General features: G+C 31.7%; 11 protein-coding genes and 1 long non-coding RNA gene across 15 annotated transcripts; 4 read left to right on the plus strand and 8 right to left on the minus strand.

Annotated features, from left to right (window-relative positions):
* Nucleotides 1–5,219: 5,219 nt before the first annotated feature.
* Nucleotides 5,220–6,223, minus strand: LOC108469717 (allene oxide cyclase, chloroplastic-like). The gene is made up of 3 exons (XM_017770720.2): nt 6,071–6,223; nt 5,817–5,938; nt 5,220–5,744 (listed from the first exon to the last, which is right to left on the minus strand). The coding sequence occupies exons 1-3, from the start codon at nt 6,081–6,083 to the stop codon at nt 5,343–5,345; spliced, it is 537 nt and encodes a 178-aa protein (XP_017626209.1). The 5' UTR covers nt 6,084–6,223; the 3' UTR covers nt 5,220–5,342.
* A 5,923-nt stretch (nt 6,224–12,146) lies between these two features.
* LOC108469716 (allene oxide cyclase, chloroplastic-like) lies at nt 12,147–13,213 on the minus strand. Its single transcript, XM_017770718.2, has 3 exons — nt 12,928–13,213; nt 12,718–12,839; nt 12,147–12,648 (listed from the first exon to the last, which is right to left on the minus strand). Exons 1-3 carry the CDS (start codon nt 13,142–13,144, stop codon nt 12,247–12,249), a joined length of 741 nt encoding a protein of 246 aa, XP_017626207.1. The 5' UTR covers nt 13,145–13,213; the 3' UTR covers nt 12,147–12,246.
* A 3,570-nt stretch (nt 13,214–16,783) lies between these two features.
* LOC108469715 (allene oxide cyclase, chloroplastic-like) lies at nt 16,784–17,883 on the plus strand. Its single transcript, XM_017770717.2, has 3 exons — nt 16,784–17,071; nt 17,160–17,281; nt 17,351–17,883. Exons 1-3 carry the CDS (start codon nt 16,855–16,857, stop codon nt 17,750–17,752), a joined length of 741 nt encoding a protein of 246 aa, XP_017626206.1. The 5' UTR covers nt 16,784–16,854; the 3' UTR covers nt 17,753–17,883.
* Nucleotides 17,884–18,879: 996 nt separating this feature from the next.
* Nucleotides 18,880–25,931, minus strand: LOC108468468 (histone acetyltransferase HAC12-like). The gene is made up of 13 exons (XM_017769350.2): nt 25,803–25,931; nt 23,868–25,430; nt 22,886–23,185; nt 22,526–22,804; nt 21,945–22,073; nt 21,516–21,722; nt 21,262–21,404; nt 20,800–21,097; nt 20,376–20,515; nt 19,829–19,907; nt 19,339–19,725; nt 19,035–19,240; nt 18,880–18,931 (listed from the first exon to the last, which is right to left on the minus strand). Exons 2-13 carry the CDS (start codon nt 25,374–25,376, stop codon nt 18,880–18,882), a joined length of 3,729 nt encoding a protein of 1,242 aa, XP_017624839.2. The 5' UTR covers nt 25,377–25,430; nt 25,803–25,931.
* A 4,548-nt stretch (nt 25,932–30,479) lies between these two features.
* On the plus strand, nt 30,480–31,365 carry LOC108469714 (plasmodesmata-located protein 7-like). The gene has a single exon (XM_017770716.2). The coding sequence runs from the start codon at nt 30,487–30,489 to the stop codon at nt 31,300–31,302; it is 816 nt and encodes a 271-aa protein (XP_017626205.1). The 5' UTR covers nt 30,480–30,486; the 3' UTR covers nt 31,303–31,365.
* Nucleotides 31,366–35,188: 3,823 nt separating this feature from the next.
* LOC108467914 (ADP-ribosylation factor-like protein 8c) lies at nt 35,189–38,373 on the minus strand. Its single transcript, XM_017768732.2, has 6 exons — nt 38,117–38,373; nt 36,572–36,653; nt 36,457–36,489; nt 36,248–36,369; nt 35,950–36,111; nt 35,189–35,854 (listed from the first exon to the last, which is right to left on the minus strand). The coding sequence occupies exons 1-6, from the start codon at nt 38,152–38,154 to the stop codon at nt 35,737–35,739; spliced, it is 555 nt and encodes a 184-aa protein (XP_017624221.1). The 5' UTR covers nt 38,155–38,373; the 3' UTR covers nt 35,189–35,736.
* Nucleotides 38,374–65,942: 27,569 nt separating this feature from the next.
* On the minus strand, nt 65,943–69,006 carry LOC108469954 (S-adenosylmethionine decarboxylase proenzyme). The gene is made up of 5 exons (XM_053032122.1): nt 68,761–69,006; nt 68,631–68,670; nt 67,653–67,811; nt 67,542–67,559; nt 65,943–67,407 (listed from the first exon to the last, which is right to left on the minus strand). The coding sequence occupies exons 3-5, from the start codon at nt 67,791–67,793 to the stop codon at nt 66,298–66,300; spliced, it is 1,269 nt and encodes a 422-aa protein (XP_052888082.1). The 5' UTR covers nt 67,794–67,811; nt 68,631–68,670; nt 68,761–69,006; the 3' UTR covers nt 65,943–66,297.
* Nucleotides 69,007–72,822: 3,816 nt separating this feature from the next.
* Nucleotides 72,823–75,315, minus strand: LOC108467919 (uncharacterized). Of its 3 annotated transcripts, none has more exons than XR_001868932.2 (3): nt 75,159–75,315; nt 73,709–74,690; nt 72,823–73,199 (listed from the first exon to the last, which is right to left on the minus strand). XR_001868932.2 is itself a non-coding variant. In XM_017768738.2 (2 exons), the coding sequence occupies exon 2, from the start codon at nt 74,665–74,667 to the stop codon at nt 73,768–73,770; it is 900 nt and encodes a 299-aa protein (XP_017624227.1). In that variant the 5' UTR covers nt 74,668–74,690; nt 75,159–75,314; the 3' UTR covers nt 72,823–73,767. The 3 variants fall into 3 exon arrangements, 1 of the variants encoding a protein (XP_017624227.1); XR_001868931.2 differs by having other exon boundaries at nt 73,322–74,690; nt 75,159–75,314; XM_017768738.2 differs by having other exon boundaries at nt 72,823–74,690; nt 75,159–75,314.
* A 1,352-nt stretch (nt 75,316–76,667) lies between these two features.
* On the minus strand, nt 76,668–83,068 carry LOC108470247 (uncharacterized). 2 transcript variants are annotated; one of them, XM_017771533.2, is made up of 10 exons: nt 82,769–83,068; nt 82,342–82,403; nt 82,005–82,185; nt 81,656–81,851; nt 79,986–80,156; nt 79,789–79,905; nt 78,018–78,215; nt 77,845–77,904; nt 77,661–77,759; nt 76,668–76,886 (listed from the first exon to the last, which is right to left on the minus strand). In XM_017771533.2, the coding sequence occupies exons 3-10, from the start codon at nt 82,133–82,135 to the stop codon at nt 76,815–76,817; spliced, it is 1,044 nt and encodes a 347-aa protein (XP_017627022.1). In that variant the 5' UTR covers nt 82,136–82,185; nt 82,342–82,403; nt 82,769–83,068; the 3' UTR covers nt 76,668–76,814. The 2 variants fall into 2 exon arrangements, with proteins under 2 accessions (XP_017627022.1, XP_017627021.1); XM_017771532.2 differs by lacking the exon at nt 82,342–82,403 and having other exon boundaries at nt 82,769–83,066.
* Nucleotides 83,069–90,492: 7,424 nt separating this feature from the next.
* On the minus strand, nt 90,493–94,725 carry LOC108468469 (proline dehydrogenase 2, mitochondrial-like). The gene is made up of 4 exons (XM_017769351.2): nt 94,170–94,725; nt 91,585–92,230; nt 91,262–91,502; nt 90,493–90,773 (listed from the first exon to the last, which is right to left on the minus strand). Exons 1-4 carry the CDS (start codon nt 94,665–94,667, stop codon nt 90,728–90,730), a joined length of 1,431 nt encoding a protein of 476 aa, XP_017624840.1. The 5' UTR covers nt 94,668–94,725; the 3' UTR covers nt 90,493–90,727.
* A 4,922-nt stretch (nt 94,726–99,647) lies between these two features.
* Nucleotides 99,648–102,234, plus strand: LOC128296281 (uncharacterized). The gene is made up of 3 exons (XR_008286837.1): nt 99,648–99,721; nt 100,190–100,275; nt 101,940–102,234. It is a non-coding gene; the product is annotated as an uncharacterized LOC128296281 (long non-coding RNA).
* Nucleotides 102,235–118,319: 16,085 nt separating this feature from the next.
* On the plus strand, nt 118,320–120,053 carry LOC108469108 (germin-like protein subfamily 2 member 4). Its single transcript, XM_017769994.2, has 2 exons — nt 118,320–118,547; nt 119,268–120,053. Exons 1-2 carry the CDS (start codon nt 118,427–118,429, stop codon nt 119,813–119,815), a joined length of 669 nt encoding a protein of 222 aa, XP_017625483.1. The 5' UTR covers nt 118,320–118,426; the 3' UTR covers nt 119,816–120,053.
* The last annotated feature ends 11,644 nt before the right edge of the window (nt 120,054–131,697 follow it).

Below are 131,697 nucleotides of genomic sequence, written 5' to 3' on the forward strand. Positions count from 1 at the left end.
TAATTATTTTTGCATGATTTGAGTAGGTAACAACTAATAACAACTATTAGAGATCTTGAATCACTTGAATAAAATAACCTAATTCCAACGGTTTATCTGAAATATTTAAATACACATTTAAATTTGTTTCAATGCCTACGTGTTAAAAGAAAAATTAAATCTTGCTAACAAGTTCACAACAGATGCCTATATCTTCTCAAATGGGACAAATTAGGAGAATGATGGTGTAACATTTTGAATGAAGATTTTCAAGACAAAACTGATATGGGGAGTCGATTAATAATGTAACAAGCTACAAGCACACATTTACCCCAAAATTTAGTAAGTACACCAAATTGAAATTCAAAGGCTCGGGTAATTTTTAACAAATGTCTATGTTTGCGTTCAATAATGCCTTTTTGTTCAGGAATGTATACACAAGAACTTTGATGAATAATTTCGAAAGAAGAAAATAAAGAATTACATTTAGAGTTGAAAAATTCATATCCATTATCATTGCGAATTATTTTGATAGAAGTTGAGAATTGAGTTTGACCAAGGTAAGAAATTGTTTCAAGTGCTTGAGCCTTGAAAGATACACCCAAGTCATTCTGGTATGATAATCAATTATGGCTAAAAAAAATACCGATAATCATTATGTGTAGACACTCTATGTACAGTCCCCATAGGTCAATGTGAACAAGGGTAAAATGTGATTCAACACGAGGCAAACTAATAGGAAAATGTAAACGTGACTGTTTTGCTAAAGGACATATTAGAAACTGAGTAACATGGTTGTTGTCCACCAACTTACAACGTAATTGGGACATTTTATTCAATTTGGACAATGGAGCTTGACCCATCCGTGCATGCCAAAGAGATGAAGTAGAAGGTTGTGGTGAGGCAAAACAATCTTATTGTGGTGACAGAATATAGAGACCTCCTCGTTCCCTACCAATCCTCTTCATCTTGTCACTGTAAAGGTCTTGTAATAAACAAAAGTTGGGTGTAAAAAGAAACAAAAAAATGGAGATCGATCACGGGTTAACTGTAAAATGGATAGCAAATTGTAATCGAAGTCTAGGACATAAAGAATGTTGGTAAAAGAATTATAATGAGCAGAAGTAAAGTTACCAATATGTGTTATAAAGGTAGACTTTACATTTGGCAATTGAACAAATGAGGAGTTAGAAGCATAAGTAACAGGAGATTTCAAGCAATGAAGATTAAAAATCATGTGGTTAGTGGCTATTGTATCTAGGATCCACTCAAGTGAAAAGGGTGCAAAGTCGGAAGCTGTGCCTGCCATATGTGCAACTACTTCAACAGGAGGTTCCTCGCTTAACAACCCCAAAATCTGCTAGTACTACTTCGGAGTAAAGACTAGAGCCTGACAGCGTGGCTGAACTATATAACTAGAGGAAGGTTTAGAAGCTGATACATTATTTGTCGAGACATTGTTTTGTTTTTTCCGTTTTGTAAACTTGAAGTTATGTGGATACCAAATCCACTTGTGACAAAATTCCCGTTTATGCCCCTTAATCTTGTAGTGATCACAGACACTAGTAAATTTCTTCCTAGGGCCCATATGTTGCACATTAGAGGAATAAAGGGCAGTAGGTAGTCGCGCCCTGGCGCGTGTGCACCAGGGCTATAAATCAACACACAACTTTAGAATTTAAAAGCGGCTTTATTGCAAGAGTGATAAATTAGTTGTAATATTTATATGCGTTACAATGGCACATATAGAGTATTTCGAGGATCGAATCTAAGGAATTGTTAAATTATTAAATATGTTTATCAAGTTAACTATAAGTTAATCGATTACTAATCTAATCGAATCGAAATTTATTAGTGCAAATTCAAATATAAAATTGTTTATAAACTAAATTCAAATTATCAATTAAACTAACTAATCTAATTGTCTTCCCTATTGTTTTGAACAACGTAAATGATAAAACGAGGGTCAATTGGTTCGTTAATCACTAACTAAGCTAATAAACCTAAGTCAATTATATTGTTTGTCACTCTTAGCTAAGGATCTCCTATCGGTCTCCTAGACTAAAAGATACCACCTAGGTTTTCCTTTTGATCTCACCTAGACATCTAGATCTCCTCTCGATCTCATATATAGCACAATTATATCGAACTATCAAATGATAAACTCTTCTTTCGATCTTGTTTATCTAGATTTTCCACTAGAGACATCAATTCTAGTGTAATAAACATTTCGATATAATCAAACAATCAATTAATTAAGAATAAATATTAACTTAAACTAATAAATAACCAATCAACCAACCATCAACCAATGTAGCACATAATCAAACTTAAATTTCAAACAAGTATTTTATTAAACATGGGATATATATAATAAAAGTAAAGAGTTTAAGAAAATGATCTTTCAATTGATGGAAACCCAATGAAGCCCAAGAGTTTGATCCTCCCTTTTGCATAATCTTCAACAAGAAGGAAGAAATAAAACAATAAATATAAAATCTATTCTAAAAAGAAAAGAGAAAACCTAATCTAAAAATGAAAAGAAAAGAAAAAGAAACCTAACCTAAAACTATGAAACTAAAGAAAGATGTTCAGCTATAAAAAAAAAAATCTTCAAAAGCTTATAAAGTATTATTTATAGTTTACTAACATTTAACCTAACATTGATCATTATGCCCTTAAATAGAAAAAAAAAACAAACTTAAGCTTGTTTTGGCATAAAATTGCCCCGACAGTTTTTCACCCGTCAGGCAGCGGTGTCGCAACACCTAAATCCATGGCGAACTTGTGTATCTTGGGGGTCTCGGTGTCGCGACACCCACTCCTTGATGTCGCGACATCATTGGAGTTGACCTCAATTTTCTTCACTTTAGCACCTTTAGGGTATCATGACTTCCATGATCTCAGTGTCGCGATACCCACTCTGAATGATGATTTCCTCAAACTCGGGCCATTATCAATTTCCCATATCAACTCAATCACATTGCTAGGTCCCTCATAGCACCATTTGGCCAATTTGGGTCTCAAAAGCGCATAAAACTAATAAAAACCGGCCATTTATTAATAACAAAAGCTAAAAATCGACAAAAGTAAAGAAAAGACTAGTATAATGGAAAGCCTAATTTAATGTATTAAATTATGAAAGATCAATATGTTTATTAATCATAACTGACTTCTAACACATATTGTTGTTGAGCTTTGTCCTGAACAACCATCAAGTATGATTGAATGATCGATGATAGGATCTACATTAACAATATTTGACTCCTAACAGTTGAATATGTTTTATTTAATCCTGTCAGAAATTGAAACAATCATTGTTGTAACAAGTATTGGGCATTTTTACGAGATAAGTCACAATCACAAGTAGAAAATGAGACTAAGGCATCATACTCATCCCAAAGAAGTCACAACTTTGTAAAATAAGTGGAAAAAGAATAAACAACTTGAACATGAGATCAATCTCTCCATGAAGGAAAAAAAAACCCAAGAACCATCAAATTTGTCATACCTCTTTTTAAGATTTGGTCAAACTAGTGTTATACTAGAAATAAATACTATACTAGCAGAAAGTTCCTTATAAACAATGTTAAGAATCCAAGATAATACTATGGCTTTGCATCTTTCCCATTGATATTGTAACCTAGAAGGGAAAGAACCTTTCTTACAAAAACCATCTACAAACCCTAAATTATTCTTTGCTAACAATGCTATGCGTATAGAATGACTCCAAATACTATATTTCTCAAATCCCAAAAGCTGATGGGATACTAAAGGAGAACTCGGTGTATCAAATGGATGATTGAAATCAATGGAAGTACATAATCTTGATCATTAACCATTTCAAGAAATAACAAAGAAACAAGAAAACTATAACCAATAATTCACAAGAATCACAAAAACTAAAGAAAACAGAATTAGAGAAAACTTAATTATCTGAAGAAGAGATCCAAAATTTTTCTTGGCTCAAATATTATGTTGGATTAACTGATAGGAGACCAATCGTTGGTGGTGAAAGAACAAAGAAGAACGAAAATGTATGATTTTTTGTTTTGTTTTCATTGACTCAATAAGATTACACAAACTAACTCTCAACAATTTATTTGTTCTTAACATTTACAGTTTCAGGTCAGCAATGACGTTTCCATCATCATCGAAGTGAATAACTCAAAAGGGGTGACTTGTTCACTCTGATGGTTGTCTCTCTATGTTTTGATGTTTTAAATCTATCCATGTTTCTAATATGAGTATTGTTTTGTTCTTTCTTATTCGATAATGGAAGCCTAATTCGGGTATAGTTTACTCTTTTTCAACCAAGCACTCATATCACTTTATTAATTTGTCTTTTCTATGTGCTTTGCTATTGTATGTGAAAACCTAGGAGTCTCTTCATTTGTAATCAATTTAACTTCCTCCTTCCATATCTTTTACATGTAAAATGTAAAAAAAAACTTTAATTATTAAAATTTGACAACTCATATAGAAGTGGTGCCACTCACTTAACTTTATTGTTCCCACCAAGCCAATATTTTTCAATATGATATCTAACGCTCGTACGGGGCCAATAGCCTTTGCGTGTTTGGCCACAAATGAAAAACCTACAACATCATAATAGTGTTGAACAAAATATTCTAAGATATATAATTTTTCTAAAATATTTTATTATTAATAAGATTTGAATAATATATTTTCTTAGTTTTATATTAAAATTATATCATCTATTATCTATTAATTATCAAATTATTTCATCCAACATTAATTCAATTAAAACTTTCAATTCAATTATATCCAATCAAAATAGATAATCAAGAAACTCTTCAGGTTATTCAATAATCCTTCTCAAAGACATCTTCCTTAGCACTTGTCTGATGTATTCAACAGGATTTGCTGGACATTAGTCAATAAAAGTCTAAATATATTTCTCGTGAAAGAAACCCAAAAGTTGATTATATTGCTAAACTGACTTTAGACATCAATGAGGATCTTGATAAACCTTTGTAATAATTTTATTTGTTCTCACAAAAAAACAAAAAACAAAATGCTTATCACGTTTATAATAATTTATCCTAGACACCCTTCTTTCTTTGACAAGTCTCCTTGATTTTTTTTAGAGAAGTTATTCATTGATGGAAAGGGATGGATGTAATTCATGTTGGTAATAGTGAGGACCACTAACATAAATATCCACGAAAATAATAAGAAATAAAAATTTAATGATATCCTCTTAATTACACAAAAAGTTTAAAAAGGAACACATTTATTTCTAATTTTACTCTCTACTACAAAATATTAAAATGAAAATAGAAATACTAACACCATTGGATTTGCAAATTATTTAAAATTACATAAGATTCATAATTTATTTAATTAGTGAAACTTGCAATGGCGGCATGTGGCTCGCAAGCCTTAGCAGCCGGAACGGCTTCAACAGCTGGGTGTGGGTCAACCGGTTTGCAAAGCAGCTCTTCTGGGAGTTCACCAATTCCCTTCAAATAGAAAGTGTAGAAAAGCTTAAAGGGGAAGACGATTTGGTGGAGCTTGACCTGACCAGAGACACCTTCAAAAATGCCAGATCCACCAGTAATAGCGAGATACGAGTCCTGGTAAGTCAAGTAAGGTCCCTGCACCGCTATGTGACCGTAGTCTCCGAAGTAAAAGCTGAAGATGGCTTCGTAGCGGTCACCTTTCAGTTCGGGTTTATGCTCTATCAATATACACATCCCTGCAGTTATTCCTATCCGTTTCTCCAAATCTCCCCTATATATCTGTAATTACATATATATCAATAACTATTTGGTTAATTCGATAAATTAATTCAGAAAAAAAAAAAAACTTACTTTGTTGCTAAAAGGGACAATATCACCAAGTGAGTTAACAGGTTTCTGACTTAAACGAAGGTAAGCTGGACTACCACGATCTCTTTCATTCATCTCATATACATGCAGTTCTTGAACTTTATCTGAAACAATCACAAAACCCCAGAAATATTAAACAAGATCAACCCAAAGAGACAAATCATCAAATCGAAAATATGAATGTAAAAAATGGATGGGTTTCTTTCGGAACTGGGAAAAATGGAAATTGTATTTACCCGAGGCGGCCATTCCTTCTTCTTCTAGCTGTTTTTGCTTTAGTGAATTGTGTTTGGAGAGATGGAAAGTAGGATATTGGTGAGAAAATAAGGAATAGTGGAAGTAGATTTATATAGAAAAGTGGTAACGTTGGTGGACGGTGAATTTACACGTGGAGGAATTGATGGATTTATATATATTTATAAAGAAAAAATAAATAAAAGTCTTTCCCTCAAAAGCAGTCTTCACATGTGAACTATTATTGCTTTTTTTTTTTTTTTTTAAGTGAACTATTATTACATGTGAAAAAGAAGGGGTGGCGCGTTAGATTTTGTATATTTTACGAAACACGTGATTATATTGTAAATAAACAATTTTTATTTTGTTTTTAAAATAAATATAATTTTTATTTAAAATATTTACGAGATCTATAAAATAATATTTTAAATAATAATAAATATATAATAACAATATTTTGGCGAACCCTTTTATAATTTTTTAGTTTTATATTTATATTTTATAGTTGTTATAATTTTATTTTATTTAATAAAAATAGTTAAATTATTTTATTTTATTATTTTTATCATTTTAAAATTTTAAATATTTAAAATAATGATCAAATTGATAAATTTTAGTAAATTTAACATAAAAACATTAAGGTAAATTACTTAAATAATCACTCAAATTTTTAACAAATTCTTATTTTGGTCACTGAATTTATTTTATTAATTTCGTTGCTTTTATTAAGTCACTCCAATATTAAAATGTATTTGATCATCAAACAGAATATATTTTACTTTCAACGTTTAGACATTATCAACTCGGTAATTATTCTAAATATTAAAAAATATAATTATAAAATATTAATAAATTAAAATTATGAAAATTATAAAATAAAACAACTCAATTATTTTTATAAAATTAAAATATAAAATAAAAAGTAGGGTAAAAAACGGTGTCCTCACACTCTTTTTAATTAAAATATTATTTTAAGTAACGTCATCTAAAATGTTGACTATACCATCTTGTTAAAAGTTAATGCTGATGTTAATTGACCCACGTGGATGTCACATGTCTGTAATATTATTGGTGTGATATTATTTTGTTTTATATGCTTAATAATTAATTAAAAGTATAATGATTTATTTTTTTATTTAAAAATATTTTAATTCTTTATTTAATATTTAAATTTATGTTGTTTGTCAATTTATTTCAAAATGGATAAAAATTTAACTTTGCTAACTTTGTTAATGTGGCATACAAATAGATTTCCACATAAATGTCATATCAACAATTATTTATTCTTTTAAAATTAAAATTATAAAAAATTTAATTTTTTAAAATTAATTAATTGCTAATATAGTATACACGTGGACTAATTGTCATGTTAATGTCACGTCAACAAAGTTAATATCGTTAACTTTACCATTCATTTTAGGGTGATTTGACAAACAATATAAATTTAAAGGTTAAATGAGATGAAAAATTAAATGGATAGCTAAAATGATTTTTTTAATTTAAAGATTAAATAAGTCATTATACCTAAAAATAAAAATATAAAACCATGTAAATATTATTAAAATTTTTAAATTTATTAAAGAATATAAAAATTCTTCATTGCTTTGTCAAAACATGTTGATGGATATTTTAAATATATTTAATTATAATTAAATTATGTGTTTTCATTGTTAATTGAAATGGATTGACTGATTGATCGAATTAATTAGATTGAGAATCGATAGGGTGACTAGCCGAATCGGTTAAAACTGATTGAACCGGCAATTAAACTAGTTGAATCGACTAAAAATCTATTGATACGGGGTTACTGAATTAAGAGTGGTGAGGGACTTGGGAGAAAAAAGGGGTGGGTAGAAAAAATTAAGAAATAAATTAAGAGTTTTTTATGTAATTTAATTTATTAGTTTTAAAATAATTTAAATTAAATCTTTTTATTACACATGTCAAAATCTAATTATCTTTTAATACACGTGGTGTGAAAGGATTGGTTAGATATGTAAAAATAAACGGTGTTAGTTAAGTACATAAAAAAAGTACCAAGTTGGTTTACAGTTTCTAAGTTTAGGTACCAATTAGGTTGAAAAAATTTAAGTACTAAGTAAGTTAAAATTTCAAGTTGAAGTACCTTCATATATATTAACCATTTTTTATGTTCTTATTTTTATTGTTTTATATCATTTCATTTAACCGTCGAAATAACTATTACATATATTGTAACAACTCTAAAAAATTCACAATCAATTCCATAAATTGAATCAGTGAGATTATGAATAGAAGAACTTACATATTTAATTTGAAAATATATTAGTGAATGGTCGAGTTAATAAATTGAGAAAATTGTTAATTATAGTATAGGAATTAAATTATAAAAATATAATTGATATTGAATTTTAATTTTAATTTAGAAAATGAATGAGGACTTATGCTGTAATTATTTAAGGGGCTTCATGGTTATTTAACCATTAAGAATTCATGGTGAATGGATGGATTGCCACTAATAATAGTTGGTTTTAACCATTCAATAAGCATTAATTAAAGTTTAATTAAATTTAATAAATATATTAATCAAAGTATAAATAGATAATATTAGTGGGAGAGAGAAACATATCATTTTCTCCATTTTGCCATCCTAATTTAGGAAGAATAGAAAGAAAGTCATTGTGGTCCATAATCAACTAAGGTAAGAATTTTTTTCCTTTGAAATTTTCATAGATTTATCATCAATTAAACTTGATTAAGCTAGTCCACACTTTAGATTCTTCAATTATCAAGTATATGTCAAGTTACTATTATAAGGGTTTGGAGAGATTAAGCTTGAAAATGATAATTCTAACACTCTATATCCGACTCAATCGTTGAGTCTGAGTCATAGGAGGCCACATTCATTGTTGGAGCAATTACGATCATTTACAATCAATTTATACTATTATATGATTAAATTCAACCTAAACATTCATTCAATGCGATATACAATCATTTCTGAATCTTACACGAGCTTAAGAAAGCCCTTAAGCTAACCTAAGATAGAAATATGACCAAATTGTAAAGAATTCAAAATACAAGATTGACGTCGTGATGTGAGGGGGTTTCTTGTCACGATGCAACATACTGTCAAGCCTCATCGCAACGACCAAAGTTCGACGTCGCACTGTGCCATGGCATTCAGATCTCGTCGCGACGTCACATACTATTTCTACAATTTCAAATGGATTTCAACCTGTAATTTTTCTAATCAAACTCTAAACACATTCCACTCATATTTTAGCTAACAAATGCAATCCTTTAACATCAATTCATATACTTTAATGTCTTCTTCAACAATATGCAAATGTTTGGTTGGTTACTTATAAGCTAACCATCATTGCAATACCTTCAAATCATATACATTCATATCAATTTCACCAAGATCATTAATATTGCAGTATATCACACCATTTCAAACCCAATTTAAATCTCCTTACAAGCCATATCCAATTAACCAAGCTCATACATTAACATTTAAAGCCATAAATGAATATAAACATAATTTTTATCAAATACGACTTAACCTAGGTACATGTCAAACTTAGAACAAAATAGAATATATACGAACTTCGTTGAGTTGGGGATGGATTGTTGGATGCTAGATCAACTGTTCAAACTATTGGAATCTACTTTACCTGCACAGGAGAAAAACAAATCGTACGCTAAACAAATATGCTCAGTGGCAAATCTATGATTCAAGACAATATAATAAAATTATGCAAAATGCACATATTCAATTCCTAACTCAATCTCATACCATTTATGTCAAACATTTTCAATCTCATATAGTCATGCTTATACCAATCTTGCATGCCAATTCATTTACCTATTCATGTCAAAACTATCATTTCTACTAAAGTTGTACATATTCGTTTTTGCAACTCAATTTAACACAGGAGTATCTAAACATACCATTCAATTCACAAGTATAAATTCATCATTTATACATATATTTATACTCAACCTTGTGTTACCATTTTAATCATTTTCGAAGTATAAACCTATACAATTAATAAAATAACTAATTTTCTAATTTCATCGTATAGTTCAATTCACATCCCATCATTCTCAATTCAACATCAGTTCATCATATATTATAACTTAATTCAACTTAATTTCATACTAATTTCCTATATTAGTTAAGCCATACAACTTTCTATCCTGTTCAATTTAGTCACTGCCTCGATATTCAATCTCAACCAAAACAATTTAATTCAAAAATCCAATAGCAACTTACATCAATATTATATGACACAAATTAACATGGACATGCAGAAAATAAATGGTTTCTGAATAATAGAAATACAAATCGAAAGCTAGCGTAACTAGTATTCGCCTTTCGCCTTTCTTTTCCCTTTCGACGGTCCTACGTCATCTTTAGCTACAAATAATAATTTAATAATAATACAACATTTTCTTTGGTTTTTCTTCTTTAGGTTTCAACTATGAAGGTTGATGGAAGATGAAGATAATGTCTTTCCACTAATTCAACATATATATAGCTAGATTAAGACCTAATTAACTTAACTTAATTATCATTAACATAATTTAATTAACTTAATATAATATAAATAAACCTTGATGGAATCCTCTATCATCCACGATCCTCTAGTTAAAATGGTTTAATTACCATTTTGGACTTTGGCTAATTGCAATTTAAGTCCCTATGTTTTTGGCCAATTAAAAACCTAAAGTAATATATCTTTTACAATTTAGTCCCTAGGCCTTAATTCCTCACAATTTTGACTAAATCGCTTAATCAAATTTCAATTCATCAATATACTAACTCCGTAAATATCCCTATTTAATGTTCACAGACTTAGTTGACAAAAACGAGGTCCTGAAATCGCAATTTTCAACATCATTGACTTTCGGATCGTTACAATAACTTTATGAATTGTGAGTTTAGATTATGTTAGGATTAAGTTGGAAAGTAGATAAAAGTGTTGGATTTTATTAAATCTGACTAAGTTATATAGTTGATTCATGACATCAGTGAATAAATTGAATAAATTGAAAGTTGTTAAGAAATTATGATATAGATTAAAAGTACAAGGTCCCTAATGAAGGAATGTGAAATCGGATTTTGATTCGATACTAAATATCGAGAAATATGGGCATTTGGATATTAAGACCTAATGAATAAAATAGAAATGGACAAACAAGGTAAGTTTTGGGGTCATTTTTGGGTCGTGGCAAACTTGAACAGTAGCAAGGACTTCTATCGGTAAACTTCTACTGATACAAGTATGTCAGAACAGGGTCCCTCCCCTGTTTTGACTTGTTTTGACCCCAGAGTCTTGAACTTGGTCCCGATTATCGTCGACTACCTAGAACTCAATTACAAAATGATTCTAAAGTATTTTAAATGATTTTCAAATGTTCATAAACCATATGAATGTAAAGTTTATTGTGATTGTGATTGTGATTTTGATTGATAATTGTGTTAATCATTTAAGAGAAGCTAGTTTGAGTTGCTTCAGCAACGAATGTGATGTATCATTTTTAGACCCGATGATCGGGTTGAGTATAGGGTACTACAAAGTCTGTGAAGATATTTGTATAATCCTTCTTTATCAACATGAAGGAAATGCCCCGTTGGAATGTCAAAACTTCATATTCTTCTAATTTAAAATAAAATAACATTTTTAAAAATTATATATTTTTAAATTAATTAATATCATTTCACATAGTTTTCGCAGCTGCCACTATAGCTGATAATTCAGCGACATTTCTTACAAACCGCTACTAAAATGGGTACATTTCGTGGCAATTCTTAGAACACGCTTTGTATAATTCTTCGACTATATGGCACCAGTGAATTTTGCATCGAAATATATAGACATGTGTTCTACACTGGTGAATAGCAACGTTTTTATTATAGCCATCGTGAAATTGTGTACATACAGTGGCCTTTTTATAGGTCTAACTCAATATAAAAGAATAAAGATGGGTGATTTATGTCGGTAATAATGACAGCCACTAAGGTATGTATATGTATGTAAAATGCAGTCCAATGGCTAAAAGCCAAAAATCATCCATTGCACAAAAAAGTTTTAAAAACGACAACACATTTTTTTTAATTCATTCTAATCTTAAACTCTGCTACAACAAAATTTATACTAAGATCCCATTGATTGACATTGCAAATGATTTAATTAGTGAAATTTGCAATGGTGGCATGTGGCTCACAAGCCTTAGCAGCCGGAACGGCTTCAACAGCTGGGTGTGGGTCAACCGGCTTGCAAAGCAGCTCTTCTGGGAGTTCACCAATTCCCTTCAAATAGAAAGTGTAGAAAATCTTAAAGGGGAAGACGATTTGGTGGAGCTTGACCTGACCGGAGACACCTTCAAAAATGCCAGACCCACCTTTAATAGCGAGATAGGAGTCCTGGTAAGTCAAGTAAGGTCCCTGCACCGCTATGTGACCGTAGTCTCCGAAGTAAAAACTGAAAATGGCCTCGTAGCGATCACCTTTCAGTTCGGGTTTATGCTCTATTAATATGCATATTCCTGATGTTATTCCTATCCGTTTCTCCAAATCTCCCCTATATATCTGTATTTATATATGTTCAAGATTAATTTCATAAAATGAATTCAGTGAAAATAGAAAAGGAAAGCTTACTTTGTTGCTAAAAGGGACAAGATCACCCAGTGAGTTCACAGATTTCTGACTCAAACGAAGGTAAGCTGGACTCCCACGATCTCTCTCATTCAACTCATACACATGTAGTTCTTGAACTTTTTCTGAAACAAGCACAAAAACCCAGAACTATTAATCAACAACATCAACCCAAAGTCACCAATCAATTGACGGGTTTGAATCAAGATTTACCCGGAGCTGAGTTATCAGATGGAATAGCCTGGCTTTTGCAAGTGAAACCTCGTTTGGGAGCTGAGAAAGTGTTGGAGTTTGATGTGAAAAGCTTGTGGGTTTGAGGTAAACAAGGGTTTTTGATGGGCTTGAAAGATGAAGCTGCAGGCAACAAGGAATGGCTGGGTGAAGTTGATCTGATTATCCCAGAAGAAATGGTGGATCTTAAAGCAGACATCCTGAGAGTGTGTTTGGAGAGAAAGAAAGTGGAGGAATTTGATGAGAAAATGAGCAAGTCTAGGAAGTAGATTTATACAGGAAAGTGGAATTGTTGGTGGACGGTGATTTTTGACACGTGGGCTTTTACCTTTTGGGTGTACCCAATGACGGTGCAACCATGAATAGTCAAAAGCAGTCTTCGATGTACAGCCGTTATCCCATGTGACGGAAGAACATTGTGCGTTAGATTTTGTATTATTGTACAATACACGTGAGTTTTATTATTTTCAATAAACATTTATTTAATTTGGACGGAATAAGGTTTTCTTTTTATATATTATGCATTTCTGTTTATTTTTATTTTTGGATTCGTAATTATTCTTTTTAATAATATGGTTTCAAAAATTTGAACCTATATATTTTTTTTAAGAATGTAATGTACTTTATCATTGTATATTATAGATAATCAATTTAGGTAGGATATTGTATGATATTAACACAATAAAAAATTATTTAAAATTTAAATATAAATTGTTTAAATTTAATTTTAATCTAAAATATATGTGCCTATTTTTATTTTTACACATATATATATATATATATATAAAATAATATACTACAATACTTGAAAATTAATCAAATTTGGGCATTGTCAAAATATGGTTATTGACTAATTAATTCTCCAAATGCATTTTTAGAAGTGCGAATTAAGGTGTCCAAATTATTTATTTATGTTCGAAAGTCTGTTAAAAAAATAGTGGATTTGAATAGAAATACGAGGTTCTAAAAATGAATTTGGGTAGGATTTAATGCCTGTTTTCTATATGGGCTGAGCCTTGGGCAAAATATTTTAGCTCGTGTCTAGTCTGACTTGAATATATTATATTATAAAAATATTAAATTAATTATATATGTTAAATAATAATTATATATTTATATTTATATTAAATCACTAACCTAATAACAATTAAATTCATTATCCAAAACTTAAAAAAAGAACTTATTCAACTAAATAACTCAAGAGTAAACTACCAAAATAGTCACTTTTGCTTCCCTCATGTTACACTTTAGTCATTTATGTTTGAAATGTTACGTTTTAGTCACTTACGTTAATATGTTGTAACATTTTAGTCACTGAGCCATTAATTATCGTTAACGGTAAGTTGACGTGGCACGTTCAATCATCATTTCAAACAAAAATTTTAGGTTAAATTATACAATTGGTCCCCATATTTTTTTGAGCAATTTATTTTTTTCTTTCATGTTCTTTTAACTTTTTTCCCTTTATTTTCTATTCTTTTCTGCTTCTACCTCTATTTTTCTCCCTTCTTCATCTCTTTTAAAGTAAAAGAAAAAAATTAAATTGCTCAAAATGAAAAAGATATAGGGACCAATTGTATAATTTAACCTAAAATTTTCATTTAAAATGATGATTTAACATGTCATGTTAGCTTTCCATTACGCTGTTAACAATAATTAACACTCAATGACTAAAATGTTACAACACGATAACATAAGTGACTAAAATGTAACTAGAGGGAAACAAAAGTGACTATTTTGTTAGTTTACCCATAACTCAACCCAAAATATAAAAATTAAAAATTTATATTTAATAAAATAAAATATTTATTATATTTATTTGTATTTTTAATATAATATAACATTTATTATATTTATGCTACTGTTTTTTAATATAAATAGTTTTTAACATGTTAAAATTTTTTTATTTTAGTATTTTGGTACATTTAATGCATTATATTTTTAAAAAATTATTTTTAAATTAAAAATTTTAAAAATTAAACATGGATGGATCAAAGTTAGATTCGAGTTTACCTTTCTTAAATTGAACCAATCTTAAAACAAAAAAATAAACTCATTTTTAGACTAAATCAAACCTAAACTTAAAAATTAGTCTTAATACATTATCCAAACCCGACCTATAATCATATCAAGTTGAGGTTTGTCCAATATGGATTTAAATTCTAAATTTTCCACCAATAACTCGAGGTTTGGATAAATGTGTCTTTTCCTTTCCATTTCCTCCTATAAATACTTCATTCATTTTGTTTTATTTTTTAAAATATTATCATTTTATATATATTTAAAGAATTAAATACATTAATTATTTTATATTATATAAATAAAATTATTTGTGTATGTAACATATTAAAATAAAATGATGCTATATCAATAATTGTATTAATAATTTATGAGAATAGGATCAAATCAAAATTATATGTATGAAATTGAACAAAAGTAAAATTCATGTATAAATTTACACATTAAACCAAAATTTATGTATGGTTTTGAGATTTATCCCTTATTAAATTTACTTTAAATTGTCATAGAATTAATTATTAAATCTTTTGGAATTTATTAATAGGAAATTGATTTAAAGGATGCCAATCTATATATGATTAATAAAATCGACAAGTTCTTTTTGATGCGGGTAAAAAGATCTTTGTAGTCTCTCTCAATTTCAAGCTTGAACAAATTGGTTCCTCTTAAAAAAATTTGAACAATTTAGTCCTTATTAATTTCGGAAATGAGTGATTAAAGACAAATAGTTTCAAAAAAAATAGCAAAATATGTATATCAAGAACTAAACTTGTTATTATATCAATCAAACTTATGTATAATTGACGAAAGACATTAACGCCATTATTAATTGTCTTTAATTGCTCACTTTCGAAATTGATAGGGATTAATTTGCTCCAATTTTTTTGAGATAGACTAATTTACTCAATTTCAAAATTGAGAAGGATTAAAGAAATCTTTACCAAGATTATTTTAATAATTTCCTTAATCAATTTTTTGTTGAATTGACTCGTTACACTAACTTAATCACTCATTCAAATAATAGTATAGATGTTGATTAAGTCTTTACTCAATTGGCATCGATAATATTGTCAGTGCAAGAAAACGTGAATTCAAGTGCGTTAAAATACATTATCTTCGTACTTCTAAGCATTGTATAAAAAACAATAGTATCGATAATAATTTAATTCTAGTTTTGTTTACTCATTCAGCAACATTAATTTCTTTCCATCATTTAGCCATTCATTGCCCAAAATATACGTCGACAGCTTTTCAAAGAGAAAAAGAAAAAAAAAAACTCCCCGTCCAAATAAACATATTTTTTAAAGGGTAAATTATAAAAGAGTACACTTAATTATAATTTTTTAATTATTTAATTATAAAAAATTATAAAATAGTTACTCAAGTATTTAATTTTGACTTTTTTTATTACCAGCTAGCTAACATAAAAAATGAAACGCCCAAAAATCTACGATAGTTAGGTAATAAAAAAAGACAAAATTAAATAATTGAGTGGTCATTTTGTAACTTTTCATATTTGGGTAATCAAAAAAGAAAAAAATTACTAATAGTCGAATTTTGTAACTTTTTATAGCTGAATGGTAAAAAAAAATTATAAAAAAAGACGTATTTATACCATATACGAAATCTAACGTACCATTCGGCCACAAAGGGAAAAGAAAAATCTAACGCACCATTTTCTTCTGTCACCTGTAATAACGGCTGTACATCGAAGACTCCTTTTGACTATTATGATTGCACCGTCATTGGGTACACCCAAAAGGTAAAAGCCCACGTGTCAAAAATACCGTCCACCAACAATTCCACTTTCCTGTATAAATCTAGTCCCTAGACTTGCTCATTTTTTCATCAAATTCCTCCACTTTCTTTCTCTCCAAACACACTGTCAGTATGTCTGCTTTAAGATCCACCATTTCTTCTGGGATAATCAGATCAACTTCTCCCACCCATTCCTTGCTGCCTGCAGCTTCATCTTTCAAGCCCATCAGAAACCCTTGTTTACCTCAAACCCACAAGCTTTTCACATCAAACTCCAACACTTTCTCAGCTCCCAAGCGAGGTTTCACTTGCAAAAGCCAGGCTATTCCATCTGATAACTCAGCTCCGGGTAAATCTTGATTCAAACCCGTCAATTGATTGGTGACTTTGGGTTGATGTTGTTGATTAATAGTTCTGGGTTTTTGTGCTTGTTTCAGAAAAAGTTCAAGAACTACATGTGTATGAGTTGAATGAGAGAGATCGTGGGAGTCCAGCTTACCTTCGTTTGAGTCAGAAATCTGTGAACTCACTGGGTGATCTTGTCCCTTTTAGCAACAAAGTAAGCTTTCTTTTTCTATTTTCACTGAATTCATTTTATGAAATTAATCTTGAACATATACAAAAACAGATATATAGGGGAGATTTGGAGAAACGGATAGGAATAACATCAGGGATATGCATATTAATAGAGCATAAACCCGAACTGAAAGGTGATCGCTACGAGGCCATCTTCAGCTTTTACTTCGGAGACTACGGTCACATAGCGGTGCAGGGACCTTACTTGACTTACCAGGACACGTATCTGGCTATTACTGGTGGGTCTGGCATTTTTGAAGGTGTCTCTGGTCAGGTTAAGCTCCACCAAATCGTCTTCCCCTTTAAGATTTTCTACACTTTCTATTTGAAGGGAATTGGTGAACTCCCAGCAGAGCTGCTTTGCAAGCCGGTTGACCCACACCCAGCTGTTGAAGCCGTTCCGGCTGCTAAGGCTTGTGAGCCACATGCCACCATTGCAAATTTCACTAATTAAATCATTTGCAATGTCAATGGGATCTTAGTATAAATTTTGTTGTAGCAGAGTTTAAGATTAGAATGAATTAAGGGAATAAATGTGTAGTCCTTTCTAAACTTTTTTGTGCAATGGATGATTTTTGGCTTTTAGCCTTTGGTCTGCATTTTACATACATATATACCTACCCTTAGTGGCTGTCATTATTACTGACATAAATCACCCATCCCTACACATTTTTTTTTTTTGAAATAAAAACGATTCTATACTAAATTACACAAAAAATTTAGGAGAAAATTTTAAAAAATTTTTTAGGGTGTCAAATAGTTGTAAATCTTCCTTATTTGACCTTTTTAAAATAATATACTGTATAATCATAATAGAATTTGAAATCTTTGAAACACTTTTATATATGATTTTTACATCTTTATTTTTAATTATATATATTTTGACAAAAAAAGTTTCCAACTATAATATATTGAATATTTTATTAATTAAATAGTAATTCACATGTGGCTTGCTTATTCATTCCCATCACCAGTTAGTATAATGTAACGAATGGCTACCTTAAAATTTTCAGATATCAACTTAAAAGAAAAATGATCCAAGTTTAGTGTATATTAAGCCATTAATTTATGTTTAATGGTACTAAAATCTTTGTTGTAAGTTTAATAGCACTACAACCAAGTATTAAACACAGATGAATTTATTTTATTTTATGTTTAATATTTTGGTTATATTATTATAAAACTCATAATAATGTTGTTTTTCAATAGAAACAAATACCATTTCAGCCTATAACTCCAAAAGGTTCAAACATTAACTCCTCTGAAATACAAATACTGAAAACTGACATGATTTTATCTAAATCGGTTTGAACAAAACAATATTTATGACAAACTACATCTGTAGATAAAAAGTGCACCTCGTCATCCATGTTTTCCGATGCTTTTAAAAAGCATCGATGACGAGGTGCACTTTTACCTTAACCTTAACCAAGTAAACTATTTCACTAAGTTTTTTAAGCATAATATTCAAGAAAAAATAACCCCTAAATCAATTATTTTGAATTGATCCTGTCGAAACATAACCGGAGTGCTCTGAACAATCCCAAGTGCCAAGAGCCAGTCCTAATATAGATATCTTCATCAAAATGCTGCAGGCTTCAGTGCCGAAGATTGTGCAAGCTGCTTTAGATCCCTATTGAATTTAGAGAAAATGAAGGAAATAATTTCAGGGGAACTGGTTTTAAATTTGTTTTAAGTGAGAATTGGCTTCAGAAAGGTCGCAAGTTGGATCATACCTGCACCGTGGTACGTTGCAGTCGGATACTTTGCAACTTCTGGAGTGCTTTCTCAGTATGAACCATATCTTCTTACAGTGTTTACAACCTCCAGCAGCTCTAACAGTGCACACTTTTGAATGGAAGAATAGCTTTTTCATAAGATGGCAATCGGGGTGGGAGCAGTGATCACATCCAGAGGCATGCAACAAAACTTCCAGCAGTTTCTGTTAACATGCATGCATGATTTTGACAAAATAAAATATCAGATTATGGACATTGAAAACCAGAATTTATTAGTATTTATGTGGAACAAACTTCCTACCGATAATCCCTTCTTAAGAGTCTCTCTATTCTCGGCTGAGGAATCGACAGCAGAAGGATGCAGAGACAACTTATGAACATGTAAGGAACAACCATGTCTGTGATAGCATGCAGCACAAACAAAAAAATCCGAACAGGTCTTGCATTGCCAGCACTGGTCTAGTGGTGTGTCTTTGTCACAAATACAGCAGGTAGTTTCAGCAAGCAATGATGTTGGATTGTGAAGGTAATATAGGATCATCATCGAGGAATGCTTGGCCCGACGAAGCGTGTCGAACTGATAGTTGTTCTTCTGACAGAACAACAAAAATCTATACCTATTTTCAAATAAACCACTATCCATGCTGGCATCATTATCATTGGTATCATAAGGAACATCCACCATGATCTGTAAAAAGACACACAGTTGTACTTAATTTAGATATATGCATTAAATATTGCAAATTCTTAGTAATTAAGGTAAAAACAAATGGTTAAAAACCGGAATTTACCCTAGAGAGTGAATGTTTTTCCCCATTGCATGAAGTGTGAGTGGAATACTTGTAGATATATTGCTCTGCATCATGGCACCTGGAAGATGGCATGAATTAAATAGACCAATGCATAAAACATACATCACTAGAAGCAGCGCAAATAGCAAAGCTGGAAAGAGTATGATAACATTTTGAGAATGCTAAATATATTTAAAGAACGAAAATAAACAAACACAGACCACAGCAACAGAATTGCCACAATCATATACTTTGATGCTTCAGTTTTAATATGTATCCCAAGATTCCATTGAAAAAACTTAAGGCATATCATATTATAGGTTTATATTATCACATATCATATTATAGGTTTATATTATCAAATTTACTGCCAGACAGTGAATAACCATCTAAAAGTTAGTGGTTCAGGCTACTAGCCTACTAATAACTTGATGCCTAAATGGAGCTCTGAGGAGGAAATACAGTGCCACCCAGAAGTCAACAAGAAAAAAATGCATAAACACTGACAGAGCATATTCTAATAAATAAGAGGATAAAGAATGATTACCTTCCACAAAGCTGAAAGCTTTTACACATACGGCAAAACCATCGCCATCCATCTAATATGGCTCTATGGCAGCATACGCAGACAAACTGCAGATGGGCAATGATGAAGTCCTCCTTCATAGGTAAAATATTTTGGCCCAGCTAACAAAGCAGGAAGAAAAGAAATGAAATAATTAGTGACGATCATAGTTGCATAAGAAAAGAATTCAATAGAAAGATATACAAAAAGATTTAAAATAGTATGTTTTCATAATAGAAACTATCACAATGATTTAATTACAATTTTCCTTCATGTAATTCCAGTCTGCTTTAAGAAATAGAAAAAAAAAAATAAGGCTCTTTTCATAACATGAAGGAAAGTGGACAAAGAATGTGCCAAAAACCATATGAGAGTAAAAACTAAAGGATGGTTTGTAAATTTTTACCTTCTGCATCAGCAGAATATCCTTAGTGGCATGACCAGAAGGATTTGTGTGTCCCATGGCTTTCAATGTTCTTTTTGACACAATTTTCTTGTTCTTTTTTGAGTCTTGTCCACTTGCTTTCTCGATATGCTTTATCACATCCTCAGCAGCACCAGACCAATAGTCGCCATCAAAATATGGCAAATTAGCTGCTGTCACCTTGGAGTTGTATCGCCCGGTGGAGAAAAATTGATCATATAAGTTAGTCAAACCAACCACTATGCCCATTTTAGCAGCTTTCAGTAGCATGGTCTTATGCCTGCACTCACATAAAAGCTGCTGTCAAGATATATATGCAAACAAGGAAACACATACAAACAGATACAAAGCAACATGCACACACATAAAGACATGCATGTATAAGAGATATGTGACAGGGAGAGAGAGAGAGAGAGAGAGAGAGAGAGAGAGAGAGAGAGAGACCACTGCCTCAGCTTATCAGACTTCGGTATTTTCTGAATCTCTGGGTGGAAATAGAAGATATAATCTTCTCCTTTCTTAGGTGGACAGGCCCATATGTAGCATGTTGCAAAACCCCGTTTCTTGCAGTAATCAAGGTATCCTATCTAAAAATGGAAACAGAACAGAAAAGCAAGAAACAATCTCAGTATCCAACTATAACAACTAATGAAATTTGAAAAGCTACAATAATTAGAGCAGAAAACTATATATTATACCATTATTTCATGATAAACAACAGTTCGAAGAGGTTCTCCACTAGCAGCAGCAGTTTCTGTTTCGGGCCTAAAATACTTAACAGAATCAAGATATGAGATATAAACGCAGCGTTGATTTGGTTGACTGCATTCTGCACCAAACTCTTGGGTGTACATGATAAAAAGGCATACATCTGCCCCATCAATCTTCTGAAACAGAAGAATAACCTGAAAACAGAAAAATGATCATGGTAAAGTGAAAATGACAAGAATCTAGAGAATGATCCAAAAAGAAGCAAATTATAGCTAAAGGAAAACAAACACCGTTCTCATTAAGACAGTTTGGTAGAAATCAATCTTTTAAGAGACCTCAAGGTCAGGGCTGCATGTTAAAATTTGGGAATAGCAAGTTACCTTCAAAACATATAATAATTTCAAAAGATATCTTACCTTTGACTTGTATGGAAATTCAGTAGGGTAATTCCCATCCTTAAGTATATCTAAAAGCTTCTCATTCACTTTTACAAGTTTCTGAGCAGATAACACCTCTCTGACAACAAGACCTTCTACTTCAGGAACCTAGTGAATAATAGAACATCATACTGTCAATGAAACAGCTAAATTAAGTACGAATAACATCGTGCAACATAGAAAAGATGTAGTGGTCAAAAATGAAAACCTCACTGCTGAAAATGAAAACAAAAAGTGCTTAGGAATGAAACACAAGCAAAAGGGCAAGGGAAGAAGAAAAAAAAAATAGAAATGCCTAAAACTATTGGTTTACATGAATAAATTCATATTCGAACGAGTATATGTGTAAATATATTTCACCTTCTAATATTAATGTAAGTTTTAAAATGGGCATCTAACCTTAAACCAACTTAGCAATAGGTGGATCTTTCCAACCTTCCAATATTAATAGAAATCCAACCTTTGATTCATGACCGATAACAAGAGAACGATTTTATGTACATTAGTACCAAACAATGCTGCTACAAAAATGAGTACATTACACATACTTTCAATCTTACCTCATCAATGCTCATTCCTGTAGCCTTTGCTTTCTCTTCTCTGTTTTTCTGAAGACACCTAAACAGTCTTTGCTCTAAGTGGTCACTAAGCATGGTTGGCGGCAGATCTTTTGCACCGAAAACAGTCTTCACCAACGGGGGCTTATGTTCTCCATTTTCAATTTCTTCTAAGCAGCATTTTGGGCAAAGGAAACAATCTTTTTTCTCCTTATTTTTTTTCTCATTAAAGAGAGCACATATCTGGTGTTGCCAAGATTTACATTTATCACACTGAACCCACTGCAAGAACACAACATTACCAAGTGAGTCTTTCATCAGTTTGAAATTCATAGAGTAAATACTGTGGATTAGCCTGCCTACCCATTCTTCTGCTTCCTCGTCATTGATCTTTTTAATCAGCTTTGCCTTGGAAACCAATATCCCAGAACTTGTAATACTCTCAGACCGAGATAACTTGTAGCATGAGGAACAAAGACAATATCTGATACCATCTACTTCAGGAATGCTGTAATACTTTGCACTGTGTCTGATACGAGCACAACATGATGAACAGTATATTGGTGCAGGAGCAAGTGAAAGCTTATCTGCTCCACACAACTGGCATGAATTCTTACTGTCGACATTGACTCTTCTGTTTGCCCCTTCTTTCTTTCCAAGATCCTATTTTAATAAGAGAAGACAATGTCAATGCACCTTCCCAAGCAAATGCAAAGTCCATGCCTTTGTAAAATGGGTATCAGCAGCTATTATAATATGACAACCAACTTCAGGAAGATAAAATACTCCGAAAAATATTAACACAACAAAAACCAGCTACTGCCAAAATGATTTAACAGACTCGTGCAGCTCTTATGCAGATTTGTTAAAGGAAAGGGTTTGATTAAAAAGGTTCATACTTCATTATATAAAATGCATGAAGCAATGGATTATGGAAAATTAAGAGAAACCACTATGACAGCAAGCAGAAAATGGCAGCTACCTACTGCCCTGACCCACCCATTTCAAACTTGTATGGAAGGAATTTTCAAATGTTTCAGGGGTTTCAAAAGAGACAAATTGGCATGATGTTAGATGCATGCTGACAGGCACTTTAGTTGAGGTGTGGCTGCATATGTTATAAAGTTATTTATGCGCCTATCTACTATATTATTTACTCCAATGAGATGTTAGAATGTGTGTAATTATGCATATCCTTCAATAGCAAAAGTTCTATCCTATCCATATTTACTCAAGTTAAAGCATTCTAAGAGCAATTTTAAGTAGATGATTAAAGTAGGATATCCACTAATCAAGACAGCACAAAATGGAAAATAAATCAATAAACAACAATGAAAGCACAAACCTGATCAATACACTCTCTAAGACTTGATATATGCTCCTTTATTTGCTGTGCAGTGAAATTTTCTATTAAGGACACACCTCCTTGTTTTAGACTCTCCAACTTTATTTCCTTTCCATCATTTGATTCTTGGGCAATGAGCTCAGTTTTTGTTGCTAGCTCTGCCTGGGTGGAATTAGCCCTGGCTTCTGTTTCTCCCTCTTCACAACCAGCTGCAAGTTCTTCAGAGAAGCTGGGGAAAGCATTGATTTCCAAATTGTTAAAGTGGTCTCTTGAATTATCTGCATTGTCAGTAACATTTATGAAGCCAATATCCTCTTCTCTATGACTGCCAACAGGATCAGTTTCCACCACTTTATAACCAGCGATAGCCACCTCTGGAGGACCGGGAAAACTTTCTGCCACATCTTTACCCATCTCTTTAGCATTTGAAGAATCTTCTATAAGCTTTGACATCAATTGAACGTTCTCCTCCTTCATATTCATATCTATCTCTTTAGCACTTGTAGAATCTTCTATAAGCTTTGGTATGAGTTTGATGTTCTCCTCCTCCATACTGATCTCTTTAGCACTTGGAGAATCTTCCATAAGCTTTGATATCAATTCGATGCTCCACTCCTCCATATTATGACCCATCTCTTTAGGACTTGTAGAATCTTCTATAGGCTTTGGTAACAATTCAATGTTCATCTCCAAAGTCTTATCCATCTCTTTAGCACTTGTAGGCAATTCAGTGTTCACCTCCATATTCATACCCATCCTGTTGGCAATTGTAGAACCATCTAAAAGCTTTGGTAGCAATTCAACGCCCACCTCCGTAACCTCAGAATTATAAGATACAGGAGATTCTGAAAACTGCTCCGAGGTTGGCAGCTCAGCATAACTTGGTTGAACATTCGATGGAGCCATTGTATAAAACATACCATGACAAGGAAAGCTGGGAGCGGTAGGCTTTTCCAGTTTCAAACGTTTCAGCATAGGTTGCATGGCTTCTGAACTACCATATGTGGGCTGGCCAGAGTCTCCACTACCAGTAACTCTTAGAAGACCTCCTTCTACATGCTCAAAGTCAGGACGAAATGTATCAACGACAGCATTATACCAAACAGTGTTGCAAATGTCACATCCAGCATCATGACAACCATCATAATGGGATGCAAGTGAGAAGAATTTGGTGCATCTACAGACATATTGACAGCAGACAGTCGAATGCATATAGTTGGCAAAATAAGCCGGAGCATCATTCCCCGACAATGCCGCTGAATTCTTGTACTGGATATAAGCAAGTAAAACCTTCCGTTGGATAGCTCGATTCAACCGATTAGTAGCATCTGCCAGCGGTTCTTGTAAATAAGGCGGAGGAAGATAACCATGGTTCGCAGCTTGTTCAGTTACGGGACAAAAGAATTGATTCTGTCCGGCAAAAGGAAATCTAGCATCAGCCACAGCTAGGTCATAATATGTCGAATTCGACATTCTCGGTCTGACGGGAAGCCATTTATTAGGAACCATCTCACCCCCAACTTGCAGTCCAAGTTGGAGGACACCTTATTTCCAATCAGAATTCTACAATGTGAATATTACCAAAGTATCAGATATTCAGATTATCACAAACAAACAAAGAAAACACTTGGTTACTGAACAAAGTTTCAATTACAAGTTAACCTTTTTTACGAAGCAAATTGGTAATTAGATATAATAGAAACCCCAAACTATAAAAGTTTATACAAAACTAAAAAAAAAAAATCATTTAGGGTTTCAAATGGCGGCGGAGTAAATGATAACAGTCCCGCTTTTTGCTAATCGATATCAATAAGAAAAAGTTTACTCCTAAGTAGAACGAAAACAGAAAATCAAATATGGAAGTGAAGCAGAAAATTCAAAATCCCATTACTCAAGTAGAAATCTTCAAGTTAAATTTAGTATTTCGGAGATTACCTTATCTAACTTTGTCTTCTATGGAAACTTGGAAAGCAAGAAAGAGAAGGAGAAAATATGAGGAAGAGAAATATGAAGCTAGTTGAATTAAATTTACGTAGTTTATGATTTTATAGTAAAATTTGAGGTGATATTTTTCATTTAATATTTATTTATATTATTTTTATGAGGTTATTTTGTAATTATAATATTTTGAATAAATCACTTTTATACAATTAAATAATAATGTAAATGTTTTTATAATTTTTTAGAAAGGAATGTTTTGTAATTTTATATGTTTTATTTGTTGCATTGCAAAAGATATATTTATATTTGTTAATATGCCATTAAATAATAATTTTATATTTAATATTTTTGAAAAAATAAGTTTATATTTAATAATTAAAATGGTAATCATTTCTTATTTGGTAAAACAAGTAATGGAGAGGATCTCAATCAGAAAAGAAATCTCGTTTTTGTAACGTTCATCGCCGAATATTTTAAATTATTGGTTCCAATTCAATTGGTCGGTTCGATTTTAATTAAATTAATTATTTAAAAGTCAAAAAATTTAAAAACAGATAAAATTAATTCAATCAATTTTTAGTCTAACTTAACGGTTCGAATGGTTCATTCAAAACTCAATTCAAATATATATTTGTCAGTTCATCCCGTTACAAGTATATATTATATTTATAATATATAAAATTTTATTAAAGAGATAAATATCAAAACTATACATTAACTTTGGCCTAATGTATAATTTTAGTTAAGAAATTTTGATTTGATCCAATTCTCACAAATTATTAACACAATTACAAATATAGCATCACTTTATTTTTATATATTGCATATATAAATAACTAATTCATCCAATATAAAAATAATTTAATGTATTTATTTCTTTAAATATATATGATTGAATCAAATTAAAGTTTCATGGATACGTTTGAACCACGATCAAAATTTCATGTGTATAATTGCACCAAATCAAAGTTTATGTATCAAATTGCACATTGAATCAAAACTCATGTGTAATTTTGAGATTTATCCCAATTTTAAATAATTTTAATTTTAATTTTAATATATTTTTGTCAAACCTCAAAGAATAAGCGAGTGTTTTCCAAAACATAAAGAAGATAAGTGAAATTTTTTTTTATCAAACTTCAAGGATTGAATACTTTTTCTTAATAAAATTTACAATAATCTATATAAAGAGAAGAGATCTACTCATACTAATGTAAAACTATAGTACTTTTACGCATGTGCATAATTTTGTATGAGTACTATTTATACAATTTGACCATTGCATTTTATGTTGTAGATTATACGTGTTTAATTTTGAATAAATTAAAATGTTTAATTATATTTTATATAAAAAATTATGATCATTAGATATACTAGAAGCTCTATTATATGTGTATGCAAGTGGAAACCACATATTTAGAATACAAATGTGTATTTAAAATAACATATAATAAATAATAAAATATATGGTTTGAAATTAATTACTAATAATAACATATAAAATATGTACGGTATTAAAATAAAAAATAGATTAAATTATAAGTAAAATGAAATTTAAAAATACGAGTACATCATATTAAGAATACTAAATGAATACAATTATTTATCAGCGTTGTCATCAATCCTAAGTTGGTGTTAAGTTCATTTGTGACACAATCTCAATCAATAATATTATTAATACTAGATTTTATCACGTCGGGTGAATGAAAATATTTTATATTAAAACTATAGTTATAAAAACATATTAACAAATGATTATTAGTGTAGTGGCAAGGGTTTTCAGATAACACAATGTTCTTAATAAAATTAAAATGTTTAAATAAATCAAAAAGTAAATTACATATGTAACAGTTTGTCCAGCGAAGACTCAATATCAAGTTATTGTTTGGCATTTAAGTCGGTTAAGTTAATGGTAGAATTAAGTAAAGTATTCGTTTTGGCGGAGTAGTACACTCTATGGGATTCACCATCTAGCAAACTCAAAATCTGACAAACTCCGGGGCCAGTTATTAGTGCCGTTTGGAGTGCAACATGAGAGCAACTACTGGGGAAGGTGTTGAACAAGTTTAGGGGTAGTCGGATCAAGATGAGATGGTTGGAAGACAACTTCCAAACTATCGAGGCTTCTGTGAGTGACATTGAAAAGTAACAATTCGCACGCTCATTCATCTTAAGGTTGCTCAAGGGTCTGCTAATGCCAGATAAATCTCGCAATCTGGTACATTTAAGGTGGCTACTATGACTAGCTGACTTGAAAGAACCGCGATGGCTTAGTTGGGGATCAATAGTGTTGACGACATTGTACCAAGAAATGTGTCAAGCGACGATATTGGATAAAGTTAAAATCGACGGTTGCATGCTCCTCCTTCAATCGTGGGCATGGTATCAACTACCATTTTTACACCCCTGAGTGGAACTCCCTTACGAATTCCCACTCGTCATATAGTAAAATTCATTTGATAATATCATTATTGTTTTTATTTTTCATTGTTATAATTTTGAAATAACATATTATTTGAATAGGTTACATGGATTGATAATATCATTTGGTAAAATTCATTTGATAATATCATTTCTCACACTAGAGTTGGCAACATCTTCGGATTACATGGATTGATTCAGGTATAATGACAAGTTGTATCTATTGTCGGCTTCAGAAAGGAGTAGACAACGTGGTCGTAAGAAGCCAAGACGGGGCCCATCAATCCTAGGTCGGGAGAAGATATCGCGGTGGAATCAACATTTGCTCCATCCGTACCGGAGAACTCAATTGTCGTGCAACCTCGCAATATGGTTCATTTATTTTTTCTTCTAACCCAATTTTTTTGTCATAAACATCACAACACGCACACTCATTCTCCGCATCATCCCCTTCAGCTCCAATTTATTTTACACGCACAACTCAAGGTCCAAATTGACGATAATTATACCATCTCGGGTTGAAATATAACTAAGGCTTCAAGTTTACAAAGGTTATACTGTCAACGGATGACATATAATCAGGGTCATAGTTGACGGTGCTAATGCGAGCACCAGAACGAGTTTCTTCTCATCAGAGAAGCATACTTCATAAAACTCAAACATAAGCATATGAGGAAGGAAAACGCAAGGGGCCTTCCAATATAATCAAGTAATTCATATTGTCCATCTTCATCTAAGGCAGTGACCTTGTTAGTATAATCTGTTACACCCCTAATGTTGTCATAGGTTATAATAACAGGGTCACCTCATTCGATGGTGATGGATAAGACGCATTACTTGATTATACTGAAACGTCATTATGTTTTTCTTCCTCGTACTTATGTTTAAGTTTTATAAAGCATCCTTTTCTGATAAGAAGAAATCATTGTCATGCCTGCATAATCACTATCAACTATAGCCCCATTTATGCTCCATCCCTTGATAGCATAACCTTTGTAAATTTGAAGCCCTAGTTACACTTCAACCTTAAACTGTATAATCACCGCCAACTGAGACCTTGAGTTGCAACGCGATCCGACTTCCCAAGTGATGGCTCCATACTCATATGGCAAACGAAATTTGTCGGTCACCCAATTTCATGGCACCACCGTAAATTCAAACATTCCTTAAAACTATAACTTGTCTATCTCAAACACAGAGAAAAAAAAATCTACAAACTTTTAATTTCCAATCGCAAGAAAAAAAAAGAAAAAATTATTTTTTACCAGAGTAAAAACGTGCCCTATAAGACTCATTTTTATTCTCTCTCCTGAAAACACATCTTGTAAGATGTGTTTTTACTGCCACGTCCGTGAAAACACAGCCTATAAGATGCGTTTTTAGGAGAGAGAATTAAAACATCGTAGATCGATAAATTTTTAGAAAATCGACATAGTTTCTCAATTATTTTTTTCAGCATTTTTTTTAAGTTAACCTATCTATATAGGTAAATGTGACATATTTTAATGATATCATAGATATGTTAGATGGATTTGGAATTTTACTTGTATTACGAGTATAATTATATTAATAAATTTAACGAAAAGATTATTAAAATATTACTCATGAAAAAGATTTTACACAAATATAAGTGAATCACTTCTCAATAATATATATTTATAGGGTGAGATCCACCTACACTAATGCAAATTTCAAATTGTTTTACATGTGTTTGTAACTTTTTGTACAATTAATATTTTAACAATATGATAATTTTTCATGTTATATTTACTTTAGTAATATATGTCAAGTAGTCTCAATTGATATAATATATCATACTAATTTTAAACTTCAAGTGCATGATAAAGTTAAAATATATCGTTAGTCCCTATACTATAATAAAATTTAAAATTTAATCTTTGTATTTAAAAATTTAAAATTTAAGTCTTCCTAATTTTTTAATTTAAAATCTCAATCCAATCATTAAAACCATAAATATTTTTTGGGGTTCAAATTTTGTCAACTTGAAATTTTGATTTGCCTATCATCATATGACATGGCATACAAAATTGATAGAGAATAAACATGTTAAATTGAAAAAAACTACCAATGAGGCAAATATCATATGATTGGACTAAGATTTTAAATTGAAAAAGTAGGACTTTTGAAGTACAAGGACCAAATCTTAAATTCTATACAAATACAGGGACTAATAGCACATTTTGCCTGCACGATAACTATATATATATATAGTCTCTTCCTTCTCTTACCGCCAAGCATGGCGATAATGGCAGCTAACGCTCTACTCTCCCTCTCCATATGCTTCATCTCTTTCATGTTTCTCTCCATCCAAACAGTGGTTTCTTCATCAACAGATTCATTCGTCTTTGGAGGTTGTTCTCAACAAAAATACACACCCAACTCACCCTTCGAGTCCAATCTCAACTCACTATTCACTTCCCTAGTTAACTCAGCCACTTACTCCACCTACAACACCTACACCATCATAGGCTCAAGTCCCCAAGACGTTGTTTACGGCCTTTACCAATGCCGCGGCGACCTTTCTATGCCGGATTGCGCCACCTGCGTCGCCCGTGCAATCACCAAAGCTGGCTCCTATTGCCCGTCCGCATGCGGTGGCGCGGTTCAGCTGCAAGGTTGCTACGTCAAGTACGACAACGCTACCTTCCTAGGAGTCCAGGATAAGAACGTGGTGTTCAAGAAGTGTGGGCCGTCGGTGGAGTACGACAAGGAATCGGAGATCGTGGGCCGTCGAGATGCGGTGATGAATGGGTTGATGAACGGCGGTGGGTCATTCAGAGTGGGCGGGTCAGGGGATGTCCAGGGTTTGGCTCAATGCGTGGGGGACCTTAACGCTGACGATTGTCGGGATTGTTTATCGGAAGCAATCGGACGGTTGAAAACAGAATGTAGAGCAGCGGCGTACGGCGATTTGTACTTGGGCAAGTGTTATGCTAGGTTCTCCACTTTTGGGGCCTGGGATAATTTAGCTAAAAGACATAATTCGCCATTTTCATTGGTTTTTTGGCTGCTAATGCCATTGTTGTCTTCCTCATTTTTTTTGCTTCCTTAACAAAGGTGGTGGACTGAAATGGTAAAACACTAAACTTTTTACTTTTGGCTAAAATCATAAGAATGCCCCCTTTAACTTTTTTACTTTATTTAGATAAGTCCTTATTTTAATTTTAATGTTGAATTTGGTATTTGAATTTTTTTTTTCAATTCTGTACATGATTCACTTTGGTACTTGAGTTTTCTTTTATCCCAATTAAGTCTTTGTGTTTGGCTTCAACGTTCAATTTGATACTTATACTTTTTTTTGTCCCAATTAAGTAGTTATATTTTTTTACTAAAGCACGTTTGTCAAACATTTATTAGGTTACATGATACCGTTTGGTCTAGCTGCAAAATAAACATTAAAACCAGACTCATCTATCAAAATGGAAAAAAGAAATAGTCAGGCCAGACTCTAGGGTCGTCTGGATGTGCGGCCACCCAAGGTCCAAGGCTGAAATGGATCTAAAATATTATTTTTTAGTTTTTAAGGGCCCAAAAGATTTTTTAAAATTTTTTAAAAAAAATTACTAACCTTTAAAGGGCCCCAAAAGAATTAAAGTTTTAAGGGCCCAAAATTGTTTTTACTAACTTGTAAGGGACCTAAACAAAATTTTTCTAACTTTTAAGGAAGCTAAATCTCATTTTATTATTTTATCTAGGTCCAAAAATGCCAAGAATGAGCCTGAAAATACTTAAATACCAAATTGGACATTAAAATTAAATTTAAATATTAAATAATATATTAATCCAAAAAAATCTTCTAGTAAAATTGAATTGATTTGGTTTGTGGCTTTGGCCCTACTAAAATTCAAAGATTCAAAGGATTTAAAGAAATAAATGATTGTTCCAATGCAATGCAGTAGGTAAACAATATTCCAAGAAATTCCAGAAGAAGAAAGGCAGAGTTGATTTTACTTTATTTCATGAAAGGTTGCTGTCTTCAAAAAGTGTCCATTATGAAGAAATAAAGGAGAATAAAGGGGCACTCTTCCCTTCCACTTAACAAAGCTGTCTTGTCTTAATGTGAGAAAACAATGGGATATTATTCTTTTTTGTAAAGGTGGTGGTGCATAAATGGTGTTTCTTCTTTCTTTTTTTCTTCTTTCAAATGGTGTTTCTTTTTTGTGATTTTTTTATGTGAATGTCGTTCATCTTTTCCTTATACTCCAAGTTTTCTTCCTTAATCATTCCTACTAGGCTTACTTCACAGGTGATTTCATAACAACTCATATCATTGATTTGAATTTAAAGAATTATATATATATATATATTAGAATTGTGTGACCTAAATCTCATCACTTGTTAAATAAATAAAATACGATAGTAAAATAATGGGATCTCTGGCTCTCGCAGTATGGATCATGCCGCACAAATAGTATCCGTATAGAACTACATTTCTTTTATTTGACATTGATTAGAATAAAGTTTTTTTAACCATTAAATAGATGCAGGCGAAATTCCTTTTGTATCATGTGTTTTTCAACATTGGTAATTTTCTTCTCCTCTACCCGTAACTTTTTCCCAAAAGGATTTTCACGTAAAATCTGTGTTCTTGTTTTTCTTAATTTTTGCAATCATTCTATTGTCATTATCAACGTCTTTTATAGCAATATATATACGAAGTGATTTCATAACAATCCATGGATTCGAATTGTAATAATTATTTATACATATAGGGAGTGATTTCATAAAATTAATGTTGTGTAGGGATTGTCTATTTATGTTGTGTGCATAGTCAATAGGCTAAACACAGGGTTACTTTTTATATTATTTTAACCATTATTTAAGTCTACACTTTAAAGTTTAACTAACCGTTTAATTTAAAATTTTGTCTAATTTATGAAAATGTTTAGATAAAATATTAAATCTAAAAAATGAGTTTAGAGTTAAAATTTGCTTAAAACATGGGTTAGACTTGAACTTTGATATTTAATAATCAAACTTGACCTAGTTGAATTCCTTTTCGTTTCGTTTAGGTAGTGTATTGTTTAGTTTTGATTTAATTTATTTTTATATTTCGATGACATAAAATTTAAAGCTATAATAATATATGGTATTGTGATTTAAAAATTAAAAAACATGAAGAACTAACAAGTGTTTGGGTGCAACACATTGTACTTTTAAAGGGAGAATACAAGTTCAAAACCTTAAAAGACAACATTGTTGAAAGGGATAACCACAAATCTTGAACATGGATCGTAAAACAGACATGAAAAATACAAAAAAAATTAATAAAAGAAAAAAAATATTAAATTAAAAATAGCATAATTTTTTGGTAAAAAATTAAAAAATGTGAATGAGCCTACACTGCAACTGAGTTGACTATTTACAAATATGAATAAGTCTAGACAAAAATTTAATATTTATATTTTGGATTAGGCAAGACTTGGGCAAAGCACGAATTCTAATAATACCATGAATAAATACGATTTGAACTTGATCTAACCTATAAATACCTTTCTAATTAAAGAGGCTAGTTTAACATTATTATTATTGTAGTTGATAAAGTGCTCCTAAAATATATTTAAGTATTTGAAAATGTCTAGTTTTTAAATTTCAAGTTGGCATTAATGCCAAAACAAAAATATAGTAAAAGTTAAAATATTTATTTTACATATGATGTTGGAATGCAAAAATAAGTTAATTTAATGATATTATTACAATACATTAAATATAATTTTAAATGATTAACATAAATTATTTGTAAAATTTAATTTAAATATAAAAATCATATTTTAGATTTTAAAATCACATAAAAAAACGAAACATGATGATAAAACTTTTATCTTAAACGTTGAGATTATATCGATAAGTCCAATTGGGTATAAAGATTTAATAATGGCTCAATAAGAAACAGATGCTAATTAAAAATTATATTTGTTTCATTGAAAATAACTGTAATCAGCAATCAGCAATCAATTATCAGTCAATTGTCAAATGAACCAATAACTAATATATTATATAGGCTTAATGATAACCAATGAAGCTATAAGGAATAAATGAAACTAGACTATTTTTTAAACATATACTCTTATTTATATTATTAAAATATTAATAAAAATATATTTGAATAAATTATTAAGAATATTATTTTAAATTTAAAATTATTATTAAAACTGAAATTTATTACAAAATAAAATTTTGATATTAACTAATTTTATTAAAATAATAAATTATATTCTTGATTTATTATATCATTAAATATAAAAGTTTATGTTTAATAATATTAAGAATTATAATATTTTAGATCAATATTTTAATAATTTTAAATATTAAAATTTAAATTTTATTATTTATCAAATTAATAATATTTGACTTGATTCAAGTTAATTTTATTTATAAATACAAATATAGTCATAACTCATAAGTAGCTATTCTTTCAAAAGGAAAATCAATTTTCAAAACAGAACTTAATTATTGCTCACTCGTAAATCATTTTCCGTTAATTAAATTGTTTTTCACAAATCAAACACAAGAAAATATATTTTCCGCAAAACAAGCACACCCATAGCACTTTATGTAATTATATGCTAACCCCATATAGCTCTTAATAAATGGATGTATTTATATTTTATAGTCAAATTCACTATTAAATAATAAAAATATATATATTTATGGATTTGAGAAATTATCATGAATATTATATTTTTAAATATTTTACCAAATTCAAATTTTAAACACTTAAGTATCTAAGAGATCCTCAGTATTATAGAGACTAAATCAAATTAGTCCTCTATTATTAAATAGATCAATTTAGTCGCTATATTATTTAAATGAATCAAATAAATTTAATTTGTGCTTTTCAAATTTTGAAATTTCAATCTTGATTTAAAAAAATAAACATGTATACTACATGCAATGCAGGTGAGGAAGAAGACTAGTAAGAACTAAAACCGATCAAATTAAAATACGAAAACTAAATCCGTAACTTTCGTAAAATACAGGGACTAATAACAGAATTAAATCAAACTTAATAATGACCTAAATTACTCCCACACCAAAGGTGTTTACCATAGAGACCTTAAGGTGTGGTATATAAATCTGTTTCCAGTGACCCTTTCCCAAATCCACTTTGATATGTGGAATTTAGCTCATGGGGGAAGTCTCCCATAACCATTTCATGACAAGACACACATTTGGACACCAATCACACTGAAGTTGATCATAACTTACATTAAAAACTAATTCACTCTTTGGACTCCATTAAAGGAGATTAATGCCTCCCTTAATATTCTGCAAAGGGGGCACTAATCAATACTTCCTACGCTATCTACATCGAAGCTAGGCCTAAATTCGTTCGAGCAGTTCACGAAAAACTCATTCGGATCACACACAACATAAATCGAAGGGAATTTCAATGAATAATTTTTACCGGAATTTCAACTTGTAGACATGGGTCCTTTCCTTCACCAGCAAGGAGACAATATAGGCGAAAACATTCCACCCCTGCTTATTTGGCGGATCTCGAGTGCTTGATTAGCCAATCGATGACAACATCTATATTTACGGAATCTTTGCATGAAATCATGTAGCAGCACACCTCTCTATCACTGATTGATTCCAGACCTCTATCGAATGAAATAAAAACACATTTTTTAGATAAACAAGTTTTGTCAAGATAAATCATCGAATACAAACTTATTGTAAAGCTTGTAAAACTTACAGCTGATCCACCAAAGCTTGCTTCGAAAGAGCTTCTGACTTGTCAATTTTGTTACCAAGAACAAGCAAAGGAATTCCACTCAAGGAAGGTTTTGTCAAGAGGTCGTGTAACTCAGTTCGGGATATCGGAACACCGTCTCTATCAGCAGCATCAACTACATATCTGCCATTATATTAAATGAGCGATTTAAGTATATCAAAAAGGATGCTAATAATACGTTTGTGCGTGTTCGTTCTAAACTGAAAGAAGTTAATTGATATACCATAAACAAAATAGATTACGAGAATGAAAGCATTACACGATAGCAGAGACCCCACGGCAGTAACGCTCCCACATGGTACGAAACCTCCGTTGCCCTCCAAGGTCCCAAAGCTTTATCGTCACATTTCCCTTTGTAACTTTTTTCATATTAAATCCAACCTAGATTCCACATTTGATGAATTTTCTTTTAAGATATCCTCAAGGAGAATCATTATATCTGATTAGTCTAAATAAAAAGGTACCTACGGTGGGAATCATGTCTTCACTATAGCCCCCTGTCTGGAAAACATACGAAAGTAAAGATCAGATAAAGCCATTAACAATGCTTAGGAAGAAAGAGGAAAAAAAACATGTTACTCACAGCAATGGAATTAACAAGAGATGTTTTTCCTGCATTCTGAAGACCGACGAGAGATAGTTCCATTTCCTGCTTAAAGAATAAGCTGCAATACAGATACTCAGAAAGAAGCATAGACTTACTATTATTTCGGAACAAACTATACAATGAAATGTGGTGGTCTATGATGATTTTACAAAATGACTACCTCAATAAGAGAAGAGTAAACTACATTAGTAGTTACCTAACTATGAAAAGTTACAAAATGGTCACTCAACTATGAAATTTTGTCTTTTTTGGTCACCCAACTATCTTGGATTTTTGGGGTTTCAATTTTTGCGTTAATCAGTTGGTGACCAAAAAAGACAAAATTGAATAGTTAGATAACCATTTAGTAACTTTTCATAGCAAGGTGACCAAAAAAGAAAAAAAACAGTAGTTGGGTGACCTCTACTGTAATTTACCCAAAATAGAAAGAAGCTAGATGGCATGGCCTATATTCCAGGCAAAAGGACAATCGGGTGAAGAAAAATTGAAGAACATACGAGAACTAATGACTACCGAAAACCAAAGAAACAAAGAAAACTGTTCGTTCCTATATTGGTTAACAGTTTAAATTATTAACATCACTATTGTATAATTCATAATTCCGAATGAGCTGCTCCGGAAAATGTGAAACCATGCAATATCCTGGTCACAAATGTCTGCAGCATCTAGTTGTACTGAGTTTCAATAAAACACTTGCAGATTAACAGTTATTTCTTATTGTACACTTAAAACATTAGTAAAAAGTTACTAATGTAAAGCTAAAACATAACAAAAGAATTTGATTTAACTAAGAAGTTTACTGCCTTGACTTGCTTCGACTATAGAATCTCAAAGAACAAATTGTCTCATGCAAATAGTACCTTCAACAGTGTTAGAAAATCGACATTAAACATCAACTATATTCCCAACTACCACACCAGTATTTGCGATCACATTATGGCGAAGAATGGATATTTTATACGAACATAGAATGTTTTCGAACAGTTTGAAGATTAAGCTAGTCAAAACCATTAGAGTAGTTGGTATTTCTAAAGAAAAATTATGGTTTTCATTGATGGGGAGTGTCTATTTTACTAATTTTACAAATCTATAATCAAATGTTTAGTCCAAAGTAAGAGATGTAAAGTTTATTAAAATCCTGCGATTTTCCCAGCAGCCAAACACGGCAAAAGAAAATTATAACCCAGTCTAACATTGTCATACAGAACTAATATCGAGATTTCTCCCGGTTATTCCGGGTGATGTAATCAAGCCTAAATTCAAAAAAAAAAAACATATACTTACTAAACTAAATTGAAAGTTTATAAATTCAAACCATAAATTTTCATTAAAGAAAACAATTCCCCTAATCCCCCAATCTCATATTGTACTTGGATTTATTTTCACAAACTATTAGCAATTAACAGAATTGAAGCCAATATCAGATACTAAATCACAGTTTTCTTTAAGGGAAACAATATGAGAGAAGCAATTAAGTAGCATTTTCTAAGCAACCAAACAAGGGGCAGCACCATAAATTACCTGCGGAGCCAATTGAGAAGTGAGTCCAACAAACCCATTTTCAGAAAATTGCAGAGACAGAGTGAGAGAGATAGAAAGAAGGGGAAATAGAGAAGAAGAAGAAGAAGAAGAGGAAGGAGTAGGGAACAAGAAAGGTAAGGAAGGAAACTTCGCCGACCAGAAACGTCTGTGTCTTTTCTTTAGAACGTGTCGATTTTCCCTAGTTTTGTCTTTGTAAACAACACCTTACGTGGTTATCGCTATATATATATGATGATGATGAACTAAGCTACACAACAAGATTATTTGATGAAGTATAGCCTTGTCGGTATTCAATTAATTAGTATTTAAATTTAGTTGATGTGATTTTTTTTAATCTATAATTTGAATAAAATTAAAATTTTATTATTTGGGATTAAAATACAATTTTACTATATGCTAATTTTAAAAATAAAATAAAATTTAAAGGTTTAAAACTGAAAAATTTTTATTGTAGGTGTTCCTACCTGACGCCGCCCTTACGGTTAGTCATGTTGAGATTTATTGGTCCAAATCAAGCTAGTTTTATTGTCAGATGGATTAAACAAACAACATTATAGTTGTTCAAGAGGTTATACATATTATGCGAACTAGTAAAGGTCGAGAAACATGGATGGCTATCGATGTAGATTTGGATTAAGCATATGATGGAATTCGAAGAGACTTCTTCAATGATTCAATGAAAGAGGCGGTGCTTCTTGGTAAGTTGATCAGTTTGGTCATGAATTGCATCTCATCATTAACTATTCAATTGCCTTGGAATGGTGAGTTTATTGTAGAGTTCAAATCCACGACTTCATTCTTTTTTGTCGAACAAACATAGATCATGTTACTGAACACTCTTTATAAGTTCTCAATGTAGTTCCAATAGGGTCGGAAGCGTGTAAATTATTGTACTAAAAAATCACACAAAGTTCAATTCTCAGGGAAGAGAGGTGGATCACAAGGATCTCTTAAATACCAAGTCTTTCCTTAGTCAGAATATCCCTTCTATAGTAATTTAATAGCACAATTAAATACTACTATTATACCCTTAAATATTGAAAGAAAAATAGGACAAGAAAAAACACAAGAGTTTTAATAAGGTTCGGTAAATTATACCTACGTCCTCTGCACTAACACCGGATGATAACTTTACTATCTCCAAAATATTACAAACAAATAGAATTCCTTAAGAATTCTCAAATGGGAGAAAGAGAAAACTAAGAGAGAAAGATTGGTTGGGATAGTTGAAATGAAAAATAAGAAGGTCTATTTATAGTTGAAGTTCGGGACTAACTTGCAAATGGCCTAAAAATTAGGGACCAAAATGCAATTATCCCATTCAACTTTTCAACATTCGGTGCAACTTGCTTCACATTTTTAACAAGTTGCTTCCTACCTTTGTTGACTTTTCAACAATCTCCACCTTGAAGATTTGATTAGGATAATCACATCTTCACACACTTCCTTCAACTCCCCAAATTTGATAAAGCTATCTTTTGTAGTATTTACAAATGCGCTCTCGGCGCCATACACTGAAGGTGCTCAAATTCTCAGGATGTTAATCAAGTTCAAACAATGATTAAACTTGATTGTTGTTACCACCTTGGTCATCATATCTACGGGATTATTTGCTATCGGAATCTTCTGAAGTAGAATTTTTCCTTTTTCAAAGACTTCCCGCACAAAGTGATATCTTACGTCGATATGCTTGGTTCTTGAATGATAGACTTGATTTTTCGCTAAATGAATAGCCCTCTGACTATCACAATATAGACTAATGTGACTTTGAACAACTCCCAAGTCTTTCAACAATCCATTAAGCCAAATAGCCTCCTTAACAGCTTCTGTAACTGCCATATATTTTGCCTCTGTAATAAACACAGCTATTGTAGACTGTAAGGTAGACTTCCAACTCACTGGGGCTTTAGCAAGAGTAAACAGATACCCCGTAGTTGAACGACGTTTATCTAAATCACCAGCAAAGTCGGAATCAACATATCCAACTACAAACTGGCCAAGTGCTTCATCCTGCTCAAAAATTAAACCAACATCTACGGTTTTTTGAAGATACCGTAGAATCCATTTCACAGCTTGCCAATGTCCTTTTCCAGGATCATGCATATACCTACTCACAACTCTAATAGCTTGTGAAATGTCAGGCCTCGTACACACCATCGCATACATCAAACTCCCAACTGCATTAGCATATGGGACTTTCGCCATATATTCTCTTTCATCTTCAGTCTTCAGAGATAATTGAGCACTGAGTTTCAAATGAGAAGCAAGTGGGGTACTTACATGTTTTGTGTTTTCATTTACACCAAAACATTGTAGTACCTTTTTCAGATATTGCTTCTGATTTAAACAAAGCTTGCCTCTCTGTCTATCTCTACTTATCTCCATGCCGAGAATCTTCTTGGCCTCACCTAGATCTTTCATCTCGAACTCTTGATTCAACTGAGCCTTCAGCTTATCTATCTCTTTTTGGCTCTTCGAAGCGATTAACATATCATCAACATACAAGAGTAGATAAATGAAAGATCCGTCATGCAGCTTCTGCAAATACACACAATTTTCATATTTGCTTCTTGTGTACTTCTTCCTTCTCATAAAGCTATCAAATCGCTTGTACCACTGCCTTGGGGATTGCTTCAATCCATATAGCGATTTGTTCAGCTTACAAACCCAATTTCCACCACCAGCATTTGTGTATCCTTCGGGTTGAGTCATATAGATCTCCTCTTCTAACTCACCATGCAAGAAAGCCGTCTTAACATCAAGTTGAGCTAGCTCTAAATTCAACTGTGCTACCAAGGCCAACAAAATTCTAATGGAGGAATGCTTCACAACAGGGGAAAATACATCATTGTAGTCAATTCCCTCCTTCTGAGCATAGCCTTTTGCTACCAATTTTGCCTTGTAGCGAACATCTTTCTTGCTAGGAGATCCATCTTTCTTTGCGAATACCCACTTGCATCCGATTGTCCTTTTACCTTTCGGTAATTGCGCCAACTCCCAAGTATTTTCTTCCAGAGAGACTGCATATCTTCATCCATGGCACTTTTCCATTTATCACTTTCTAAGCTTTGCATTGCTTCTTGATAAGTGATAGGAATATCATCATCAACAACGAGAAGGGCGTAGGCCACCATATCAAGAATCGAGCGGTCTCACGAATTTCTCTCCGTGGCCTTGCAACTGCAACTGGTTCTGGTGTACTTAATGATTCTTGGGTCAGAACCTCTTCAACCTCTAATTCCTCCATTGTGGCTGGAGAATTAGACTTATTAATTGGGCAAATCCTCATCTGCTCAAACTCCACCTGTTTTGGAGTACACTCCACCTGCTGTGGAGTATCGCTCATCTGAATATCTTTATCTGCTACCTTTTCAATGTGGCGATTCATCAAAGGTAACATCTCTCACATGATCATTTTCTTTGTGTCTAAGCACCAAAGACAAAATCCTTCACCCGTAAGTGATTCCCATAAAGAGAGCTTTCTTTACCTTCGGATCTAACTTTGACTCCTTCACATGGTAATATGCAGTGGATCCAAACACATGTAAGGAATAATAATCTGTAGCCGGTTTTCCGCACCATACCTCCATAGGAGTTTTTATTTCTAATGCAGATGATGGCAACGATTAACAAGATGGCCAACAGATGTCACACCTCACCAAAATTGCTTGCCCAACCCAAAGATTGGACAACATACATCGAACTTTCTCCAGAATGTTCGATTCATACGCCTCGCCACTCCATTCTGCTTTGTGGTGTATCCCTAATCGTGAAGTGTCGAACAATACCATACTCTTGGCACACATCGAAGAACGGATCACTTTTATATTCCCCTCCATTGTCCATCCTAAGCCGCTTGATTTTCTTGCCAGTCTGGTTTTTGATCATAGTTTTCCATTTAAGAAAAACTCCAAGCACTTCATCCTTAGTTCTCATGGTATACACCCAAACTCTTCTGGAAAAATCATCAACAAAAGTAACAAAGTAGTGTTTTCCTCCCAACGAAAGTGTTTTGGAAAGCCCCTATACATTTGAGTGAATATATTCCAAAATACCTTTTGTATTATGGATAGCAGTGTCGAATTTCACTCTCTTTTGCTTTCCCAGAACACAATGCTCGCAAAATTTTAATTTGCAAGCCTTTGCACTTTTCAACAATCATTGCTTTGCCAGAATTTGCAAGGATTTTTCGCTGGCATGTCCCAACTTCATATGCCACAACTGCATTGAGGCCAATTCTTTGTTACCGGAAGCTGCAACGACTGCTCCAATAACTGTACTACCTTGGTAGTAATACAAGTTATTTTTCCTGATGCCCTTCAATATCACAAGTGCGCTAGATGTCACTTTTAAAACCCTATCTCTCATAGTAACAACTGAACCATTGGATTCCAAGGCTCCCAATGGGATGAGATTTTTCTTCAAACTAGGCACGTACCGAACATCAGTCAGAACTCTGGTTGATCCATCTTGATTCTTTAATTGGATTGAACCTATCCCAACAGCTTTTACTGTGCCATCATCATGCCCATATAAACAACTCCTCCATTTAGTTCTACTAAATCGAGAACCACTCCGGTTAGGGACATAAGATAGGTACAACCCGAATCCAATATCCACTCATCTGAATAGAACGACAATGATGATGCAACCAGTGATAGTTCAGAATCACTGATATCATGCTTTGCAACACAAGCATCTACAGCAGCTTTTCCCTTATTCTTCACTTTGGACAATTTTTCTTCGGTGGCTTTTCTCAAGACAAAAGGCACATTCATCTTTCCCCACCGACTTTGACTTTGATCTCCCTTTCGAGTTTTCTTCCGAGTGTATGAACGACCTCGGACTACTAAAGCCCTGATATCTCGATTGAGTTTTTCTGTTTGTCTTTCTTTCTCTGCTCATAATCGTATAAGGTCGCATGACTTCGCCAGAGAATATCATTCTCGCCATGAAGTAGAGTAGTTTCTAGGAACTCAAACTCCTCGTGAAGTGACCCCAACAAAGATCAAAGTCAAATCTTCATCTTTGAATATCTCATCCATATTTAACAAATCGGTGACTAACTGATTAAATTTGGTGATGTGATCATTCATTGTGGTACTGGGACGTAAGTGAAGCGAAATGTCTTTTCTTCAAGTGGAGCTTATTTTGACTGCTTTTCTTCAAAAAATTTCTTCAAGTGCCACCCATTAACTTATTTGCGAAGTCTCCTTTGAAAAAGCATACCTCTCGCTATCGAGAAAGGCATGATCGAATTGTGCCACATGCCAACCGATTGATCGCCTTCCAATCTTTCTCCGTGACATCATCGGGTTTCTCTTCATCAATGGCAATGTCTAGACCTGCTGAAAAGGGCATCTAGAACCTCACTTTGCCACATACCAAAATGGCCCGTGCCATCAACGATCTCCACGGCCAATCTTGCATTTGCAATTGTCGGTCTTGTCCATATGGACGATGTTAAAGCTCCTACACCGACCGTTTTCTCCATAATCTTTCAATATACCTAAGAAAATCTTTTCTGATGTGGAAGATCAGTTTAAACTGTAACCACAGGGCATACTACGATTAACCTTCGGCTCTTGATACCACTTGTAGTTCCAATAGGGTCGGAAGCGTGTAAATTATTATACTAAAAAATCACACAAAGTTCAATTCCCAGGGAAGAGAGGTGGATTACAAAGATCTCTTAAATACCAAGTCTTTCCTTAGTCAGAATATCCCTTCTATAGTAATTTAATAGCACAATTAAATACTACTATTATACCCTCAAATATTGAAAGAAAAATAAGACAAGAAAGAACACAAGAGTTTTAACAAGGTTTGGTAAATTATACCTACGTCCTCGGGCACTAACACCAGATGATAACTTTACTATCTCCAAAATATTACAAACAAATAGAATTCCTTAAGAATTCTCAAATGGGAGAAGAGAGAAAACTAAGAGAGAAAGATTGGTTGGGATAGTTGAAATAAAAAATGAGAAGGTCCATTTATAGTTGAAGTTCAAGGACTAACTTGCAAATGGCCTAAAAAATTAGGGACCAAAATTGTAATTATCCCATTCAACTTTTCAACATTCGGTGCAACTTGCTTCACCTTTTTAACAAGTTGCTTCCTGCCTTTGTTGACTTTTCAACACTCAAGATATAAAGTGAGTGCAGTGCGAGCCTTCGTTTTTTCGAGGGCTGGTAAGGAAGTATTTAGGAGTTTCATTGCTTCATAAGCAGGTCTCTTTTGATACATTCCAATTCATTATTGATAAAATTTTAAGTATATTAAATTGATGGGATTTACACAAACTATTTTTCTAGTGAAATCGTGAAATTTGTGAGAGAGTTTGTTTGGGGTCATTTGTGAGGAACAATAGGTGAAATTAATCAATATTTGTGGATTGAGTTTTAGTTTGATTGGTATGAGCATGGTTGCTGATGCAGGAGGATGTGGGTTCAAGTGCTCTTCAACACATTATCCTCCTATTTATGAGTTGGAGAAAGGCTATGAGTAGTTCTCCACATTGTATCAAAAAGATCAGATTTGATCAAAATTTATAATGAGATTATTCCAAATAATAATAATAATCAATGTTTCTTCGATCTAAGATCCAACCTTATTATTTTAGGTTAATTGTTTCTCCATGTGAAAAATAAAATAGAATAAAATAAATAAAAATAAAGAACACATAAATTTTACGTGGAAACCCTTTCGGAAAAAAAACCACGGGCAGAGGAGAAGAAAATTCACTATGTCGAAATTTTTTTTTTTTTACTCAAATACAAGAGGAATAGACTATGTCTATTTATAGGCTTGCAAAGCCATATTCTAGTAGGATTGAAACACCTTATCCTAATCAATATAAAATAGATGGAGTTTAATAAGGTTTAAAAACCTTATTTTAAAATAAAATAAAAGAAGTCTAGTTCTATATGGATTTTACTTTTATTTTATTTTCCATCGTATTTTATTTAAATAAGAATTTGGGTCACTTAATTCTAACAATCTCCACCTTGACACAAATTCTCAATGAACAAGTTCTTCATCGCGAACTTTCAATAAACAAGTTCTTCACCTCTTCCAAAAAACCCTTAAGGGTTTAACTTCAACAATGAACACCAACCAAGTCTAAGCAATGCTCAAACTTGGTTATAGGAAGTGACTTAGTCATCATATCTCGCAGGATTTTCATGAGTGCTAATTTTGCTCACAACAATATCACCACGAGCAATAATATCACGAACAAAATGATACCGAATATCAATGTGTTTTGTTCTCTCATGAAACATTTGATCTTTTGTAAGAAAGATGGCACTGATCGTCACAAAATATCGTGGCTGATTTGAAGGTCTTCATTGAGTTCACTAAATAGTCCCTTCAACCAAATAGCTTCTTTACAAGCCTCAAGAATCGCCATGTACTCACCTTTGGTAGACAAAGCGATCGTAGTTTGCAAAGTGGCTTTCCAACTAATTGCACAACCTCCGATTGTAAAGACGTAACTGTGAGAGATCTTCTTCTATCAAGGTCTCCAAGAAAATCAGCATCAACATACCCTATAACTCCATCTTTAGTTCTTCCAAACTGTAAGCAAACATTAGTAGTGCCTCGTAAGTATCTTAAAATCCATCGAATCGCTTTCCAGTGTTCTTTACCAGATTCGCCATGTATCGCTAATCTGACCGATCGCATATGATAACCGGACGTGAACAAACCATAGCATACATGAGAGATCCCATCGCACTAGAGTATGGAACATGTGACATGTACTCAATCTCATTATCGATTGAGGAGATAAGGCCGATGAAAGTCCGAAATGGTCGCTAAAGGAGTACTAACAAAGCTTAGCACTCTGCATATTGAACTCAAAGAACTTTCTCAATGTACCCTTCCGACTTAGGTACAATTTACTTGCTTTTCTATCTCGAGAATCTCCATACCAAGTATCTTCTTTGCTGGTCCTAAATCTTTCATCTCAAATTCTTCACTTAGTTGGGCTTTAACCTTTCTTATCTCTCTTTATCTTTTGTCGCTATCAACATGTCATCAACATAAAGAAGTAGATACACAAAAGAACTATCACCGTTTTTCTTAAAGTAGACACAACTGTCAAAACTACTTCTTTTGAAATCATGAGAAGTCATAAAGGAATCAAACCTCTTGTACCACTTGTCTTGGTGACTGTTTCAAACCGTAAAGGGACTTTTTCACAAGCAAACATAGTCCTCTTTTTCGAGACTATAAAACCCTCCGGTTGTTGCATGTAAATATCTTCCTCAAGTTCTCCATGCAAAATGCGCTTTTACATCTAACCGCTCAAGCTCCAAATCATGCATGGCCACAATACCAAGCAAAGCTCGAATCGAACTATGCTTAACAACCGGAGAGAACACATTTGTGAAGTCCACTCTTGGAATTTGATCAGTAACCCTTTGCAACAAGCCTTGCTTTATATCCGGTTCTTCAACTCCCGAGTCCCTTCTTTCCTTTTAAACACCCATTTACAACGAATGCCTTTTTACCTTTAGGAAGTTTTACAAGATCCCATGTTCTGCTTTTTGTGGAGTGATTCCATCTCCTCTTGCATAGCAAACATCCACTTTTCTCGAGTCTTCACACTAATCGCCTCGAATAATTAAATGGCTCTTGATTCGCATCTATATCTTCACCACATTTAAAGCATAAGCAACTAGATCAACCTCGCATACTTCTTTGGAGGTTTAATTTCTCTTCTTGTCCTGCTTTTGGCGATAGAGTATTGCGGTGAAGAAGCAACTCTATTCTCAATTTTGTACTTGGCTTGAGGAGTTGATTCAGATTAACTCGATGCTCCACCGCTTTTGGTTTAGTTGATTCGTATTAACTCGATGCTCCACCGCTTTTGGTTTTCTTTATTGGAAGAGTCTTTAAGAGATAAGTTAGGTAGCATAGCGCTTCATCAAAAACAACATCTCTGCTAATCACAACTTTTCTATTTTCAGACACCATAACTTATAGCCTTTTACACCACTTTATAACCAAGAAAACGCATTTAATGGATCTCGGTTCCAATTTTCCATTATCAACATGAGCATACGCAGACACCCAAAAATCTTTAAATCGTAATAATTAGCGGGATTACGGACCATACCTCTTGTGGAGTCTTTTTCTCAATGGCAACGGATGGAGATCGGTTGATCAAAAAACATGCAGTAGAGGCTGCTTCTGCCCAAAATGACTTCGGTAAGTTGGCATTTGACAACATACATCGAACCTTCTCCATGATCGTTCTGTTCATTTGTTCTGCAACGCCGTTTTGCTGTGGAGTATGACGAACTGTCAAGTGTCTCATGATCCCTTCTGACTTGCACAATCTATTAAACTCATCAGAACAGAACTCTAAGCCATTGTGCATGACGGAGGTATTTTATCTGTTTTCCGCCTATTTTTCAATCATAATTTTCCAAGACTTAAATGTGGAAAACACATCGCTTTTCCGCTTGTGAAGAACGCCCAAACTTTTACGGAAAAATCATCAATAAAGGTTAGCATATAATTAGCTCCACCTCTCAAGGCACTCGACGGCCCCACAGATCGAATGGATATACTCCAACGCTTCCTTCGTGTTATGGATTCCTCTAGTGAATCGAACTCTCTTTGCTTCCCAAAACACAGTGCTCACGAAATTCAGTTTGCAAATTCCTTGCCCATTAAGAAGTCCTCTTTGCTTAATTCGCCATGTCATTCTCACTCATATGCCCTAGGCGATATGCCAAAGTTTAGTAATATCATCATCCGACAAGGAAGAGGAAGCGACAATTGATCACCAAGAATAAAGAGAACCTCAGAAACATATAACTTGGTAATCTTTCTTTGCCCTTTCATCACAACAAGGACCCTTTGGAAATATTTAAAACCCCACTTTCATTTGTGTATCTGCACTTTTGAATCAAGAGTACTCAACGAAATTAAATTTCTTTTCAATTCGAACATGCCGCACGTCACTAAGTGTTCGACAACTCCATCAAACATCTTAACTTTAATTGTTCCAACACCGCGATTTTACATGAAGCATTATTTCCCATCAAAACAACACCTTCAGATCATCGTTTCATAAGTTGTAAACCAATCCCGATTGGGACTCATGTGGAAGGTGCACTGAATCAAGTATCCACTCGCTTACTTTAGAATCATTGATGAAGCAACTAGAAGTTCACCATCGCCGTAGTCTTCTACAACATCGCCACCGAATTTTCCGGTTGTTTTCCTTTTGATTCGCAGCCTCCCTTTTAATCTTATTTTGTAGCTTATAGCACTCAGATTTAATGTGCCCTTTCTTCTTGCGAAGTTGCAAGTTTTACCTCTGCTTGAATATTTCGATCTACCCTTAGATTTACCACGAGGATTCCGTTCTCGTGTTCTACCACGATCATCATCAACATTCCGGTCTTGTCTCCCACGAACAATGAGACCCTCTCCCGAGAGTTGGGTTTAACCACAAGATGCTTCATCTTATCATACGAGGTTAAAGAATCATAAACCTCATCAACCGTGAGAGACTCATGGCTATATAAAATCGTGTCTCTAAAGGTTGAATAAGACGGGCAACGAACAAAGTAGAATCAACCCTAGATCTTCCTTATCATACCGAACCTCCATGGCCTCCAAGTTTGAGAGAATTTCTTTAAACACCGTTAAGTGTTCGTGTATGACGCACCTTCCTCCAAACGATGAGCATAAAGACGCCGCTTCATATGCAACTTGCTTGTTAGAGTTTTCGACATACATATTTGTTCTAGCCTCTTCCATAATGCAATGGCGGTTTTCTCTTTCATCACATCCCGCAAAATTTCGTTGGACAAATGCAGATGTAATTGTGTTAATGCCTTTCGATCCTTACGCTTCTTCTCATCATCGTTAATGTCGAAGGCATCTTATCTATCCCTAGCGGGCATCCTCTAGATCCATCTGCAAGAACGCTTGCATCTTAATTTGCCACAACGCAAATCGGTGTTGCGATCCAACAATGAATTTCATACTTCAAAGACGCCATTACCGTGATCGAGATGAATAACCCTAAGCTCGATACCAATTTGTGAAAAATAAAATAGAATAAAATAAATAAAATAAAGAACACATAAATTTTACGTGGAAACCCTTTCGGAAAAAAAACCACGCAGGAGAGGAGAAGAAAATTCACTATGTCGAAAAAAATTTTTTTACTCAAATACAAGAGGAATAGACTATGTCTATTTATAGGCTTGCAAAGCCATATTCTAGTAGGATTGAAACACCTTATCCTAATCAATATAAAATAGATGGAGTTTAATAAGGTTTAAAACCTTATTCTAAAATAAAATAAAAGAAGTCTAGTTCTATATGGATTTTACTTTTATTTTATTTTCCATCGTATTTTATTTAAATAAGAATTTGGGTCACTTAATTCTAACACTCCAAACTCATGCTTTATTACGTTTAATTATTTGTTTTGTTTACTTTATTTTATATAAATAACAATTAATTATGAATAAGTTGATTAAAGAAAATGTTAAAATATGTCATAAGTCCTTATATAAATTTAGAATTTAGTCTCTTTATTTTTCAGATCTTAAAATTTAAGTCCAATTGTTAATATTATTAAAATTATTCATCGATTCGATTCCTTAGAATGTCATTTTTTAGTTACAATGCTTTAAAGTGAGTGTTTTTTTTAATTTTAAAATGTCACATCAACAAATTGAACAAATAATAATAATATTAATGACTGAACCTGAATTTTGAAATATAAAAAGTGAATAAACTAAATTCATGAATATAAAAATACAATGAATAAATTCTAAATTTGTAAAAGATACATAAACTAATTTTATATTTTAACCTTAAAAACATTTAAATCATTAATATCCAAACCTAGAAAACTAGTTGAATTTTTTTATTAATATTTAAAATGGACTAATTACACTAAAGAAAACATATTGAAGAGTAACTATTTGTTTTTTTAAATAGTCGCATTATAAATTTCGATCATACTCCTCAACTCATAAAGAGGAGGACAATGCACTTCAATGCACTCATACTCACGCCTTCCTACATTGATAATAAAGCCCATACCAGTTGAGCTATGACTCAATTGAACCCTTCTACAACTATTTATTAAAAGGAAAAATAACTAACAAATGCTCAAACAAAAACATTAATCAATTAATTAATTAATAAAAGAAGATATTGTAAATGAAAAAATGGCTTTACTATATAAACAAAATAATAATTAGAAAAAAACCAAATTAATTAATTAAGATTTTTAGGGTAAAAGTATTATAGAGACCTTTATATTAAAATTTGAATTACATTTTACCCTTCTATTTAAAAAATAGGTAAATTAATCCTTGTACATTAGATCATAAAGAAAACATGTCATTTCTTTAAAAATTCTATCAATTTCTACAATTAAAAAATTGGTCCCTATATGTTAGCATAAGGTACACGTAATTGTTCAATTATTCCGGCAGTAATATTGGTTTTTAACAGTAAGAACGGATAGAATTTTTTTAACAGAAATGACAAGTTTGCTTATTTATCATCATACAGAGACTGATTTTTTCATTTTTGAGTAAACAGGTGTCAAATGTAATATGACTCTTAATATAAACGCATTTATAATACTTTAACCATTTTAAAGTTAAAAAATTTAAAATTAAAACACCACTTACATGGTTTCCTTTGTAACGACCCAAATTCCAGTAGTGTCGGAACAGTGATTCGAAATCACTAAATCCAAAAAATGAGTAGAAAGTATTATTAATTTAATGAAAATAAGTTAGATGTGAAGTTAGGAAAATGATTGAAATAGTGAATAGTATTTTATAATAAATACTAAATAATTTGGAGGTGAAAACGAGGTATTGAGACCTCAAAATATTAAATCGAGCCATAAATATTTTTATAAACATGTATGGAGTGTTAGTAAACTAGTATTAATGTTTCGTCAAAAAATTTTAAGATTTCGGCAGTCAATTAGGTAAAAAGGACTAAATCGAATTAAGTACAAAATTGTAAAATATGATTAAATAGCTCTAGTAATAATTAAAGTAGGACTAAATAGGAAATTAAACACCTATTATTGGGCTGGACGGCATGTGTGTGCAGGAAATATTGAAATTAGGTGTGAACAAGGGGTAAATTTGGAAAAGAAGAAAAAATTGAATAGTTAAAATGGAAGGTAATTGGAAATCTAGAGATTTCTTCAATTTTCTTCATCCTCTTCAGCTAAAACAGCCATTGAAGAAACCTTAGAGCTGATTTTTCATATTTTTACTACAAGTAAGTTCAAATCTTAATTATTTCTTGAAATTTTTGTGTTTTTGGGACTTTTACAACTAGGTCCTATCATCTAATTCATTAGTTTTTGGTTTCATGGTTGATTTTGAAAGTTTCTATGAATAAGTGCTGGAATTTTATGATGATTTAGCATGGAATTAAAGCTTTAATTTGTTTATATGTTGATTTTATCAAAAGAATTATAAAGAAAGTTAATATTTGGGGACCTAATTGTAAAAGAGCTTGAAATTAGGGTTTTATGTGGAAATTTTAAATTTCAATGGTTTTGAAGTAACTTATAATGTCTTGATAAAGTGTTATTTGAGAGGAATTAGCTCAATTGATAAATAAATTGATCAGGGATTAAATTGTAAAAATTAAAAAGTTTGGGGTAATAGTGTAATTTTAGAAATTTAGGGGCACAAATTGTGAATTAGAATATAATTGAAATAGATGCTAATGAAGGAATGGTTTTATAATTATAGATCAAGAAAACGAAGTAAATCGTGGAAAAGAGAAATTGCAAGAATAGTCCTTGAATTTCTACAACTTTTGCAAATTAGCCTAGGTAAGTTCATGTGGCTAAATTTTAGTGATCATTGTTATTCTTATGAATTTGATAATAAGTTATACTATATGATTATGATAAAACCATGAACAATGTAAAAATATGAAATTGAAGAAATTAATGATCATATTGAATGAAACATCGGATTAAGTACTTTTGTCCAATGTTAAACATTCAATTGACGGAAAAAAACCATGGTTGGACCATGGCAACAAGTGATAAGTGATATTCGTATAAGACCATAGTTGGGCTATGGCATCGAAAAACAAGTGATAAGCGATATCTGTATAAGACCATAGGCTATGTGTTTTTGGGACTTTTACAACTAGGTCCTATCATCTAATTCATTAGTTTTTGATTTCATGGTTGATTTTGAAAGTTTCTATGAATAAGTGCTGGAAGTTTATGATGATTTAGCATGGAATTAAAGCTTTAATTTGTTTATATGTTGATTTTATCAAAAGAATTATAAAGAAAGTTAATATTTGGGGACCTAATTGTAAAAGAGCTTGAAATTAGGGTTTTATGTGGAAATTTTAAATTTCAATGGTTTTTAAGTAACTTATAATGTCTTGATAAAGTGTTATTTGAGAGGAATTAGCTCAATTGATAAATAAATTGATCAGGGATTAAATTGTAAAAACTAAAAAGTTTGGGGTAATAGTGTAATTTTAGAAATTTAGGGGCACTGTAATGGTCTAAATTCAAGGTTATCGGAACAATGGTTTCGTAACCATAGATCCGATTTAAAGAAAAATTTATTTTAATATTTTTGCTTGAAAATTTATATGATAGGAAAATCGTAGGAAAATATTGATAGGAAAATTTTATCGATTTAGTGATTAGTTAGAAAAAGAAATTATTGAAGAAATTGGGTAAAATAAGGTATCGGGACCTCTATCTAGTAAAACCGAGTCAAAAATAATTTTATAAATATTTATGAAATGTTATTAATGTGGTATTAAAATTTCGTTAGGAAATTTTAATGTTTGGGTAGTCAATTAAATGAAAAGGACTGAATTGTAATAGGTGTAAAAGTTGCTAGAGTGATTAAATAGCTTATTAGTCTAATGAGAAAGGATTTAAAAGGCAATTAGACCCAAAAGTTATTTAAATGACGGCAAGGGTATGCAATCGTGAGAAAAATTGATAAATTAAGGGTAAAATTGGAATATTGCAAAATTAACTAAATAAAACTAGGACTAAATAGGAAATATCTAGATTTCTCTTCATTTCTCTTCAATTCCAGCAGCTAAAACGCCATAGGAGGGTTCTCTAAGTGGTATTTCATAATTTTGCACCAAATCCGGAAGATTCAAATACGAAGTTAGATCGAGGAAAGGAAAAGTTCTGGATTAATAGATTTTCTGTTTACAAACAAGTATCAAGGTAAGTTCATGTAACTTGAATTATATTCTTAAATGCTTGAAATGCATGTTTTTGATATGAATATGATTTGAATGTTCATTGTATGAAAATTTATGAAACATTGATATATTTGATAAAATGGGAAGAAATCCGTTTGAATGAAAGGAAAATTCGATGGATTTACAAAAGGAATTGACGGTAAAAGGATCTAGCCGGACAGGTGATCCTATCCCGATATAGCCCTCCGAAGAATATGTGTAAAATGGATTTAGCCGGACGGTAATCCAATTAGGTCTCAATTTAGCTTTGGTGGTAATTCGGATCCAAGCTCATTAGAGTAATTGTCGTTCAGGGATTTAGCCTTGGATGGTAATTCAGATCCAAGCTCATTAGAGTAATTGTCGTTCTGAGGATTTAGCCTGGACTGGTAATCCCGACAATACTCTATGAGTTTATATTGTGAGGATTTAGCTCGGTGGTAATCCCATTGCAAGGTTAAGGTTCATGAGTGTGCTCTCTGAAATGGAAATGTGCGCACATGAATATGAATTGACAGACCCGGAATTGTACACTAAAAGTGTACCTTTGAAAATCCATCGAAAATTTCGATAAATTCAACGGGATAAATATGGAAAAATAACAAGGAAATGGAAATCATAGTATATATTATTGGTACATGGAAATTATTGTACTAACTTGAATGTTGAGTTTGTGCATATTAGGGTAATAATGCATTGAAAGGATATATGAATGTTTATTATATTGTATTGAAAATATTAGGTAAGTATAATTCTTGTTACATGAGCTTACTAAGCACAAAGTGCTTACCACATTTCCTTTTTCCCTGTTTTGTAGTGTTAAGAGCTCTGAGGTCGGGTTTGGTCTGGAGACACATCACACTATCAACCTCGGGATTTGGTATATAAAGAAACTTTATTTTGGAAATCAATGGCATGTATAAGCTAACAAAGTAAATGTTAACGTGAAATGAATGTAAAGTTAGCCATTAGTATGGTTAACAAACACAGTTATAGATATGTGATGACGTTATTTTATATAAATGCATGAATCTATCATGAAAATATGTTGAATTGATTTGGTTGATGTGGATTGGTCTCGATTTAATATTACAGGAAGGTTAGATATTTATAAAAGGACTATATTGAATATAAAAAAATTTAATTAGAACTCTGTAATACCTCGCACCTATTCGGCAATGAATACGGGTAGGGTATTACATTTATTGGTATCGAGCTACGGTTTAGCGGTTCTAGGACCGATGTAGCAAATACGGATTAGCTATACATGCCATTTAAATTATTATTGATAGTGTGATATCTCCGACCATTTAAAATGTGTTTTTCTTATAGTAATGTCATCCGACCGAGCTCAATCTGAGGAAGTGGGAGTCATGCTCCCGCTTCAAATACAAAGAGAAGAAACTAGCGAGAGAAGGCCGAGATAGAGGGTCGAGGGAGGAGGCAAAACACCTTCTTTCAAATGATGAATGAATGGTTTAATCAATACTTAAGAACTAACCTCAGAGAGTGACAAGTTCAAGCTCCCCCTCCGCTTCTTTCACCGGTCCGAGATCCCACAGGTCTGTGTAATTGAATCACAAAAAGGGAAAGCTCCAGAGATAAAATTCAAAATATGGGGTAGAAGAATTTCAAGCGGCGATTGATGATGATTTGAGCGGCTGAATTCGTTAGAAAATACTACTCGGGTTCGGAAGAATTATCTTGTACACCGAAGAATGTCTCAAATGTGCCGTCTCATCGCTAAAAGATACGACTTACCATTGGTGGAATACTAAAGCTTCAGTTGTTCCGAAAGAAGAAATTACATGGGAATTCTTTCGCATCGAGTTCGAAAAAAATATATCACCAGAGGTTCCTTGACCGTAAAAGAAAAGAATTTCTTGAGCTAAAAGCAGGCAATAGATCAAGATTCGAATATGAAAGAGAATTTGTTCGATTGAGTAACTATGCTCGAGAATGGGTGCAGTGGTGAAATGTGCAAACGATTTGAAAAAGGGTTGAATGAAGACATTAAGTTACTGATCGGAATTCTTGAAATTCGAGAGTTTGCTACATTGGCAGAGAGAGCTTATAAAGCAGAAGAATTGAGCAAAGAAAAGAAACAGTGAGAGGAAGCTCGAATTTTAGTAAAAGACCGATGGGAAAATCCGGTTTTCGCTTCAAAGAAATTGAAGAAATATCGGATCGTTCTACTTCAGCCATCGGGTATTCGGGCAAAGAGCGAGGTTCTCAACGCACTAATCCAATGCCTTCTACTCCATCAGTGACCAGTGTTGGCAGTGTTGGCACTCCTAAACCGAGATGCCAGTACTGTAATAAAGCTCATTTTGGTGAATGCCGATTTAAGAGTGGGGCTTGTTACCGATGTGGTTCTTTTGACCATTTCCTCAGAGATTGTCCAGAAAGGGTTGAAAAAGAAGTTGAACATATATCGAAGTCGAGTAATCTAGTTTTGAGGGGCAGACCACCTCGACCATCCGGTAATGTCAGTGGTAGTCGAGGAGCTACAAAAGATACTATAGGTAGGCCTGAGGTACGAGTACCTACTAGGACATATGCCATTCGTGCCAGAGAAGATGCTTCAGCACCCGATGTTATTGCTGGTACATTTTCTTTACTTGATACTGATATTACTGCATTGATTGATCCTGGTTCTACGCATTCATATATATGTGTTAAACTTGCAATTGTTAAAAATTTATCTGTTGAACCTAATGAATTTGTGGTTAAAGTCTCAAACCCTTGGGCGGTCGTGTTAGTGGATAAAATTTGTAAAATTGTCCACCGATGGTAAGAGGTTATTGTTTCCGGTGATTTGATGTTACCGCCATTTGATGAATTTGACGTGATATTGAGTATGGATTGGTTAACCCAAAGATGATGCGGTAGTAAATTGTAAACAAAAATATATTGTGTTAAAATGTCGAATGGTGAGTTGCTCGGTGAAATCGATCGATGGAGGGTTATCGATATGATTTCGAGAATGGCGACATGAGGTATGTCAAAAGGGTATGATGCTTACTTGGCTTTTGTACTCGACACCAAGGTATCTCGAGTCAAAGATACAGCGATTCGATGGTATGTGAATTTTCCGATGTGTTTCGGAAGAATTACGAGATTGCCACCAGAAAGAGAAGTGGAATTTTCTATAGATTTGATTAGGGAACTACTCCGATCTCCATAGCTCCGCATCGGATGGCTCCTATAGAATTAAAAGAGTTAAAGACACAATTGCAAGAGCTTGTTGATGGGGTTTTGTTCGACCGAGTCATTCACCTTGGGTGCTCCGGTTGCTTTGTGAAAAAGAAAGATGGGTCTTTGAGATTGTGTATCGACTACCGGCAGCGACTTAATAAAGTAACCATAAAGAATAAGTACCGTTACCGGATTGATGATTTATTTGATCGGTGAAAGGTGCTACTATGTTTTCAAAGATTGATCTTGATCGAGTTATTATCGATTCACGGGTAAAGGAGTCGATGTGCCAAAAACAACCTTTAGAACCGTGTACGGGCATTATGAGTTTCTAGTTATGCCGTTTGGGCTAACTAATGCACTCGCAGATTCATGGATTTGATGAACCGGATATTTAGACCGTACTTAGATAGATTTGTAGTAGTATTCATTGATGATATTTTGATTTATTCTCGGGATGAAAAGAACATGCGAACATTTGAGAATTGTGTTGCAAATTCTACGAGAGAAGCAATTGTATGCTAAATTCAAGAAATGTGAATTTTGGCTTAGAAGTGAGTTTTCTTGGACACATTGTATCTGCCAAGGCATCGTGGTAGATCCAAGTAAAATCTCACTATTGTCAATTGAGTCCACCAAGAATGTATCCGAGTTAGAAGTTTCTTGGGTTTAGCTGGTTATTATCGGAGATTTGTACAGGATTCTCTATGATAGCTTCTCCAATGACTCGATTATTGCGAAAGATGTAAAGTTCGAGTGGATGATGAATGTCAACAAAGTTTCAACCGATTGAAAGACCTATTAACGAAAGCACCTATATTAGTGCGGCTGAACAAGGGTAAGGAATTTGTTATTTACAAGTGATGCCTCATTAAATGGTTTAGGTTGTGTTTTGATACAAGAAGGTAAAGTAATAGCCTATGCTTGAAGACAACTTAAACCACATGAAAGAAATTACCCAAGTACATGATCTTGAATTAGTCTTGCTATTGTATTTATATTTGAAGATATGGCGGCATTACTTGTACGGTGAGAAATGTCATATTTATACCGATCATAAAAGCTTGAAATATTTGATGACACAAAAAGATTTGAATTTGAGACAGCGCAGGTGGCTTAAACTAATAAAGGACTATGATTTGATTATTGATTACCATCCGGTAAGGCTAATGTTGTAGGTGATGCTTTGAGCCGAAAATCTCTGTTTGCTTTACGAGCTATGAATACCCGGTTATCATTGACTGATGATGGTTCAATCCTAGCTGAATTGAGAGTTAAACCGACATTTTTACAACAAATATGTGAAGCTCAGAAGAATGATGAGAAGTTACACAGTTAAACAGGCACAGTGTGAGTCGGTAATGATTCGAATTTGATTGGTTCGATGATTGTTTATTATTCGAGGTAGGGTATGTGTACCTCGAATTGAGCTCATCTGAAGATTCTACGCGAGGCCCACAGTAGTACTATGTCTGTACATCCGGGAGTAATAAAATGTATAATGATCTGAAAAAGATGTCTTGGTGGTCGGAATGAAACGTGATATCTCCGAGTTTGTATCAAGGTGTTTAATATGTCAACAAGTTAAAGTGAACATCGGTACCTTTGGGTTACTTGACCAATTACTATCTAGGAATGGAAATGGGAAAGAATCACTATGGATTTTGTATCGGGCTACCTTTGTCTCCGAGGAAAAAGATGCTATTTGGGTGATTGTAGACCGATTGACAAAGTCACTCGCTTTATTCCGAGACGTATGGATTATTCTTTAGATAAACTAGTTGAACTATACATATCGAGATTGTCGGGTTACATGGAGTGCTGTCTCCATTATATCGATAGAGATCCTCGATTTACGCCTCGTTTCGGGACAAATTGCAAGAAGCCTTGGGTACTCGGTTGTATTTCAACCTTTGCATTTCATCCTCGACAGATGGTCAATCTGGCGTGTAATTCAAGTATTGGAAGATATGCTCGATGTTGTATACTAGAGTTTGGAGGTAATTGGGAGAGGTATCTACCTTTGATTGAATTTGCTTACAATAATGATTATCGTCTAGTATTAAAATGGCTCGTATGAAGCTTTGTATTGTAGAAAATGTAGAACACCGTTATATTGGACAGAGCTCAGTGAAAGGAAGATACATGGGGTTGATTTGATTCGGGAAATAGAAGAAAAAGTAAAGGTTATTCGAGATAGTCTAAAAGCAGCTTCCGATCGTCAAAAATCATATGCCGACCTTAAGCGAAAAGAGATTAAATTTCAAGTCGGTGACAAGGTATTTCTGAAAGTGTCTCCTTAGAAGAAAGTTCTTCGATTCGGTCGAAAGGGTAAATTGAGTCCAAGATTTATCAGGCCCTATGAAATCATAGAAAGAATTGGACCGGTCGCTTATCGATTGGCATTACCACCGGAACTTGATAGAATCCATAATGTTTTTCATGTATCTATGTTACGACGATATCGATCAGATCCTTCACATGTTATTTCTCGATGAAGTAGAGATTCAACCGGATATGACTTACAAGTGAAGAACCGGTCAAGATATTGGCACGGAGACAAAAGAGCTTAGAAATAAAAAGATAAATTTGGTGAAAGTATTGTGGCAAAAGCACGGATTGAGGAAGCAACATGGGAACCGGAGGAGGCAATGAGGAAACAATACCCAAACCTCTTTCTTGGTAAGATTTTCAAGACGAAAATCCTTAAAAGGGGGAGAGTTGTAATGGTCTAAATTCAAGGTTATCGGAACAATGGTTTCAGTAACCATAGATCCGATTTAAAGAAAAATTTATTTTAATATTTTTGCTTGAAAATTTATATGATAGGAAAATCGTATGAAAATATTGATAGGAAAATTTTATCGATTTAGTGATTAGTTAGAAAAGAATTTATTGAAGAAATTGGGTAAAATAAGGTATCGGGACCTCTATCTCGTAAAACCGAGTCAAAAATAATTTTATAAATATTTATGAAATGTTATTAATGTGGTATTAAAATTTAGTTAGGAAATTTTAATGTTTGGGTAGTCAATTAAATGAAAAGGACTGAATTGTAATAGGTGTAAAAGTTGCTAGAGTGATTAAATAGCTTATTAGTCTAATGAGAAAGGATTTAAAAGGCAATTAGACCCAAAAGTTATTTGGGCTGACGGCAAGGGTATGCAATCAAGAGAAAAATTGATAAATTAAGGGTAAAATTGGAATATTGCAAAATTAACTAAATAAAACTAGGACTAAATAGGAAATATCTAGATTTCTCTTCATTTCTCTTCAATTCCAGCAGCTAAAAACGCCATAGGAGGGTTCTCTAAGCTGGTATTTCATAATTTTGCACCAAATCCGGAAGATTCAAATCTGAAGTTAGATCGAGGAAAGGAAAAGTTCGGGATTAATAGATTTTTTTGTTTACAAACAAGTATCAAGGTAAGTTCATGTAACTTGAATTATATTCTCAAATGCTTGAAATGCATGTTTTTGATATGAATATGATTTGAATGTTCATTGTATGAAAATTTATGAAACATTGATATATTTGATAAAATGGGAAGAAATCCGTTTGAATGAAAGGAAAATTCGATGGATTTACGAAAAGGAATTGACGGTAAAAAGGATCTAGCCGGACGGGTGATCCTATCTGATATAGCCCTCCGAAGAATATGTGTAAAATGGATTTAGCCGGACGGGTAATCCGAATTAGGTCTGAATTTAGCTTCGGGTGGTAATTCGGATCCAAGCTCATTAAGTAATTGTCGTTGCGGGATTTAGCTGATGGTAATCCCGACAATACTCTATGAGTTTATATTGAGAGGATTTAGCCTGGGACTGGTAATCCGTTGCAAGGTTGAGGTTCATGAGTGTGCTCTTTGAAATGGAAATGTGCGCACATGAATATGAATTGACAGACCCGAAATTGTACACTAAAAGTGTACCTTTAAAAATCCATCGAAAATTTCGATAAATTCAACGGGATAAATATGGAAAAATAACAAGGAAATGGAAATCATAGTATATATTATTGGTACATGGAAATTATTGTACTAACTTGAATGTTGAGTTTGTGCATATTAGGGTAATAATGTATTGAAAGGATATATGAATGTTTATTATATTGTATTGAAAATATTAGGTAAGTATAATTCTTGTTACATGAGCTTACTAAGCACAAAGTGCTTACCCCGTTTCCTTTTTCCCTGTTTTGTAGTGTTAAGAGCTCGGAGGTCGGGTTTGGTCGGAGACACATCACACTGTCAACCTCAGGATTTCGGTATATAAAGAAACTTTATTTTGGAAATCAATGGCATGTATAAGCTAACAAAGTAAATGTTAACGTGAAATGAATGTAAAGTTAGCCATTAGTATGGTTAACAAACCTGGTTATAGATATGTGATGACGTTATTTTATATAAATGCATGAATCTATCATGAAAATATGTTGAATTGATTTGGTTGATGTGGATTGTTCTCGATTTAATATTACAGGGTAGGGGTATTACAGGCACAAATTGTGAATTAGAATATAATTGAAATAGATGCTAATGAAGGAATGATTTTATAATTATAGATCAAGAAAACGAAGTAAATCGTGGAAAAGAGAAATTGCAAGAATAGTCCTTGAATTTCTACAACTTTTGCAAATTAGCCCAGGTAAGTTCATGTGGCTAAATTTTAGTGATTATTGTTATTCTTATGAATTTGATAATAAGTTATACTATATGATTATGATAAAACCATGAACAATGTAAAAATATGAAATTGAAGAAATGATCATATTGAGTGAAACATCGGATTAAGTACTTTTGTCCAATGTTAAACAATGAATTGACGGAAAAAAAACCATGGTTGGACCATGGCAACAAGTGATAAGTGATATTCGTATAAGACCATAGTTGGGCTATGGCATCGAAAAACAAGTGATAAGCGATATCTGTATAAGACCATAGCTAGGCTGTGTTTTTGGGACTTTTACAACTAGGTCCTATCATCTAATTCATTAGTTTTTGATTTCATGGTTGATTTTGAAAGTTTCTATGAATAAGTGCTGGAAGTTTATGATGATTTAGCATGGAATTAAAGCTTTAATTTGTTTATATGTTGATTTTATCAAAAGAATTATAAAGAAAGTTAATATTTGGGGACCTAATTGTAAAAGAGCTTGAAATTAGGGTTTTATGTGGAAATTTTAAATTTCAATGGTTTTGAAGTAACTTATAATGTCTTGATAAAGTGTTATTTGAGAGGAATTAGCTCAATTGATAAATAAATTGATCAGGGATTAAATTGTAAAAACTAAAAAGTTTGGGGTAATAGTGTAATTTTAGAAATTTAGGGGCACAAATTGTGAATTAGAATATAATTGAAATAGATGCTAATGAAGAAATGATTTTATAATTATAGATCAAGAAAACGAAGTAAATCGTGAAAAAGAGAAATTGCAAGAATAGTCCTTAAATTTCTACAACTTTTACAAATTAGCCCAGGTAAGTTCATGTGGCTAAATTTTAGTGATCATTGTTATTCTTATGAATTTGATAATAAGTTATACTATATGATTATGATAAAACCATGAACAATGTAAAAATATGAAATTGAAGAAATGATCATATTGAGTGAAACATCGGATTAAGTACTTTTGTCCAATGTTAAACAATGAATTGACGGAAAAAAACCATGGTTGGACCATGGCAACAAGTGATAAGTGATATTCGTATAAGACCATAGTTGGGCTATGGCATCGAAAAACAAGTGATAAGCGATATCTGTATAAGACCATAGCTGGGCTATGGCTTCGGATTAAAGTGATACAAGTGATCTGTATAAGACCATAACTGGGCTATAGCATCGGAGAAAAGTGATAAGTGCTTCCGTGTAAGACCATATCCGAGATATGGCATCGGTATGATATATGACTCCTGTAAGGCCATGACTGGGCCATGGCTTCGGAAAGTGAAACGTGATCATGTGTAAGTCCATAGTTTACTATGGCAAAGTAAAGACAAAGTACTCAATTCTGTATAGTTTCTTAATTAGAAAAGAGATGGGAAGCGATAAATGGGCCCAAAAGAATGAAGTTTAAGTGTGAGTAATATTGAATAATACTAAATGAAACTGATTTGGTTTATGAATGTCACGAAAAATTAATGAATTATATATATGACATGAATGTTTTACCATAGTTCGTAAGTTTACTTTCTAAGTTCATGAACTTACTAAGCTTTCACAAGCTTACTTGTTTGTGTTTGATATGTCTTGTAGATTAACGTGAAAACGGAGGATCGGATCATCACCAAAAATCACACTATCCAGACGTTCTCTAGTAGTTTTCGGGTTATTATCTTTTGATTTATACGACATGTATAAGTATTTGGTTAGATAAAGTTAAAGATGGTTAAAGTAGGTACAAGGGATGACATATGTGTATGAAACTTAGTTTAATCATTAAGTAGTAGTGTGTTAATATAAAATACATATTATAGGCATAAATTTGTTGATTGGTTGGTTGGAAATTGTATATAATTGTGTTTAAGTGCAGGTAATGGATGAAAGGGTGAGAAAAGTGGCCTAAAACGGCCTATTTTCGTCCACATGGCTAGACACACGGGCATGTGTCTAGGCCGTGTGTGACACACGATAAGCCCATGGGCTTGTGAAATGACCGTGTGTCCCCTACATCCTTAAATGTGAAGTCAGGGTAGTACACGAGCAAAGGCATGGCCGTGTGAAGGACACAGGTTTCATGCATGGTCGTGTGTCAAAAACGTGTGAAAATGGCTTAAAAATGGTGAAAAATTAGTTTACTACACGGCCTAGCCACATGGGCGTGTGCCCAGGTCGTGTGCCCCTTTGATACTTAAGAAATTACAAGTCAGAATTCCACATGGGCTGGCCACACGACCATGGGATCCCCACGGGCTGGCCACACGGCCATGTCCCAAGCCACACGGGCGTGTGCCCCTATCTTCAAGGAAAAATTTCCAAAGTTGCCAGTTTAGTTCTGAACCACTTCCAAAGCATGTATTGTGCCCCGTAGGCCCATAATAGGGACTTTATGGTGAAATTTGAAAAGAATTGATTTGGAATGCAAATTTTATGACTCTATTTTGTATAAATGATAGTGTATAAGTCCGATAATGCCTCGTAACCCCATTCCGGTTACAGATATGGGTTAGAGGTGTTACATCCTTAGCAGATTGAGCAGCACTGGCTACCGCATCCATTAGGCCACTAGTTTTTTCTTGAAAAAATTAATAATAACCATCATAAAAATGAAACTAACTACTTACTTCTTATCACATAATTATAAAAAGTTATAAATTGGTCACTTAATTATTATTTAAATTTATTTATTTTAGTCATTTACCGTAATATAAAAATAGAAACACTGTAAAATTTAAGATAGTTGGGTGATCAAGAAAGACAAACTTTAATAGTTGAATAACCAATTTGTAACTTTTTATAGTTAAGTGACAAAAAAGAAACAAAACATAATTAAGTAACTACTAATATAGTTTAAACCTATAATTATATAGGAAATTAATTAAATAATTGAAGGATATCGATACCCTTATTTAGTTTACAACGTCGATACTTTACAATGGTATCGACAAATTTAACCTTTGTTTAGTTTTTATAAAAGAAACATAATCATAAAACAATATCGATACTGGAATAGGTATCGATGCTTTGTAAAAGAGGTACCAGTACCATATGACAAGTATCGATACTTGTGATTTAATGAAGAATTTTCCAAACATCGAAACTATAAATGGTATCAGTACCATTTCAAGGGTATCAATACCTATTCTGAAACTTTAGAAACTTTGCAATTTGATCCTATTTCATGTTTGAATTTGGTAATTGAACTTTTGTAAGTTCGATTAAGTCTCGAAAAAGATTGTATAACGTACTTATGAAATTTTTTATTATTATTATGAATGCATGTATTATGGTGTAAATCGATTATTAAATGACTAAAGTATCTCATAACTCGGACCCGACGATCGAGTCAGGCAAGGGGTGTTACATCTACTTGAGTGAATACTCATTTCCATATCTCTTATGCTTTCATATCTTCTAATGGTGTGCAATCATCGTTATAAAATTTCGATTACTCATTTCCGCATCCCTTTAGCTATTACAAATTTTCCAATTTGAAAATCTTATTACTTAAGGCCCTAAGAAGCTTGAATTTTTACTTCTATGAAATGGTTTCACGGGATTCAGCCAATTGTCTTGATCGTGAGATGTCATTGAGAAATAGAAATCCATGTCATCAAAAGATTTCCTGCGATTATTTCTAGTATGGAATGGGTCAATCATCCACTTTGGTATCTTATTGACCAAAAATGGTGATATTGTTCCTCCATTGATCAAGAATTTCGGTTTTTGAGAAGTTTTTATGATCATCCAATAAGAAAGGTTTCAATTTTTTCAAATGAACGATTTGAAGACCTATTGATTCTAACAACTGATGCAAAGTTGATCATTCAAAAACTAAATTATTGGGTTTAATAATTCTTGGGTTTTGAATTTTTAATATAAATTTTTAGGTTCTGAACAAGAACTCCATAAGTTTTGAAATTTTAAAAAATAATGTTTAAATTTATGGGAAAAAATAAAATATAAAAAGTGAAAATTTAATTTAAAATAAAACTCCAAAGCCATCAACACGTCTCCAAAGGTGGAGAAGCAGCAAAAGGAGCTTTTTGTCTTCATCTTCTTCTTCGTAGCCAAAGAGAGATGCAAAACCGAAAGATTTTGTTTCCTGTAAATATATTGTTTCTTTGATTTGATTGTATTTCAACAGTTATAAAACCATGATTTTATTGAAATGGGTGCGTCTAGAATTACACTAGAGAGCGTTTTCAACAGGTAAAGTTAATGTCTCATTGTATTAGATATCAAATCGATAATTTTTATTGAAAATGGAAATGATTCCCATTATTGAAAGAGAGTTCAATTTTTCAAAAAGAAAATAACACAATGATTCACAGACAAAGAGCTTCTTTGAATGTAAATTTTAGCTTTAATAAAACTTGGTTTGATTTTGTTTTAATAGAAATCTGACTTTGATTTTTTAATAAAACTTGGTTTGATTTTGTTTTAACAGAAATCTGACTTTGATTTTTTAAGGGACGACTAAATTTGTTGAATTTTTTAACATAATTTTTAATACTTTTAATATAATTTTAATAATTTATAGTTATTTTCAGATTTTTAATTTTTTTAAAATTATTGTTAATTTTAAGAAAAATCAAAATGATATCTTAATTATAATCTAGAGATCAAATTAGTAATTAACCATTTAAATTAATATTCCATTCATCATTTAACAGAAAAATTTTAACGAATAAACTAATTTGCACATTTCAAAATATAAAGACTAACCGAAAAGCCAAAATGCAATCCACCCCCAAGTACAGGGGCTTCCTTGATATTTTCCCAGGAAATGCTACAGTAACAACAATCCCACAATTTATTATAGTCCCATTTGCCACTCAATATAGCTGATAAATACATTTATTCAAAGATAAAACAACACAGACAAATATTATTAAAAACAAAAACAAGACAAGACAAAACAAAACAAAACAAAACATAATTCCAGTTCAACATCCTTATCCTTCTGGTCCCTCACCTTTAAAGCTTTAAAGCCACTGCAATTCTCTTTTTCCTGAAACAGATTGAATCCAAAGCTATAGAGCACTCAAATGATATGGAGCAGGCCTAACCCCAACACTTTGATCATCCTCATTCCAGCTGCATGATTTCAGAATTGACCTAGGGGACACACACATGTCACCCCCACCAAAGCTGTAGTACATGACTGAACCCCCATTCCCGAGCTGTTCAAAGCTCCTTTTTTCGCAACAGTATCCATTCACATAAGATGGCATCCTACACCTGAGGTCATCTCGGGTCATGTTAACATGCAGAGATACAGAGAACTCGGTTGGTTTGAAACAAGCCAAAACCCTCTCGATCAGTTGATTCGAATTCAGAGTTTCAAAATCATAACCAGATGCCTCGAAACTAGCATAACTGAAACCATCTTCTGGGGTGACATGGATTGTTGAGATTGCACCCTTTTCAATCGAATTCATGGAGTAACCGCAAGGGTCGAACTCGAAATCACATATTTGCGAGTATGGAAGAATCTTTCGGATACCTGAATGCTCGGTCATTGAAGCTGCTGAACTTGCATGAGTTTTGTAAAAGATAGAGGCTTTCTTCCTGTCCAAACCGGTCATGCACATTTCTAAAGTATACACAGGATTTGAATGATTACTCGTTCGTGCAGAAGCTGAATAAACATGCCATTTCTTTGTTTTATCAGAACCACCCATAATATAAGCCTTTCTATGAGAACCAAGCTTAAGAAAAAAGCGATCGAGGATTGCTACTTCCTCACAGAAGTTACGGTGTGGAAATGGTTGTGCCCCAGGAAATATGAAGCTCCCACGACTGTACCTAACAGACTGTACAGAAAGTGAAAGGCTGTTGGCCAGTTTCAGAATAGCAGGGATTGAAAAGAGCAATTTCGTAGTGCCACAAGTCTTTATGATGATTTTGTATGGGTAGACAAAGAGGCTTGATTCAGAAAGAACATATGAATCGACATGATTGTTTGAAAGTGAAGAAACAATCGTGCATTCAGCCGGTTTTAGGATTTCATCCAATTGTGCTTTGGATAAGGAACGGAGGCCCATCCCTCGAGGATCAACAGAAAAACCAGGGTCAAAAAACGAAATCTCAAGTCTTTTTTCACAGCCTTCAAATCCGATTGCAGAGACAGGGAAGGCCATCTTGGATTAAAATAAACAAGCGTACAAAGAAGGAAGAACTAGAGAATAAGGAAGCAAGCAAGTAAACAAACAAACTAGATATAATTGCAGTGAGATTGAGGCTTCGGGACTATCTATGAATTTCGCAAATCTCATGATGGCTTTCGGATGCACTGCAAAAACAATAAAAAGCATCAGAAGATGTCAATCAAAAGATTCTATCAGTATATTTACGATGACCACAAAATCCAAGTAAAAAAACTCACGTTGGAATAAGCAGCAGATCGGAACTTCTTGATTCCACCATGAGGTCGAACGTCTTCAATGCTGTAACCTAAAGGAGCTTCATAGAAAAAGGATTTACTACTACTATTGGACTTAGTCTTTTTCCCACCCTTGGTCTCCATTAGATCATTCAGTCTTTCCTGATAAAGCCACCCAAACACAAAATTAAGCACTAAAACAATTTTAAATAATCAAATATACACCCAAATACATAATATGCAAACGATGAACCAATTAATATGATACTTAAAAGAGAAATTCAAACAATTGAAGATCCACCAACCAACATTCAACAATACAATGAAACAAACAAAGAAGAGCCTCGGACATCAGCTCAATTTCCAAAACCCGTCATTGAACAAGATAATTAACAGGATAACATTCGGTTTCCTTATAACGGTTTAATCCATGGTTTACATAAAAATAAATAAATAAATAAATAACTTATTCATCAACATCACGATTCCAGGTCTGTTTGGAAGTATCATTATTTTCTTTATGATTTTTGGACTTCATTAATTTGTACTAGAATTTACACACAGATATATATATATATATATATATGATTTCAAAATTTCAAATCAAAAATTTAATTCAAGCTTCAATTTCTCTTTCCTTTTACTCATAAATTCCTTTTCCTTTCCTGATAATTAGTCAAGGATATGAATATATACTCAGTATTAAGAAGCTTCAGAAAGGACTTTTACAATATTAATATGAATTATATATACATATAATCTTCTAATTAACTTTTATTAACTTCATTGCAAAAAATTTTCCAGGCTCTTCAGTTCAATAACACAATACATAAACATATCCAATCAACAACGATTAATCCATCAAAAAGAAATCGTAACATAAAGAAAAAAAAATAAAAAAAGTTTAAAGGCTTAAAAGAACATAGGAATCTCAATTTGACAAATAAATATAAATAATAATGAGCGAAAGGTAACACTCACAATGTAAAATACCCCACCTTTTGAACCCTTTAGATAAAACCTGAAAATCAAAAAAGAAAATCAATTAATCTATCAAAAAATGCAGCAAATTTTAAACAAAAAAATTAGACAAGAATTCTCTTTAACTTACCAGTTTAAATTCAAATCTACAGAAGTGTAGAAAACCTAAAAAGAATCAGAAAAAAGATCAACAAAATACCCAAAAGGAAGCTCAGAAATTTTCTTGTTCTTTCTTTTTTGTTTTCTATTTTGAGGTTTTGCGAAGAAAACGTCAAGGGCATGAAGAACAAACCAAGACGGATTGTTTTTACATATTTCCCATTAGTCTTGCTTTAAATTACGGTCATACCCTTTGCTTCGGTTCATGGATTTCTTCGAAAGAAAAGTTAGATAATAACTGTTTTTTATTGAGGACAAAAAATTAATTTATAATTTCACAATATATTAATATATAATTTCTTCATTTTCGAAGGGATAAAAAGAGTAATTTTTCATTTTTTTGAGAGGCAAGGTCCTTGTCCTCTGTCGATACACGATACCAACAGAGGCCAAGATAGAGAGATGGTGTTCTGGTCTAGAAAATATAAAAGAAACCCCCTCAAATGAATTGCCTGAGGTTACTTAAACTATAGGTATTTCGGGTTAGATAATCGGGTTAGGTTTTTATATATTTTTATAATTGTATAACAATTTGTCCCCTCTTTTGTCGAAAAAGAATTATAAAGTGACTCTTTTGAAATAAGCTTACACTTATGATATGTGTAATTTGGGGCTTAATTCCTGTACAACACAATCAAACAACAAAATTTTTTCAATAAAGTTTTAGATTAAAACACATATAATAAGTCTCAAATTACACACATCATAAGTGTGAACTTATTTCAGAAGAGTCATTTTATAACTCTTTTTTGACAAGAGGGAAGATAAATTATTATACAACTAAAAAATACATATAAATTATTATACAACTAAAAAATACATATAAGAACCTGACTCGGGATCTGACCTGAAATACCCATAATTTAAATAACCCCAAGCAATTCATTTAAGGAAGTTTCTTCTCTATTTTCTGAACCAAAACACCCCTAAATGCCCTTGGATACAAAAAGCTTTTAACAAAAAATGAAAGAAAAAAAAAGTCAATTAAACTCATACACTAAATTCTCATCAATTAAGCTCCGATATTTAAAAAAAAAATCAATTAAGTCATCTCGTTAATAATTTTCGTCTTTGACCAATTGTTAAAATTAATTAATAGATGAATCAAATAACGTGAGGTTATAGTTTATCACTTGATTATATAATTATAAAGTTTGGATTTTGTTTTCATCTTGTCATATAAATTATTGAGAATGAAATGTGATGCCTTTGAGGGCACTTGAGTCAATTGGAAAACAATATTAAAAGGAAAAAAAAAAGCAACTTTGAATTATAAATAAAGGACAAATTGGGTCCTTTAAAGAGAAAAAACCAATAAAAATTCTTTTTTGGGTATAAAAATAATAATAAAAGTTGGTAAATGGTGAGGGTCCAATAATGATACATGGGCAAGTTGGAAGCTTTGGTGGATAAGAGAGGATCAGAATGTCCACTCACCCGCCAAGATATACCTGTCAATATTTAATATTTAGCTTTATTTCTAAATTTCATCCCTTTTTACTTTAATTTGTTACAATTTGGTCATGGAAAATCAAAACTAAAATCTAATTAGTAAAATTATTAAATTATTGATATAAAAATCGAGGGTTCAACAATTTGTATGTAATAAATTAATAAGAATTAATAATTTAACGATTTATGTAATAAATTTTAAAAAAAATCGATAGATCAAATTTGTGTTAACCAACAACTGTATTCACTTTTTAATTTTTCTTAATAATGCTTATGAACTAAATTTTGATAAATTGAAGTAGAAACTAGAAAGACGAGTTTTTTTATCTAAATAATATAAAAAAAATTAAATACTGAAATAGGATAACAGGTCCATTATTTACGAATATAGGTAATTTGTACAGTGAACTCATGGTGCTACCTAACCAATTGGCTGCACTAAGTTAACCTGTCACCAATGATTGTGTTGATGATTTGAAGTGTAAAAAATAATATTTTTTTTATTGGTGCCGCTTGAGCAATTGGTGATATCGGTATTGTATTGGACCCGTATATTTGTGTTGTATCAGGTAAAAAATATAAATTTTAATGGTGTAGTTGACGTGTCAGGAGGTATTAAAATAATTTAATATATAAATTATTTTTTTATTAAACTTAAAAAAATTGAAAAACTCGGTTTGAGAGTCGAACCCGTGACTGACCAGTCACGTCGCTGGCAAGACCTGCCACCGATGTGACTGATCAGTCACGAGTTCAGCTTCCAAACCAAGTTTCAATTTTTTTTTAATCTTTTTAAAAAACAAAAATATTAATTAATTTTGGTGCCATCTGACATATCAGCGATACCAATTAAAAATATTTTTTTCTGTCTAACAGTATAAAATACAAGTATATATTTTGTGATAAATACATACCAGTGCCGCCGATTACTTAGGTGATTTTTTCTTTTGACCATATTCCGATTGTTAATACATATACAAGGACCGCTACTACAAAAAGTACTACACCATTGATTGTGAAATATCGATTGCTTATTGAACATTGTGAATTGTGTGAAAGTTAGATACTCCAAATTTAGGGGTCCAAGAGTTTTATAAAACACTCTTGGTGGAAAAAAAATGTGAATGAAAGATCCCACTAAATTGAATTGGGTCCATGAATCTAAGAAATAGCGAGGACTCTTGATCTCTCTCAATTCGAAAATCTAGGATTTAAATTGATGTCCTTTCATTTATTCCTCCTAAATTGCATTGGTTTATCCTAAAGATTTTATTTTAATTGGAATTTAGTTATTCACTATGTATGAAGATTCCCGCTAAGCATCTATGGCTGAATGATTAAAACACCTAACTCATAATTGGCGAATTTGTATGTTCAATTCCTACTAGATGCAAGCCAATGGGACCCTCCAATAAGTCTATTGGAATTGACTTTGCATCAATGGAATCTCATCATTTATACATAATGAATTGGTGTAGTATATTCATATCATAACATATAAACAACAACGAATTGCGAGCACATTAATTCTAATCACCCACGTAAAAAACCCTAATGAAAATATAAAACTCATAATTACACTAAATAAGGATAATTTCATATTTGGCCCTTATACTTTATTAAATCTTTTAATATGGTACTTTCACTCTAAAAATATCTATTTTGGTACTTGAATTTTTACTCCATCTATCAATATGGTACCTACGTCTATCGGTGCTAATTTCCTTTTTAGATAGAATCAAACTTCAAGTACCAAAGTAAATATTTTCAAAGTAGAGATATTGTATTAGAAGATTTGACAAAATACATAAAGTCAAATTTGCTATTTTCCTACTTAAATAAATACGAAATTATCTTAAAATAAAAAATAATTAAGAAGATATCGAAATAATAATTAAAATATTTTAAATATAAATTATTAATATAAAAATACTAATGATTAGTATAAGATACTTTCAATATATCCTGAAAATGACCTTTAAAACAACTATTTCGATAAGAATAATGACAAGACATGAATGTACTTTCCACTCTGCAGTTTTCCAAAGATATGATACTTCTAGGATGGTCCATTTGGATTAAATTGCATATTTAATTTTTAGACTTGCATGTTGCATCAATACTTTTTGGGTAAACTATATTATTTGTCCCTAAATTTTAAATAAAATTTCATTTCGATCATTCACCTTTTAAATCTTACAAAGCTGCCAGTAAACATTATCAAGTCAATATTCACCGTAATATTATCAAGTCGATATAAGATGATCACTTAACCGTTAAGTACCTTTAATGGGATAATGTTTATCTAACATGTTACGTTAAATATGAAAATTATTTCCCATCTCTTTTTTCAGCATTAAGCTATACTTCTGGTTTTTTTTTTTTTTTTCATTTTGAGATAAAAGAAATTCAGATTGATAAAAATATAAACATTGAGTGCTAAATTTCACATTATGCCTTAAGTTTTTTTTATCTAATTATCTCATAATTTACATTCATTATTATCATTATTGGAATGCCACTATAAATTCATTTACATAAAATATTTTACTATTAAATACTTAATATAATTAAAATCAAATTTAATTTAGAAGAGCATTTACTATAGGACCTCACTTTAACATGATTCCGACAAGATGAGCATTCCTTTGACAAAACTTGTTAACAATAGAATAGAATATGTTTGTTTTAAGTGCATATCCTAATCTAAGCATAAAATTTTGAAAGAAGTAAAGAATCATTGAACCTATCACTTTCTGAGAGATCGAAAGTTTCTCGAAAGTATCTTGTCGCGGTTTGAGTTGATTCTTCAGCGTCTCTCTGACCCTTTCCATTCCCTCTGCAACATATCCGGCACCAACCTATCTCGTAGCCTTTCGAAACTTTCCCATCAATGCAAAAGGCTTGAATCAAACACCCAACATCAATATCGACCCCAACACTGGATTCTACCATATCCTGATACAATTTCCACATAAGATCGTTCCTACCAACCTTAAGACAAGCCAATAATGCTAAATTCCACGTCTCTATTGATGGACAATAACCAATCTCAGTCAAGATGGAGAGCACATCTATACCTTCTTCAACTGATTTGTTTTCACAAAGACATCTTAAGTAGCGTTCTAAAGAACCTGGCTTGGGCTCAAAATTGGTCTGATGAAAAATAATTCTTTCTGATATGTGAGTCAAAGTCCGGAGAAAACTCGTATTCCGACCACAGCCAATGAAAGAAACGCAGAGCGAAACCACATTCTCTTGTTGCCTCAAAATCTCTCAAAAAAACCAGGTCCCGAAAAATTAAAAGAGGGGAAATGTGAAGCCAAGAGTTCTAAACAAAGATGTGATGACATGAGAATTCTCACAAACCAAAGAAGTGCATTGGGGTATTAATATGGAAAAATATATGGTTCCATCATTTAACAACAATTTACAGAGAAAACTAAGCTAAATGTCAGGTACCAAACCTCCATAGTTCTTGCAACTCGGATGCAATAAGAAGTGACAAGCTTGATTGTTCATAACCTCATGTTTTCCAAACTCGAACAGTGCCATCCACGGAGGAGGTTATCATACAGTTGTCTTTCGGGTGGTAACTCACACTTGTTACCACTGATGAATGAGCTCGAAATTTTGAAACCACAGATGCATCTACTAAATCCCAGAAGAAAATCGAGCCATCCTCAGAGCCACAAGTTACATGCGCATCACTGTTGGTTAGGCAGCAATCCATTTTGTAGGACTTGCAAGCATGTCCTTTATATTCTTGCAATAGTTCACCTGTGGACCTATCTAAAAGTCGTAAAGTTGAATCCAAGCAATTAGCTAATATGCAGTTATTGTCATTTGACAATGAGATACAGTTGACAGGTTGCCCTAAGTCATCTGATATTTCTTGACCGATACGAATATCAAATGTTCGAACAGTTCCATCAACACTCCCACCAATAATTTCGGTCTTGGTTAAACAAACAGACATAACAGTGTCCGAAAATGAGTCAATTATCTGTATGGGTTCAGTGCTGTGAGACCTACAGTCCCAAGCACGCAATGATCTATCATAACCGGCAGATACTACCACAGATGCATACTCGTTAAACTTCACCGCGTTTACCTCGCCGTCATGGCCTCGAAACTTGCGAATAACACGACCGGTGGAAACATCCCAATAGAAAATCTGTCGGTCTCCACCACAAGAACACAGCTTAGAGTTATCCAGGGTGACATGGACGTCGCGTACTTCGCGGCCGTGAGATTTGTAGGTTTTGATGTGGATGCCACGGTGGGGGTTCCAAAGACGGATGGTGCGGTCTTTGCCGCAGCTGAGGCAATAATTGCCATCGCTGTTGAATCTGGCTGCTAAAACCGCACCTTCGTGGCCTTTTAGGACATTGGCTTCTTTCCTTGGCAGCTCCGATGTGCTCATTTTTCTCTCTTCTTTTTCCCTTTCTACAAATTCCATAACCATAAAACAAGTTAGTTTTTATTTTTTATTTTTTTATTCTATAGTGAGATTTCTGATTTGAGTATTAGGGTTTTGGCCAGTTCTAGGGTTTAGCCTAACATAAATGGTGAAGCTTTAGCCATGGGATATCAGTTCTAGGCACTGTCTAGTAATCTTGCAAACTTGTTTAACAATGTCTAAATTTGATTGGCTTACGGAACCATTCAACTGTTCTTCACATTGCTTTTGATTCTCTACAAGTTCCTTAACCATAAAACTAGTTAGTTTTTTCTATTCTATAGTGAGATTTCTGATTTAGGTATTAGGGTTTTGGCCCGTTCTAGGATTTAGCCTAAGGAAATTTAGGATAAACGACGAAGCTTTAGCCATGAGATATCAGCTTTATTATCTAATTTCATCAACAATAGAGGATTTAAGCTCAAAAAATGAAAATAAAATGGATTAAAACTTACTGAGAAATGAGATTCGGAATTCCTTGGAACCCTAATTGAATTACTTTGTGAAGATTGAGATTGCAGCAGCTCTTACCTTTCTCGTTATTATAAAGACGCTAAGCAGATTTTCTTTTCTAAAACATAAAAGGGAAGGACCATTAGGATAAATTTTACTTATTAAGAAGGGTAAGCTATTCTTACACGATCACTTAATTTTTAAAAATTACAAAATATTTTTTAAATTATCAGAAAATTTTCATTTAAATTATTAAACTATTAAAAAAATTTATTTAAGTTATTTGATTATTAAATTTATTTTATAAAAAGTTCGATTAGCGAGTTATAAGTAACAATTGACGATTATTATAGTAGATCAATACCCATCTACGAGTAAAAAATATAATTTAGATTCAAGCTAATTTAAAGGTCAATGTCAAATATCGGATAAGAAAATTATTTTTTAATTTTAATTTAGTTGAAATTAAGTTCGTTTAAATTTTTTATATTTTTTCTTGATTTCCTATTTATGTTAATTTTTTCATCTTTACATAATATAACTATATAAGTACCTAAATCTAAAAATATTAATTTTTAAAAAGCTTTTTATAATATGATATTTTTAAATATATTTTATATATTAAAATCACCAAAAGATATTAAACTAATTTATTATAAAACGTGGCATATTATAAGTTAGTATGTTGATATTTAAAACAATTAATATAATGAATTTGAAATTTAACCTAAAAATACATTATAATTTTTATTATGTATAAACATAAATATAAATGTAGTCAATAAAATTTAAATAAAAATTCAAGGGAAAAAAAGAATTTTTAACTCTAGCCCATCCCGAATTAGCCTAAATTTTGTTGTTGTTGTTATTTTGTTGTCATTTTACTATTAATTACTATTATTTTATTGTTATTATAACTCTTATTTTATTGTTCATTTCCCATTATTTTAGAAACATTTACTTGCTAAACCAAGTTAAGCTCGAGTTTAACATTTTTAATCTAGACTGAGCTTGAGCAAAAATGTAAACCCATTTTCGGGCCAAGTCAAGCTTTTGCTTAAAAAACAAGTCTAAAATTTTACATCAACCCAACCCAACCCATTATCAGGTCTAATTATAGTATGAGTACAATTGTATTTTTTAATTGGATCATTCTAAATCTTTATACTTTTTCAAATTTTAAAATTTCAAATTTGATGCAATTGATAGTCGTTAATTTCATTAAATAAAATTGACTAATATGAAAACAACAAATTAACATGACATTACATATATATTTGTCACATCAGGAATTAACAAAATGGATTTAAAGGTTATATAGTTTGGTGAATAACTGAAATTTTAAAAATAAAGCAAGCATAGAAAAAAAAAGGGATCAAATTATAATACATGAATTAAATCCACAATTTAAATACAAGAACTGATAGCAGAATTTAACTTTTTTCTTTTTACAATTTTATGCATATCATCTCATTAAAAAGAAAAAAAAGAAGAAGAAAAGAACACCATGATTAAGTAACTAAATAGGTCTATAAAGAAGTCAGTATTTAGCATCATATGCTTCTTCTTATAACACAATATAAAAGCAAAAGAACAACTGAGAATAAGAATGTACAGGCAGAATGGTTGCTTAGATGGACAACCTTCAATGCACTTGTTTATGCTTCAATCTTCGGCTTTCTATTTTGCTTCTCGTACTCGATTTTCGATTCTCCTAAGCTCCGGGATACCTAATCACCATTCAAACATAAATATAAGAGTACTTAATGATTCAAACTCATTACTAGAAAACATTGATAAAAGTATCATGGAGGTCTCTGTACTAGGAGTCGGATTGCATTTTGCCCTTCTACTAAATATGAGCAAATTAATCCTTCTAAGTTAGATCAAGGAGCAAATTAATCTTTTTATTGAAAATTTCATCTATTTTCAACATTAAAAACTGATATTTGTATGTCAACATAAGGTACAAGTGACATGCCATATGTCACTATCCGGCTATTCATAAGCCACACTAGTTTTTAATAGTACAGATGGATGAAATTTTTAACAGAAATGATTAATTTTCTCTTTGGTCTAACATACAGGGACTAATTTGCCTATTTTTTTAGTAGAGGGGGCAAAATATAATCTGAATCCTAATACAGAGGCCTCAATGATACTTTGACCTAAAACATTTAAGAAGAAACCGTTAGCAAGGTTCTCATTGTTTACAACATACACTTGAGCAAATTAACCAATAGCCTTTTGAGCAAAAATTATATTAACTAATCAACAGGTGATTCAAGATCAGAAATTTCAAGCACATTACACACATTCCAGAGCAGCTCAGGCACCTGGTATTCGTAAAACCAATATAGATCAAGTACATAATTCAAATAAGTGTTCATGGCTAAAGACCATCATGCCGTAAGAAAAGGTACATGCGGATCTTAAAAATGAATGGAAATGAGAAATTTTAAAGTACTTAATGCCATAAAAACTTGGGTTGAGAGAGACAGAACCTTGATTGAATAAGCCATGGGCAGCAATATATCAGGATTCATTGCATCCTCCGGGAAGTTACGCAAAGCATGAATGAGTTTCTCAAAGGATAAATTTATCTGATGAACAATGTAACAATGTATCAATGCAACATAAAATGGTTTGTTGGATCTCGAGAAAATAAAGAGGTCTTGAACTACTTACCAAATCATCATGGCAGTACTTCAAAAGGGCCAAACCAACCTTAAAGACAATCTTAACACCCTGAAAAATAAAATAAATTATTTTGTTTGTCTTTTTCTTTTACTGCAAACCAATTTCCAGGTCATGTAATTAATTCAACAGCTTGAACCTATATCATATTTCCAACCACTAACCTCAAAGAGAAATACATCCCAAATTCGAAGAGCCAAAGGAAATGGGAAAGAGTATGAGAATACAGTTATGAACCACTGGCTAGCATACATGCTTGGATTTATCATCTCCCGGCTAAAATGCTCACCCAACTTTGGCAAGTGCTCCCTCACTAAGTGCTCAAACTGAAACAGGTACTGTTGTACAAGAGGCAGCCCCACCTATCAAGTGCATACAAATTTTCAGAGAAATGAAACAATATATATTTGATTGAATGCTTCAAGAAAAATGCATCAAACGCCAGTGATAATATATTCCAAGGAAGTTGTGTTACAATCAATTATGAAAAACAAAGGATGGGACCAGCCAGTTCAACCAGGCACAGTTGAGTCTCTGGAAGCGGAAGGAAATGACAACAGTTGAGACTTTTGTTGTGGAACAGTTTCAATGGGTTGTAGTCTTCTCTAGATGTTTCAATAATTTGGGCTAAAAACCACATTTGCACAGAAGCTTGGATTGTCATTGAAATATAAGACGATTTAACCTAAGGAATACATTGATGCCACTCTATCTTCTTCTTCTTCTTTTTTATTCTTTTTATCTTCTTTCTTTGCTGGACCATGATAGCCAAACCAAGAAAGAAATGATTCACAGTAGTGCCTCGTCCTCCTTCAATCACTGGCATCCCAGTGCCATTCTAAAGGGATACATTTAGTGTTGCCGTCCTGCTTTCTTTTGAGCAATCAGTTGGATCTTGTCCCACTGTACCAAAAAAAAAAGGAATAAAAAAAGCCAACACTCCAATTTTAATGGGTTTTTTCCAAGTTAACTGGTTCCCTCTTGCTAGTTTAAACTGGATGGCAAAATTTCCAGTTATATTAATATGATTGAACCAAGTACCAGCCGATTCCTGATTGAACCAGCCAATCTGGTCTGATTCAAAGATCTAAGTTCTCATCACTTAATGTTCAAAACCGGTTGTGTAAGTTAGCATTATATCTCTACCATGGGCAAGTTATATGTTCGTAATTGGCTACTCGGCAGTATTCTTATCTTTGTATTTGTACCTTGTATTGGATTTCTATGCTAGTTGTATAATTTTTTTGTATATTTTATTATTTTATGAAGCTTTCCAAGTTTTCAGGTTTTTTCTTTTTTAGTTAATATTCGTCTTTAGATTTTATTGAACCGGTTGGTTCAAATAGTTGAACCGAAAAGTTTCTCTATGCTTACCTCTGGTTCGGTTTTTTGTTGCTTGGTAGCATTTATTCCATCAAGACACTGTTGAGATTACTATCCTAGAGTAGAATGCCAAATGTGCTAAATTACCAACCTAACAGCAATATGCCTATACCAACATGAGAGGAGATTACACTGGAAGAAGCTGAAGCGTGGAGCGTAGTTCTTAAATTTTAGACCGCTACAACTTGTTTCATTTCAACATAATGCTCTTTTCACCAAGAATGCCTAGATATATGCACTATAAGCATGCTATGGGATCAAATAAAGATGTAAATCTATAGATTCAAGTTATAATATAAATATAAAAGTTCCCTAGCAAATTAATCTAGGAAAAGTTCATGATTCAGTCAGAGAACACATAATAAAATCAACATATGAATTTAAAGCCTAACCCCAGAAGCTAATATAAGCTGCTATAAAGCCAAATGTCAATTCCTGAGTAAGAGATAGTGGTATCACAATCTTTTCTAAGTCCTTAATGAACCATTAACAACATAAAATGGTCAATTCAGCATTGTAGATAGTAAAAATAGGTTTTAAATACAATAATACCTGATATAATCCTTCCATAGGAGCATGAACGGCTCCTTTTAGTAATGCAACCAATAACCAAAATGCATCCTCTTCACTCATATAAAGAAGTAAAAGACCTGCTAAAAAGCCCATTCCCTGCATTTTCAACAAAAACCGAGAGCACAATTAACCTAGACATATATTAATACAAGGCCCCCCAATGACATGAGACAAACCTGGACATAGCCAACAGCTCTGTCGAAGACAGAGTACGCCTTTAAAACATTGTAAAGGGACCTCTGACCAGGTCCATGCCTCTGCTGAAAGAAAACATGCGTCGGAAAGGTGCGGGATATATCTCGGATTATATCTAGTTCTGAAGCAGATGTCTCATATATTACAAGTTGCTGTAACAACATAAACATGTGCAACGAGAACATTTTCATTATATAAGAAAAAAATCTGAAAAAAAAAAACGAAAGAAAAGAACCCGTTAAGCTAAGGAATAGTTTGAGTCCAAATAAGAAAAACATTCTCCCTAAAGAAATCAAATGAGAGAAGAACTTTTCCAGCAATTCAAATCCTGATCATCAAAACAACATTACATTAATCATGCACCCTCGACCAATGAGCAAGAATAAATATGAGGACAAAAATCCAACCCAAAAGTTATAAACACCAAACATAATGCCAACAGTCAATTCATAAGCATTTCACGATGAAGTTAGAATTGTCAATATTGATTTTTACATTCACTCAATAAAGTTATACAATATTAAGGTCAAGGCTGGCGTCCATAATGATTCAAATAAACAAGAACATTACTAAAAATACTAAAAACAACAGGGAAACTGAAAACTATTCTCAGATCTTCAGAAATCCATGCTCTCATAGTCACCCTGCAGGAAAATAATACCCTTGTTCCCAAACCTTCTTAACAAGCCTTTTGTTTTAAACCACAACAATTTTATAACCCCAAAATGAGCACTTGGAAACTGTTTTTGGTTCACCACCTAGGTGCTGAAAGATGTATGGATGGGTTTGGTCCAGACATAATTGAACTTTGACTCTACCAATGAAATCCAAATTGGATTCAAACAAAATGGCATGTTATACAAGGGATAGAGCTCCAACCAAAATGGCATGTTATACAAGGGATAGAGCTCCAACCAAAATGATTTCATTCATGGTATTGTTCAAATCAAGAATATTTTGGCAGATTAGATAGAATCGCTACTTAAATATTTAGACCTCATCCTCATGAAATGATTTAGAGAAACCTGCTTAAAAGACTAAGATGAAACTGATTAACTGCTGGTTTAGGCAATCATGAATAATACTGGCACACACAGTGATTTCAGAATACTATGATATATTATCCCATCGGACCCATCCTTCTATGGGAACTTCCAAATATACCCAACGCGATCATATTAAAAACTTCATAGAAATTTTCCTTCTAATTTATATTATAAGTTCCGCTGCCATCAGTTCCAATAAACTCAAACACAGGCATTAAAACCAGTTCTGTTACAAATTGGAAGCAATGCTAAAATTCACTAGTGCTCAGGTTATTGGATGCATTTTAGCAAATAAAATAACACAAGTTTCCAGTTGGGGATCAAGTCAAAAGAAAATAGTATCCATGAGGTTAGAATTAAGCACCTAAAGGTTGCATTTGGGATAGAAAACAGAGTGTAAAATATAGGATAAACAAAAATTAATAACGACGTAGGAAGAAGGCCAATTTTTTTTTTTTTCAATTCCTGTTAGAGAACTTAGCAGAAATAAGTAATATTACATGTTAAGACGGAAAGGAAAGTCAAGCGAAGGCTATAGCATTCAGAATAATATACAGTTTGTTAACGAAACAACACTAAACCCTACAAGAAATAAAAAGAAGTACCTCATAGACCCCCGGGTTCATCAGCAAAAGGTCTCGGCTTCCAGAGATCAACTGCCAAACAAGACCCCTTAAACAATCGGGAATTCCTTTCCTTATACGCCTTTTAACAACATGAGGCTTTCTCCTTACATAATGTTTCCAATCACTCCCACCAACCCCAATCATTTTCCTCCATTTCCTAACTCTTCTAGCTTCCCTGGAAATTTATAATGACCATAAAACACAACCAAAATCAATGTTTGTTAGTACTAAGTATAAAATCATAAAGACAGCTACACTCATATCACCTTACAGAGCTTGATAGACAATAATTAAAGAAAAAGATAACCTCTCGCATTCGAAAACTAACCTACTCTTTCCTAAGCCTTCTGCAGCACTACTATTACTAACATTCTGCTTTATAAACCCATATCTGTCCACACGGCTTTCTGAAGGAACTGGTCCAGGTTCATAGTCGTTGATTCCTCTACTCCTGTCCATTTCACTAATTCAAGCATGCCAAGAGGCAAACCAGCTAACTCTCTTCTAACCTTTGAGAAGGAACAATCTCAAAACAGTCAAAAGAAATTAATGATGAAGCTTACAACCACAATTAACCAAGAAAAAGGTAAGTTAACTTTGAAAGGGAAACTCTATATATCACAAAGGAGACAATCTAAAATGATGAAAGTATCGAATCAACAGACCTTGCTAGCAGGCTGAAGCTATTAAAAATGATATCTACAGCATAATATGAGAGCATTGGTTTCTGAAAAAAGATTATGAGCATACACCATAAAATAATAGTTATTATTAAAAATAATGATCATAATCAATAAGAAAATATGCCAAATTCATTACAGACAACACAAGGAAAGTATAATCCAGCAAAGGAAAAAAAAGCCATAAAAAAAAAGATGATAAATTTGAACATTCGTTCATAATCAAAGCAAATAAATGCAAACAAGAAGATCACGAGGAGAAAATCAAAACCCCACCAATATTTCACAATAATATGAAATGGGTAAATCCCAGAATTGCCAAATCAATCAATGAATCACGATTGAAAGAGAGAAAAAAAAAACAAAAAACAAAAAACCTATATAAGAAAATATTAAAAAAAATTCAATAAACCTGGGAGTTTTTGGTGGAATTTGAGGAGTAGATCGAAGAAGAGTTGATCAATTGTGCAAAAATCGATGGATTAGTAATAGAATAATTTAAAAAGAAAAGCTAAGAATGGTGGTTTAGTTAAGGGTTTCTTTCTGTTGCCATTGTTTCACCAAACGAAACGGAGCTCAACTAGACCGTACATGTAGAACGGGCTAATCCCATCAAGCATGAAGCTCCTCCCCTCCTATTATCATAATTAACATTGCTTTGAGATAAATGTTTTTTAGTTGCTTAATGGATCTTTGACATAAATAGGAGACGATAGCATCCATTTATTTTTTTAAAACTATTATTCATGTGAATATTGTTATTAATAATTTATTTTTGAATTTTGGAAATTGGAAGTTAAACTACTATTACATCATCTAATTTTGTTAATATAGTGTTGTTATTTATGGTAAATGCAACAATAAATTGATACATCTATATTATATATATAATGATTAATTGAGTTTGATTTAATAAATCTATTCACAACAATTTAATCTATCCCCCCAAAAAAATTGAAAAACATAAAAATAAGAATACAAATGTTATTGTTTGAGTTTTATCTCGATTGGCATGAACATTATTGTCAATGTAGTAGTATGTGGATTCGAGTGCGTTGAAATGCATTATCTATAGGTTGGGAGCTATATGTAGTTATAGGCATTGTCTCCAAAAGAGCTTATCAGAACCTATAATGGCCTAATCATGAGCTAGATCACTTGTCAAGACCTAAATGCTCGCTCGAAAAGTAAGAGGGTTTAGAGAAAATTATAGGCTCGAAAAATGAGCTTATACAAAAAATAGGCCCGAATCAACTTAAATTTTCCTTTTTATTGTTGTTTTGCTATCATTTTGTTGTTGTTTTGTTGTCATTTCGTTTTTATATTGCTACTATTTTATCGTTATTTTGTTCGAATATTGTATAATATTATTAATTTTGCTACTATTTTAAAGGCATTTTGCATACTAAATTGCAACAATGTTAGTGTTACTTAAATATAAAACTTTTTTTTTAAATGTATTTCTAATTTGTTGGGAACATTTATTTTAATATTTTTAGTGTATTTGATGAATTATATTTTTTAAATTTATTTTTATATAATAATAATCTAAAAAAATTTTAATACAAGCGGGTCGAGTCAGATTTGGGTTTAGAATTTTTAATTTGGGTCGAGCTTGGACAAAATTTTAGGCCTATTTTCTAAGTCAGCCTTGAGCCTAGAAAATGAGCCAAAATTTTTACATCGGCTCGACCTAGCCTGATCTATAATTAAATCTATTCCCAACACAATTGTAAAATAATAAATATTATTTTAAGAATATTTTCTTTTATAAAATTGTTATTTTTGAGTTGTATCAATTTTAGTTATTGTAAAGCTGAGTTAATCTCCAAACCAACCCAAATACAAAAGTACAAAAATATTGTTATAATACACTTGAATTCAATAGAATTATTTAATAATTCTAAATATTTTAAAATTAAAAAAAACTAAATTTCTAAAAATAAAATAATAAAATTTCCAATAAATCTTTTGCCCGATGATAAGGTCGAGGTACTCAAAACTTTAAGATCCAGGTTTGAGTCACACCCTATATAAATGTGAGGGTTTTTGTTTTCAAATTTTCCTAATTAGGTAGTTACAGTTGAGTTAGTTATTTAGTAGAAATTGTTAAAAAGTGGACTATTAGTGGATTCTACGAGATTAATAGAAATCATGAAAATTTCAGGATGGATGGTGTTTTTGATGTTGATGTTAAGAAAACTTTAGGCAATCAATTTCTTATTATTTTTTTAGAAGGATGAGACTAGGATTAAAATGAAACAACTGAGTGATTTCAGTTGAAACAATGATTTATTAAGATTGATGAATGGCTCGGGTGATTTGATGGACTTGAACAAATAACTCGACCAATGAACATGTTTAATATAGTTTATAGATTTTGGTTGTCTAGCTTACACACACTTTCTTCTACTTCTTCTTGTTTTTATTCAATAAATTATTTGATTTTGTTGAGAAAAAAAAAGGTATAATGATAAATTTAGTCATTAACGTTTGTATTTTTTGTCAATTTGATTTTTATTTTTTTGAGTTACATTTGATCATAGTATTTCAAAAATAGTCAAGTCATTTTTTTAACAAAAATGATGGCTAAAATATTAATTTTTTTTTAAAGATATTGACATGATAACCTGTATGACAGTTCATGTATACTTCATATTGACATAGCACTATTTTTTTCTTTTTTTCTCACGAAAGATAATAAAATTTCATTAGAACCCGAAAAGGAGAACTAGCCCAAGGATAAGTGATGCAACAATTGAAACAAAAATATGAAATCAACCATCACCTAAAAATAAAGAAATAAGTGTCGATTGAGCCTTAGCTCGATTGGGGCATTGTTGCCAATGCAGTAGACGTGATTTGAGTGCGCTGAAGCACATTATCCTCCTATTTATAAATTGAGGAAAGACTATGAATAATTCTAGACATTGTGTCAAAAAGAACAACCATATTAAAAACACCCAAGACAAGATTGTAGAAACTCCATCCCAAACCAATTCAAAAACTTACCACAATTTCACATGAACAAACAAGCAATGCTGAATCTCCATCCAAACCCTTGCAAACATAACACAAATTCAATCAAAATCTTAGAACTCAAACAACAAATAAAACATTTATTATCTGTCCCATTTGAAGAATAGAAAAAATCCAAAAAAGATTTTGATCGTCATTTTGAATAGAAATGCTGATTAAAACATTTTTTTGACAATATTAATATAATAATCTGTATGACAGTCCACATATATCTCATGTGGACATCATATTGTTTATCTTATATGACACAACAACAAATAATTTAAAATTCTAAAACTATTTTTAAAATAAATTATAAAAAAGTTCATAAAAATTCAAAAAAAATTAGCAGGAGTACATGTGGATTATCACACGGGTTGTTATATTTAATGTTTTAACGTTTTAGTAAGTAGTGGTGATAACAGTTCAATTCAGTTAGGTTTTTTAGATTTTTTGAACTGTACATCATAATTCGGTTAGCTCGGTTCAGTTCTCGGTTTTTCCATATTATTTTTGTTTTATTTTTAAACTTATTTTGATAAAATGAGTTTTGTTTTTGAATTTTGAATATTATTCGACAAATTTTCAAAGTTTTTTTTATAGATATTTCGAAAAACAAAAAAATTAAATTTATTTTCACTATTTTAAATAAAAAATATTTTTATATTATAAAAATTAAATTAAATTATATATTAAATAAAAAACTTGGATTCGATTTTGGGCAACTGTGATTTTTAAACTTGCATTCCATAAATCGTCCTTGGCTTTCGGTTTGGTCAATGTTTTTCTCAACCCTATTAGTCAGTATTTTCATTAAGAAACAACAATTTAACTGTTTTTTGAAAGGTTAATCAATGGTCAAATTTCACTCTTTTTAAAAAGGTTGAGGCTAAATTTGACAAGATGGCATTTATTTTATATGTCATGTCAATAGAAAATTTAAAAATTAAAAAAATTAATTTATTGATAAACATTAAAAGTTAATTTTTTTTTTGCAAAAAGATAAAATGATTGTTTAAATTAAATATCAAAGTAAAATAAAATAAAGTGAAAAGCGAGAATAATGACTAAATTGTAAATTAAGCCAAAAAAATATGATCCTTATTGATATAAAACCAAAACAGTGCAATACCAATATTTTTCGGTTTACCCTAAAATTGGTACCATTAGTACGTGTACACTACTATCTTGGATACTAATGGATACTGAACTTTCAACAATAGTTTGGTGCTACATAATAATCTTTGTGTTAATATATAAATTCATCTCCATCTATTTAATTTTTAGCAGTTTAATACTTAAAACGAAAAAAATCACAATCAACTTACGTTTTATCGATGATGAGATTTTGAATGTCTAAATCCGAATCTCACTGTATATCAATGTCATGCGTGTGTTCTCTTCAAGACTATTCTAGGTTCAAGTTTTTACCATATGTAAGCCTTATCAAAATTTGTTATAATCTAAGTCTAGATATCTCTGGTTTTTAGTCTATTATGTTTTCTACCGAATTGATTCTAATTTTAATTGATTAGATAAACATTGTTTGTGATTTGTATTATACTTATAAAGTTGTTAAAAAAAACTTATGTTTTATCGGAAAATTTCCAATAAAGCTACGTTGTTACATAAAATGCACTCTGAGCGTAGTTTCTTTAAGGGTGGGTTTAGATGGACGATGGGGTGCGGTGCATTTAGCTTACTTTTTGTCTCACGTTACAGTATCATTATAGTATCTAATCTCACCGCCACCGCTGTTTTAACACTAACCGCAGATAAACGCACCACCCATCCAAACGTACCCTAAATGAGGTTCAAATACAATTATAGCGATTGAAAACTATAAACTTAATATAATTAAATCACATATGAAACGGTAGGAGTCATCTTATTGGACTTATTTAGAAATTTTCGTCAATTATCACAGGTTTGATCCCTAAGGCATTTAGTTTATTTTAAGTAATGATTTTTTTTAATCTCAATTTAAATAAAGGGTAAACTATCAAAATAGTTACTTTTATTTACCTCAGATTACATTTTAGTCACTTGTGTTTGAAATATTACGTTCTAGTCACTTACGTTATTACATTGTATCATTTTAGTTACTAAGCATTAATTGTCGTTAATGGTGTAATGGTAAGCTGATGTGGCACGTTAAATTAGCATTTCAAACAAAAATTTAGGTTAATTTATACATTCGGTTCTCATATTTTTTTGTTTTGAGAAATTTAAATTTTTTCTTTTATATATTTTTTTAACTTTTCTTTTTTTTCCCCTATATTTTCCATCCTCTTCTGATTCTCCCTCTGCTTTCCTCTCTTCTCTATTTCTTTTAACGTAGTTTTTTTATATTTTTCATTTATTAAAATTAGTCCCTATACTTTTATTTTTTTGAACAATTTAATTTTTGTAGTAGTGCGAGCTTGTGGCTAGTTTTAACAAATAGAAAAACATAGAAAAACTATGCTAAAATAAATGAAGAAGGGAGGAAAACAAAGAGAGAAGCAGAAGAGAATGAAAAAAAGGGAAAAGTTAAAAGAACATAAAAGAAAAAAAAATTAAATTGCTCAAAATGAAAAAAATATAGGGACCAATTGTTGAATTTAATCTAAAATTTTCATTTGAAATAATGATTTAACGTGCCACGTCAACTTACCGTTACACTATTGACGACAATTAGCAGTTCAGTGACTAAAATGTTAAAATACGATAATGTGAGTAAAACGTAACATTTCAAATATAAATGATTAAAATGTAACCCGAGATAAATAGAAGTGACTATTTTAATAATTTACCTTCAAAAATAGTTTTTGGTTGTTTTATTTCAACACTTTATATAAAATAATTTTAAAAGACCCATCATTGGAATAATATTTATTAATGGTTTTGTGTCATCCCACTGTTGGTCTTCCTTTTCTTTTCTTTACTATAATAATTTTATATAATTTATTTTATTATTATTATTATTATTATTATTATTATTTATAGTATTTATTGTATTTCATGATTTTCAAACAATATGCAATATTTTTACTTTTATTAATTAAATATAGTAAAATTATATATTTTTAAATTTAATTTAATATATTTAATAGTTATTTTGCTTTCTCTTTATGATTTGTCTCACGTTGTTTGCATTTAAACACATATCCCAACATAAATTTTAATCTCACCGTTACACTATTCAATCTCACTATAGTAATTAACCTCATACTACAAAAAAACAGGTCAATAGTGACATACTAAAAACTCTAAAGAGACGAGAAATGGTGTCACTATAGAGTTTGGTGACGCATCCAAATGCGTCAGCACTGAGTATGTCTTACTAGGGTTGACGATGCAAAAACTCACGCATCTCCATAACTTAGTCAGTGGAGATGCATCCGTTGTGTCTCTACCTCTACCATTAAAAACTTTTTACCATCTCAATATTTATATTAATATATAATTATAATTATAATTATAATTATAATTATATTAAAATATGGATTTATAAAATAAAATAATAATAAAATGAATATAATAATTTTTGTATTATTTATTTTCAATGGATTAATTTAGTTACAACAATAGATTACATTTTATTAAATTATTATTAATAAAATAATTAGTTATATTGTATTAAAAGATTTAATTTTAAATATAAAATATATTTTAAAAATAGGTTTAAATATTCATTTAGCCTTCGAATTTGTCACTTTATCTCAAGTTAGTACTTACGTTTTTTTTTATCCCAACTTGATACTCAAATTATTTTTTCGTCCTTCATTCTATTACTTTTTTGTAATAGCGTAAGTTTTTGATGATGTGGCGGCTCGACCCAATAAATAAATATAATATAGTAGACGGAATTTAAAAACCTTAATATTTAATTGTCATGTCATTAAAAATTAACACCATTACAGAAAGGTACTAATATAGTAGGCGGAATAAAAATTTAAATATCAATTCAGGATAAAAAAAATCATTAATACCAAATCGAGAAAAAATGATAAATTTAGGAGCTAAATGAGTATTTAAATAAAAATTTTAATATGCAAAATACTTCCGTATATTATTATGTATAGGAGGATAATGCACTTCAGAGTATTGAAACTTATATCCTCTTACATTGATAATAATGTTCATACCAATGTATTTAAGACTTAGGGTCCGTTTGTTTACATATAAAAAGTTCTACGAAAAATATTTTTTGCATTTTCCTGTGTTTGTTTCACAGAAAATAGTTTAGTTAACGGAAAATAACTTACAAGTCAAGGTAAAATAAGCCATTTTCTTATAAAATGACTTACCCTTTTGAAAAGCGTAAGTCATCTTCCGGAAAAGAGCTCATCTATAGATAATTTTATTTTTATATAAAATTAACTTAAATCAAGTTTAATATTATTATATTGATAATAGATTTTATTTTTATTTTAAAAATATTTAAAATATTATATTTTTCAATATTATTAAACATAAATATTTCATTATTTATATTTAGTCATATAATAAATTACTAATATAATAAATATAATTTATTATTTTAATAACTTATTTAATATTTTAATAATAAATTTTAAAAATAATAATTTTAAATAATATTATTACGTATTAATGAAAATATTCAATATTAATATTTTAATAACAAATATTTATTACAATTATAAATATATTAATAATAAATGTTTTGTAGTATAAAGGTTAAAATATGTCATAAGTTCATGTACACTTCATGATTCGTAATTTAGTTTTTGTACTTTTATTTTCAAGAATTTAGTCCCTTTATTTTTAAATTTGAAAATCAAGTCCAACTGTTAACATCGTTAATTTTTTTATCAATTTTGTTGATGTAACATTTTAAATAAAAATACTTACTTAGTAGTCAAGTAATTAAAAATGACGTTGTAATGAATCGAATTTAATATAATATTTTTAATATATGCAAAACAATATAAAATATATAATTATAGATAAAATAAATTCAATTAAACAATAAAAAATAAGAAAATCTCAAATGTATGTTTATTTAATTGAAAACAACTTTTATGAAATATTTTAAGAAATTTACCAAACAACAAAAATATTTTAGACATATTCATCTAAATACTAAAAATATTAATTTTTCAAAAAAATAAATTATTTTTCAGAAATTATTTTCTAAAATTATTTTAAATGAAACAAACAAAGCCTTAATTAGCTTCATCGGTAAAGGCTTTAAATATGTAATATTTATAAATAAAACAAAATAAAATAAAATTAAAGGCTGAAATTGCCATCCCGCAACTAAAGCTACTGTCCTGTCACTTCGCTAAAAGCTTTTCATTTTAGCGTATGCCCATTCCTACCTTCAAGCAACCCTTCCCCCTCATCTCTACCTACCAAATTCCAGGCTCTTTATTCTTCTCTTCAACTCTTTCCTGCACAAACAAATCCATGGTGTCTCAATAAACATCATATTACACTGTAGTCTTCTATTAAAAACCCTAATTAGCTGCTGAAGTAGTTACAAATAAGATTAATTTATCATTGATGTTAAAAAATATTTCAAAAAAATTTGACAGTGTTTACCGTTGCTGGAAATTAGAAAATCGATTTTAGATTTAATGTTATAAGGTAAGAAGTATGTTAGACTCTCTTTTAACAAAACTGTTGCAAATTGACACTATAAACCAAGGTTCAAACCATTTGCATCCCATCTGCATGGATTTTGGAATCTAACTGGACTGATCGGTGGAACTAATTGGACAAAAATTGGTTGGGATATCGGAACAATAGATTAGACTAATTAGCCCACCAACGAATTTTTTAAAATGTGATTGATTTTACCACCTATTTAGATATGAAATCCTAAGATCTTTTGCGGAATTTGTGATCAGAAAGAAAAAAAATCCTAATTATCTCTTACCATATGAGTACTCTATCAATATTTGAAGTAGATAGCAATCCTCTATTCTCTTCAGCCCTCCTTAAAAGATAAGGCATTACCATATCCACAGGTCCATATGGCAAATACTTGCTTACTTGAAAGCCTGCAATTCTCAACCCAAACGAAAGTGCATCCGACATTCCATATAACTGTGCAAATTCAAGCCTCCGATTCCCTTTCTGAATCCCCAAATTTCTTGCTCTACATGCTGCCAGCTTCCCTGTTTGATACACACACCATTTGTTTATTTTTCAAGAATCCCCCAAGCCATTAAAATTGAAAAGGACAACTTAATTTAGTACCTGAATCGATATTATGAGTTGCAAAGACGACTGCATCATTGCCATTAGCAATCCTTTCGAGCATGAAACCAGCACAATCGTTGTAACACGCATGAGTCTCGTCGATGCTATTATGAATAGGGGAATCATAGCCTAACGAAGAAGCCGATTCGGTTTCGCTCGACATGTAAGCGCCTCTTACTAGCTTGAACCCCATTGGAACTCCTAGTTTTTCAGCAGCTTTGGATGCCATAAACAACCTCTCTTTCGCATCTTTCAAGTAAGCTTGGACCGTGCCGTAAACGATAGGGTTACCGTCTCGGTTGTGCTTGATGGCCGAAGAGTAAGTGAAGTAATCGATGGCGGGTTGCAAGGACGTGTCCTCGGCATCGATTAATAGAGGCATGTTTTCTTGTACGCATTTTTGGCAGAGTTTTTGGAGTCTTTCGTGAGCCAGTTCGAGGTCAAGCTCTTCTTCTGGAGTTAGTGGTGGAGGCTTTTGAAGAGTGTGGTAAAGAGGACTTGAAGTGGAGAAAATTGGGAGAGTGTGGAGCTTCCATGGAAGGTTGAAAGAAGGGTCTTTGTATTGCCATCTCAGTAAGTCGCTAACTCTTCTAAGAAGGCTGATGGGACATATTGCTGTAATCTTTGCAATGACGAAACTTACCTGTTGTCACGGATTAATAGGATAGTTAAAAAAAAAAACATGAAATAATGCATTGAAAACATTGTATTAACAGTACAAGATAAATTAGACTAATACAAAAAGAACTAGACAAAATTCACGTAAGGAAAGAAAACTCACACATCATAATTGCAGGCGATGGGATTTGAACTTAGGATTCAAGATTTAAATTACTTATTAATTGTTGAAATTATAATGAAAGTTTTTAAAAATAACTAGGGTAAACTATAAAAATAGTCACTTTTATTTGCCTTAGATTACATTTTAGTCACTTATCGTTTTGTTACTTCCTTAACAACAATCCTACATGGCAGTCTAAATTTGTTTTAAATGTCAACTTTGATGTTAAGTTGCTGGGATAAAAATAGGTTTTAAATTAAATAAATTTAATTTGGACTGTGACGTTGGGCATTCAAATTAACATTTAAAACCCATTTAAACTACCACATAGGACTGCGGTTATGGAGGTAACGGAGCTTAACAATATAGTGACCACTTCGTAACAAAACGATAACGTAAATATCTAAAAAGTAACACTTTAAACATAAATGACTAAAATATAATCTTAAGCAAATAAAAGTAAATATTTTTATAGCTTACCTAAAATCATGTAATTATTATGAATGATTTATACAATTAATTAATTTATTGCCACCAGCTAAAGTGACACCAACTCAACGATTCGATTTATAAAAAACTAATGTATAAAATATTAAAACCATATGATAAACATGGCTAAATATTAATACCATTCTAAAAGGTGCCTTGTATAATTAATTTAATTAGAAAAGGAATTAAATATAAATAGCTTTTTGGCCATTTATAAAGGAGGGGACCAAGGAAAGGGGGACCAAGGAAAGATTATTGAAAAGTAGTGGCTAAATTGACAAATATAATAATTTTAACAAATATAAAATTAAAATATTTATTTTTTAATTACATAAAAAGTAAACAACCACTAAAAATACTAAAGAAAGAAGAATAAATTACTTTAGCATCATCTTAAAAATATAGGTTTTAGGCATTAATAAAATAGTGCTACGTCATTAAAATTTAAAGATAACAAAATATAATTATACACTCATCTATATTTAATATCTTCTTTACCTTAATGTAACTTTAATTAAACTACTTAAAATAATTAATTTTTAAATTATTAAAAACATATTTTTTATTTTTACAAATTTTAATCATTTTTTCCATAAGTTAATAATTATTTTATTTTTGTGCAACAAATTTTTGAAAAAATTAGTAATTTTTGTTTAATTTTTTCTATGTCATTGACACATAATTTTGGTAATTATTTCACCCAGAACCCTGAACCTTAAACCTCAAACCTCGAGGTTCAAGGTTTGTGTTTGAGATTTAAGGTTCATTGTTCGAGTTTGGGTTTTGGATTCGAGGTTCAAGGGTTTGGTGTTACAGGTTTTGAGTTTGGGGTTCATGATTCAATGGTTCGAGATTCTAGTTTAGGGTTCAGAGTTAGGGGTTAGGGTTGTGATTCAAAGTAAAAAATTACAAAAATTTTGTATAAATGACATGGAAAAAATGATTGACATGTTGTGAAATAATTGAAAATAAACCGTAAATACTATGGTGGAAAAGGTCCATAAAATAATTTATCTATGGATGAGTGCATAATAATAATTTCAGATCTTTAAAATTTGATAATGTGACAAAATTTTATTGGTGCCTAAAAATTTAAATTTTCAAGTTAATCCTAAGCTAGAAAAACAACTACCCACGTTTAATCTATTATTATTTTACAATCAAGTACTTAAAAATGAATTTTCTTATATGTCAAAGAAGTAAATATTAAAAAAAAACTTGATTTACATCACAATATTTTTATTTAGGTAATTAAATAAAAAATCAATGGTTCATTATTGAAGCAAATAAAAATGAAAAAAAGAACACTTACAGAAGAAGGTGGGAGGGACTTGGAGAATTCAACACAACGAAGAAACCCTTCCAAATTCCGATCACAACCGGTGTTATCGCTGGTGTGTTCGACGGCGTATACAAGCATCCCCCTTAGGCCAGCGTCATGGATTTTCCTCACGCATTCCCCCGCCTCCTCCGTCGTTTCGCCGGCGCAAAAATGTTCGAACATCGTGTGTTTCACTGTCTTCAATATAACATCACGTACCAAACTGGTTTCCATAAGCCTAGAATTCATAACCCACATTCCGAAATCAACGAACGTCTCGTTAGAGGTCAACCCAAGGTTGATCGACGAACGTAGCAGCTTCGACGTCGAAACCGAAGAGAAAAGCTTCCGGTGATCATCGAGGTCGACGATCGTCAAAGCTGCCGGTTCGGGTTTTAGGGTCTGTAAAACGGTAGCTGTGGAGACGGTGGAGTTAAAACGCCTGTTGAAGAGGCGGAGGGTGGTCGCCGGCAGCAGCCTTCTGGCCATGGAAAGGGATGGCTAATTCTACTAAGAAAGAAATAAATAATTATATGATGAAATGTGTGAAACAAAAATGGGGGAACACTAAATATAGGCGAAAATATACGTAAAATCATAAATTTACTATAAACACCGACAAAACTGGATTAAAAAACGAAATTGACGGCTTTTAGACATGCTGATGACTGGAAAACAAAGCAAAAATCTTTGTCTTAATTAAGGTTCCCAAAACTTGTAAAGATTTTTTTTTGGACCGTTGACTTTCTTTGAAACTATGTGTTGTTTGAGAATGATACACATGTTGGATGATGAGAGTTTCATGGAATTTTGGAAATAAATTTGACTTAATGATTCTTTTTAAGAAGCGAAAATTTTGGATTTAGTTTGATATAGTTGATACTCAATTTAACCCTACTTTTCGATTTCTATAATTATTGTTAATTTACTTGATGTACTTAAGTTGAGTTAAGTAGCGTTTGGATTTTGAATAAGGCCGTTACGTTTGTTTCACTGAAAATAATTTTTGAAAAATGACTTATTTTTCTAGAAAAGTTAATATTTTTAAGTGTTTGGATGAATCTGTGTAAAATATTTTTTGTTGTTTAGCAAATTTCCTGAAAATATTTCATAAAAGTTGTTTTCGATGAAACAAACATATATTTAAGATTTTATTATTTTTCATTGTTTGAGTTTATTTCATAAAGCTTATTTAAATTTTAATTAATCATGTTTTAGTTTTAATTAATTTTAATTTACTTAATTAAGCTTAATTGTTAATTTCGTACATAAGAGAATATAAATTTATGTTTAATTAAATTGAAAGTGGTAAATATTTATTTTGAATATTATTTGGATGACTAAGTTGAAAAATGATTTAATTTGATAAAAATTGAAGTAATGACCAAATTGAAGTAAGGGTTTGAGTAGTGAAATCCAAACATTGATGTAGTGACTAAATTAATGATTATGAAATATGAAAATTTGAGCATAAAATAGTAAAGTTTGAAACTATAGGGGTTAAATTGTAAAAATTTCATAACTTGAGTTTTAGGATTGATTTACATTTTTAGAGAATTTACAAATTTGAAAAATAGAATATGAAAGTTTAACTGTTCAAATATCAAGGACTAATTTTTGGAAATTTTGACAATTTTAGTTGAAGGGACTAAATTATCAAATCTAGAAATTTTAGAAAAGGGTCCATTTTGCAAAACTATACAAAATGAGGTTTAGGACTGAACTGTAGAATAAGAAAATCTATTTTTGAGGAATTAAATTGTAGACTAGTAAAAATTTGGATTTTAGGGACTAAATCGTAAAAAAGTATAAAATTTGAATATAAAGGACTGTCTTCTTCGACAGTGAATAAAGCCTTATCAATTTAGAAAGCATCTTATAGAAAAAAGTTTGGTAAGACATTTTCCTTAAAAGAACTTTATTTTTACCCTTTTTTTTAAGAATAATTTACTTTGGTAATTCATTTTTCACCAAACAAACACTGTAAAATAATGAAAATATTTTACGAAAAATATTTTACATGCAAACAAACGGATCCTAAAATGATAAATGTTAATTTTTTTTAACATTAATCTCATTATAGGTTTTTATCATATCCGCTTTTAAATAAGAAAATAATGCGTTTCATCGCACTCGAACCCACCTTCTCTTGTACAGACAACAATACTAATGTCAATCAAACTAAGACTCAATCGACAATAAATATTAAAATTACGTGTTATATTTTTATTATTTAATTATTTACAAATAAAATTATTAGAATATATTCAAAAACAAATCAATCTGGTATTTAATGAGTTGTGACTCAATGGTATATATTATTTTTTGGTGTTGGATTGAGTTAGAATATCATGTAGAAGTATGCTCGGTGAAGTTTGTGTTCAGAATCCTTTTAAATGCTTAAGCTAGTATCAAGGAAAATATACTTTCAAAAAATCATTTAGAGGTTAGAATATTGACTTATTGACGATTGAGTCTTAACTCAATTAACACCAGCATTATTGTTAGTGTTAGAGATTGAGTGACCCAAATTCCGTCACTTGTTAAAGAAATAAATACAATGGCAAAATAAGAGGATTTGTGTGGACGAAAGGCCGAGGGCCGTAGGATATTTGATCTATAAAAAGGATTAAGAAAATAAAGTTGTAAATATATTTCAAAAGACACATAATTCATTATCTATAAAAAAAAGTTAAATTTTAAAACTAGATATGAACTTTGATTCAATATGCAATTTGATATATGAACTTTGATTTGTTGCAATCATGCGTACGGATATTTGGTCGTGGTTCAGATGTATACATAAAATTTTTATTTTGATTCAATCACATACATTTAAATAAATACATTAATTTATTTATATATTAGATAAATATAATTATTTGTGTATACAATATGTAACCGTAAAATGGATTTATAATTGATATTGATAATTCGCTAGTGATTCGTGAAAATTGAATCAAAATGAAAATTTCATTTACAAAATTGCACAAAATCAAAGTTCATGTATAAAGTTACTCATTTGACCAAAATTAATGTATAATTTTGAGATTGATTCCATAAAAAATAAAATAAAATTCAAACAGTATTTATTAAAATCGAAATATATTATTGACAAAAGTAAAATAAATTCAATAAAATAAATATTTACAAATTAACCATCGCATTAACTTTAACTTTAAATCCTTTAAAATTATAATTAAATATTTAAATTTATAATATACGAACTTATACAAATTAAATGAAATATGTATAAATAATAATTCAGTTGCATATGGTGTGAATGCATGTGAAAGCATTGTGAGCCTGCCATTGCCATATCCAATGTTTCCTACAACCATTCCCAATTATGAGAACACTACTTGCCAAACGGGTTAATTTGGTAGGTATAATTATGGGATTCTGGATTTGATTTCATTCTTTTTTATAGATTATTTTGAGTTTTAAAAAAAAATTAGATACCAATGAGTTGTTGGTTTAATAATAGTATTGAGGTCACAGGAGTTACCGGACTTAAAGTCTTTGTAACATCCTCAAAAATTCCTTGATCATAATAATATAATTTTAAGTAGAAATTATTCTAAATAAATAAAAAAAATTTTATAAGTGTTAGTGAAGAAGGAAGTAAAGGTTGGAGAAAATTTAGTAGGAGATATTAAATTGAGATATAGACTAAATTGTAAGGTTTTACAAAGTGTTGGGGTTAAAGTGAGAAATTAAAAGTAAAAAGGATTAAATTTAATTATAGGTAAAATATGTGAGGACATGAAGAGCAATTTCATTAAGATCTAGTGGATAATGATGATAGATAGATTTTTTTAGTTATAATAATATTTTATTCATTCATCATACTATTATTATAATATTAAATTAAATTATTTTTATTAAAATAATGGTGATATTTTAAGTAAAAGATGGAGAAAGTTTTATTTTCTCTTCAATTTCATCCTCTAGCATCATTAAGGCCATTCCAAGCTAAAAATTATCAAATTCTCATTGAAAACCTTAACTAAACCCACAACCTAATAAGCTTAAATTTTTGAATCGAAGTGAACTGTTCATACTTGAGGAGAGACAAAATCTAGATAATGTGATGAACTAAGGTTTTAAAAGAAAGAAAAGGAAGAAGATGGAAGGGGTGTGACAAGGGAAAACAAGTAGACAAAACTTGAAGGAAGTCTAATTTAGCAAAATTTGTAACTACTTTAGAATTTTCCTTACCTAATTAGATTTTTGGAAATAATAAAATTAATGAACATGTTATTTTCATTCAATTTAGTATTATTAACTTAATAAATATGTGAACTACCCAAGGAGGTAGTAAGTGAATGTGAATATTGTGGATATGACATAATTGTGAAAAGAAAAGGACTAAATTATATAATGTTGAAAATTATGTGTGATTTTGAAAATATGAAATTTGATTGTATTTGTGATGAATAATGATTTTACAATAATCATATAGCCCTTTGTAGACAAGTTTTGAAGTTTTGGGATATAGATGGCATGTCATTAGGAATATCATAGCGCGACTTTGGTGCTCCTAATTTAGCACTTATTTGCTATTCTATTTGTGATTTTATTTTGTTTATCCTTCTTGTTCACTCGTGACAAAAGTATGGTAAGTTAAAAAATGAAGAATGACTTTGTTGCTATTCTTTAACTACGACTAATTATTGTCATCATGTTAACATGTTTATTTATTTATTAAAATTGTTAATTAAACTCAATGGTAAGGTTTAAATTCTTTAGTACTTACTAAGCTTTCATAAACTTAATGTTTTGTTTCAAAACACGTAGGTAAATATCGTTTTAAAGGTGGATTTTGAAGTGACTCTCCTCATCCTCATCTCATCATCAAGCAATGAGTAAAGAGTATGAAACTTAAATATTGGTTATATAATTGCATGTACCTAGGGTTAGAATCATATAAACTTTTGTTGTAAATTCTCATGTGGTTCTAAAACTATACCATAGATGTTAATTATCATTTTGTGTTTAGGAATTGAAGTTCTTTAGATGAGTATATTAATGTGTTAGGTGAAGTTTTTAAATGATAATCTAGTATATTTTGCAATATCCCGATTTTGGGCTAGTCGGAACAGTGGTTTCGGGGTCACAAATCCGTATGAATAAAATTTTATTTTTATTATATTTTTATGGTCTAATATTTTACGGAATAATTTCGCGAAAACCTCGTTTGAAAATTTTGACGTTCGGGCACTCAATTTAGTCAAAAGGACTAAATTGTAAAAGTTGCAAAATGTGTATTCTAGTTTACAAAGGTACTAAGTACTTGTGAGTAATGGGTTTTTAAATTGGGGGTCCTTAAATGGAAAATAGCCCATTTTGTAATTAGTGGACAAAGATGGACATGGCATGGTATGTTTTTATTTATTTTTCATTAAGGGTTTTTTAGTAAATTGGTAAATAAAGCTAAAATAATTAAGAAAAAGATGTCATCTTCTTCATTTTTCTCATGCCATAACCGTATATGGAGATGGAAGACATGGCTATGGTTTTTAAAACTTCCAAGCTTGATTGTAAGTCCATCTTTTCCCCATTTTTAAAGTTCTTTACATTTTTGAAATCCCGGTAACTTGTTCTACTTATTTCTACCATTAATTTGAGCTAAGGTTCATGTCTAAAAATTTACCCATGAATAATATGCATGTATTTTGATGTATAATGATAGAAAATAAAGGTTGGGTGTTAGATAAACGACTTTTGCTAAGCGATTTTACGTGAAAACGAGTAAAATGACATAATCGGTAAAAATACCTAATGTTCATAAACACATGTTAGAGTGAGAATTGGATGTTTCTATAGAAGGGAAAAATGATTATCATGTCATAAAACATAAGAAAATAGGGTGAAGTTTAATTTACGAGATTTGGGGCAAAAGTGTAAATATGTGAAAGTTTAGGGGCAAAATTGTAATTTTTTTAAAATATGATTTTGGGTTGATTTGAATAATATGAGTCCTAATTAGGCTATATTTGAAATGATAGAGCAAGGAAAATCAAAATTCGGGCTAAAATTGACAAAATGCCAAGTTGTGGACAAAATGGTAAAAATGACCATTTTCGCATACGAGGTAAGTTCATATGATTTTAATAATGCAATGTGTATTTTAATGTTAATGTTATGATATTATATGAATTGTAAGTATACATATATGTGAATAATTTGATATTATGTAAATGATGTAACATTACTATATGTTGTTGATGTCTTTATAATGGTATGATGATTATTATTTACGAATTGTTGCATGCTATGATTATTGTTGAATTATTATACAAATTATGTGGAATACTTGAAAAATATGAGTTGCCACCGGAGTATCAATATTGACATCACGAGAAAGATGGCGAAGCCGTATGATCGAGGAAAGAGCCTGTTTGAACCTTAGGAATAGGTTAGGATACAAGTGACATGTCAGTAGGAAATTGAGATCCGAACTCGTTGAGTTGTGGTCCGAGTTCGTGAGAATTATGAGGCATCCTAACTCGTTGAGTTGCGTTCCGAGTTCACCTATGGATGCAAGCATCCGAACTCGTTGAGTTGTGTTCCGAGTTCATTATGGATGCGAACACCTGAGCTCGTTGAGTTGTGTTCCGAGTTCATTATGGATGCGAACACCCGAGCTTGTTGAGTTGCATTCCGAGTTCATTATGGGTGAGATTATGGTAGCTTTGCTACATAAACAGCAGGCTATTGTGTTTGTCTAGCTACGGGCTTCTGTGTATTCGATTATATTCTGAGTGTTCAACGGGTAATTTGACGGAGTATTCGATAATGGTCCCAATGAGACAAGCCATTAGTGAGTATGTTCTTAAGTTAAATTACAAGTTGTACAGGTATATACACTAAACTTATGTGTGATGCCTTGATATATGAAGCATATAGTATTAGTGAATACTATGAAAATGACATGATAAGGAATAAGTCTTGATACTTGATGACATTGAGATTATAGATCTATGCCTATGAAGCATAATTATGTGTTCTTTCCATGATGGATGAAATGATATTGTATAGATTTAGTGAATAATAGTTGTGATTGAGTAAATTTAGCCTTGGCAGTTTTGGGTTACTGCAGTGATGCAACTTTGGAAATTCACCATAAATTGTGTAAATTGAGTTAGGGGATCAATAAAATATGAGATTAAATCTTAATGAGTGTAGTTTCACATAGAGGGAACGATACATGCAATTTAATTTTATGTTATGAGATATTTAAATTATTGTGAGATAGAGTCTGAATGACTTCGAGATCCTCTGTTCCTATTTGAGAAATTCACTAAAAATTGTGAAAAAATAATTAGGAGTTATAATTTACATTTATAGATTCCTTATTGAGTCTATTTTTGAGAGAAATAAACGGCATAGCCCTTTGAATTCTGTACAGATATAAAATTGATTCGTAGTGAACAGAGGTTAGAGTAGCCGAACACTGAAACAGGGGAAACTTTAATGAATAAACTGTATTAATTGGCTAAGTCAAAAATTCTGAAAATTTTATGGGAGAAAGGTATATGAGTCTAATTTCAAGGAAAATTAACGGAACCTAATTTGGAGTTTTTTATATCCAGATATAAATGATTTAGTAACTGTAACTCGATAAAACAACTTAATCTGAACATGTGTAATTGTACAATTATAGTGTTTTATCTTGAAAAGCATGTTTGTAATTGCTTATTAATTTCATATGGACTTACTAAGCGTAAAGCTTACCCCTCCTCGCCATTTCTTTAGTATTGGCAGGTTGGCTCGGGGTTGGAGATCGTCGGAGGCAGAATCACACTATCAAGCTATCATTTTTGGGAGAATTAATTCAAATATTAGAAATATCAAGTGAGTGGCATGTATAGAAAGCTAGTTTTATGACATGTATTATTATTATGATTTGGCCTAACCTATTGATCTACGTTGAGTTATCGTATATGGCCATGGGATGTGGTCCATATTCACTATGGTTTGTAAGCTTAATTAATCATGTCATGTTCTATGTTTCTGGTGTGACGAGGTAGTTAGCTTTGTTTGTTGTGCATGATTGGTGATACATTAGGTAAGTTGAATGCATACCTATGGATTATGAATTAAATGTAAATAAGTAATAATGACTTGAACATGAATGTTTAATGGACAAATTGGTAACCACAGTAAGATGGTATTAAACGAGAATAAGATTTGGCATATCTAGTTCTAGTTAATGTAAGAATGTACATTACATACATGATGGTAGGCAAATGATACGTTGGTATTAAAATAGATGATATTGAATGTTATTGAACACATGTATGTGCTAATATCTTGTGTTGAGGTTGATAGTCATGGATGTTGGTTAAAGTGAAATATGTTTAAATTGAAAGACTTGTTGTTGCGTGAAATTTTTCAGGTTTTCGTAAGTTCTCGGTTTAGTCCCGAAACCGTTCCAAAGTATGTTTTGGGCTTCATAGACCCAAATAAGGGATGTTATGCATGTGTCTGAATAGTTTTGAATTAAATGAAATTTTAGGGTCAGTTTTCATTTGTGTGCATGTTTAAGTCCGGTAATGCCTCGTATCCGGTCCCAACGTCAGACACAGGTAGGGGGTGTTACATATTTTGAGTTCCTAAAGTGTTTAGATGTGTTATAGGAAGGTTGATGGTGGTTTGAATTTGTTTTTAGATTGTTCAAACATGTTCCAAGTAATTTGTTTCCGATGTTGCGACATCCAAAGCCCAGTGTTGCAACATCCGATCAATGTCGCAAAACCCAACCATCAGTGTCGTGACATTGGAGTCATTGGAGCATTCTATTTTCGGTGTCGTGACGTCTAAAGCCCAGTGTCGCGACACCGATTTTCCAGTGTCGCGACATTGACCATGTCTACCCTATTTTGCCCCGATTAAGCCTCGAATGACCCTAGATTATATCCAAACTTTAAAGTAAGCTTAAAAATGACTTAAATATCTTTAAATGAGTATATATTATGTTAAAGAGAAGTCTTGATATTGATGCTTAAGTTAAATTAGCTTCAGCACCCAAATGTGATATGTCTTGCTCGAAACGTATCGGTTCATTCCAGGTAAGGGGTGTTATAGTCTTATATGTAAATTTTTAGTCCAAATCTTATTTTAGTTGAAGTCGCACTCCTGATCATGATTTGTAATAGTTAATTTTGATGACAATTATTTGAAAGTTTACAATTTTTACTTATAATTTCTTTTCAAAAAGTTTAGATTATTTTTTGTTTGGATGCTTTCATTAATTGGATTAAGATTTAAGTTTAAATTAATTAGTTTACTTGTGGATTTATGAAGCAATTAGAACAAATTCATGCTCAGTGGAAAGGTGTCAAAATTAACTATTACAAATTACGATTTGTTACTGTTAAATGACAAGCAAGGGTGACCTCCTTGTTACAGGCCTGTAGTGGGCCAAATATGCCCGGGCCCATTATAAACAAACCAAAAACAAATAAATAAATATAAAAACCATAGTCTATTAACCCAAGCCCAATAATTAAACCCTAACCCGAATCTACAGGACCCGACAGGCCCAGAACACTAAAACAGGACAAAACCCTAGGACATCTCCTTTTCCTCTGCGCCGCAACCAAGCAACCCCCCATGGACGGCCTCCGTACCGTCCAGCAGCCACCCCCGTACACATACCAGCAAACCCCGTACCTAGAAAAAGATAAACAGGATGCAACAGCAAATAGAAAGAAAGAAAAAAATTGTATTTCATTTTTATTTTTTTACATTCGGCTATAAAAGCCTATTGATTTCGATTGTAAGGGCTTTTTTTTTACGGGATATACAGAAGCAATATACAAACAGAGGTGATTTTCAGTCTCTTACTGGCTTTAGTTCTTTTGATTGGGTCATTTTTATTTTTTTTTCTCTTCAATCTTTCGTTATTATACTTGAAAATAAAAAGAAACGAAAGGGGATCTTACTTTGCAAATTCGCCACGGATTCTTCTTTGCTTCGCTGAAATCGAAGTCTGAGGAGTGATCTTGAGGCTGCAAACTGATTTCTGGGTTCTAGAAGTTTCATTGTTGGCGGTGACATGCTAAAGGAAACCCTAAAAGAATGGGCTGATAGCATGATTTATTTCTAAGGGGAAGGATTTGTGTTTTAGGTAAAAAAACGATTGAAAAAGGAGGGGTTTAGCATCAGATCTAAACGGTGTCGCTCCAAAAGGGGGTAGGGTCCGCGTGTCTACCCGTTTGAAGACCCGGATCCACCCTTTTGCGCCTAGAATGGAATATTTGTGCTGAAGGTCCCTCCTTCTTGCGCTGCGTTGTAATCTGCTCCCATTTGCATTTGATTTGCTTTATTTTCTTTTAGATTATTCCCAAAATTTGAAATACTTTTATGTTGTAGTCTGCATCTCAACACAATGTTTCAGGATCAGGGACTATTTCAATCTTGATCCCTGTGAATTCATGTGTGTTATATATGAGTCTCCATTAGTAGTTTACTTATTTGGTAAATTATCTTTTATTTTACTTTGATTTCAATTAAGTATTTTATTAGATTTATGTTATAAATTTGGGTTTATTCACTCATATATTTTCGGTCCTTTTATTAATGCATGTATATTCATCATTATTTTATTTTCATTTTTGTTTTTTATTGTTTATATTAGTTGTAATGTTAATATTAATTGTATCATTTGTATCATTGATTACTTATTTGTTGTAATTTGGGTAATTGAAGTTCCACATGTTGCATACTATTTTATGTATTGTTTTATGAATTATCATACATGTATATACCTTATAATAAAATTGGCTTTATTCTATGAACATTATTAACATTATTAACTATTTTTTATATATATGTTATGTGTATTTTTTTTAAGAAATCGCATGTTATATGCATTAGTTAAATTTTAACTATACGTATACAAAATTATTGATATATATAATTTAAATACATTTTAAACATTAATATTTTTATACATATAATTTCTTTTAGATTTATTCACGTATCTTTCTTATTTAAAAGAAAATCCCACATATTTCATGTATAATTTAAGTTATTATTAAACATATGTTTAGAACTTATATTTAATTTGTATCCATTGTTAAAGCCAAGATATTCTTATACATATATATATTTTTAAATAAACTCATATAATTGTTTTTTTTAAATTATTACGCATATAAGTTGTGTTTAATTCTATAATTCATATTTTAATTAAATGATATCTTCACATATAATTATTTCTAATATTTCTTCACATGTATATGGTACATATTAAATTATTTTTACTATGGTACATGTTATTATTTTCATATAAATTTATATAAATATTTATATATATATATATATATATATCCCTATTTTTAAGCTTGTCAACCTATATACCTATCTTATTAATATTATACCATTTCGATTTCTACATTTCATTTGCTTCACATATATCTTGTTGTTTTCTTTATATCTTATGGCATGAATATATATAATCATTGCATGGTATTCGTCTTAATGATTTGTTAATTGTTCTTCGTATGTGATTGAGATTTGATTATGATCTCGGATTAATTATATTTAATTGCATATTCTGCTAGTCGATTAATATTATTATTCATCAAGCATCGTACCATCATATGTGCCTTTTACCCTATATCATTGTTTCACTTAATTTTTGAAATGTGGTTCTATAAAACTCAAATTTTATGATTAATTTCGTCTTATTTCAAATCGAGTTAATACGTCTTAAGCTAGCTTTATAATCATTCATTCAAAAATTCTTCAAAACGAAGACGACATTCGATGTTTGGCAATTCGCGGAATCGTGCCCTAACGTGTTGAGTTGCAATTTTGCGTTTGCTCAAAATAACCGAATATCACTTCAAAATTTCATTCATGTCTTTTAAAAATTCTTTAAAATGAAGTCAAAATTTGATATTTGGAAATTCATGGAATCGTACCCTAACGTGCTGGGTTGCAATTCTGAGTTTGCTCAAAATAATCAAATATCCCTTCAAGATTTCATCATTCATTCAAAAATTCTTTAAAACGAAGACGAAATTTGATAATTGGCAATTCGCGGAATCGTGCCCTAACGTGCTGGGTTACAATTTCGTGTTCGCTCAAAATAATCGAATATCACTTCAAATTTCACTCGTATCTTCTAAAAATCCCTTAAAACGAAGGCAATACTCGGTGTTTGACGATTCGGGAATCATGCCCTATCGTGCTAGGTTGTGATTTCTCGTTTGGTCAAAACAATCAAATATTCCTTTAGGTTTTCACTCATTTTTTTAAGAAAACATTTTAAAACGAAGGTGATGTCCAATGTTTGGCGATTTGAGAATCGTGCCCTATCATGCTGGGTTGCGCATTTTCTTTGGTTCAAAACAATTGAAGATCCCTTCGGAGTTTCACTCACATTTTCTAAAAACTCTAAAAAACGAAAGAAACGTTCGATGTTGGGCAATTCAGGGAATAGTGCCCTATCGTGCTGGGTTGCAATCTCCCGTTTGTTCAAAATAATCGAATATTTCTTCAGAATTTCACTCGTATTTTCTAAAGCAAGGCAATGGTTAATGTTTGGCAATTCGAGGAATCGTGCCCTACTGTGCTGGGTTTCGGTTTTCTGTTGAACTAAATAGTGAGCATCCTCTTGTGAGTTTCAAATAAAAAATTTTCGAATGCCAAAACAAGAAGATTTTTGACAATCAACTCGGGTTATTCAACTGTTATTAAAAAGAACCACATTTCAAAAACATTTTTAATTTTAGACATAAGGACAGTATTTAATTGATTTGGTACCAATTTTGGGCATAATGAGGGTGCTAATCCTTCATCATGCGTAACCGACTCCCGAGCCCGTTTTCTAAAATTTTCGTAGACCAGAGTCGTTGTTTTAGTAAACTAAAAATGTTTTATTGAAATAACTTCATTCTTAGGTGATCCGATCACACCAAAATAAAGATCGGTGGTGACTCCATATTTCTATTTTCCAAAAAGTCGATCCCCCGTATTTTCATCGAATTTAAAATTTTAAAATATTTCGAAAAAAGGATGGTTTCGACAAGGCCAAATTTGGCCCAGACCAAATCTACCCAAAACAGACCCTAACCAATACCCAACTATCCCCTAAAACAAAAATCCAAAACCCAACAGCAAGCCCAATACATAACACTAGCCCAAAACCCTAACAAAAAAACCCTAGCCTCTCTTTACCTCTCCTCACCTTAGGCGCCGCACTAGCCATCTTCTGACACCACTCACTGCCACCTGCTCCACCGCCTAAGTCCCTATCACTACTTGCATCTGCAAAAGGAAGGAAAAGACAGTAAATATAAAAAAATGAAACAAGTTGTAATAGCTATAAAAAGCCAAATCTAAAACCATGTTAAGGGATTTTTCGGGGAATATATTGAAGAATACAAAAGCATTAGATTTTAACACAAAAACAGTGATTCGAACACCACCAAAATCAGAGAAACAGAGAACAAAAATCGAAATAAAAAAAACGAAGGTGCTTTTTTTTTATATTTATTTTCGAATCGATTACTTTTTTTTTTCTTTTCCTACTCATAACCATATAGAAATATATGTATATATTCAAAAAAACAAAAAAAAATAAAAAAATATTTCTTACCTTTTCCGGCCACCGTGTAGCTAGTGGCGGCGGTCGACGGCTGTCCCCTCGCCGGATTCTGGCCTTGGCCAGAGAGAAAAATGAAGGAGAAAAGAATTTTTTTTTTTGAATCAAGGAAGAAATGAAAATTTTAAAAAAAATTTGGCCTTATATAGCCTCCCAAAACAACGTCGTTTTGGAGGCTGCCCTTTAGCCCCAAAACGACGTCGTTTTGGCCATGCCCGGCCCATCCGACCCGACCCGCTAGAGGACCAGCGTGTTTTTGTTTGAATGAGTTATTTATGCGCGCGGTCCTTCTGCTTTTTCAAGCTCTTGCAATTAAGTCATTTTTTTATTTTCAATTTGGCCCCATAATTTTTTGCGCTTTTCAATTTAATCCCTGTTGATGCGCTGCGTTTTGAAAGGAAGGAAATATTGCTGTTTCAGTCCCCCTACGTTTCACGCGTGTTCAAAATGGTCCTTTCCCTTTATTTTTTTTTCAATTTCGCCCCAAATATTTTGTTTTTAGCTCAATTTAATCTTTTTTAGTTATTTTACTATTTAAATCAATTATTTTAGTATTATTATTTTTATTGTATCTATTATTAATATTATTACTATTATTAGTCTTAGTATTTATTTTAATTAATACTTATATATATATATATACGTTTTGATATAGTATTAAATTATTATTTTAATATTTTTAAAGAAATATATATATATATATATATATATATATTATTAATTTCCATGTTTTATTACTATCACTATTATTTTATGTATCTCTATATTATATTTAGCTTTATATATATCATGTCTTACTGTTATATAAATATTATTATTATGTATATTTTAGTATTTATATATTTATGAAGTATTATTAATAGTTGTTTTTAACATTATTATTATTTCTAATATGTATATATTATGTAAATATTCTAATGTTATATATATATATATATATATATATATATATATATATATATCTTTCATAATATTATGAATATATGTTTTAATATCACATTTTATATTATTATGTATATATCAATATATAGTATTTTTTATTATTACTTTATTTTAGTAGTATTATTATATTTTATTTACTTATGTGTGTTTCATTATTATTTCTAGTATCATTATTATTATTACTATTGGTATGTATTTTCATATATGCATGTATATACGTATTCATACAATAGTATTTTTAATTACCTTATTTTAACATTATTATTATATTATACATTTTCCTTTTCATGTTCATTTATCTATTACTCTATTAATAATTAACTTAATTTACTGATTATTATTATTATTATTATCACTATTGTTATATTTAGTATTACTTTTATTTTCATTATAACTATTCCTATTATTAATCCTCGTATTATTACTATTGTTTTTTGTTTTTATATTATATTATATTATTAGTTTTGCTACTATTAGTATTAGTTTTAGTTTCAATTAGTATTTTAACATCCATATATATATACTTTTATGTAATATTGTTAATAATTATTTTTAAATATCATTATTATTTTTAATACATGCATATATATATATATTATGTGTATATTCTTTTAATAGATATTGTGTATATATATATTTTATATATTATTTTTAACTTTGTATTATGTATACATTTTAATGTTATCCTTTTATATATCATATACATACTTTCAATACTATTAATGCACCATTAATACCTATTATTGTATATATCTTAATATGTGTATGTATGTAGCGTCATTAGTATTATTAATATTATGTTTTTTTTCGCCACCTTACGTACTATTATATGTTCATATATATATATCGTTTATTGTTTTTATTTCGTGTTTAGCACTATTATTATGTTTAATATCATATGCATGGTTATTGTTTTTAATTTTATTATCATATTTATTATTTGCCTCGATACATTTCCAATTCTTTTTGGTCCTTATCCATTATGCATTAGGTTGCTTTTCTTATTGTATTATTAGCATATCGTTATTTGTATTCTTATCTTCTTTCATTGTAAATATTGTTTTTATTTTATTTTTATTTTTATCCTAATACTCTTATATTATATGTTAATATTTTTCATTCATTATATCGTTTATTTGCACGTTAATTTATTTATGAATTTTTATTTTAAGAAAAATATTTTATTCAATTTTCTTTTTATCAATAAATAAGGCAATGAATCGATTTAACATTAAGTCATCGATTTCATCGCTATGTTGGGTGAAATTCGTCGGCTCGTGTTGAAAACGGGACACCCTTCTAAAAACCGAAAACTAAAAATTCTCATTTTTCAGTCGGATCACGATTAAATTTCAAATTGAATTCGTATTTTTGAAAATCAAGACAACACGTGTTTAACAAGATACCAATTTTGGGCGTCGCGAGGGTGCTAATACCTTCCTCGCGCGTAACCGACTCTCGAACCCTATTTTTCTCTGGATTTTCGCGTAGACCCAAACTCGATATCTCTTTTGTTTAAAAAATAGATTTTCTTTTTTTAAAAAAAATAGAGAATTTATTAGGTTTCCGATCACAACTAGAAAAAAGATCGGTGGCGACTCCTTTTTTTAATAAAATCGAAAGTCGTTTTCAAATTTCCAATAAATCGCCTCAATTAGCAACCGAAAAGAAAAAAGATTTTTACGTCGCTACACTCCTGATGCTAATGTTTCTTTGTAATTTTTTTTAAGCAAGGTTGAGATGTAACACTCCTCGCTTGTCTCCATCACCAGATTAGGGTTACAAGATGTTATGATAATTAAACGTCAAGAATATGAAGTTTTAATTCAATATTTACTTAAAACATACCTTTGTAGACAATAATTCAATAATCATAAAATTCTTACAAAAATGGGGCTTAATCAAACCTACAACTTTAAAATCAATTTAGAAACAAGCAAGGACTAATTTGAAACAAAACAAAAAAGTAAGGTAAAAATAGAAAATAAGGGTCAAACGACTGTGTTATCAGGCTGTGTGCAGGTGCATGACGTGTGGTGATATGTGACATTGTAGTGTTTTTCAACCGTATGTAAGGTCTAAAACCATGTAGGTGGAGGCACACGACCATGTCTTCAAATCGTCTAACAGGCTGTGGTCGTGTGATCCAATTGACACCTAAATTAAACATAGCACACAGTCGTGCCATATGCCCATGTAAAACACACGACCATGTGTCAAGCCGTGTGTCAGACCATGTGAACTTAAATGTACCTTCAAATGCAAGTTATACCATTTTGTACTTACTTAGGCCACAAGTATACTATTAATCAATCATTCAACTTGTTCAAATCACACTAAAAACATATCAAAATATGTCATTTACCTAATTCTAACCAATATGCTAAAAGTACTATCACAAACAACATTCAAGTCTTGCATTCAACTTCAATTTCTACCAAGTTCAAACTTAATTAAATAAGACCATATAAGGTGACAATATACCACAATTAAATCACCAAATAACACTCATTGCTAAAGCATATGCACTATATATTAGCTATCAAAAGAAAACCATACATATATACCAATTCATAGAATTAAAAACAACTCCAACCAAAGTATACCTATTCAAACATTACCTATCACATTTAATTCATTTAAACAAATATCACATTCAAATCTCTAAACCAAACTATGATCCACCACATAATTTTCCATAAACATTCAACTTATATACAAGCACAAAATATACCACTTATAAACAAATACAAGATACTCCTATTATATGCCACATATCCCAAAATAAACGTTCTCAAAGTCTACTGAGAGATAATTGGATAGTGTGATCTTCAACTTGATCCGATTGCCTAGTTCTGCAAAACGATATCTACAAGAAAATAGGAAAAATGCTTTAAGAAGCTTAGTAAGTTCATAGGTTGAAACGATATAACTTACCTTGAAAACATAATTTAATAATTAACAAAATCATTATCTAGCATTAATCCTGTCAACCACGACCGTTCAATAGGTGAGTTTTCATATATATATATATATATATATATATATATATACGAGTCATTTAATGATTTCATCTGTACGGTATCATTCATTATCAAGTCATGATATAATATCGAAAATCATAAAAACATATACAAGTCATCAACAAGACATTACAAGCAAATATCAAGTGCATATAATCATCATGTCGTTTAACCATTGAAAATTCAACCCGATGAATGATATGAACAGATACGGATACGTGGTTATCCACTCAAGACATGCCAGAATGCTCTACTGAGCCAATCCAACTAAGAACACGCTTGAGCACCAAGTGCCTAGCCTGTAGGCTAACATCTCTCCAGAAACACGCCTGGGCACCAAGTTCCAAGCTCGTAGGCTTTACATTAGTCCCAAGAAACATGTCAAGATCACTGTAAATATAACTCAGCAATCCACAACAAATGCTAGACTCAAGTATATTTAGTGTATAATAACAAGTCATGAATCATCATTTCATCACAAGTCAATCTTGTATAGCACGCAAAATAAACTATTGACATGTCAATTGTATCCTATCATATGTTATGTCCGGGCTCAATACATATCATCATATTAACACTTTACAATTCAATTATTTTCTCACCTTGTATAAATTTATAACAATTTAATTATACATATATATTCAACGAACCACAACTCACAATCAATATAGCATTTCAAATTTTACAAACTAAACCGTATGAACTTACTAGGGCCAAACTGTAGAAATAGTAAAATCAGGGATTATTTAGTAAATTCAAGCAATTTCATCCACAACCAAGCCTAGCCGAATTATATATGCACCTATATCATCCCATACAATTCACAATTTCACATATTTAACACAACATTTTCACATTTCTTAATTTAGCCCTTATTTGACAACTTCATTAAAAATCCTTTAACAAAAGTTGTTTATTTAACAACAATGACTCATTTTCTTCCTTTAAACTTCAAAAATAACTAGCATGCTCTCATGGTAAAACGCTAGACTTTGGATCATTTTGCAATTTAGTCCCTTATTTAGCTAGCTTAAGCAACAACGATTTCGAAAACATAAAAATTAACAAAAACGGGATGAGATAGCACTTACATGCAAAGGAAATAGCTTGAAGAAAAATTTTCTCTTCTCTAATGGTGAAAATCAGCTAGCATGGATGGAATGAGGAAGATGATATCATTTCTTTTATTAATTTAGCCTTTATTTACCTAATTACCTTTTTACCCTTACCTAACTTTAAAATTTTCGCAAATACCATGGCATGCACATCCACTAACTCAATCTATTGTCTAATTACCAACCTCCACTTTAAAGTTCTATAGCTATTTAACACCTTTAGCTAATAGAACAAAACTTTTGCACTTTACGCGATTTAGTCTTTTTTCATGAATTGAGCATACAGACGGTAAAATTTCTTAACGAAATTTTTATGCAATAATACTATCATGCTGTAGACCACAAAATAATATTAAAATAAATTTTATGACATCGGATTCGTGGTCCCAAAACCACTGTTCCCATTTCACTGAAAACGGGCCGTTACATTATGCATATGACTTTTTATTGACATTTTTCACAATTGCCCTAAAATTTTGTAATTGATTCAATTTAACCCCTAAAATCGAAATAAGTTTATTTTCACAATTAATCCTTAACCCATATTTTTGAATTCTTAATCATCCATATACAACCCTCTAATTCTAAAATTTTACAAGAAAACCAAGCAAAATTCAATATTTAATCATTTTAATCCTTAAACTCAAAACTACTCCAAAATCACTTTACAAAATAATCCAAATTCATCATCAAGCATCAAACTAAACCATTAACAACTAAAAAGCTTCAATAATATCAATGAAAAGTTTTTAAAACTTTAACAGTTTCACAAAATAGTCCACAGGCTAGTTAGATTAAGTTACAACAATCTTAAAAACATAAAATTTACGAGAAACGGGATGGAAAAACATACCATGCATAAGAAATGAAGCTTGGCCGATTTTTCCAAGGTTTCAACCATGGAGTTTCGGTTGAAAGAACAAAGATGATGAAAGTGGACTTTGTTTTTCTTTTTGTTTTATTATTATAATACTTTAATCATAAAACTTGTAAATCAAGTCTAAAATCGGCCACTAACATCAAGAATGGCTAAATTTACATATTAGACCATTTAAATATGCTTTTATATTTAATTTTCACTTTTAAACTCATAGAGATTGACTTTTATAATTTTTATGATTTAGTCCTTTTTTCTTTAATTAACTAGCCAAACGCCAAAATTTTGAACCAAATTTTAATATGATAGTAATGAGTTCGTAAATATTAAATAATTAATATTTATGAACTCACACATCAGAATTGTGGTCCTGAAACCACTGAAAAACGAGATGTTACATAAGAGATTCACATTACTTTTTTTTTTCAAGATTGAGAGATTCACCTTTTTTTTTCCATTATCCATATTTTTTAGGTACAATTTATCTAGGGGGTGTCGTAGGGAGTTGTCCAATTATTATTTTTTTCCAATCACAAGTTAATTAGAGGTGGCATAGTACAAATTATCTTCTTGCTTTTACACCAAAAACATGTTTCTCTTGTCGATTTACTGAACTTGAAGATTTTGACATTCTTTTAGATCTTGGGTTTGCATCAATAGTGATGCAAATTAGATATTTGATACTAAAAATTCAAAACCAACAAGTGGATATGCTTTCACACTTGGTGGAGGTACAATATCTTGGAAATTCTCTAAGCCAGTGTATTGCAAAGTCTATGATAAAATCAAATTTTATTACTCTTGATAAAATTGGAAGGGAATCTAAATGGCTTCAAAATTTATTAAAGGATATTTCAAGTTGGCGAAAGCTAGTACTAGTTATTTGTGTCCATTGTGACAATCAATCAACAATTGGAAGGGTTCAAAGCGACATATATAATGGTAAAACTAGCTAGTCAAATGGAGTTATTTTCATTGATTGTGTAAAGTCAAGGGAAAATATCGTGAATTGACTAGGGATCTCAAGAGTAATGACCTTAAAGCCTTTAAAAGGTAAAAAAAAGAAAAAATTGTTACGATGGTAACCATATTTAATTGACTAGAGATCCCAAGATTTAAGTTCAGAAAAAGAACTTAAGTCATATTGCAATTTTAATAGCACTTAAAATTATTAGTTATAGCACTTAAAATAAAATGAGGTGCGCTTTCATAATTCTCATATCTTGGTTTTCAAGTGGAGGATAAACATAATACTCTTTTTGAAATGCCTTTTATATGAATGAGAAATGTACTTGCTTTTTAGAAATTTTATAAGGTTGAATTTTGTAAAGCATTCATGAAAACATGAATAATTGAGAGTAATGATTTTATCAAAATCCTCATTTTAATAAATAATAAATATTATTTTAAGGATAATTTTATCTTTTCATATAAAATTTAGAAGAATACTAACGCATAATGGAATTGAACCCAAAATATCATGTCATCATCACATCATTGTGATTTTTATTATTTAACTTTATTACTTCAGTCAAAGCCATTTATTACATAAATATTTCACTCACATCATGGATTTGACAAAATTTGGTAATACTAATTGGTTTAATATATCATTTAGTTTTTGTGTTTAACATTTTTTTTCTAACGTGGTAAATGTGTTTTTTATCAATATAGTACTTGTATTTGGCGAAAGTTATATATTTTAGTACTCAAAGATAACATAATTATCTTTTTAGTATTTAATTCGCCTTTATAATTGATTTGATAATCATTAATTGCTAATATTATTAGTTAATTATGATTTTCATCAAATCAACCCTAAAACTTAAATTAAACACAAAAGGTTAACAATATTACTTTCAAGTGCAAAAAATATAGCTTTTGCCAAATACAAGTACCTTGTTGGATAAAGAAGCACAAATATTATATTAAAAAAAGTAACAAACTCAAATACTAAACAACCGATGGCATCTATAGAAAAACCAATTATAACACGTATGATTTAGATTGAGAAATGTGAGCTTACCTTTCAACCAATTCAACTGGTTTGAACACCAAAGAAAGAGAACAATTAATTTTTAGAGAAAAACAACGTATTTATTTCAGGTTTAACAAGTTTCAGCTCATCAATACAATTTTTTTAATTTCTGACATGATTTAATCAAACAACTACAATCTCCTCATTTTTGTGTTTTAACTACGGTGATCGATTTTGTTATAATAAACGTCGATAATGACAGTTGTAATGGGTCATTTTTGTCCGGCCTGCCAGAAAACCAAAACAGAAAATAAACCAAAAAATGAAAGTCCAAATATTCAAATTACAAGCCCCCCCCCCAAAAAAAACTCAAAGCCCAAAAATAAAAAAAAACCTAAGCCGCCCAAATGGCCCAAAACTTTAAACATTTTCAGAAAGAAAACCCTAGTCCCTGGCCCTTGTGCCGCGCCTCCCATGTGGGCCGCTGCCTCCACGTGCTGAGTCAACGCACTTGCCGTCCGAGGTGGCCTCTCTTGCACCAAAATGGTAGGCTTCCTTGTCCGTTGACTCCTTCTTAGGCCTGCAAAACAAGAACAAAGAAGAAAGTAAAGCAGAGACAATAGAGCAAGGAAACAGAACAAAGAAATAATAATAATAATAAAACTTAGCATTTATAAGCCATGCAAACGACGTTGTTTAGGGCTAATTTCAATAGCCTCAAAGCGGTGTCGTTTGGCCCTTGACTCATGTCTGACTCGACCCGCAGATGGGATCCGCGTGTTTTTAAGCAAAATGGGTTATTTTTAGCTTTAACCCTTCTGCCTTTTTATATTTTATAATCTAGCCCTATTCCTGTTTTATATATTTAAAATTTGTCTGTATAATTTAATTTTTGTTTCACTTTGGTACATTGCAAAACGACACACCCCGAGGACTGGGAATAATTTCCTATTTAGTACCTCCTCCTTGGCGCGTGTTTTATTTTGGCCCTCTGTTTTGCCTTTTTCTTTTATTTATTTATAATTTATCCTTTCAACTTTATTTTGATTTCGATTTCATCCTTTATTTGATCAAATTCAATCCTTTTAGATTTTATATAACGTAATTCTATTTTCACTTATTTTTATTTATTTATCCATTTGTTTTACTATTTATTTACCTTCTTGTTATATTTAAATTTTTGTTTTCACCTAATACTTATTTATTATTTATATCTATTATATTTTTTATTTATTTTTCATTTTCCTTTTAATTATTTAAATTTAATGTTATGTATATTTGTTTTATTTATTCATTTACCTTTTTTAAATATTTAAAATTAATATTATCTATTTTTTATTTACTTAAATTTAATGTTATTTGTTTTATCTATTTATTTATTATTATTTTACTTTCTAAATATTTAATTTGATATTATTTATATTTCCTTTCATTTTTATTCTAAATTATTTTATTTATTTTATTATTAATGCTATGAAATAATATTCTTATTTGCATTATTATAATTCTTCATTATTACTAAATAAATATTAATTATGTCATGATCATTACCATTATTATAATCAATTCGTGTCACATTAATTTTTACATGATACATAAAAGGAAATCTTTTAAAAATAGGCAATATTTCGTATTTGGAGATTCGAGAAGTAAAATAAGAACACACAAATTTTAGTGTGGAAACCCTTTTGGGGAAAAAACCATGAGCAAAGGAGAATAAATCCACTAATGTTGAAAACCGAATAATACAATAGGAGTTTCGACTAATCTATTTAAGGGTTGAAATGTATTATTCTAATCAAAGTTAAATAGTAGAAGTATAGTTGTATACAAACTCAACTTATACAGTATAGTCCGTACCACAAGGACTCTACCCCCACAACCCTAATCCAATTTTGTACTTATGAACAATGTATACGGACTTGGGTCACACAAACTCAACAATAATCCTTACTAATTTTGTAACAAAAGGAAAACCGGTAGCAGCGCCATCGCAATGCACCCCATAGCCATTCCTTTCGTTGTGGTTGGTAATTGCGTGATATAAAAACGTCTCTTCACTTTTTCTCAAATAAAAAGCCAAAGCCAATAATGAATAATTATCTCTTTGCTAAGCCCTCCCCCAACACACTTTGATTTTGAAAGCTCTTCCCACTTTGATTTTAATACCAACAAATATTCAACGATTAAAATATTTAGGAGTCCTTATATTATATTAATTGAATTAAATTAGTCCTCTATTATTAAAAAGAATCAATTAAGTACAAATCGTAATAGAGTTAAGATTTCTTGTAAAACAAAATATTCTGTTTGGAATTGAATTGAAAAAAATAAATTCAAGCCACTTTTTAAACAACAAATATTAGTCCAATTCAAATTTGATATGATTTTTTTTAATAGTATAAGGATTAAACTGATCCATTTAATAATAGAAGGATTAATTTGATCAAGTCTCGATAATCTCAGGGGTCCAAGTTAATTTTTTGCATTTAAACATATTGCTTTGCTTTGGTTTTAAGTTGAAGTAGCTTAGGGTCTTGTTTTACCAACCAATCTTTTAACCATTGTCTCTTGTATATATATAAACTAGACTTAAAACCCTTTCTCTTTCAACAATCAAACCAACAAGCTTTGGTCTCTTATCAATTACTGTCCCCTCTCTTGTTTCTCTCATTTCATTTGTTTAAGAATGTCTTTCATGGCGGCTGCAAAGGTTTTTGCGTGTCCTTTTGTCTTTGTTGCCCTCTTCAGCATGGTTGCTTCTGATCCTGATCTTCTTCAAGATCTCTGCGTAGCTAATAAAGCTGCTGGTACAACTACTACAACTGTAATATATGTTCTTACTTTTTTTTTTTTAATTTGGGAACTTTTCTTAACTTTGTCCCCAGGACGGAAGGAGGGGCAGGAATCATGCCCCCAAAATTGGAAAATTCCATCTTTTACCCTTTAAAACGTATAAAATTATAAATTAGTAATAGAAAATTGCACTTTGATCTCCCCAAATAATAAGATTTTAATTTAATCCTTTAAAAAATTATAAACATATTAACTAGTACAATGGTGAAAAAAAGAGTTTTTCAGGCTTCGCTCATGTTAGTCCTTAAAATTTTTTTGTTCACTAGTTTTGGACCTTAACCTCCAGTTTTTATTAAAAAAAATTTAAGTGATAATATGACGTAATCTCATAATGTCATATCATTATATTGACCAAAATTGAAAAACTTTGTCAAATTTAGAGAGCAATGTGAACCAAAAAAGAGTTCAAGATCAAATTGTAAAATAATTACTACATTCAGACCTTTTTTGTATTCAACACATTTTCAATATATAAATCTATATTCGATGAGTTACAAAAGGTTTTTCAATATGCCTTAAATTATTTTTAGGAATTTTAAAAGATTAAATCAAAATTTTACCATTTTTAAAGGTCAAAATGTAATTTTATTATTATAAAGAATCTAAATTAAAATTTACCATGGAGGCCACTTCGCCCGGGTATTATTTAACCTATTTGTATACTAATTGTATAGGGATAAAGGTTAATGGATTTCCATGCAAGGACGAAGCCAATGTTACGGAAGCTGATTTTTTCTTTAGCGGATTAGCCAATCCAGGAGTCATCAATAACTCGGTTGGATCAGTGGCAACAGGAGCCAATGTCGAGAAAATCCCAGGGCTCAACACCCTCGGCGTCTCGCTTGCTCGGATCGACTATGCACCAGGTGGCCTTAACCCTCCTCACACTCACCCACGAGCCACCGAGATCATCTTCGTTCTCGACGGTGAATTAGACGTGGGGTTCATCACTACATCAAACAAGTTGGTCTCCAAATCGGTCAAGAAAGGCGACGTTTTCGTGTTCCCAAGGGGATTGGTTCATTTCCAGAAGAACAATGGCGACAAATCGGCATCCGTTATAGCAGGATTTAACAGCCAATTGCCTGGAACTCAATCGATTGCCGCAACATTGTTTACATCGACACCGGCTGTCCCAGACAATGTGTTGACAAAGACCTTTCAAATTGGCACCAAAGAAGTTGACAAAATCAAAAACAAGCTAGCCCCGAAGAAAACTTAGAAAATTGGCTTCTGTAATTGAAAATATCATACGTATTTCTATCGGGGATTGAATAATGTAATTTAAGAGCAAAATATTGGTTTTGTATGTGGTAACGTCGCCAATTCACTATATTTTCTTTGAATTATCTACTCATGTTTGTTTTTACATTTGTTCGTGTTCAATTTATACTCGTGTTTGTTTATTTCAACAACGTGTTTATGTTTATTTTTTTAAATTGAATGAATTTGTTTATGAATGGGATAAATCCCAAAACTATACATGAACTATGATTTAATGTGCAATTGTATATATGAATTTTGATTTTGTGTAATTTTATACATAGAAATTTTAATTTGATTCAATTTTATAAATTATTAACACAATTATTGATATAACATCATTTTATGTTTATATATTTCATACATAAATAATTTTCTTTATTTATTTAAATGTATATGATTAAATCAAAATTAAAGTTTCAAGTATACATTTGAACCACAATTAGAGTTTCACGTGTATAATTGCACTAAATTAAAGTTTATGTATACAATTGCACCTTAAACCAAAGTTCATATATAATTTTAATATTTATCTCTTTATGAACTTTAAATGAACATATTCATGAATTATAATCGAACATGTTTATGAAAAATTAAAAATATGTTTAAAACAATAAACAAATAAATTTAAACAAACTATAAATATGTATCTTATTTTTAGATATAAAATAATCAAACATAAATTATTTTTATACAATGCTTGAAAGTACTTATTATTTCTCCCCAACCCTTAAACGGGAGAATAAACACGCTTCAACATGCTTGAACCCATGTCCTCAGGCTTTGGTAACAATGCCGTTACCAACCAAACTATGATTCAATTCTATGGTACACTCATTATGTGGGTGGAAAAAAATTAGATTATCCCAAAATTATATAACAATTATATTTATAAAAAAAATCATATGGGTTGAAATAGCACAATCTCGCATCTAAAAAATATAAAGTTGTGAAGTGTTTGTACTATTATAAATTGAGGTGGTTGCTGAACTTTGTTAAATTTTTGGCCTTCTTATTATTTTATTTATCTTTCAATATTTTGTATTGAAATATATTCTGCTGAGATTTTGTCTAGAATATTAGATTTTCTAATAAAATAGCTTACTCTTCTTTACCCTATTCACATAACAATATAAACTCAAATGAAATTTTGATTGAAATAGTAAAACTGAGACATTAAAAACTTATGTCATATAAGTTCAAATTCTATTATGTACATTACTTTGTAAAAAAAATGAGATTTCGGTAATTTTTTAATTGAATTGAGATCAATTGATAGGTGACATTAATTTATAAGCAGATACACCCACACCGATCCGATTCCACTACCCCTCGGACTAATTCAGGTACTTCCTCAACATAAAGGCTTTTTTTTATTATATAAAAATAACCTTAAAAAATTAGTTAATTATTTAAATAACCTATTTTTTTGATAAAATACGAAAATAACTTAAAATCTATAATAAAAGTTGGTGGAGCCTTGGCGCCGCTAACATGCCACATCAGCAATCTACATAAAAAAATTAATTTTTTGGTAGAGCCATATAAAATGGCGCCACTTATATAAATACTAATGAAATACTATGGTTTTTGAAAGTATAAGAGGGACTTTAACAATTTTACCTTTTTTTTGGTGGAGCCACATAAATTGGCACCACCAAATTTCAAAAAATTAGCTTTTGACACACTATTTCTCTATTCAAACAGTTTAAGGCCAATTTTTTTTTCCTTTTCACGTCAGGTTCTTTGAATTTTCTTATTACTTTTTCTTTCTTTTAAGTTTATATTTATTTACTTTTTTAAGTTTTTATTTGTCCTTATTTATTTTATTTATTTGTTTGTTTATTATTGATTTTAAAAAACTTGAAAGGTATATTTGAAATTATTTTTTAAATTTTAAATATATTTTTAATAATATAAAACATTTAAATATTTTAAAGATATAAACTTTCAAATTTATTATTAGTTTTATAATATTTTAAATGTATATTTTAAATATTTTTAATTTAACATATAAATTTTAAATTATGATTTTTAAATTATTTTAAATATATTCAAAACTTTTTAAATTCTATTTAAAATTTTAAAAATAATATTTTATTTAAAAAGTGAAATTTGAATTAATTAGAAAAATAAAAAAATATTTGTTAAAAAAGGATTTATTTGTTAAAAATATGACTTTATTTAAAATATATATATTAAAAAGTAAAATTTAAATTTAAAATTAAAATATATATTATAACTTGTCACATCGTGTTAGTGATATCGTGATGTGACCAATCATTAACCTAAATATTAATTAAAACAAAAGATAAATGTTATATAAGGTGGGGTTTGGTCCCCTTCAAAAGGAAGGAAGAAAAGAGAAAAAAGAAAGTAAGTTATTTATAATTTTTATTTTGTATTTTTATATTTTATGGTTATTGTAATATAATAATTAGTTATATTGTATTTGTGCTTTTTTTATATTATACAGATATCAAAATATCTTCTGGAGCAAATCAGGATCACACTTTATCGAGTATCAACGAAACAGTAAAATTAATTATAAATTAAATAAAAAATAGTTTTAGCTTCTCGTTTTTTCTTGCTAAGCGCTCTTTGCCCAACATGTTTTGATTGCATGAAATTAATCTATATTTAGTTTTATTATTCCTTTTAACTATTTTCTTGCATGAAATTAATTTCTACAAGTTAGTTATAATTTTTAAATTTTAGTACATATTCATAAATTTATATATTATTTTTAATATGACGACATTTCTGCTTGATTTTACTGTTTACTATGTTTTGTTCCATTTGTAGGGTACAAAAAAGCTATATTTGTCTTTAACGAGTGGATTTTTTTTTATGAAAGTTCTCGTTGTTGGAAAATATGGATATCACATATATAATAAGGATAATTATATGTTATTATTTACTATCATTATAGGTTAGCCCAAATTAAAAGTGATCTAATTTGGCTAAAATTTTATTGGGCTTTAATTATTAAATAAAATATGGGTCAAATATGTGTAGATACTCTACTAATTAAGTTCTAATCAAATTCTAATTAATGATGGGCTAATTAGAATTTGATTAGAACTAATATGTCAAAGTTATAAATATTAGGGTTATGGTCCCCAAATTATACACAAGATATCTTTTCTAATATCCCATCATTAAGAAAGAGAGAACAAATATTCTCTAAATTTCTTGTGTGCTAATTTGAAAGATCAAAACCCCAAGATCCGAAAATTTCTAGGAATCCATGGATTTAGGTACGCTTCGCATATAGTTATGTTATTTATTTATTGTTAATTATTTGACATGATAGATCCCGATTTACGTTCTAATTTTATATTAGATATTATTTAAAATTCTAACACTCAGATATAAGATAAATTTTCGAGTTTAAATATGCCTAGTTTATATTATATTTTAAACTCTATGTATTATTATAGATATCAATTCAATAAAAATAAGTTTTTTTATTTTTATATTTATTCATACCATCTATAGTTTTTAAGACATTATTATTATTTTTATATACTTTTTGTAGTTATATAGTTGCCTTTAATTTTAATGCTTAACTATGATTAGGACATAATAATCACATTTGATTTCTATGTGTTATAATTAATATTTTATGACAAATCTTTATTCTATTATTAATATTTTATTACTTATTTAATTTAACTTAAATAAAAATGCTTAGCATAAGTGTGATGTTTTATTTTCTCAACCTTTCAATTTTACTCTTCAATATATAATTTTATGTTTAAACTATATAGATAATTGACTTATCATATTTTTATAAAAAAAATTACCATACAGGATGGGTATCGGGTTTTAAGGTCGCGGTTTTATTTTCCCAAGTAGGATCCGGATGAGTGAATCATGCCATACTTACAGTTGGCGGGATTTGGGGACGTCGTATTGATCCGGAGGTTTGACCTGAGGGCGAACTTAATATCTGCCTTGGTTGAACGGTGGTGTACGGAGACCCACACCTTCATTATGCCATGCGGGAGTGCATTATCACATTGGAAGACGTCGTTATACAACTTGGGTTACGAGTTGACGGGTCGAAGCAAAGTGTTGGAACCTTAAGTACTATGCCACAAATTGCTTGGACAGTCCCTTAGTGATGGGGAACAGAATTTCCCATGCTTGACTTTGGCATGGTTGAGAACAAATTTTAATGAGTTATCGAGCATTGTCACTGAGCACGAGGTGATGTGTGTTACTTGAGCCTATATTATGCAGCTGATCTGGGGGTACTTATGCAGAACAACATGTCTAATAGGGTCCACTTAAAGTACTTGCCTCGATTGGAGGATTTTTCTTGTAGCACCCCAAACCCGGCCTAGACGTTATGACCGGATCCGACATGCCACATCGAAGCATTCAAAATATTTTATATTGTTGATCCAAAAAAACTTACTTAGTGTTTTAAAAGATAATTACATTATAGGTTAAAGTGAATGGAAGTCATGCACGGTAGGAAACCAGGAAAAGAGGTGGTGAGTCCATCTGACCGCTAATACCAAGCTCCTTCGGATCCAATCCTAGACATGCATACCGCCATTGCCACACCTTAACGTCATGGATATTTCTAGGAAACCGATTTGATTAAGTCATTTTAGGAAAAGTAATTAATTTTGGAAAATACTTTCATTCGGAAGCTTTGCTTGTTGTCGTGTTATTTTGAAATCAACTGTTGTTTTTGAAAACGCGCCTAAAGCTATCCAATTTCAACAGTTAAATATAAGTATTACCTATCTTCATAAAAATAATTAAGCGGCCTTATTACATTTGAAAGCCCAAAACTTGAAATGTAAATAAAAGGATGTCCATTCACCGAAGAAAATCAAACTTTGAGAACGGTGGCCACTCCGAATTCCTCACGACTCTAAGCCCACTATGGTTGGGGATTTCTGCGTGGATGAAAATAAAAGGGTGAGTTTGGGGAAACTCGTGTGTAAGGAAAACCCATTCAAAGCCCAAGTCACTCAAGCCCATTGGGCCTAAGCCCATTCAGTAATAGCAGTGGTATGGGCCGAGCCCTTTTCAGATTACAATAAACCGGGCCTTAGCCCTTATTCAGATAACAATATGGCCCATAGGCCCATTTCAAAATACATGCAACATCAAGAAACATATGCAACCCATTTGGGAGACTACTCAACCCACCAACCACTACACTCCACTGTACCACCATACACTCCATGTGGGGAATAGCTCAACCCACCCATTAACACTTCACATTGCTTGCCTTTGCTGCTCAGTTATCAAAGAATTGAGGCAAAGCCTCCAAGACGTGGACAAGCCACTTTCAAGACTTCCTCCGTCAATATCCCGGTCCCATGCATCGATAATAACATGGCATGCGATAAATAACAACAATCAAACATGCATTTAGGTCAATTTAACCCTAGGGGTATTTGGTAATTCATCTACTAGGGTAAAAGCGTAAATTTTCCACTTTTAAAGGTATTTCAGTAATTTATCTATTTTAGGGTTTTTCATGCATATTCCTACTTTTCACGTACTAACGTAATCACGCATCGGGGTTCTTACCGAATTGGGTCATTGGCCCATCATTCCAATTTTGGCCCATTAAGCCAAAAAATATTGAGGCACGTAAATCATGCACTTTGCAGTCCAAATTTTGCACTTACCAAAAACATTAATCGATTTACCTCACGAGCATTCGACACTCGCAAATCTACAAAATACCGCTTTTAGGTATTTGACTTTTCGACTTTTGCCGATCTACTCTAAGAAAGAGGGTGTTAGTTACACACTTTTGCGACGATATCTTGACGAGATCCACACACGAACCGCCTACAATTGGATTACTAACACGTTAATCTAACTATTCAAATACGAACTACGTATTAATCCCTTACAATATTCGGCCAACCACACCTACAGATCATAGTAAGCTTATAAGAAATCAATAAGCAACCCATTAACAAATTTTTGTCAATGTTTACCACATAATCATAATTTCACTGCAAGTCGTCTTCCGAGCAACAGTCACTAAATCATTTATAACTGGAGCTACGAAACTCCAAATCAAGTTCCGTTAATTTTCCCTGAAAATAGACTCATATATCTTCTATCCATTTAATTCTTTAATACAAAAGACATGATATTCTTATCATGAAACATTTACCTAACCCATTATCATGAAACATTTACCTAACCCATTATCATGGAACATTTACCTAACCTATTATCATGAAACATTTACCTAATCCATTATCATGGAACATTTACCTAACCTATTATCAATTTGTATCAATTTGTACCATAAATTATGGATATCAAGTGTACATTTTGTCTACAACAACATGATGGTTGGCCACTTCATGTAAAATGGGAGGTTTATCATGCAAATCCTCCTATTTTGCACTCCTATTTATTTGGCCACTTCAATTTAGCCTATAGCATTTTCAAACATTTTCACATAGGTCCTATTTCATAATTTCACTCACAAATGACAAAATCAAAGTATGAAATTTTGTCAACATTCACAAAATTCCCGAAAATTGGGGCATTACAACTCTACCCTCCTTAAAGAAATTTCGTCCTCGAAATTTACCTAATCCAAACAGATGAGGGTATTGCTGTTGCATCGTCTCTTCTGGCTCCCAAACTCAGAAGTTTCCCCTTCCTTAACTTGTTGAAAACGAGCGACCAAAGACTTATCGTTCAACTGCTTTTTTCTTAATCGATCCAACCAAAGTTGGCCTCACTTGCAACTCAACCAACAGACTTCCATCATCATACTGACTCAGACGAGCAACATTGCTCTCGGATCGATCTGACTCTACGACTTAGAGCATCGGCTACCACATTAGCATTGCTTGGGTAATACTCGATCGAGCAGTCATAATCCTTAAGCAACTCAATCCATCTCCTTTGCCTAAGGTTCAGCTCCTTCGAGTCAACAAATACTTAAGACTCTTATGGTCGATGTATATAATACACCTTTCTCCGTACAAGTAATGTCTCCAAATCTTAAGTGCAAATATCATCGCGCTAACTCTAAATCATGAGTCAAATAGTTTCCCTCATGAGGCTTAAGCTATCGTGATGCATATGCAACCACTTTACCCTCTTGCATTAACACGCAGCCCAAACCCACGTGTGATGCGTCACTGTACACACTAAAATCCTTCCCAGACTCCGGCTGAATTAACACAGGTGTTTCAGTCAGAGCTTTATTCAACTTCTCAAAAGCTTCCTACTGCTTCTTAGTCTATACAAACGGTACTTCTTTCCTTATGAGTTTTATCAGGGGTGTTGCCATCACAGAAAAACCTTCTACAAACCTTCTGTAGTATCCTGCCAGTCCTAGGAAACTCCATATGTCCGACACTGACCTAGGCGGCTTCCATTCCAAAATCGCTTCAATCTTTCGAAAGTCCACCTTAATCCCTTCGGCAGAGACCATATGTCCTAAGAAAATTACCTCCTTCAACCAAAATTCACACTTGCTGAACTTCGCAAAGAGTTCCTTCTCCCTTAATACTTACAGCACTATACGGAGATGCTCATCATGTTTCGTTTCAGTTTTAGAATATACCAGGATATCGTCAATAAAGACGACTACGAATTGATCTAAAAATGGTTAGAACACATGATTCATCAGATCCATAAACGCTGCAGGAGCGTTCGTTAGTCCAAATGGCATAACCAGAAACTCGTAATGACCATACCGAGTCCTGAATGCCGTCTTATGGATATCTACCTCCTTGAACCTTAACTGATGATATCCAGATCGAAGGTCGATCTTGGAGAATACAGAAGCTCCTCTAAGCTGGTCGAATAGATCGCCAATCCTTGGCAGTAGATACTTATTCTTAATTGTCAGTTTGTTCAACTGGCGATAATCAATGCACATCCGCATTGTACCATCTTTCTTCTTCACGAATAGCACCGGTGCTCCCCATGAAGACACGCTTGGCCTAATAAAGCCCCTATCCAACAACTCTTGAATTTGAGCCTTTAACTCCACTAACTCCTTCGGTGCCATCCTATACGGTGCGATAGACACAGGCGTCATTCCAGGCAACAAGTCTATTCTAAACTCAACTTCTCGATTCGGAGGCAATCTTGAAGCTCTTCCAGAAAAACATCTTGGAACTCCTTTACGGTCCTAACCTTATCCACTGTCAGTCCCTTCTCTTTCAACTGACTTACAAATACCAATTAGGCCTCACAACCTTTCCGAATCCACTTTTCGGCTCTTAATGCCGACACCACATTGGACAAATAATCCATTCTCTCACCTATCACCATAACCTCCTCATCCTTTGTAGTTCTTAACACCATTCGTTTAGTAGCACAATCCAGAGTCGCCTTATGCTTAACAAGCCAGTCCATTCCCAAAATGAGATCAAACTCTCCGAACGGTAACTCCATCAGATCTCCAGGAAAAATCTTACCTTGAGTTTCTAAGGGTACATTCCTATACAGTTGTCTACCCTAACCGAGTGACCCAAAGGACTTAGTACAGATACCCCATTCACAATCTCCTCAGAGCAGTCCAAGTCGTCCATAATCCGTTCTGTGGCCTCCAACCAATATTCCGCCACATTCGAGGCTATACCAGACATGCGCTTAAAGATCTCTGTTCCGTTAGTCCAGAAGTTATTCAGACATAGATCCCTGAATTTCGTTGCCTGAATTTGCTCAGGCAACCCTTTCCAGAACACGAAGTATTGCCTGTGACAGGCATCATCCTCGGCACCGCGGTCATGAGACTCTACCTCTGTTGCCAGTGGTACCGGTGCATCCACTGCCGGCATATGTCTCGAAGACGAAGATCTCGCTCGAGCACTTCCTCGGCTCCGTCCACGACCTCTTGTACTCATATCGTATTATCTTGATTACGAATTTTTATGCATCAATTAATATTCCAGTGTTTATTACAGATGTTTTGTGAATCAGACAGTAGTTCAGGGTTTGTTTTCGCAGAATCGAAGTCTAGCTACAGTTTTAGTCTCTTATCAGATTTTTCTATGGTTTCAGTATCATCCTATCTAGAGTATCCTAGTAGGATTTTAGTACAGACAGATAATTCAGGAAAATATTCAGAAGAGTTCAGAGTAATACTTACAGACTTGAACCGGAGATTCGGAATGCCACCTTCTAAAGATCTAAATTTTGAAAACCGCGTTTTTCGTAATCTTTATAAAATTTTTGTTTTCGAAGATCTAAATTTTGTAAACCCATTCCACAGCCGAGTTGTTGCAACCTAGGCTCTGATACCACTAAATGTAGCACCCCAAACCCGGCCTAGACGTTATGACCGGATCCGACATGCCACATCGAAGCATTCAAAATATTTTATATTGTTGATCCAGAAAAACTTACTTAGTGTTTTAAAAGATAATTTCATTATAGGTTAAAGTGAATGGAAGCGTGCACCGTGTAGGAAACCAGGAAAAGAGGTGGTGAGTCCATCTGACCGCTTAAGTACCAAGCTCCTTCGGATCCAATCCTGACATGCATACCGCCATTGCCACACCTTAACGTCATGGATATTTCTAGGAAACCGATTTGATTAAGTCATTTTAGGAAAAGTAATTAATTTTGGAAAATACTTTCATTGCGGAAGCTTTGCTTGTTGTCATGTTATTTTGAAATCAATGTTGTTTTTGAAAACGCGCCTAAAGCTATCCAATTTCAACAGTTAAATATAAGTATTACCTATCTTCATAAAAATAATTAAGCGGCCTTATTACATTTGAAAGCCCAAAACTTGAAATGTAAATAAAAGGATGTCCAGTTCACCGAAGAAAATCAAACTTTCGAACGGTGGCCACTCAATTCCTCACGACTCAAGCCCACTATGGTTGGGGATTTCTGCGTGGATGAAAATAAAAGGGTGAGTTTGGGGAAACTCGTGTGTAAGGAAAACCCATTCAAAGCCCAAGTCACTCAAGCCCATTGGGCCTAAGCCCATTTAGGTAATAGTGGTCTTGGGCGAGCCCTTTTCAGATTACAATAAGCGGGCCTTAGCCCTTATTCAGATAATAAAGATGGCCCATAGGCCCATTTCAAAATACATGCAACATCAAGTAAACATATGCAAGCCCATTTGGGAGACTACTCAACCCACCAACCACTACACTCCACTCGTACCAGCCATACACTCCATGTGGGAATAGCTCAACCCACCCAAATTTAACACTTCATTCTTGACCTTTTTGCTCAGTTATGATAGAATTGAGGTAAAGCCTCCAAGACGTGGACAAGCCACTTTCAGTACTTCCTCCGTCAATATCCCGGTCCCATGCATCGATAATAACATGGCATGCAATAAATAACAACAATCAAACATGCATTTAGGTCAATTTAACCTGGGGTATTTGGTAATTCATCTACTAGGGGTAAAGCGTAAATTTTCCACTTTTAAAGGTATTTCAAGAATTTATCTATTTTAGGGTTTTCATGCATATTCCTACTTTTAACGTACTAATGTAATCACGCATCGGGGTTCTTACCGAATTGGGTCCGTTGGCCCATCATTCCAATTTTGGCCCATTAAGCCCAAAATATTGAGGCACGTAAATCATGCACTTTGCGGTCCAAATTTTGCAGCTTACCAAAAACATTAATCGATTTACCTCACGAGCATTCGCGACTTTTCGCAAATCTACAAAATACCGTTTTCGGCATTTCGACTTTTCGACTTTTGCCAATCTAGACTAAGAAAGAGGGTGTTAGTTACACACTGTTTGTGACGATATCTCGACGAGATCCACACACCTAACGACCTACAATTGGATTACTAACACGTTAATCTAACTATTCAAATACGAACTACGATTAATCCCTTACAATATTCTACCAACCACACCTACAGATCATAGTAAGCTTATAAGAAATCAATAAGCAACCCATTAACAAATTTTTGTCAATGTTTACCACATAATCATAATTTCACCGCAAGTCGTCTTCACGAGCAACAAATCACTAAATCATTTATAAGCTGAGCTACGAAACTCCAAATCAAGTTCCGTTAATTTTCCCGAAAATAGACTCATATATCTTCTATCCATTTAATTCTTTAATACAAAAGACATGATATTCTTATCATGAAACATTTACCTAACCCATTATCATGAAACATTTACCTCACCCATTATCATGGAACATTTACCTAACCTATTATCATGAAACATTTACCTAACCCATTATCATGGAACATTTACCTAACCTATTATCAATTTGTATCAATTTGTACCATAAATTATGGATATCAAGTGTACATTTTGTCTACAACAACATGATGGTTGGCCACTTCATGTAAAATGGGAGGTTTATCATGCAAATCCTCCTATTTTGCACTCCTATTTATTTGGCCACTTCAATTTAGCCTATAGCATTTTCAAACATTTTCACATAGGTCCTATTTCATAATTTCACTCACAAATGACAAAATCAAAGCATGAAATTTTGTCAACATTCACAGAATTCCTGAAAATTGGGGCGTTACATTTCTCGTGCCAGAAGTTACAGCTGGGGATTGGCAATGTTGGTCGTATTATACTATGAACTTTGCCAAGCAACAAAACATGGGGTTAGTAACATAGCTGGTTGTTTGGGTCTGCTGTAGTCTTGGGCTTTATATAGGATGCCGTTTCTAGCGGCTGTTAGGCACCAACCATATTCATGGCCACTTATAAATAGGTAAAAACAAAATTATACTTGACATTTAATGACTTATAAGTGTGAATAATATTTTCCAAACTTTAACTGCTAATGTGTTTGTTTCGGTTTCAAATGGGCCACGTATCCAGAAATTGGTGCGAGCCAAACATTAATCATTTACCGCTA

Source organism: Gossypium arboreum, chromosome 8 (genome assembly GCF_025698485.1).
Source record: "Gossypium arboreum isolate Shixiya-1 chromosome 8, ASM2569848v2, whole genome shotgun sequence".
Classification (NCBI taxonomy): domain Eukaryota; kingdom Viridiplantae; phylum Streptophyta; class Magnoliopsida; order Malvales; family Malvaceae; genus Gossypium; species Gossypium arboreum.

Bases quoted from the DNA above. Each gene is read 5' to 3' on its own strand.
- LOC108469715 (XM_017770717.2), top strand. From the start codon at position 16,855: ATGTCTGCTTTAAGATCCACCATTTCTTCTGGGATAATCAGATCAACT. The intron at 17,072-17,159 runs GTAAATCTTGAT...TGCTTGTTTCAG, and splicing joins ATCTGATAACTCAGCTCCGG to AAAAAGTTCAAGAACTACAT. The intron at 17,282-17,350 runs GTAAGCTTTCTT...ATACAAAAACAG, and splicing joins TTGTCCCTTTTAGCAACAAA to ATATATAGGGGAGATTTGGA.
- LOC108469717 (XM_017770720.2), bottom strand. The intron at 5,745-5,816 runs GTAAGTTTTTTT...ATGTAATTACAG, and splicing joins TTGTCCCTTTTAGCAACAAA to ATATATAGGGGAGATTTGGA.
- LOC108469108 (XM_017769994.2), top strand. From the start codon at position 118,427: ATGTCTTTCATGGCGGCTGCAAAGGTTTTTGCGTGTCCTTTTGTCTTT. The intron at 118,548-119,267 runs GTACAACTACTA...CTAATTGTATAG, and splicing joins CGTAGCTAATAAAGCTGCTG to GGATAAAGGTTAATGGATTT.
- LOC108469716 (XM_017770718.2), bottom strand. From the start codon at position 13,144: ATGTCTGCTTTAAGATCCACCATTTCTTCTGGGATAATCAGATCAACT. The intron at 12,840-12,927 runs GTAAATCTTGAT...TGCTTGTTTCAG, and splicing joins ATCTGATAACTCAGCTCCGG to AAAAAGTTCAAGAACTACAT. The intron at 12,649-12,717 runs GTAAGCTTTCCT...ATATAAATACAG, and splicing joins TTGTCCCTTTTAGCAACAAA to ATATATAGGGGAGATTTGGA.
- LOC108469954 (XM_053032122.1), bottom strand. From the start codon at position 67,793: ATGGAGACCAAGGGTGGGAAAAAGACTAAGTCCAATAGTAGTAGTAAA.
- LOC108467914 (XM_017768732.2), bottom strand. From the start codon at position 38,154: ATGGGTTTGTTGGACTCACTTCTCAATTGGCTCCGCAG. The intron at 36,490-36,571 runs GTGAGTAACATG...TATGTTTTCCAG, and splicing joins CTCTTGTTAATTCCATTGCT to ACAGGGGGCTATAGTGAAGA. The intron at 35,855-35,949 runs GTAAGTTTTACA...TTCATTCGATAG, and splicing joins CAAGCTTTGGTGGATCAGCT to AGGTCTGGAATCAATCAGTG.
- LOC108467919 (XM_017768738.2), bottom strand. From the start codon at position 74,667: ATGAGCACATCGGAGCTGCCAAGGAAAGAAGCCAATGTCCTAAAAGGC.
- LOC108469714 (XM_017770716.2), top strand. From the start codon at position 30,487: ATGGCGATAATGGCAGCTAACGCTCTACTCTCCCTCTCCATATGCTTC.
- LOC108470247 (XM_017771533.2), bottom strand. From the start codon at position 82,135: ATGGACAGGAGTAGAGGAATCAACGACTATGAACCTGGACCAGTTCCT. The intron at 77,905-78,017 runs GTTAGTGGTTGG...TTTATTTTTCAG, and splicing joins GGGATGTATTTCTCTTTGAG to GGTGTTAAGATTGTCTTTAA. The intron at 77,760-77,844 runs GTAAGTAGTTCA...ATTGTTCATCAG, and splicing joins AGTACTGCCATGATGATTTG to ATAAATTTATCCTTTGAGAA.
- LOC108468468 (XM_017769350.2), bottom strand. From the start codon at position 25,376: ATGGTTCCTAATAAATGGCTTCCCGTCAGACCGAGAATGTCGAATTCG. The intron at 22,074-22,525 runs GTAAGATTGAAA...ATTATTCACTAG, and splicing joins CAGGAATGAGCATTGATGAG to GTTCCTGAAGTAGAAGGTCT. The intron at 18,932-19,034 runs GTATGATCCAAC...TAAATTCAATAG, and splicing joins TGCAACGTACCACGGTGCAG to GGATCTAAAGCAGCTTGCAC.
- LOC108468469 (XM_017769351.2), bottom strand. From the start codon at position 94,667: ATGGCCAGAAGGCTGCTGCCGGCGACCACCCTCCGCCTCTTCAACAGG. The intron at 92,231-94,169 runs GTAAGTGTTCTT...CCGTGACAACAG, and splicing joins AGTCCCTCCCACCTTCTTCT to GTAAGTTTCGTCATTGCAAA. The intron at 91,503-91,584 runs GTACTAAATTAA...TGTATCAAACAG, and splicing joins AACTCATAATATCGATTCAG to GGAAGCTGGCAGCATGTAGA.